This window comes from Ranitomeya imitator, chromosome 7 (assembly GCF_032444005.1).
Source record: "Ranitomeya imitator isolate aRanImi1 chromosome 7, aRanImi1.pri, whole genome shotgun sequence".
Taxonomy (NCBI): Eukaryota; Metazoa; Chordata; class Amphibia; order Anura; family Dendrobatidae; genus Ranitomeya; species Ranitomeya imitator.
The window spans coordinates 39,978,414-40,086,231 of record NC_091288.1 but is presented as its reverse complement, the minus strand read 5'-3'; the positions used below and the strand labels follow the sequence as shown (position 1 = coordinate 40,086,231).

General features: G+C 40.7%; 3 protein-coding genes across 4 annotated transcripts; 2 read left to right on the top strand and 1 right to left on the bottom strand.

Annotated features, from left to right (window-relative positions):
• The first annotated feature begins 19,374 nt into the window (after positions 1-19,374).
• Positions 19,375-97,515, top strand: LOC138646079 (bile salt export pump-like). Its single transcript, XM_069735548.1, has 26 exons — positions 19,375-19,473; positions 23,524-23,613; positions 33,750-33,768; positions 33,881-33,919; positions 35,261-35,312; positions 37,722-37,957; positions 38,079-38,166; positions 40,529-40,662; positions 41,894-42,065; positions 42,168-42,292; positions 44,032-44,206; positions 54,088-54,201; positions 55,046-55,156; positions 56,598-56,723; positions 62,057-62,260; positions 77,180-77,350; positions 80,379-80,580; positions 84,384-84,462; positions 85,848-85,980; positions 87,861-88,028; positions 88,348-88,452; positions 88,526-88,687; positions 91,830-92,033; positions 93,341-93,582; positions 96,832-96,988; positions 97,288-97,515. The coding sequence occupies exons 2-26, from the start codon at positions 23,544-23,546 to the stop codon at positions 97,513-97,515; spliced, it is 3,516 nt and encodes a 1,171-aa protein (XP_069591649.1). The 5' UTR covers positions 19,375-19,473; positions 23,524-23,543.
• On the bottom strand, positions 64,796-71,938 carry LOC138644552 (glutamic acid-rich protein-like). 2 transcript variants are annotated; one of them, XM_069733082.1, is made up of 4 exons: positions 71,830-71,938; positions 69,098-69,304; positions 68,698-68,808; positions 64,796-67,208 (listed from the first exon to the last, which is right to left on the bottom strand). In XM_069733082.1, the coding sequence occupies exons 1-4, from the start codon at positions 71,888-71,890 to the stop codon at positions 64,879-64,881; spliced, it is 2,709 nt and encodes a 902-aa protein (XP_069589183.1). In that variant the 5' UTR covers positions 71,891-71,938; the 3' UTR covers positions 64,796-64,878. The 2 variants fall into 2 exon arrangements, with proteins under 2 accessions (XP_069589183.1, XP_069589184.1); XM_069733083.1 differs by lacking the exon at positions 68,698-68,808.
• A 2,194-nt stretch (positions 97,516-99,709) lies between the features above and the next one.
• Positions 99,710-103,850, top strand: LOC138646078 (bile salt export pump-like). Its single transcript, XM_069735547.1, has 3 exons — positions 99,710-99,916; positions 102,408-102,554; positions 103,650-103,850. The coding sequence occupies exons 1-3, from the start codon at positions 99,710-99,712 to the stop codon at positions 103,848-103,850; spliced, it is 555 nt and encodes a 184-aa protein (XP_069591648.1).
• The last annotated feature ends 3,968 nt before the right edge of the window (positions 103,851-107,818 follow it).

Below are 107,818 nucleotides of genomic sequence, written 5' to 3'. Positions count from 1 at the left end.
GAAGCTTTTGCATTGGGGCCCATAAGCTGTAAATTTTGCCACAGAGCAGCATAGACCATATTTATTCAGATAGGCATGAAATCCCCAAGCCAATTTGTCCATTGCTGATTCCAGCAGCGGTCACAGGAAATGTTTATAAGACTTTTACAGTAAGTGTACGGAAGATAAAATATGCTCCTGCAACTCAAAAAACACTATAGAATGTACATAGGAGGAAATGAGAAACTCAGACTCTGTTTCCAAGTGTTGCAACAAAATGGGTATAACCTTACTAGGATATTGTAGCCATTATAGGGACTCATAGAGGCAGTACTTGATGCCTCTACCTGGACATCTGCACAGTACCACCTGGGAAACCCCAGATGCCAGTCCACCATTGACCGACTCCTAAATAGGTGAGAACATCCCTTTTTTATATATTGATTGTAACTAGTGATGAGCGAATATACTCGTTACTTGAGATTTCCTGAGCACGCTCGGGTGTCTTCCGAGTATTTTTTAGTGCTCGGAGATTTAGTTTTCCTCACCGCAGCTGAATGATTTACAGCTATTAGCCAGCTTGATTACATGTGGGGATTCCCAAGCAACCAGGCAACCTCCACATGTACTTATGCTGGCTAACTGATGTAAATCATTCAGCAGAGGCGATGAAAACTAAATCTCCGAGCTCTAACAAATACTCGGAGACCACCCGAGCGTGCTCGAGAAATCTCGAGTAACGAGTATATTCGCTTATCACCACTACTTGCTACATATTGTAGACCACTTGCTACATAGTATTCCTTCAACTAAGTATGTGGAAATAATGCAGAGAAGAATATTTCCACTAAAATGCAAAACACCTACAGTTTGTTACTGAAGAATGTCTGCTTCTGAGAAAACTGGGTTGCACAACCCAAGCCGCCAAGTAACAAGACCTTGGGCCACCTGCAGAATTGTTCCCAAGGCAAACCGTGCCAAATGGCTCTGTCTCCAACCAAAGCCAAAGTGCCCGTGGCTTTACAGGGACCCTTCAAACAGAATTTTTTAGCATAAAAAAATCCTTTTGGTTCCTGAAGTCTCCAAATGGCCCTTGATAGTGGTGCAATCTGCTGGGGACCAAACAAACAAACTTTGTCTGCTTCGTACAGTCACAGGACTGATTGCAGAGAATTTCCAGCCTCGTTCTAACCATTCCTTTATTCAATTGGCTTTATAGCATGTTACATGATCATTACTCACTACCCGGCTTGATGCTGCCAAACTGTTCCCAATGTAATAATTAGTATTGTAAAGACTGGTTTTTCAGCTTTCTAGAGCCACCTACAGAATTATGACTTCTTTGTCATCTGTTCAGCACCGGTAGCAGTGTAAAGATACTGCGTACCCGTGACTCATGTCAATTCAGATACTATCAACCATTCACTCTACTGACGTGCAGCCAGACAGCAACTACAAGTATATATAAGTACATTACATATTTACAAAACCTGGCGAGATGCCACATGGCCAGCACCTCTCACCCCCCCACCACAGTATGTAAATTAAATTCTCAGGATAACCCCGTCTAAGTCAAAAAAATGAATGGAAGTGCAATAGACCAGCCAATATTTATTTTTTCTCAAGTTTGTTAGTTGATAAAAATAAACTAACACTTTTATTTTTTAAAGCATTCTTACTTTGCAACTTGGAAACCTGCCTAAAACGTTTGAACACTATTGTATATAAAGAAACATTGGTTGGTCTACTGCACTTGCATTTATTTTGCAATGTATCTAACTTTAAGGGGTAATCCACTGCACTTGCATTTATTTTGCAATGTATCTAACTTTAAGGGGTAATCCAGGGAATTTAATTTCCACATTGGGAGGTGAGAGGTGCTTGTGAGCTGGGGTCTGTCACCCTCTTGCCAAATTTTGTGTATGTCCGAAAAACATGGTGCACTAATCTTATTAACAAAAACAGGACAAAATACAGAACTGACAGGAGAGGGATAATCATTTAAAGGGGTTGTTCCATCTTAGGAAAATGAATATATCCATATATATGCTGTATACGTCTGGTAGACTCTTGTCTCAACACTAGGGAGATGCCTGATATGGAACAAGCCCTTTAAGGAGTTAAGTCTACTATACACATTAGATAGAAGTTGTGCAAGCCTTCTGATTTTGGTGGGACCGACTGAACACTATACGTATATGGACACCTCCTGACTCTCCCCCAACAAATGATGATGAGGAAATGAAGGATCTGGAATGTTGAATTTTAGCAGGTGCAAACTGAAAACCTTGGCTAAGTACCCCCCTCACCAGTCTGAGGCTGCTTTTAATTACAGCTGGTCTTTTAAATTATGTAACATAGTAACATAGTAACATAGTAACATAGTTAGTAAGGCCGAAAAAAGACATTTGTCCATCCAGTTCAGCCTATATTCCATGATAATAAATCCCCAGATCAACGTCCTTCTACAGAATCTAATAATTGTATGATACAATATTGTTCTGCTCCAGGAAGACATCCAGGCCTCTCTTGAACCCCTCGACTGAGTTCGCCATCACCACCTCCTCAGGCAAGCAATTCCAGATTCTCACTGCCCTAACAGTAAAGAATCCTCTTCTATGTTGGTGGAAAGACCTTCTCTCCTCCAGACGCAAAGAATGCCCCCTTGTGCCCGTCACCTTCCTTGGTATAAACAGATCCTCAGCGAGATATTTGTATTGTCCCCTTATATACTTATACATGGTTATTAGATCGCCCCTCAGTCGTCTTTTTTCTAGACTAAATAATCCTAATTTCGCTAATCTATCTGGGTATTGTAGTTCTCCCATCCCCTTTATTAATTTTGTTGCCCTCCTTTGTACTCTCTCTAGTTCCATTATATCCTTCCTGAGCACTGGTGCCCAAAACTGGACACAGTACTCCATGTGCGGTCTAACTAGGGATTTGTACAGAGGCAGTATAATGCTCTCATCATGTGTATCCAGACCTCTTTTAATGCACCCCATGATCCTGTTTGCCTTGGCAGCTGCTGCCTGGCACTGGCTGCTCCAGGTAAGTTTATCATTAACTAGGATCCCCAAGTCCTTCTCCCTGTCAGATTTACCCAGTGGTTTCCCATTCAGTGTGTAATGGTGATATTGATTCCTTCTCCCCATGTGTATAACCTTACATTTATCATTGTTAAACCTCATCTGCCACCTTTCAGCCCAAGTTTCCAACTTATCCAGATCCATCTGTAGCAGAATACTATCTTCTCTTGTATTAACTGCTTTACATAGTTTTGTATCATCTGCAAATATCGATATTTTACTGTGTAAACCTTCTACCAGATCATTAATGAATATGTTGAAGAGAACAGGTCCCAATACTGACCCCTGCGGTACCCCACTGGTCACAGCGACCCAGTTAGAGACTATACAATTTATAACCACCCTCTGCTTTCTATCACTAAGCCAGTTACTCACCCATTTACACACATTTTCCCCCAGACCAAGCATTCTCATTTTGTGTACCAACCTCTTGTGCGGCACGGTATCAAACGCTTTGGAAAAATCGAGATATACCACGTCCAATGACTCACCGTGGTCCAGCCTATAGCTTACCTCTTCATAAAAACTGATTAGATTGGTTTGACAGGAGCGATTTCTCATAAACCCATGCTGATATGGAGTTAAACAGTTATTCTCATTGAGATAATCCAGAATAACATCCCTCAGAAACCCTTCAAATATTTTACCAACAATAGAGGTTAGACTTACTGGCCTATAATTTCCAGGTTCACTTTTAGAGCCCTTTTTGAATATTGGCACCACATTTGCTATGCGCCAATCCTGCGGAACAGACCCTGTCGCTATAGAGTCCCTAAAAATAAGAAATAATGGTTTATCTATTACATTACTTAGTTCTCTTAGTACTCGTGGGTGTATGCCATCCGGACCCGGAGATTTATCTATTTTAATCTTATTTAGCCGGTTTCGCACCTCTTCTTGGGTTAGATTGGTGACCCTTAATATAGGGTTTTCATTGTTTCATGGGATTTCACCTAGCATTTCATTTTCCACCGTGAATACAGTGGAGAAGAAGGTGTTTAATATGTTAGCTTTTTCCTCGTCATCTACAACCATTCTTTCCTCACTATTTTTTAAGGGGCCTACATTTTCAGTTTTTATTCTTTTCCTATTGATATAGTTGAAGAACAGTTTGGGATTAGTTTTACTCTCCTTAGCAATGAGATTCTCTGTTTCCTTTTTGGCAGCTTTAATTAGTTTTTTAGATAAAGTATTTTTCTCCCTATAGTTTTTTAGAGCTTCAATGGTGCCATCCTGCTTTAGTAGTGCAAATGCTTTCTTTTTACTGTTAACTGCCTAGAAGAGTTAAGAGAAAGGTACGCCTTATCATGGCTGATGGGCACACACGAATTGGCCAATTTGTGCACAAATGACTTACATGTTATAATCATGGACTCAATGTTAATGCGCTTCTCATAGGTAGACGTTTCCCACGTACACTTTATATGTATCGATCTAAAGGTACCTTCACACTGAGTAACTTTAGAACGATATCGCTAGCGATCCGTGACGTTGCAGCGTCCTGGCTAGCGATATCGATGTGTTTGACACGCAGCAGCGATCAGGATCCTGCTGTGACATCGCTGGTCGTTGCTGAAAGTCCAGCACTTTATTTCGTCGCTGGCTCTCCCGCTGACATCGCTGAATCGGCATGTGTGACGCCAATCCAGCGATGTGTTCACTGGTAACCAGGGTAAACATCGGGTTACTAAGCGCAGGGCCACGCTTAGTAACCCGATGTTTACCCTGGTTACCATTGTAAAAGCAAAAAAAAAAACACTTCATACTCACACTCCTGTCACGTTCCCCAGCGTCAGCTTCCCTGCGTCCCCCAGTGTCAGCGCCGGCCGGCCGTAAAGCAGAGCACAGTGGTGACGTCACCGCTCTGCTTACCAGCCGGCGCTTACACAGTGCAGGGAAGCTGAAGGCGAGGGACATGACAGGAATGTAAGTATGTAGTGGTATTTTTTTTACTTTTAAAATGGTAACCAGGGTAAACATCGGGTTACTAAGCGCGGCCCTGCGCTTAGTAACCCGATGTTTACCCTGGTTACCCGGGGACCTCGGCATCGTTGGTCACTGGAGAGCTGTCTGTGTGACAGCTCTCCAGCGACCAAACAGCGACGCTGCAGCGATCGGCATCGTTGTCTATATCGCTGCAGCGTCGCTAAATGTGACGGTACCTTTATCTTTTTCTCAGCTTTTTCCCTTGTGTTTATTTTTTTCTTTGTTCCCAATTTTTTTCAACTGTTTTTAAAGTGCGTTCTCACATATTTTAACATTCTACTGTTACATGTACACTTATATATTCGTCCATGCTTTTTCCATATTATACACCCAACAGTTTTCATTTTTACAGCAACTCTACTCCTTTTTCTTTTTTCTTCTTTCTTTTTCTCCAGAAATTCAATAAATAGCAAGTGACAAGCAGGTTTAATTACTTTTTGTTCACTTTTTTATTAAAACACTCATTTTTTTCCTTTTAATTTCTTTTTTTTTATTCTTTTATTTTTGATATTTTTCATGTCCATTTATTTTAAGGTTTTTATGCAACCGCTGATTAAAATTGTATATATGTTTTCTGCACAACGATGTTGTATTCCGGTGATATGACCTCAGAGGTTCGTTTTGGAGCGCCTATATTTGAAATAATTAGATACCCTGATGAATGTCCCAATACATCTTTAATATTTAGACTTTGATTAACACAAGTTTATGGCTCTCACACCCAAGTGGCCTTCAAACAATTGACACGGATACAATGCTGTTATGCCTGAAAAAGTTTATTTGTACCTGAAATGCGTGGATGAATGAAGAAGGATATTTTTTCCAGTGGAAGTCCTGCCTCAGCTTCCATATTTTTAATTAATAGGGACTGAAGGACCAGAAGACTACCCTCTGAATATATTGAATACTTTGATATTCGGTAGAGACATATCTTTAAGAAGTTGTAATTTTGGTTTGCTTTTATACAAATTTTTATAAAGTTTTGTATCAAATACAGATAGTCAAAAACAATACGATTGGAGAAGCAAAGATAAGCCGTTCTGGCACCACAAATGTGTCTTGTTAGTACATTCGTATCGCTCTGATGGTTTATCATGAGAAGTTATGGTACTTTGTAACATACTTTGTTTGCAATGTCTCACTATCTGAAAGATCTTTGCTACGAGAGGTCAATATCTTGTGTAGAAAATCATGTGTTCGAAATAAATCAGCAGCACAAATCTCTTTCTTGGGACCTTACAGTTAGTAAGGCTAGTTTCACACTAGCGTTTGGCAGGGCTGCGGACTACCTCCGTGAAGCCCCGCCCACTGCCGCACCTCTTCATTCAGCTCTGCCCACGGCTGCATGCGTCCTGCGTACCCTATCTTTAACATTGAGTACGCAGGCCATGGGGATGTATGCAGATGCCTCCACATGCGTCATTTTCCCGTTGCGCCGACCTGCGCCGAACGCAACATGTTGCAATTTGTGAAAACGACTCATGCGGAGGCATCCGCATACATCCGCATACATCCGCATGGCCTGCGTACCCAATGTTAAAGATAGAGTACGCACGCCGCATGCAGCCGTAGGCGAAGCTGAAGGAAGAGGTGCGGCAGCAGGCGGGACGTCATGGAGGAAGTCCGCAGACCTGCAAACACTAGTGTAAAACTAGCCTTACAATGTACTAGTACAGATCACAGAAGATTGTCTACACTAGATATAGTTATTACGCCTATGTAAACTGGCCAAAAGAGTCTACAGTTGGTCCAAGAGATCAAGTCAGTGGCACTGCATCAAGCAGTTATAAGATGCTTCATTCAAAGAGTAAATGGGTTAAATGCGAGTAGTTCAGAAGAAGCATCAACGCCTTCAAATTGTAGTGCTAGAGCAAGATGTTATCAATATCATGAATGGCAAGAAGAACAAATAAATCCATTTTGGATCAAATAAACCCAGATTTGTCACTAGAAGCAAGGATCACCAAGCTACAACTTTCCTACTTTGAACACACCATACGAAGAGAGCAATCACTGGAGAAGGACATCATGGTCAGGAGAATAGAAGGAACAATGTGAAGAGGAAGACCGGCCACCAATGGACCAATGGATTAATACTATTAAGATATCAGTGGAGAAGACCCTGATGGACCTATCTAGGCTTGCATAACATCGATCTTCCTACAGATCGTTCATCCATCAAGTCGCCATGGCTCGAGATTGATTCAAAGGCTATTAAAAAAAAAGTTAATTCTGTGGGTAGTGCCCTATAATATAAGAAAGCAAAATAGTGCTTTACTGTGTAATTCTTCTTTGCTGAAAAGCCTGAGCTTATGTCTATAGCAGTGTAAATGGCTGTCATGTGAAATCAATGGACAGCGTGCACCACTATACAATATCGCAGAATGCATTTCATAAAGTATTGATTTACAAATGATGTTTCACATATAGGACTTAAGTTCTGTGCACTTTTTTAAGCCTCATTTCATTGTACAGAAAGCGTTCCCCTGCTATTTTGTAACTTCTGTTGCAAGAGCAGTTCATTTGTAGAGAACATATGGACTGTAACCCTGCGGTCACGGTACTGACTAAAATCAATATTTTTCTATAACATGTTAATGCGTAGGTACAACAATGCTTAGCTGTCAAACTGCATTCTGCTATCTATCTAGCTAGCCCATATCTATCTATCTATTATCTATCTATCTATCTATCTATCTATTATCTATCTATCTATCTATCTAGCTATCTAGCTATCTATCTATCTATTATCCATCTCACATTTATCTATCTATTATCTTTCTATCTATATTATCTATCTATCATCTATCTATCCTTCTATCTATCTATCTATATCAGTGTTCCCCAACTCCGGTCCTCAAAAGCCACCAACAGGTCATGTTTTCAGGATTTCCTTAGTATTGCCCAGGTGATCATTGCATTACCTGGAAAGGCAATAATTCCATCATCTGTGCAATACTAAGGAAATCCTGAATGCATGACCTGTTGGTGGCTCTTGAGGATCACTGTTATCTATATATCTATCATCTATCTATCTATCTATCTATCTATCTATCTATCTATCTATCTATCTATCTATCTATCTATATCTATCATCTATCTATCTATCTATTATTTATCGATCTATTATCTTTCTTTCTATCCCATATCTATCTATCTATCCATCCATCTATCTATCCATCTATCATTGTCACCTTGTTTCTCACTTGGTCTGAAGAACACTCTCAGGCTTCAGTCACTTTGTAATTCAGGCCAACGACAGTTCTTCATAAACAAGCCAAGGTCTATCTATCCCATAACCAATCCCCGAACCCACAAGTGGACCATGCATGTTCTCCTATTGGAGTACAATCCACTTCCTTGGAATCGAAGGCACTGGACGTCAGAGCCCAGTTCACAATTATGGAGGAGCAGGGCCACTTTTGTTGCCTACCCCATCTCTTACTGAGAAAGCTGAAGACCACTTTATGCCTGCAGTAATTTTAGGCACGTATAATGAGACAGAAGAATGTCCCGGCTGCTTATCATGGCAAAACAGAATAGGAGCTGAGCTGCAGTTCATGGAAACAACCACTAAACACTGTACAGAGCTGTTCTGTTTTGGTTCTGTACACTGTTTGCACTCTGACACCGCTGTAGATGATGTTGAGGTGCTGGGTGTCGGACCCCCATCAAACTGATATTGATCATCTATCCTAAGGATTAGTCATCAAAATCAAAAGTGGTGGACAACCCTATAAAAGCAACATGTCAAATCCCAAACGCTATAAACCTGTAGATATGGGGTTAATCTACAGACATCAGAGAATAGGAGTTCGATTGGAGGAAAATCTATAAAAGGTAAAAATCAATTAGGAATATTCAATGGCATAATATAGATACAGCGGAAGAGAACACCAATGTAATCCATGAACTCATCAATGCATTAAAGTTTGCTAAGGGAATTGGAGCTGTAAAAGAATAAAATACTAAGTAATACTCACCAACCGGCACTCACGTGAAACCAGTACAGACCCCAAAGCACCATCAGCAGGACCCCTGCAGCCTGTGATTGGCTGCAGTGGCAAAGTGAATTCAACAGCATGTCATCAGAAAAACATTTGATAACGCTCAGCTCCAGAATTCGTCCTTTCCTCAACTGTCAATCTACTAAAATGCTTGTGCATGCCCTCATCATCTCCCGCCTTGACTACTGCAACATCCTTTTCTGTGGCCTCCCTGCTAACACCCTTTCACCTCTCCAGCCCATCCTTAACTCTGCTGCCCGACTAATTCATCTCTCTCCTCGCTACTCCTCCGCTTCCCCCTCTGCAAATCTCTTCACTGGCTCCCATTCCCTCAGCGTATCCAGTTCAAATTACTAATACTGACCTTCAAAGCCATCCATAACCTGTCTCCTCCATATATCTCTGAACTAATCTCCCGATATCTTCCCTCACGTAATCCCAGGTCCTCCCAAGACATCCTTCTCTCCTCCACACTTAGCCGCTCCTCACCCAACTGCCTCCAAGACTTCTCCAGAATATCCCCCATCCTCTGGGATTTTTTGTCCCCAACTAGTGATGAGCGAATATACTCGTTACTCGAGACTTCTCGAGCACGCTTGGGGGTCCTCCGAGTATTTTTTAGTGCTCGGAGATTTCGTTTTTCTTGCCGCATCTGAATGATTTACATCTGTTAGCCAGCATAAGTACATGTGGTGATTCCCTAGCAACCTCCATTTACCATTAGCGGTCATTCGGTGACCAACTCCCCCCAGGTGGCTTTATTATCTATCCTCCCGGGCTCGTTACACTTCCAGAAAAAGGGGCTTCTAAGATTCTGCTTAACTGCTGCGCACACTGTGATCCTGAGACATTGGAAATCTTCCCAATCTCCGAATATGTCTGAATGGGTTAAGGAGATGACCAGCCTTCAAACTATGGAGGAATTGTCCACTGAGATTATTGGTTCAATGGAGAAATATCTGCAGGTTTGTAGTTCTTGGATTTTGTATATGGACTCTCAGGATTTTCAATCCCTCTTTTCTAAGCCATAATGAAGATAGATTGAACAATACAGGTTAGACGGATTTCATTATAGGGGTGCAAGTTGCCCCCTTTTAAATCAGACGCCATGGTTCCCCCCTTTTTTCTTTCTCTCTCCTCTCCCCCCTTATTCCTCTTCTTCGTCTCATTCTTTCCTTTCGTGTTTATACCATTATTAGTTGGAGCGACCTAGCTCCTCGTGTTTGGGTCACTCTCTTTCAGAGGATACTGCATATGCATCGCCAAAGGTCATACAGTGTCTCTGGATAGGGGATACCTACAACCGATATGGATTTTTTTTTTCTTTTCAGATTTTGTTGGACTTGATAGAAAATGACTTTTGACCTGAAAGTTCTATTGTTTTGGGACTTTTTGGCTACAGGTCTTGATATTCAGTTGCAAATGAGATTTCTTTTTGTACTCAGTACTTGTTATGTTGCCAAATCGTTTGTTACTTGATTGTTCTGAATTTCTTTTCAATAAAAACCAGATTAAACATAAGTTTTGATAACTGCCAAAGGACCTAATGTCGTTATTTTCAGATCTGGTTTGGCAAATGAATGCCCTTTCAATTTGCACGAAGATGGGGATAGAGACGACACCACTTGTTATGCGCCAGGCTAACGTGTCATAACAACCGCATGAGAGGTCCTGGACCGTGAGAGGCAACTGGAATGGCATCGGTGAGGGAAGTGAGTCTAAGCCTTTTTATTTTATCGGGCTCAAACATTTATGTCAAGAAGGAGTTGGCCTAGTAGTGGACAACCACTTTAAGTAATTTTTTTTGTTCATTCAATTTGCTAAAAATATCCTGGCGTCTTTAAAACAAACTACTAAACATCTGTCCCCGCTGAATCCAGTAAACTTTTTTTCCAAAAGTAAAGTATAGTTTCTGTGAAAGCATTCGCTGAACAATATCATATCATATAATAAGTCATATAATTCTAATCTACTGCAAATTCCTAAGTATGAGCATTTTTCTAACCTTTTGTGAATGAAGCAGATAAAAGAAAAGAAAAAGAAAGATCAATAGTAAAGTCCCAATTCATTATTGTTGCTTCTCCAGTTTTCTAGAGTAATTTTTTCTTTTTTTGTGGCTTTAGTATTTGTGCCTTATTTTCTATACATTTTGTGCCACTTTTTAAGGTGTCTTTCTTTTTTTAAATCTTTTTATTTTATATTTTTCCTTTACAACTCTGCTTATCCAGTTTTACACAGATTCATTAAATGCCATTTTTTAACAAATGTCACTTTTCTTTGCTGCATGTCAAGCCAGTCCCTGCCTGGAGTAATGTTTCGAGTTGGGGTTTTGAGCATTTTAAAGACAAATATCCTACCTCTCCAAGGATTTGCAACTTTTTGTGCTAAAAAATTTCAAAAAAAAGAGTTAAAGACAAAAATATAATTTTTTTATTTTGCACCAAATTCATGAATCGTGTGCACTATTTTGAAGAATTTGGCATAAAAACATCAGAGAATACTGCAGGACAAAAAAAATAAAAGTGACTTCAATATATCACAAATGATGAATCAGGAACTAAGTGATTTTAAGCATTCCTGTTATTCATGATTAGAGAAAAAGACAATTCAAATAAAACCTAAACCTAATATTAAAATATAAAACTAACAGTGACAAAATAAATAAATAAAAAAATATATTCCAGTTGCAAACTTTTATTCATTGCATAGTGGAATGTGTTCAGAACAATAAAACATAACAATAATCAATGTAAATCAAAATGAATATCCCATGGAAGTCTGAATTTGGAATGATACTCAAAATCAAAGTGGAAAATCAAACTACAGGCTGATCCAACTTCAGCAGAAATGCCTCATGGCAAGGAAAAGATGCTCAGTATTGTGTGTAGCCGCCACATGCCTGTATGACCTACCTACAATGCCTGGGCATGCTACTGACGAGGCGGCGGATGGTCTCCTGAGGAATCTCCTCCCAGACCTGGACTAAAGCATCCGCCAACTCCTGGACAGTCTGTGGTGCAACATGACGTTGGCGGATGGAGCGAGACATGATGTCCCAGATGTGCTCAATCGGATTCAGGTCTGGGAAATGGGCGGGCCAGTCCATAGCTTCAGTGCCTTCATCTTGCAGGAACTGCTGACACACTCCAGCCACATGAGATCTGGCATTGTCCTGCATTAGGAGGAACCCAGGGCCAACCGCACCAGCATATGGTCTCACAAGGGGTGTGAGGATCTCATCTCGGTACCTAATGGCAGTCAGGCTACCTCTGGTGAGCACATGCAGGGCTGTGCAGCCCTCCAAAGAAATGCCACCCCACACCATTACTGACCCACTGCCAAACTGGTCATGCTGAAGGATGTTGCAGGCAGCAGATTGCTCTCCACGGCATCTCCAGACTCTGTCACGTCTGTCACATGTGCTCAGTGTGAACCTCCTTTCATCTGGGAAGAGCACAGGGCGCCAGTGGTGAATTTACCAATCCTGGTGTTCTGTGGCAAATGCCAAGCATCCTGCATGGTGTTGGGCTGTGAGCACAATCCCAATCTGTGGACGTCGGGCCATCAGACCATCCACATGGAGTCGGATTCTAACCATTTGTGCAGGCACATGCACATTTGTGGCCTGCTTGAGGTCATTTGGCAGGGCTCTGGCAGTGCTCCTCCTGTTCCTCCTTGCACAAAGGCGGAGGTAGCGGTCCTGCTGCTGGGTTGTTTCCCTGATTTGGCCCCCTCCACATCTCCTGGTGTATTGGCCTGTCTCCTGGTAGTGCCTCCAGCCTCTGGACACTACGCTGACAGACACAGTAAACCTTCTTGCCACAGCTCGCATTGATGTGCCATCCTGGATGAGCTGCACTACCGGAGCCACTTATGTGGGTTGTAGGGTCCATCTCATGCTACCACGATTGTGAAAGCACAACAAACATTCAAAGCATTGGTACTGAGATGTGGTCTGTGGTCCCCACCTGCAGAACCACTCCTTTATTGAGTGTGTCTTGATAATTGCCAATAATTTCCATCTGTTGTCTATTCCATTTGCACAACAGCATGTGAAATTGATTGTCAATCAGTGTTGCTTCCTAAGTGGACAGTTTGATTTCACAGAAGTTTGATTTACTTGGAGTTATATTCTGTTGTTTAAGTGTTCCCTTTATTTTTTTGAGCAGTGTATATATATATATGGGCCAACTGGATGGACTTCTTGTTCTCTTTCTGCCTACATGATTGTGTGTAACACATTAAATAAGCAATGGGATATCAGTAATTGACTGCAAGTAACCTCTCCCACTTAGATATTTCCTTATTTCACTGTGTTAAAAGCCCATATTTCTTGACAACTTTTCAAAGTAAATATAATGTCTAGTTGTCTATATATTTCGTTACCAAGTAAAACATAAAGTTAACATGAAACAAGCAGGTCAAACAATGTCCATCAAGTGCATTCACCTTTTACACATTATAAAAATGTACCAGAGTTTATTTACTTACTTCTCAGAAAATAAATCTACTGAAATCAAAGCTCAGATGCAGAGTTCTGTATGTGTAAGATAGATAGATAGATAGATAGATAGATAGATAGATAGATAGATAGATAGATATGGGATAGATATGAGATAGATAGATATGGGATAGATAGATACCGTATTTTTCGGACTATAAGATTATTATTATTATTTATTTATATATATAGCACCATTAATTTCATGGTGCTGTACATGTGTAAAGGGGTTACATACAAGGTTATAGATATCGTTAACAGTAAACAAATTTACAGTGACAGACTGGTACAGAGGGGAAAGGACCCTGTCCTTGCGGACTTACATTCTTCAGGATAATGGGGAAGAGACAGGAGGTTGGTGTGCTGCAGCACTGGTGGTGGTGAGGCAGCTGCTCGGGTGGTCGTGGTGGCAGCTCGGGTGGTGGGTGACGTGGCGGCAGCTCGGTGACGTGGCGGCAGCTCGGGTGGTCGGTGACGTGGCGGCAGCTCGGTGACGTGGCAGCAGCTCGGGTGGTCGGTGACGTGGCGGCAGCTCGGGTGGTTGGTGATGAGGTGGCAGCTCCGGCAGTTGGTGAGGCTGCAGAATGGGTATTGCAGGCTGTAGGCTTTCCTGAAGAGATAGGTTTTTATGTTTCATCTGAAGGATCCGAGGGTGGTGGATAATCGGACGTGTTGAGGCGTGGAATTCCAGAAGATGGGGATATTCGGGAGAAATCTTGGAGGTGGTTGTGTGAGGAACAAATAAGTGTGGAAGAGAGTAGGAGGTCTTGGGAGGATCGAAGATTACGTGAGGGAAGATAGTGGGAGATTAGTTCAGAGATATAGGGAGGGGACAGGTTGTGGGTGGCTTTATAGATCAGTGTTAGTAGTTTGAACTGGATTCGTTGGGGAATTGGGAGCCAGTGGAGGGATTTGCAGAGGGGAGAAGCAGGGGAGTAGCGAGGAGAGAGGTGGATTAGCCGAGCAGCAGAGTTGAGGACAGACTGGAGTGGTGCAAGGGAGTTAGCGGGGAGGCCACAGAGGAGGGTGTTGCAGTAATCGAGGCGGGAGATGATGAGGGCACGCACAAGAGTTTTAGTAGATTGTGGGCTGAGGAAGGGTCGGATTCTGGCAATATTTTTGAGTTGGAGGCGACAGGAGGTGGCAAGAGTTTGGACGTGCGGTTTGAAGGACAGGGCAGGGTCGAGAGTTACCCCGAGGCAGCGGATTTCAGGTGCGGGAGAGAGTGTGATGCCGTTTACTATAATAGATAGATCAGGTAGGGGGGATACGTGAGATGGGGGAAAGATGATGAGTTCGGTTTTGCTTACATTGAGTTTTAGGAAGCGAGAGTTGAAGAAGGAGGATATGTCTGACAGACACTCCGGGATTCTGGACAGAAGAGAGGCGACATCTGAGTCAGAGAGGTAGATCTGAGTGTCGTCCGTATATAGGTGGTACTGGAAGCCATGGGACTTTATGAGTTGTCCTAAGCCAAGGGTATAGATTGAAAAAAGTAGAGGCCCTAGGACAGAGCCTTGAGGGACTCCAACAGAGAGGGGGCGGGATGAGGAGGTAGTGTGGGAGTGGGAAACACTAAATGTGCAGTCGGAAAGGTATGAGGCAATCCAGGACAGGGCAAGGCCTTTGATGCCGAGGGAAGAAAGAATCTGTAGCAGTAGGAGGTGGTCGACTGTGTCGAGATAAGATGAACCAGACCATAAGACGCACCTAGGTTTTAGAGGAGGATATTAGGAAAAAAAGTGAAATTGAGCATGGAATGTGGTGAATTTTCATTCCCTTTAGTAGAGGGACACGTGACCACTGGCAGCTGCAGGAAGCCGGTGGCTGACACTGTTCGCGCTACTAAACAGTGAGCAATGAATACTCAGAAATAACTATGCACTTTCCATTGTTAGAGAAACTACAGAAATATGGTTACTATTTTACACATTTTGATACCATCCTCTCCTTCAATATTTGGAAAAAAAAGTCTCAACTATAGACCCAAAACTTTAGCCAAAACTGTCTTAATTTTATTAATTGGCACATATCTCTCACCTTATATAATAATAATAATAATTTTATTTATATAGCGCCAACATATTCCGCAGCGCTTTACAAATTATAGAGGGGACTTGTACAGACAATAGACATTACAGCATAACAGAACTACAGTTCAAAACAGATACCAGGAGGAGTGAGGGCCCTGCTCGCAAGCTTACAAACTATGGGGAAAAGGGGAGACACGAGAGGTGGATGGTAACAATTGCTTTAGTTATTCGGACCAGCTATAGTGTAAGGCTCAGGTGTTCATGTAAAGCTGCATGAACCAGTTACCTGCCTAAGTATGTAGCAGTACAGACACAGAGGGCTAATACTGCATAAAGTGTATGAGAACATGATGCGAGGAACCTTTTTTTTTTTTTTTATTATAAATAGGCCACACAGGGATCGTTAGGTTAATGCATTGAGGCGGTAGGCCAGTCTGAACAAATGAGTTTTTAGGGCACGCTTAAAACTGTGGGGATTGGGGATTAATCGTATTAACCTAGGTAGTGCATTCCAAAGAATCGGCGCAGCACGTGTAAAGTCTTGGAGACGGGAGTGGGAGGTTCTGATTATTGAGGATGCTAACCTGAGGTCATTAGCGGAGCGGAGGGCACGGGTAGGGTGGTAGACTGATACCAGGGAGGAGATGTAGGGTGGTGCTGAGCCATGGAGTGCTTACTGTTTTCGGTCTGTAGTGTTTCATGACATAGTTGAAGCCTATGTACTGATTGCTTGTAGCTAGAAGCAATTTATACTGGGACAATCTTTAGTCTCTTGCTAAAAACAAGACCTAAGATTCTCTCATAAATAAGCTATTGGAAAAGTCTGTTCCTTATCTAAAGCCATTTGTACAAAATTCTCCTTTTAGGTAGATGAATACATATGTAGTTTGTTATAGGTTCTGTTTCCTAAACCTCCTGTTTTTTCTGTATTTGCTGCTCTGGAACCGTGAATGCAACCAGATGATTAAACGGTTGTCTGATTGCTGGGATATAGTTGTTGAAGCCCCCAACAATCCTAAAAACCAGTGTGGATACATGGGGGTCAGCGGGTGCCCTAGTCCGCTAGTCGAAACCGCATTGACAAGGGATCATACCATCGAAGACCCGCTCTCCTTTTACCGTGGGTGTAATACTACTCAGACAACACATGGTGAGGGTAAAACAGTGTGACAATACTTTTTTTGAACAACAAAACAGACAAATAACACATAAAACAGTCCCAGCAGAATACCCAAGAAGGAGAAAATGACAGAGCCTCACCCTTCTTGCTGGAATAAGAACAGCTGTGACTTTAGAGCTTCAAGGGCCAACTATCCCCACCTGTCCCTTGCACAGAGAGGAGGTACTGACAAGCTTAGGAAGCTGACAGTCCATTGATGTGAGAGGTCAGGTGACTTGATTGTCCCAACCTCGATTCTCTAAATGTCTTTGAGGGTTCAGTGATGGTCAATGAAGCAACTGTATTTCTTCAGTTGGAGCCATGATGCCATGGCTACTGGAATGTAGAGTCTCTCTAAACACAGGCAGATTCTCCTTTTTTATAGTTCACAACTTCTCATTTAGGCATTCCTCCACAGGCCTGGGGGAAGGTGGAAGGAGGTCATTCCTCACTGTTGGAGTGTTCAAACAACATGCATAGATTGTCATTCATATTTGCAAAATGCCAATGGGTCAACAACCCATTAAGAAACATTGTTTAATTATTATGTGCCTTTGTTTCCCAAGGATAGTAGAACGACACTAGGACTGCAATACTAGGACAGCTATAATAGCTATTAAGCAGTCATTCAACAAATGGCAGCCTTGAACACTAATTCAATTGACAATAACAGTCAACATTCATTCTCACATGAACATAACTCATGTCCCTGGGCCTACTGAAATAATTTGTCTCGATAATTAAGGATAAATGCTGTGTCATCACAACCAGTTTCCCAAAGTCTCCTGTGTGAATATTTGGGTGATGGTTGCAAATGCAGACGTTATTGTTTGACGCCATGCAGTAATATTATTTTAGAAAGGGAGCCAATAACATACTTAACTGTCCTGAGGAATTCTGAGCTCGAAAGGGAAGAATTCTTTTAAATCCCACCCAAAAGTGGGGAGTTGGAAAGCAAACTATTTTTATTACTGGGGGTGGATACAGTGGAGGCGTTAGAAGGAATGGGGGAGGGGGGAGTTTTGAGAGGGTATTAAATGTATCCAGAAATGTTGGCAACTATGATAATGGCAAAAGATTCCACTGTAACTACTAGACATCTGTGTGAGGAAGAGCATAAAAGTTCGGAAACACCTGGAATGTACACATTGTATATGTATGAAGCCAGCAAAACTATGAAACAGCCCACATGAAAACAAGGTATAAAGAAACCCGTGAGAAACAAGTCAAAATATATGTTACATCTCAGAGTACACCCCCTATTACTCAAATGACAGCTTTACACCTCTTTGGCATTCTTTCAAGCTGCTTCATCAAATCATCACCTGGGATGGCTTCTAACAATCTTGAAGGAGTTTCCAAAAGTGCTGATCACTTTTTGGCTGCTTAGCCCTCACTCTGGATCTAGCTGATGCCAAACCTCATTTATCTGTTTCAGTTTGAACAACAGACAAGCCGCATTAATCTAAAAAATGGCTAAAGCACAGGGACCCCATAGATTGCTATGGGTTCTGCTATATGTCAGTTTAAGAGCAGGTGCAGACGGTTTATATTAATTGTAAAGTGCTGCGGAATATGTTGGCGCTATATAAATAAAAATTATTATTATTTCGCAGAATTGGGCTGATTATGCAAATGACACCCTGATTAAATCCTGATCAGAGTTTGATCAGAGTGCAATCCGATTCTTTCAGATGAGGAGAAGATGAATAGAAAATGTCTCCATCTTCTCCATTCTGTCTGTGTGCAGAAATCGGACTGCACTCAGATGTCATCGGCGTGTGGCCTGATGTTTCCCATGCATGACGAGTGTGATCCAAATATCAAATCAAACTAGTGCATTCAGTGATCTTTTTCCTCTGACAGACTCTGTTCAAAAATCTAACATATGCACGGCCCCATAGAATAACATTGTTCCGAGTGCGATCTGAAGTTTTGTCGGATCAAACTTGGGCAGCAAATATGCTCGAGTACACCTAGCCTTAGAATGGAAGACAATGACATGAATGATGTCCTTTTTTTATTCCATTCTAAAAAATTGACACATACTGGAACCAAGACTGACCCCCTTAATTCTTTTTTCATCATCCATGTAAAAGATTCAATTTTTTGTCTTTATTCCAAACAGAATCTTACCTAAGGGTTTGTCCAAATACAGAACCCCTTTGAGAGCCTTCAAGGCTGTTTAGGAGAAGCAGTGATATTGCATATTGATGTCCCACGATGACACAAGGGGCAAGACCTGCAGTCTCTAGCCAACCATTACTTTGCAATTCACTTTACTGGCCAAGTTAGTTCACAACCCAGATAAATCCAGCAGAGGTAATCGGTTTTGTGCTCAGTGCCATTAATACAACTGGGGCAATGTAACTAAGGTCACTGTCAAAAAATTCTGTTCACTTAAAAATAATCATTTTTGGATTTGCGAATGTTTTGTCTCACATTTGAGCTTAGTATAATGAACGGAGAGTGGCTGGAAAGTTTTGACCAATCAGTAATACGCATAGAGAGATTTTCGCCCCATAAGCAGAAAAGTCATTGAACTGTCAGAGAAGTGTTCGTCCGGCCATTTACCTTTCTGCAAACATCAAGTATACCCTTTAAAACTTCACTTCTTACTGCAGAACTGTCAGTCTCACTCCTGGTAACTGCTATGGACATGCTGCTCTCCTTGTCATAAAACTTACTTTATAGGAGTCTAGTTTGGATTACAGTGCAGGTAAATTTATTATGCATCTTAATCTTTTTTTTTTTAAATTATTTTGTATTTTTATTTTTAAAAACAGGCTGTCGTGTTTGAGATATTAATTTCTATTTATTTTCATTTGTAATTATTATGCTTAGCTTTTATATAACTTCATTAGTTTAATTATTTTTAATTGGTATACTGAATATTTATTCATTTTTAAACGAGCTTCACCAATGTACACGAGATTATATATATTTTTCAAAATAAATCATTCTTACATCACGAATTTCCATTGTATTTATGGCTACGGAAAATCTACAACGCCTAGGTGGGATCAGCTAATAATTCCGGCATTTAATCTCTGTGTTATGTTGACCCATATTCTGTTTTTGAGGAAATATGGGGAAAAAATGGATGCATAATACGCATTATTATAACAGATTTGCATTGCCAATGGATGTTATTTGCTCTTAATATCAAAACTGGTGAATCTCTTCACTTTGGACCCTCCAGATGTGCTGCCTGGGTTAGACTGGATTACCGTACGTTGCGCTTATGGTTCCATATTTTACAACTACTGAGGGATTTATACTCTGATGAGTTTTGGGAAAATGAATTGTTGGAGGTTGACTAAATTTAGTTATTATTACTTATTATTTGAAGCCTGCTCATGCCACGACTCTGCTGAGAATGAGTTGTCCCACATCGATCACTTTTCCTTTTTGGGATTTGCAATTTATCTTCCCATCATGAACTCCATTTTTGATAACCTAATGGAAGTCGTTATCCTGTATACCGGGTGCTGGGAACCTCAGGTCCTCTGGCCATTAACTGCCCATGATGACCTTTTCTCCAGCCCCCGAGCAGATTCCTCGGGACCATAGTACTTGGGCCTGCAGCTGTGTATTGATGGCCACAGGCCCGTTAATTTCTTCTTGACTTGTGAACTATTGTCACTATTGAACGCCGAGGAGCGTGCAATGAACGATTACGCCCTGACATCAGTGGAAGCATCAAGACTTTGTGAGCGGAGTTACCGCACAATTTGTACGGCCCCCGTGGGATTTCCTAAATCTCCAAATGGCCCTTCACAGAAAGAAGGTTCCCCGCCTCTGCTGCACACCTTTGAGGAGCTTTAAAAAGTCACTGTTTTACACATTTTCAAATTTTGCCATCCGATGAATTTTGCATATAGACGTAGAAGAAGTAAAGTCCTTGCAGTTGTTATTGTTTCAGTACAAATGTTAGTGACCCCAAGTTCCTGGACAAGAGCCATCAGTGATCACGGTCAATCCACCCTCAACAAATCCTGGATCTGTCATTGTAATGGGCTGCTTGCTTCAGTTTTTGGGAAAAAAAAACCCTGTTTTCTCTCCTGCTGATCTACCAGTTTTCTGAATGCTGAGCTATGTGTAACCGTGCCCACAGCACTGATTCACAGCTTGTGTACACTGTGCATAGGCAGAAATCTGCCAGTCATTGCAGGGGGTGGCGTTATTCAGCGCTCAAGAATATGGAGGACTACAAGGCGGCAGGTTTTCTAGTCTTTTATTAATAATGTTCTGCTGATAAAACTGTGATTTGATCAAAACTATATCAGGTAGTTAAGTAACTTACATATCACAGGAATAAGGATCTCTCCCTCTACATTATGCTGCTCTCAGGCTAGATAAAAAAACTGCTTAGAAATTCCCTTCAAACTTGTTCAGAAGCAGCAGCAGCACGGAGGACAATATATAGCACTTTAGGGAGCATTATTCAATAGTACTGGGAAATGTAGCTGTGAATCCAGATTTGGGGTGAGATATAACACTTACTATAAAGCAGCAGCACAGTCAGTTTTCTTCCCTCCTCAATCTGCTCACCCCTGTAAGTAGACTTCACTAGGCAGCTGTGATCTGTTCCCTCAGTGAATTGACAGTCTGTGTTGTCTTAAGGAAGACAGATTTGAGTTAATTGATGGAGTAAATTATAAATTCAGGAGGCAGAGGGGAAGTGGCTGTTAAGTGGAGAAAGAGTAATGTTTCTCTGATAAGATATTTTACAGAGTTTCTTATATTAACTTGTACTATTACATCCTTCTTATTGTAATAGTACAAATGTGAACATATCTGTCAAATATTTTCAAAATACTGCACTTTATGTTACTTCAGACATTTATTGCAGCCTGATTTGGAGAGAAAACAAGCGATAGGTCATATGGTCATTGAGTGACCAGTCATATGTGCCGTCGGTGCTGATCATCACTTTGGTGTTGTCTTTACTTTCTTGCATATGCTTTTAGTTGCCCCCCAGTGATTAATCCTGATTTCGGGGGATAAAAGAATTTGACTCTGTGCAGTTGGTATGGACCCCCTGTTAGAGGTAGTTGTATGAGTGGATAGTTGTTGGGTTTTTTGCTGAGGGATGTATTGTATAAAGTAAGTTCATGTATCGTGCAGGCTGTAATGTCATCCTGAGAGTAAGACACAGAGGTAAATTTTTAAAGGGAATATATGAGCAAAAATGACGTTTAAATAAGAATTTTACATGAAATATATATATTTTTAATTTTTGGTAATCTTTTTTTTTTAATTTTTCATTTCACTATCTAAATAAAATATACCAGAAAGCTTGCAATTTTCCCACTGGCCTCTAGCTAGAGATGAGCGAACCCAAACTGTAAAGTTCGGGGTTCGTACCGGATACTATGTGCTGAACTCCGAGCACAAACTTCTCCTGGAAGTCGATTTTACAGCTAAGGAGCCTGGGGAGGAGAAAGAGAGAGAGAGAGAGAGAGATCTACAAAGTTCGGGTAACCAACTAACCATTGATTTCAATGAGGTTCGGGTTCTGCTTAAAGTTCGGCTACAGCTCAGTCGAGTACCAGAATCCAAACTTCCATGGGTCCCCTCATCCCTACCTCTAACCCCTATGTTACACTCACACTTCTTGCTCTGTACGGATGACTTTTCATCAGTCTCATTATCATCACAGGTTTACAGTGAAAGGTATACACAGTAGACAACACAGGATTCACCATTCACAATAGGTGACGGTCACAGCTCAACTCTGCCCTTTGCCCAGATTAGACCATGCTCAGATAACATGTACTTAAAAAAAATATGGTCAGTGTCAGTCTATTTATGCAATTGTTCATGTAAAGAAGAGGACCTTGTGGGCTAGTGTGAAAATTCGAAGATATATATATATATATATATATTATTTATAAGATACCTCTTAAATATGCAAATTGTCTCTTCAGAGAGGAAGAGGACTAGAACTCTAGCGCCACCTATAGAAAGCAGCAATCCTAAAAGTCAAAGTTGACCCTTTAACAAGCCTTGTCACATGACTTGGATAGAATAAAAGCCAAACCAGATCTCAATTTGTAGACACTGTGTTTCGGGGTATTGCCTCTCGTCAGTGCAAAGTATGAGATCTGATTTGGCTGTGTGAGAGCTACCTCTCCGGGATCCAAGGGGTAATGTTTCTCCTTGCGAAGAGTGACATGGCAAGCATGCTGAGATGAGACTTTTAAGCTGCAATGCTCCTATTGGTGGCACTAGAGTTCTAGTCCTCTTCCTCTCTGAAGAGACAATTTCCTTGTAGAGAGGGACATGCCTGGCATGCCAGTGTAAGGAGACTTATAGGCTATGCAATGCTCCTCTGGGAAATTAAACATGATATACTGTATTAATTTTGGATTGTAGTCTTTTTGTATTTCAGATAAAAAGAGTGACAGTCCACTCCATACCTAAAAATCATGAACTTATAAATTGCTCTAGGTGTTTACATTTCGGATGCTTTCTGGGTATACACAACGATTACTATGCTTTTTTTTCCATTATGGCAGTTCTGCAAGTTGCCTGCAATGAGATTGGAAAGTTATATTGAGTATATGTCTTCCCTATTAAGTGTTTAATTACAATATAAATGAATATTAATAAATAAATCAATAGATAAGTCAGAGGATCATTCTAAGGATGACTCTACATTAATTTTTAACCTTTTTTTATTTTTATTCTGCTTACAAAGCAAATACTCATTCATTGATCAGTGTAATTGGGCATGAGATATATTGATGATATCATTTTGCAGGGACGGAACAGGAAACAGCCATGTCAGTGACTCTAAAGAGCATCAAGAAACTCGGAAATGAGAATTCATCATTCGAGTCGGATGAATCAGGTACAGTAAATGAAGGAAACATAATCTGGCAATGTTCATGTTTACATTTTTTTTTATCTAATTAGGTCTAAAATCATTTGATGACTAATTTCTTTATTCAAAACCCCCTGTATAGAGTTAATATAATTACAATATGATTACTGCATATAGGTTTATACTAAACTCAATCATTAGGTACTATTTTTTTTCTGTCGGGCACTTCTCAAGGGAAGGTGAGAAGAGAACGAACAGCTTTTTTTTCTGGAGAGCATATATTTTGCATGAAAAGAAAAAAAAATTAATACTATGCAGCATTTTAATTAGCTCCCCCTAGTGGTGGCTGCAGCCAGGAAAATGTTTAACTTTTAAAAAGATTGACAGTTCTCATTTTTGCTCTAATAAATACTAGTATTTCCCCCCAAAATTGCACAAAACATATTTTATTAGAACACTGTGGTATTCTGTTACTCTGTTACTCCTCCTAGAAATATATGCACAAAATAGAAAGTGGGTATTATCATCAAACATCTTGGAGAACTAACAACAGATCTTCTATGGATGTAGACTTGCGCTAATTCTTTAGCCTCTCCATGTAATCCCAAACTGGATGATGCTGAGATCAGGACTCCGTGGGGCCGGATTATCCAGGGCTCTTTGTTCTTCCTTACACTGAAGTTCTTAATGACATTGGTTGCATGTTTGGGGTCGTTTTTCCAGCCGCCAAATTCATTTGGAGTGAACCTGACGCTTCCCTTATGATATTACATTATGGATACAGTAAGTGTATGTCTGTGCTTCTCAGCATTGAGGACAACATTAATCCTCACCAAATCTACAACTCCATTTCCTAAAATTAAAAAAAAACTATATTTAGATGGAAATTGAGAAAGGCCCTCCTGAAAAACTGTACAAACTACAAAAACACCAGGAGTAAAGGAGCCAAAGTAAAATTCAATAAACTTTATTAAAAATACATTATACAAAAAAGTATATGTAAGACATAAATAACAGGAGATCTTAAAACAGAGGTTGACATTACAACGGGTGCCAATATTGGAGAACCATAATTGAAATGAGCTAATTTACCTATATAAGTATATGCAGATCTCATATATAGACTAGTGTGTCGACCAAGAAGTGGAATGCTGGGAGGCGGATTAGGTAGATGGAATACAAAATACATGAATGGATCTGACCTCACATTGATGGTATATTGTTAAACCCAAGGTTAGCCACAATAAAAATATCATTATAACCCTTTATTGATTCAGGGGAAGACAGGATATTTTATCCAAATAAGTTGTGTAACAAGTCTTCCAAAGTAGAGGGTTCCCAAACAGAAGACCAAGGATGTGAGTCCAAGCATATCAAATATAAAACATACCACTAATTCCCATGCATAGTAAACATGCAAAGGAAAACCTTCCCAGTATTATAAATAATCAAGCCTATTTATAAAAGCCCAGGACATAATGATCTATCCAAGGTAGATTGTGGAGCAAGTCCTACAGTATGGATAGATGTGAATCCAGGCATCCCATTCAATAAAACATTACCTGTAAGGCATAAGAAATATATGAAAAGAGAGGCAAACCCTATGTAAAGGACCTAATATATTCCGCAGCGCTTTACATTTTGTACACATTATCATCACTGTCCCCGATGAGGCTCACAATCTAAATTCCCTATCAGTATGTCTTTGGAATATGGGAGGAAACCGGAGTGCCCGGAGGAAACCCACGCAAACACGGAGAGAACATACAAACTCTTTGCAGATGTTGTCCTTGGTGGGGTTTGAACCCAGGACTCCAGCGCTGCAAGGCGCCACCGTGCTGCCCATACTCTTCAAGAAAGCTTACAGCATGCACTGACCCCACTGCTTCCCCACCACTACTGGAGATACCGCCTCACCATCACCGGAGCTGCTGCAGACCCTCAACCTACTGTCTCTTCACCACCATCCTGTAGAATGTAAGCCACTAGAGCTGGGTCTTCTCCCCTCTGCATCAGTCTGTCATTGTTAGTTTGTTTATTGTAAGTGATATCTGTAATTTGTATGTAACCCCTTCTCATGTACAGCACCATGGAACCAATGGTGGTATATAAATAAATAATGATAAAATAATAAAGGTCAAATCAAAGAAGAACAGTCTCGTTTTACATATACTTTTTGTGTCATGTAATGTGTCTTTAATAAAGTTTATTGAACTTTATTTTGGATACTCCTTGTATCCATTTGCTGATATACAGCTCAGACTTGCAAAGACCCTCCACCATGTTTCACTGCTACCTACGCCACTCTTCAGACCTAATGAACAAACTGATTTCTGTCAAAGCCTAGTTTTTCACATTTTGGCTCATCAGTACAGACCACCTGCTGACACGTCTTGTCACCTCAGTTCCTATGTTTTCATACATATTTGAGTCACGTGACTGTACTGTAATTCTACCATGAAGTCTAGTGATGAGCGAGCGTGCTCGCCACTGCTTGATACTTGATTGAGAATCGAGGTGCTCAGGCCCCGTTCGAGTCCCTGGCCTGCATATTTTGCGGCTATTAAACAGTCAATAAACATGGGTGGATTGCCTGCTATACATGGCAATGCTATAACCATCTTGGCTCCTTGCATTACTGTGATTGGCTGGCCACATTGCGTCATGGGGTCTTATAAAAGACCCGGCGATGCGATGCTCAGCACACTCTCCTCTAGAAGCAGTTCAAGGAGAGTTGATCTAGGAGGGAGAGCTTAGATTAGAGCATGCATATAGGCCGTGTTCAATTGCTATTGTAGTACTTATATACCATTGCGGCACCATTAAAACAAAAGTCATTTACAAGGCTACATACTGTCCTTTCTCTAGTAAAACCATGTGGCCCTCGCTCATAATTTGTAGAGGGTTATCAGGCGGGACTCACTCATAATTTTTAGAGGACCAACATGTGGCCATCGCTCATATTTTTTATAGGGGAAACAGGCAGCCCTCGCTTATAATTTTTAGAGGGTCATCACGTGGCCCTCGCTAATAATTATTTTGGGTAAACAGGCAGCTGTTGCTCATAATTATTAGAGGGTAAACAGGTGACCTTCGCTAATAATTTTTAGAGGGTAAACAGGTGGCCCTCACTCATAATTTTTAGAGGGTACATAGGCAGTGCTTGCTCATAATTTTTAAAGGGTCATCAGGCTGCCCTCGCTCATAATTTTCAGAGGGTCATCATGCGACCCTTTCTCTTAATTTTGCCAGGGTATGTATAATGTACTCCTTTATAATTTTTACAGGATGTGTATGAGGCCTACCTCTACAATTCTGTTACATATATAAATGTATACCCCCAGGGGTAAATGTTTTTGAGTGTTTGCATATTTTATGAGCAAAGGTAAACAGGCGGCCCTTGATCATAATTTTTAGAGGGTCATCATGCGGCCTCGTTCACAATTTTTAGACGGTCATCATGCGGCCCTCGCTAATAATTTTTAGAGGATAAACAGGTGGCCCTCACTCATAATTTTTAGAGGGTACATAGGCAGTGCTTGCTCATAATTTTTAAAGGGTCATCAGGCTGCCCTCGCTCATAATTTTCAGAGGGTCATCATGCGACCCTTTCTCTTAATTTTGCCAGGGTATGTATAATGTACTCCTTTATAATTTTTACAGGATGTGTATGAGGCCTACCTCTACAATTCTGTTACATATATAAATGTATACCCCCAGGGGTAAATGTTTTTGAGTGTTTGCATATTTTATGAGCAAAGGTAAACAGGCGGCCCTTGATCATAATTTTTAGAGGGTCATCATGCGGCCTCGTTCACAATTTTTAGACGGTCATCATGCGGCCCTCGCTAATAATTTTTAGAGGGTAAACAGGTGGCCCTCACTCATAATTTTTAGAGGGTACATAGGCAGTGCTTGCTCATAATTTTTAAAGGGTCATCAGGCTGTCCTCGCTCATAATTTTCAGAGGGTCATCATGCGACCCTTTCTCTTAATTTTGCCAGGGTATGTATAATGTACTCCTTTATAATTTTTACAGGATGTGTATGAGGCCTACCTCTACAATTCTGTTACATATATAAATGTATACCCCCAAGGGTAAATGTTTTTGAGTGTTTGCATATTTTATGAGCAAAGGTAAACAGGCGGCCCTTGATCATAATTTTTAGAGGGTCATCATGCGGCCTCGTTCACAATTTTTAGACGGTCATCATGCGGCCCTCGCTAATAAGTTTTAGAGGGTAAGCAGGCGGCCCTCGCTTACAATTTTAGAGGGTCATTATACACCCTTTCTTATAATTTTTAGAGGGTAAACAGGTGATCCTCGCTCATAATTATAATTTTTAGAGGGTCATCAGGCTGCCCTCGCTCATAATTTTCAGATGGTAAACAGACGGCCCTCGCTCATAATTTTTAGAGGGTCATCAGGCTGCCCTCGCTCATAATTTTTAGATGGTAAACAGATGGCCCTCGCTCATAATTTTTAGAGGGTCATCAGACTGCCCTTGCTCATAATTTTTAGAGAGTCCACATGCGACCCTCTCTCTTAATTTTTCCATGGTGTGTATGATTCCCTCATTCATAATTTTTACAGGATGTGTATGAGGCCTACCTCTACATTTCTCTTACATATATAAATGTATACCCCCAAGGTTAATTGCTTTGCGGTGCTTGCACTTTACCATTCTAGGAATCCTATTAAAAATAGGAAGAAATGTTTTTTGAGGCCCTCCTCTATGTGTCTTCCAGGGTGTACTGCACTCCTTTCTTCTAATTTTTGGCAACCCTTGCACTTCGTGCATAAGCTTTATTAGTCTCGGAGACCCACTACCTAACAATTTTAACAGAATGTGTATGAGGCCCTCTCTTATGTCTAATACAGGGCTATCGGAGTAGCTCTTTCTTCTAATTTTTGGCAGTTCTTGCATTGTCTGCATAGGCTTTGTGAGTTTCAGAGTCCCTCATTTATAAATTAAAGAGGATGTTCCTGATCATGTCACACACACCACTTGACCAGATAAGGCAGTAAGGCCTCTTTCACACTTCTCTCTTTGTAGTCCTGTCGAGATACGTCGTTTTTTGAGAAAACAGGATCCTGCAAAAAAATTTGCAGGATCCTGCATTTCTCATAGACTTGTATTAGCGACGTATCGTGACGGATGGCCATACGTTTCGTCCGTCGTGCACTGGATCCTGCTGAATTTGACGGCCTGTCTTTTCCAAAAAACATTCCATGAAACGTTTTTTGTCTGCAGTGGAAAACCTTTCCCCGACGCCTCCTGCGGCATATGTCGTTCCACAGAATGGGAGCCTATGGACACTGGATCCTGCGCACACTGTAAAACGCAGGAATCCAGTGACATGCCTGGAAGCATATTCCAACCCGGGGAAAAGTCTCTCTCTCTCTCTTCCCCGGACATCTCTCCATTGAAATTCAGGCAACAACGTGTGTAACGCATCAGTCAAAACACTGGATGCGTTACACACGTTTTTCACTATTTTCACGGCGTTCGTCGATACGTCACAACAACACATTACGACGCCCGCCAGCAGACAGAAGTGTGAAAGAGGCCTAAAATGTTAAAATTACCTTTACCAGTGTCTACTGATGGGTGTAGATTTATTTCCCCCTCTGCTATGTCATTAACTGAAGTCATAGGCGCTGGGGAAATAAGGAGGCTTTTTTTTTCTCTCTTTAATTTTGTTTTATATATAAGTCATTATACAGGAAGGAGGTCAGATTGAAGATTATTATCATGAACTTGGCAGCTGAATTTCAGAAGATGGTGCCAACTGGGGAAGAAGTACACACTGGGATGAGGAGTTGAAAAAAATTGAATATATATTATATCTTATTTCATAAAAATGTGATAGATAACTTTTTACCAGATATGTATATATATTGTTAGGGATTTTATCAAACACCTTAATGGTATAATTTATGTGGGTGTAAACTTTTAAATAAAGTAATCTGTGTCCAGTAGAAACCACTCTGTTTTTGATGATTTATCTATTGCCTCTTAGAAAACAATGTGAATTTTCTGTGGGATTTCCCTTATTAGCTACTTTGATAATTATTTTTGGTGTTATCAAAGAGTGCAAAATCCTGACATTGAGACTGATGGTCTTAAATCAAGAGGTTACAAAATGTCCTATAAATATTCTTATGTAGGACCTTTAACAACAGAGTCTAAAAATTAAAGAGACCCTCTCCTGATGAGAATTCAGGTGCAACAATGACACTTAGAGATCTAAAAAGGGAACTGCATTCACTATAATGGCTGTAACATGTAACATTTATCATAGATTTCTAAACACATAGATTAATAAACAGTGGAGATGATTTATGACATACCCACATTTAGCATATTTGTGTTTATACGTTTTTTTGGTAATGTTCTGGGCTATGCAGCTGTTAATTATAGCTTTTCTATGACACCTCTATCACTAGCTTTTTCTCACCATAAACAAAAATTTTTATGTCAGTCTGAAAGGAGTAGGTTGGTGACTGTGACGACACAGCATTTAATCATAATTATCCAGTTGTCTATTTTCAGTAGGCCAGGATGCATAGACTGTTATTTTTATATAGACTTTTGAATTTATGTGTTTTTTCTTCAGTTGGTCAAGACACACAGACTATTTTTCGCATGAGCATTTAACGTTGACTTTTGAGTTATTGTTTCTTGTAACTTATTGTCTGTTACCTTGAATGGCAGGGACGCAGGGTAATTGAACAATAGTTGTTTGTTAATATGTTGATTATGCATTGTACCAGACCAGCTAATTTGGTGACCTGCAAAACAAAGAATTATGAACTATGCAGATTGATTAAATACTCAAACAATGAGAGTTAAACTCATCCCACATCCCACCTGACCTGTGGATGATGACCTGGGTGGGTATTAAAAGGGATTTCTATCATTCTCAAGAGGAATCAAGTGACTTGCCAGAACAACAGCTAGGACAAACAATACACAATGCAGTAGTAAATATCACCCTAGCAGTGCTAGATAAAGACAACAGTGCAGAATAAAATACCACCCTAGCAGTGCTAGATAAATACTACAGTGCAGAATAAAATACTTCTGCAACACCTAGCAAAACACAATGCAGTACTAAATACCTCCACATGTGCAACATACAGTCTATACCTCAGTACAGCACTTAATACCTCTCCAGCGGTTTCAAGCATAATCACCGTGCAGCACAAAATACAATAACTCTCCTGCAACCCACCCTAACCATCACCCACATTGTCCCCTTCCCTTCCCCATCCCAACTGACAGCGACATTGTCCCCCATACCACACTAACCCTTAAGAAGATACATTTTTTCCCTTGAAACACTTTCACTCCTAATTGCAGCTATATGTCCCACTTGTCAACTGTTTTCACCTCTAGCAGCAAAATTTATTAATGCTCTCCCAAATTACTGTTCCCTAAATTACTGTAGTTATTCCAAAGCCTCCTGGGTGCAGAGTCATCAAGCCATCATTGGTCCTTTAGCCCTTTTTTCTTTGGAAACTGCACTGATAATACAGAGCTAGCATTATCAGTGCAGTTTCTGCTCTGGAAATCATGTTTTCTTCTTTGCATCACAGTTTTCGAAAGTCTTTCTGTATTGAGATGTTAATACAGTTAATGCCCATTCAGTGCTTGCGGTGGTTTTTTTGCAGCTTGTGGATCATGTCACAAGAGAGTATCAAATTTGTATATTTAGAAATTGTGGCTCTTAATGAAATTCATGAAAGGTTAGGCGCAGATACGGTGGGGAAAAAGGTATTTAGTCAGCCACCAATTGTGCAAGTTCTACCATTTAAAAAGATGAGAGAGGCCTGTAATTGACATCATAGGTAGACCCCAACTATGAGAGTCAAAATTAAAAAACAAATCCAGAAAATCACCTTGTCTGATTTGGCAAGATTTATTTTGCAAATTATGGGGGAAAATAAGTATTTGGTCATCAACAAAAGTTCATCTCAATATTTTGTTATATATCCTTTGTTGGCAGTGACAGAGGTCAAACATTTTCTGTAAGTCTTCACAAGGTTGGCACACACTGTTGGTGGTATGTTGGCCCATTCCTCCATGCAGTTCTACTCTAGAGCAGCAATATTTTGGGCCTGTCGCTGGGCAACACGGACTGTCAACTCCCTCCAATGGTTTTCTATGGGGTTGAGATCTGGAGACTGGCTGAGCCACTCCAGGACCTTCATATGCTTCTTAGAAGCCACTCCTTTCATCTTCAATGCCCTTGCTGATGGAAGGAGGTTTGCACTCAAAATCTCACGATACATGGCCCCATTCATTCTTTCATGTACACTGATGATCAGTCATCCTGGTCCCTTAGCAGAGAAACAGCCCCAAATCACGATGTTGACACCCCCATGCTTCACAGTAGGCATGGTGTTCTTTGGATGCAACTCAGCATTCTGTCTCCTCCAAACATGATGAGTTTTATTTCTACCAAACAGTTCTACTTTGGTTTCATCAGACCATATAACATTCTCCCAATACTCTTCTGGATAATCCGAATGCTCTCTAGCAAACTTCAGATGGGCCCGGACATGTACTGAATTAAGCAGGGGGACACATCTGGCACTGCAGGATCTGAGTCCCTGGCGGTGTAGTGTGTTACTGATGGTGGCCTTTTTTACGGTGGTCCCAGCTCTATGCAAGTCATTCATTAGGCCCCTCCCCCCGTGTAGTTCTGGGATTTTTGCTAACTGTTCTTGTGATCATTTTGACCCCATGGGGTGAGATCTTGCATGGAGCCCCAGATTGAGGGAGATTATCAGTGGTCTTGTATGTCTTCCATTTTCCAATTATTGCTCCCACTGTTGATTTCATCACACCAAGCTGCTTGCCTATTGCAGAGTCAGTCTTCCCAGTCTGGTGCAGGGCTACAATTTTGTTTCTGGTGTCCTTCGACAGCTCTTTGGTCTTCACCATAGTGGAGTTTGGAGTCAGACTGTTTGAGGTTATGGACAGGTGTCTTTTATACTGATAACAAGTTCAAACAGGGGCCATTACTACAGGTAATGAGTAGAGGAAAGAGGAGACTCTTAAAGAAGAAGTTGCAGGTCTGTGAGAGCCAGAAATCTTGCATAGGTGACCAAATACTTATTTTCCACCATAATTTGCAAAATAAATCTTGCCAAATCAGACAAGGTGATTTTCTGGATTTGTGTTCTCAATTTTGACTCTCATAGTTGTGCTCTACCTGTGATGTCAATTACAGACCTCTCTTATCTTTTCAACTCATTGAACTTGCACAATTGGTGGCTGACTAAATACTTTTTTCCCCACTGTATAACTGTTTTTCTATTATGACTAGTTTCTCTTTTTCCCAAACTAATGCTAAAGCCTTGGCTGATTTCTTGTTACTATACCCAACACAAAATGTGAAATGGCTCTTTCTCCTCCTTGCCTAAATTACACTTGAGAAGGATGTAAGGGGTAACTTCTCTCCTTGTGAAGAGTGACATGCATGACATGCCAGTGTAAGGAGACTGATACACCATGCAATGCTCTTCTGGGAAATTAAATATGCATATTGCCCCTTGAGAGAGGAAGAGAGCTTGAACTTTAGCGTCAAATCAGATTTCATGCTTTGCACTGATGAGGGGCAACACCTCGAAACACGTGTGTCTGCAAATTAAGATTTTGGTTAAGCTTTTATCCTAAGTCATATGGCAAGACTTCTTAAAGGGACTCTGTGACCTGAATTTGGAGGGAACAATCTTCAGCCATAGGGGCGGGATTTTCGGGTGTTTGATTCACCCTTTCATTACCCGCTGGCTGCATGCTGGCTGCAATATTGGATTGAAGTTCATTCTCTGTCCTCCATAGTACATGCCTGCGCAAGGCAAAATTGCAGGCATGTACTACGGAGGACAGAGAATGAACCTGCAGACAATAACTGAGACTGTCTGAGACTCCTTCTATGCCCACCTTTGAAGGTCCTGTTTATGAGGGGTTTATGAGGTTAGAAAAAAAATTCTAGAAAGAACGCCCTGTTCAAATAAATTAGTAGCAATAAACTGTAATAATATCTGTTATGAGCAAAAATAGAGTTTTTGCAGGGAGACACATTTTGCTGTTTCAAACTTTCTCTCTTTTATCATCAGAAGTCTTAACCCTATATTTATTTAATTGCAGATAATCTGAAGAACACAGAGTAAGTATATATATCAACAATGGACCATAGTTATCGAATGTGGCGGCCAGCAATAGCACCCAGTGTATACTAGAAATTTAGCTTAACATTAATGCTTATTTGTTCTTCGCAGAAAATATGAAAATGGAAAAACACCACCAAAAAAAGCAGAGTAAGTAATAATAACGGGTAACATACTATGGACAGGACTCATCTGACATCTATATGTTCATATACAGATTGATCACTATTATGAACCTCTATATGGTCAAATATATGTGAACCCACCCCCCAATCTGATCAGTGGGCTCAAACTTTTTTTCTGCCATGCCCTTTCATAACTGGCGTATAGAAGGTGTTGACACCACAATGTTTTCACTCCTCGGCAGTAGAATGTGTTTTCCTATATCATTTCTATCTTCTGATGAATTTAATATCACAATAATGGAAAATAACTGTTCAGTTTAGTATTTGCCTTTATGGTCACCTTTACTCTTTTAGTGAGTTTATAGCATTTTATTTGCCTTACTACAAAAAAAATCCAAGATTCTGAGGTTAAATTTTTATTTGTAAATATGACTAAACATTAAATTGATTTATGGACCTTAATGGTTTAACATTGCTTTAGATATTTTAAGTTGGACATTAAGATCAAATTATAGAAGTCGATTTATGGTTAAACAGCTGTTGAACAACCAGTGAACCATCATTAGACAGACTTACACTTCACTGTTATAGCCGTTCATTCTACATGTTGAATGACAGTGAACGAAGGATGAAAGTTGTTTCATGAATGCTCTAGGACTTATGAAAGATTTCCCAAGGGCTAGTGACCATTGACTGAATATTTAAAACATGGCTGACTTCTTTCCAGAAGAAGACAGTTCTTAGACACCTAAAGCTATAGCTTGTTGTCAAAGAAGTACTCCCAGAAAAGTTTTTATCCTCTTAATATATTGCAGTCATCATATTATATAGCACTGTGTACTTACAATTGCTCATTTTGCATTTCTACCCAGCTAATTCTTCTCTTTTCTCTGCTCTATGTAGAAACAGGAAGTCTCTTGTCCCTGCATTTATCATCCCTGTCTCCTCCCCCTGCCAGGGACATTAGCAGTGATGACTTGTGCAGAGAAAATTGACCTCCTGTTTCTATATAGAGCTTAGAAGGATTCAGCTAGTTAGTTTTTAATCACATGATGTCATAGACCTAAGGAAAAAGAGAAGAATTAGCTGGGTAAAAGGGGAAAATGAGCAATTGTAAGTACGCAGTGCTATATAATATGATGACTGAAATATATTGAGAGGATACAAATTTTGATGGGAGGAGGGCTTCTTCAAATGTAATCCTTTTATTAGAAATCGTCCACATTGATCACATTTAGACCATTCATCCGGGTGCCCCAAGGAGTCAGTGAATATAATCTATTAAGTATATTTGTTGTAACTCTTCCTACAGCTTTACGGCATATAATCTATCCTAGAAAATATTTTAAATATTCTGTTTTCTAAGGGCTAAAGGCAATGACAAAGGAGACAGCATACGAGTTGGCTTCTTCCAGCTAGTAAGTGTGTATTACTTTTACATTTGTCTTTTTTAAATGCCCGTTGGTCATTACATAGCGGTAGCGCTCGGAATATAAACTTACACACACACACTTTCAGAATTGCAAAATTAAAGGGAATCTATCATCAGGTTTTTGTTACCTATCTTAGCAGTCCCCTGATGAAGAAAGGGTGAAACGGGCTTTAGGGTGCTGGGACTTCCATCAATTATACTGCTTTACATATTATTCTATTATTCTGCTTTACTATAGGAATTATTATCATGATCCTATTCAGTTCAGCGATCTCCCCGTTCTCTTTGGTTGTAATATATAGCTTTATCTACTTATATCCTATGGACTCTTTACATTAGAATATTCTATGCGCCACTCCACTTTTCCTGGATATTTTATCCATAGTCCAATACTTATCCATAGTCCAATACTTAGTGGATACTTAATGATTCTACTATGACTTTTTACCTTTACATAAATTATTGTGGGTGTATATGTCTGCATATTGTCATCAGTCCATATAGTTTTGTCTCATGGTAGACTTTTTGAATCTTAATGTTTGCCTATTCCCATTTTTTTTCATAGAGACCTTCCATTGTATGCTAACCTTTGTATGTTAATATATATCAATAAAGTATATTTATACCTTTTGAGATATCTTTCATGTCTCCCTTTTCCTTTTGTTGGTCTAATTTGATAGCAACATAATGTAAGGTCAAAGACCCTGGATTCTAGCGATGAATCACTTATTGGTCAACTTAGTGTAGTTTTTTATAAAATCTTTGTGTTAACAGCAAGAGATTATCGTTAGAGGACTACTTGGCCTACAGCCAATTAGTCAACTGATTGGCAGTTTTTTGCCTATGCACAGTGTGAATACAAAGCTGACAATGAGTGGTGTGGGCGGGGTTATACAGAGCTCAGCATTCAGAGAACTGCTAGATATGCAGTAGATAAAGCAATTTTTCACCAAAACTACAGCAACCAGTAAAGGAAGTGATACATCTCTGGAATGAGGGTCTACACGCCTACAACATGCTGCTCTCAGATGAAGTAGCATAACCCTGGTAAGAGATTCCCTTTAAATACTAAATGTACCATCCTTTTAGCTCATTTGTAGTTTAGTTGTATATATAGATAGTAAACCAGAAAGCAAGTCTTTAGAGGGGGACAATTAAAATGCACGTAATAAAGAAACATCTTGTTTTACCTAGTGAAAGAATAAAGGGAGCAGAGCATGACACAGGAACCCTACCTAAGGTCTTTTGTGAATACCTGTATGATTCTCCTCTTCCCTCCAGGGTCAGGTTTTTGGGAAAATGGGCTGTCCATACAGTTCTTGTACAATATTGTTATTCAGTGCCCAAATATTAAAGAGGTTGTCCAGGACTTTAACATTGATGGCCTGTGCTTAGGATAAGCCATCACCTCGTTGATCAGCTGTCCCCGCTGTCGGACAGAACTGCTCAGTTGTACAGATCGGTCGTTGGAATAGTGTCCGCAGCTGGGTACTGCACATCCACCCTCTATTTATTTGCATAGGTGGTGGACATGTAGTATCTGCTGCGGCAACTGTCGAAGCAACAGATCTGCGCAGCTCTGCAACTACCAGGAGCAGCTAATCGGCGGGGTGCCACGATTATGCATTGATGACCTATCCTAAGGATAGGCCATCAACGTTAAAGTCCCGGACAATCTCTTTAATGCCTTATCATGCCTAAATAGTGGAGATGTCTCCATACACCACAATTATGTCACAATTTGGAGACAGAAATAAGATATTTATTAGTGATAAGCGAGTATACTAGTTGCTCAGGTTTTCCCGAGCACGCTTGGGTGGTCTCCGAGTATTTATGACTGCTCGGAGATTTAGTTTTCATCGCGGCAGCTGAATGATTTACAGCTACTAGCCTGCTTGATTACATGTGGGAATTCCCTAGCAACCCACACATGTACTCAGCCTGGCTAGCAGCAGTAAATCATTCAGCTGCTGTGAAGAAAACTAAATCTCCGAGCAGTCATAAGTACTCGGAGGTCACCCAAGCGTGCTCGGGAAAACACGAGCAACGAGTACACTCGCTCATCACTAATATTTATTTAAAAAACAAAATCAAATTTCTAAAATACACTTATAAGTTGGCATGACACATGATTTATTTTTTATGTTACAGATTTAACTGCAGTAAATCTGCCTATAACATCTTTTTTTCAGATTGTGATTTACTTGTGTATTTTTTGGGGAAAATTTCACCCCATGCTATTCAAAAACTGAAATTTGCAGTAGTTTTTAAAAACGATATCTGAATTGCTGCAATCAGATCTGTGGTGGACGATTAGACAATTGTGAATCCACCATAAAGATGTATTGACAGACAGACAGATATAAAAGTATATTGATTTATTTCATGTCTCCAGTTTAGGTTTTCCAATTGCTCGGAGAAATGGTTGATGGTCATCGGTGGCCTCGCGGCAGTGATCCACGGTGCTGCTCAGCCGTGCATGTTACTAGTCTTCGGCCTCATGATTGACACATTCATATTGTATGATATTGAGCAACAAGAGCTCCAAAATCCCAACAAGACTTGCATAAATAACACTATCATGTGGATTAATGGCTCCCTTGAAAATGATAATGAGACAACAAGCTGTGGGTAAGAGATTTCACCATCACAATTATTAATTATCTTAATGTGCGGCGCTTACGGTACTTGCATTGTATAATTTCACATAATTATCCATGAAGTCTGACATTTTTCCTTTATATTCTGACAGCATGCTGGATATTGAGTTAGAAATGACTAAATTTGCTGGTTACTACGCAGGCATTGGATGTTCTGTGCTTTTTCTTGGATACATGCAAGTAAGTGAGGGGCTCATATGTGTAAAAGTGTAGCCAACCCAATACTGAGTATGACACACAAAGCCCTATCTCCATTTTCTGCTTTGTAAAGCCGTAGATGGCTATTGGTGGATACAATTGTAACAAACTCTCAGCTATGAATATATTAGATTCTTATTATGTTTTCAACCCCTGGGGAAAAAAATAATAAATTACTATGTCTAACTTGTTTGAGTGTATTTACACCGGCCGATTATTACGATGGAGCGTTCCTAGGAGCAGTCGCTTCACAAGAATAATCCAGTGTAAACAGACGGGTGATCATTCGATGAATGACCAAAATGCTTTATTGAGAGGTGAAATGATTTTTAAGCTTCTTTTTCCCCTTCCCAAAATATGAAGTACTGTAATGATGTCATATGTCAGGTTCCTGTCTTTGATTCAGGCTCAGGAGCTGAGCCTGCACCATTCCTGGCAAATGATGGCAGTTTGCACTGCCTGCCTCTATCTTTGTGATCATTGTGGTTTGTTCTGATGAAGAGGTATGATGATCACCTCGAAACATGTTGACAAATAAAAGTGTATCCATACCACATCTGGTTTACTATCGTATATTGGATCCTCGGCAGCACGAGTTTTATATCCACTTTCATCTCCAATTTTGCCTCTACGTTTAACAGCATTAAATGGAGCTGAGCTCTGCCCGCTGCTGTTAACTACTTAAACGCCACTGTCAATCTCGGACAGTGTCTTTAAAAGTGTGTGATCCAGGGGTCCAGAGTTCCATGTGTTCATTGGCTCCCCCACCCCGACGCGATCATGAGGGGCCAATGGGTCACCATGCTGAAGGTACGTGCTGCCATGACCTGCCGTTGGTCGGTGTTCAAAGGAGACATTGATTTTTTAATACACACTATACTATATAATACAGTATATGTCTAAGTGATTAGACAATTGTGGGTTCAGGTTCCCTAAGGGGACTAAAAATACAGTAAAAAAAAAGAAAGAAGTTTTTAAAATATAAAAAAGTAAAACAATATAAAAATTTGAATCAACCTCCTTTTCTGGCAGCTCATCGGCACAGTGCTATCGCTGTGGGCCCATGGGGTGACAGGGGGAGTCACACTCTACTATCAAATAGGTTAGATGCAGTTAGTAACACCTAGGAGGTTAAACATCTGGGAATGTAGACAGATCAAACCATTTGGCCAGGTTCAGAGCAGCCCTAACAAGCTGTATAGCAAAGAAGTTGCAGATGCTGCACTGCTTGCCCAGGAAACCGGCCACTGCTGTTAGACTGCAGAGGTGGCTGATAATCATGCAACAAGCTATAAACTATGCAGCTAAAAATTCCTCCATTCTTGAGAAAGGAGAAGATTTTTAACTTGAGATAAGTTGCAAAGTTGCTTCAAACATTTAGTAATTTTACCCATTTATGATCATTCAAAACCATATTTTATGTTTCTATTCCTTATTATTCCAAGACCTCAGTTTGCTGTCTGTACAAGAAGTTAAGCTAGATTATACAATTGAATCCACGCTAGGCAATCAACTGTAAGCTATAGCCTGGATTCTGAGCACTGATATATTTTAGGCGTTGGAAACAGAATAGACGTACCTAGTTTTAGGAAGTTCTGTCTGTGTTCGCATGGCAGCTCTAACCACGGGCAAGTTTAGTGGAAACCACTCCACCTGCCAGATACCAAGGGTTGTCCTTGCTTTCATCATTTAACCCTTGTCTGAGCCTAAACAGTGGGTCTTTGGGCTGAGGCCATGGAATAAGCTGCTGTTCAGTGGTGAAGGAAGGCAGGAGGAGTCAGGTAGCCAGATCAGAGCCAAGAGGGCAGGAAAGGTACAAATCAGAATTCATAAGGATAGTCAGAAACACAAGCTGAAGTCAAACCAAAGAACCATGATACAAAGAGCTAAACCGATAAGATTGAATCAGAGAAGCACAAGACTGTATCTTGCAAAAGTAAGCTGGAAGCTTAAGTAGGGTGTGGTGCTCTCCAAGTGGCAGAAGCAGTAACTGGTAACTGTAGTTGGACAGTACACACACCCATACAGTCAGATGCCATTGCAGGTCCCAGACACCCAAATGTAAATGGCTGGACAGAGCCTGCACCACCCAGAGCTTCTGGTTCTACTGTCTCTTCTATCACCAGTGCCTCCCGAAGAATGAAAATGGTGGCACTTAGCGACAGAAAAAGACGTTGCAGGAGCAGGCCCTGGAGTAGATGTTACACCTACACTGTAGACATTTGTAGCCAACTCTCAGCTATTACAAATATTAGGTCCATTGGGGTTTATGCCACCCTTTGTGAACCTAGGTGGTTAAATCTAAATAATATGGTCTTTTTTTTCTCTTCGTTCTCAATCACAGATTTGCTTTTGGGTAACAGCAGCTGCCAAACAGGTTCAGAGAATAAGGAAACTTTACTTTCGTAAAGTGATGAGGATGGAGATCGGATGGTTTGATTGCACATCAGTTGGAGAGTTGAACACCAGGATGTCAGAGTAAGTGGTAATATGTAGTGAATGATATATTACAGGGGTTTAGGCTTCTGATGACACATTTGTAATGGAAAAGATCCACACAATCATAATGGACTTTCCTTGGAAAGAATATATGCCTGGTCTCAGCTTCTGTCTGCACTTTGTAAACATGTAGTGTGGGAAGTAAGTCAGACATAGCATTGCTTCAACCTGTGCAGTCGCATATAGGCCTAACAGGCAAGAGGGCCACTACCACCTCCAAAGCAGTTGGAATTGCACATTATGATAAGATAATGGACTGCAAAGGGCCAATATACTGCTCTTGTACAGGGGCCCTCTTCTGACTGTGTCTGACGCTGGTGGGAAGAGTCATCATTTTGGCTTCGCATTTTGGTCTATCACCTCTCGTAGCAAGTATGCAAAATAGATCTCCTCCAAGAAAAATAAAACTGTCCTCCATTTATCCCACTCAGCATCTCAAACAGCCAAGCAAAACTTTATTCTGTACTTATGAGAGGCATAAATATTGTTCTCTCCACACATTTTCTCGATTTTGACTCATCATAACTTGAGTCATGTTATAAAGCTCTACTAAGGGTTGGATATTGGGTTTTATGGGTGGCACTGGAGAGAGAGTCTTTTCTTCTGGAGGAGACCTATTTTGCATTTCTTCTCCCAGAGAGCATTTTCCTAAAATCCCCTAAGAGCCAGATTTAAACTTGAGGCTCATTCACTGGTCCAATGTATGCGTACGAGTGCTATTCATGACTTTCACGGATAGCACTTGTACTTGTGATAGTCTATGGGGCAGTTTACATGTTCGTGATTTCTTGTGGACCAAGAGGTCAAAGTAAAATCGCGGTGACCTGTCCAATTTCGATCTGAGGGTCCTAGCAAAATCATCAATGCAAGTCAATGGTTCCTTGAAAAAATCGGACTACATTCGGATGACATCCAAGTGTGGTCCAATTTTCATGGACTGTCAGAATGGAAACAACTCTTTCTTTTTTTAAATTACTCCACGTAAATGGATGACTTGTACTACACTTTGATCAAACGCTACTCAAAGCCTGATAAGAATTATCAGTCCATTTATCTAATATGTGGAAAAAATATACATGTGATCGAGGCTTAAGAGAATCATTAGCTTCCATCAGCAATGATGGCTTCTATCCTATACTTACTTTTTCTATATTATTTTACTTACCTAAAATAATGTGTGTGATAGTAATAGATTTGTTTTCCACCACAGTGATATCAACAAAATTAATGATGCCATTGCTGACCAAGTCGGAATATTTATCCAAAGATTTACAACATTTTTAGCTGGCTTCCTTCTGGGATTCGTTAATGGATGGAAATTGACATTGGTGATTATAGCTGTGAGCCCGCTCATTGGTATTGGAGCTGCCCTGATGGCCCTGGTAAGATCTTTTCTGTTATGTGACCTTGGAAAATTATTCTGGTAGCTCTGAATTTTGCAACAACTGTATATCCATTTTCTTAATTTATCCTTTGTATTATAGGCGGTTGCAAAACTAACAGGCAGAGAATTGATGGCCTATGCTAAAGCTGGAGCAGTTGCGGACGAGGTCCTTTCTGGAATTAGAACAGTAGCAGCATTTGGTGGAGAACTGAAAGAGGTTGACAGGTTTGTGCTTCATAATTCATTATGACTCATTTTAACATTTACCCTTGTAGGGGAAATAATGGAGGGAGGTTCCTCCTCCAACCTCCCAACATGTAACAGCGGGACACTTGTCTTTGATGAGGGAACGCTTCCTCCAAAAAGGGATTAGTCATTGCATACACTTCTTATAGAATAAATATAAATGATACGGTCATCTGTCATTACAGTGGCTCCAAAATAAAAGGCAAAGGTGGAGATACAGCACAAGGCTGCCAACAGTCCTGAATTTGCTGGAACTAATCTGATTTTTAAGATATCCCCAAAAATTGGGGCTTTCCCTATGGGCATAATTTGTGTTTAGTCTGCCCAACAATGTGTGTTCCTGAGTGGGTTCGGTTTCATTTCTGGATGGGCATAAATATTCTTATATTGTCAACTCTAATGTTGGTAAGTATGGCAGATCTTAGACTGTCCTTAGTCAGGGGAACAGCTGTAATCATCATTCCCCAATGTAAAATGTGTTCAAGGGTCTGCCAACTATTACCAGCCATAACATTATGTTGCGGAGGTGCCATTGGGCTTTTGCCTTCCTCTGGTCAACATGTTAAGTTATAAGTTGAACTCGATGGACTCCAGTCAACCTTCAACCTTAAAAACTAAGAAACTAATGTAAAACCACTTTGCTGTTAGTATGTTCAGAGTTTTGAGCATTTTTTTCTGCTTCAGGTTTTAGTAAAATGCATGGTTCAGAAAAGAACATCCATGTCATTTCTTTGATTTGGCTCCAGATGGAATCTGCTCCAAACTAGGCCCAATCCAATCAGAAGGCTGCCTAATATCATTAGGAGAAAACTCTCCTAAAATTCTCAGGAAATGGAAAATTCCTCCAAAAACCTTCTCCAAAGGAGGAGAGTTTCCTGCAGTGGTTTCCAGTAGACAACTGATTGTTTTTCACCAATTCAAAGCATCTCGCCTATGTAGTGTTAACAGTGTTATCACATAGACGTCATTTGTTATGTATCCACAGTACATCTCAGAAATATATTATCACTGTGGGTCTATTTGCTAGGACCTTCATCGATCACAAAAATTGGGGGTCTGGGCCCCCACATGACTTGTGCGGTACTGAATTGACATGACCACGAATAACTTCTACGACTCTTTCAGAGTGACAATGTCAAAGCGAGACCAAAACTCATTAGACCATGAATAGAATTATAGCATATATGCACTATGTCTCGTTAAGGGGTCCTAGTGATCAGCCCCTCAGCATTCTCTGTGGAAGTTACTAACTTATCGTCTATCCACAGGATTTGATAATTTACTAATCTGTTGGGTTGTGGTGTTGAACAGCGGGATAGATGAGTGATGGGGGAGTATTAGTTTATTTATTCAGCAGAACGTAGAATTTTTATCCCCGATGGGGAGCTTTTATCCTCGTTACAAAATGCGGCCCCTTAGGGAACTATTGTAGTGGTAGTCAAACATGTTCCTCATTCTAAAGTGAATAAAAGTTCCCTGCTCTGCCGATCGGTGCGGATCACAGCGGTCGAACCCCAAGTTATCACGTATCCTTCAGACGGTTAACTCCTCTTTTTTCCCGGAGAATCCCTTAATGTTAAATCCAATAAACATCTATAGACATTTCAGAGACCGTGTACATTTCAAGTAAACCTTATGTAACCTAAATGTAAAAATCTGCGATTTTAATTATGTTTAATGATCTTAATAATGCTTTTATAAATTTAATCTCTACACAGATATGATAGGAATCTTGTATACGCTCAGCGCTGGGGAATAAGGAAAGGCGTTATTATGGGATTTTTCACTGGATACTTGTGGTTCATAATATTTCTTTGTTACGCATTGGCATTTTGGTACGGGTCTAAGCTGGTTCTTGAGGAAGAAGAATATTCACCAGGAAATCTATTACAGGTAAATTGTAACTATACTGAGATCGGTGTTTCATACCCTGGTCTTTGGACAAAGTACCCTTGGATAAACTGAACAAATTCAGCCCTGTGTACACCAGCTAAATAGTGGTAAATTTTCGTACAATTTTTTTTAAAAAAGTGGACAAAGTAGCATGAAAAAAAATAAAGATGTCAAGAAATGGATCGCACTAGTCATGCAAGTCAATGAGTGTGTGGAAACCATTGCACTGCACTCGAATTCTATCTAAGTGCAGTCCAATTTTTATTGACTGATAGAATGGAGAAGATGGAGAATTGTTTTTCTTTTCTACATCCGAGAAAATCGGATCAAACTAAGATCAAACTCTGATTAGAGTGTTATTTGCATAATCGACCCAATTCTATTAGACGAGAGAATCTACGGCCATGTGCACCATCCCTAATGATGTAATATAAGCGAGTAAAATAAGTGAATTTCACACTGCCCTGGTCTGGCATCCATTCTGGTCCTCCATGATTGCTGGACTTCACTTCTGCACCCAACATCCTGTTTTGCTGTTGCACTTAATAAATTCTGTGACATCATGACGCAATAGAACAAAGTCCAGCTCAGCTCACCATAATCGACATCCTGAGAAACTCGGAGCACGGAACCGCTGTGTCAGGGCGTGTGGCAATCAAAAGAAATGGAGAGTCCAGCTCAACGAAGAAGTGAAAAAAAACCACTTTTCTTTATTCACTAGAAAAATGTGCTCAATAGAGGATAAAAACATCCACATAAGCAGTGAATAAAATGCGATATCAACGCGTTTCTGGTGACCAAGCACCCTTAATCACGATGAGGGTGCTTGGTCACCAGAAACGCATTGATATCGCATTTTATTCACTGCTTATGCTGATGTTTTTGTCCTCTGTTGAGCACATTTTCTAGTGAATAAAGAAAAGATTTTTTCACTACCTCGTTAAGTAGGATTCTCCATTTCTTTTGACATTATGATGTACCCTTGGCATAACCGTTAAACATGTTATACGCCTACTGCCAGATAGGAAGAAAAAACGAAAACGTAATTTATTGTTCTATTGTAGTAAATAAAAGTGACACCAGTAAGTCATCCATTAATAATTGTAAAGGGCATTGAATTTGCCAGGACTGCATTGAATTTTTGGAAACCATTCCAGTAAAATTGGGATGTCTCCCAAAAACTTACTTAGTGGAGGTCACAGGGCAAAACATTATACAGAGGGAAGCCTACGCTGATTTTTCTTTTTAAGTTAAATAAAAAGGATATATATAGTTCAAAATGTACTGTATATTCTCACTCCTTATAGGTGTTGGTCCAATCTCTGGGATCCACAATGATCCTGACAATAATGAAGGTGCAGCATTAGGTTAGTAATGGTTCCCTCACCTTGCGCTATTTTCCCCAGATCAACAGCAGTCTGACCACTTTTTGTGCAATAACTACAGGAGTTCTCCATGAACCATGGCTCCATGTCCAGCCATTGCCACATCCTCGCAGAAACCTCGCTCATCTAGACATTCACAGACTCTCATACTCTCTCCTACCCCTGTCCTCCATATCTTCACTCCACGACACGGACAGTGCCACCGCTTTCTATAACTCCACCCTCACATCAGCCATAGACTCAGTCGCCCCTCTCATACATGGCACAATGCGACAAACTAATAGGCAACCTTGGCATAACAATCTCACAAAAAAACTTCGACAAGCATCCAGGGTTACAGAGCGGCGTTGGAAGAAAACACGCCTGCCAGACGACTTCACTGCTTTCAAACAAGCTACATTTGACTTCAAATTAGCCCTCACCTCTGCTAAACAGACCTATTTCTCTAACCTTGTATCTTCACTATCCTACAACCCAAAACAACTATTCAGCACATTTACCTCCCTCCTCCGCCCACCACTGCCACCTCCAACTCCCCTCATCTCCTCCGAGGACTTTGCCACCTACTTCAAAAACAAGATCGACCAAACAAGGCAAACCTTTACTGTTCCATCACCCCAACCACTTCATATACCAGACCTCTGCCCTTCCCTAATAACCTCCCTCTCCAACTTCACTGAAGGAGAGCTTACTCACCTCTTTTCCAAATCGCACCTCACCACCTGTGCACTTGACCCCATCCCCTCCCACCTGCTCCCCAACCTCACTAACATGCTCATTCCAGCCCTAACCCATCTCTTCCACCTATCGCTATCTTCTGGTATCTTCCCCTCGGCCTTCAAACATGCCACATTACACCCATCCTCAAAAAAACTAACCTTGACCTAACTGCTATGCCCAGTTACCGCCCCATATCACTGCTCCCGTTGCTTCAAAACTCCTTGAGCAGCATGTCCATGCTCAAATTTCCTTCCACCTATCATCTAACTTTCTCCTTGACAACCTCCAATCTGGCTTCCGCCCCCATCACTCCACCGAAACTGCCCTTACAAAAATTACTAATGACTTACTCACAGCCAAAGCTAACAGACAGTTCTCCATCCTCCTCCTTCTTGACCTGTCTTCTGCTTTCGACAAAGTCGATCACTGCCTACTGCTACAGATTCTTTCTTCCCTTGGCATCAAAGACCTTGCCCTGTCCTGGATTGCCTCATACCTTTCCGACCACACATTTAGTGTTTCCCACTCCCACACCACCTCCTCATCCCGCCCTCTCTCTGTTGGAGTCCCTCAAGGCTCTGTCCTAGGGCCCCTACTTTTTTCCATCTATACTCTTGGCCTAGGACAACTCATAAAGTCCCACAGCTTCCAGTAACAGCTGTATGCAGACGACACTCAGATCTACCTCTCTGGCCCAGATGTCACCTCTCTGCTGTCCAGAATCCCGACGTGTCTGTCAGCCATATCCTCCTTCTTCACCTCTCGCTTCCTAAAACTCAATGTAGACAAAACCGAACTCATCATCTTTCCCCCATCTCACGCATCCCCCCTACCTGACCTATCTATTATGGCAAACGGCATCACGCTCTCTCCCGCACCTGAAATCCGCTGCCTCGGGGTAACTCTCGACTCTGCCCTGTCCTTCAAACCACACGTCCAAACTCTTGCCACCTCCTGTCGCCTCCAACTCAAAAATATTGCCAGAATCCATTCCTTCCTCATTCCACATTCTACCAAAACTCTTGTGCATGCACCTCATCATCTCCCGCCTTGACTACTGCAACACCCTCCTCTGTGGCGTCCCTGCCAACTCTCTTGCACCACTCCAGTCTGTCCTCAACTCTGCTGCCCCGCTAATCTACCTCTCTCCTCGCTACTCCATTACTTCTCCCCTCTGCAAATCCCTCCACTGGCTCCCAATTCCCCAACTAATCCAGTTCAAACTACTAACACTGATCTATAAAGCCATTCACAACCTGTCACCTCCCTATATCTCTGAACTAATCTCCCAATATCTTCCCTCACGTAATCTCGGATCCTCCCAAGACCTCCTACTCTCCTCCACACTTATTCGTTCCTCACACAACCGCCTCCAAGATTTCTCCCGAATATCCCCCATCCTCTGGAATTCCATGCCTCAACACATCCGATTATCCACCACCCTCGGCTCCTTCAGACGGAACCTGAAAACCCATCTCTTCAGGAAAGTCTACAGCCTGCAATAACCATTCTGCCGCCTCGCCATCGCCAGAGCCGCCGCCTCGCCCCTACCTTCTGCCTCTTCCCCACTATCCCATAGAATGTAAGTCCGTAAGGACAGGGTCCTCTCCCCTCTGTACCTGTCTGTCACTGTAAATTTGTTTACTGTAAACGATATCTATAACTCTGTATGTAACCCCCCTTCTCATGTACAGCACCATGGAATTAATGGTGCTATATAAATAAATAATAATAATAATGAACCAGCTGCAATTTTCTGCACGTAAAGGAATGGAGCGATAAATCTTCCTGCAGAACTTTTATTCTCAGAAAGATAGCAAAATGGGAATAGAAACGTTGAGGATGCACCATTAATTGCTATTCCATATTTCTAGGTTTCTTTTTTTACATCTTTGCAAAATCTTGAAACTTCTGTAGTAGATAAAAAAATAGCACAGTCCTCAGTCAATGATGCAATCCTGCCCAGGGCAGTAGCCAAGAAAATCCTCTGGGTATACAAAAGTGCAAACATGGAGAAAGCTCTTAGGGGTCCAAGTTATAATATTCGCTCCTTTATTCACCCATTTAGGTGCATGAATAAAACTCTGCATTGTTTTCAGTTAGACCATTTGAGTGTTGCCTCCATTTTTGCTCTTTTTTAAGGAAAATATTACTCAGGTGTTAGTTCTCTGGAACCCCAGAGCTGATGTTCCAGAGTTCTCCCACCAGTTTGGGTTACATTCCGATGACAATGCCATGGCGGCACATGTAACGTCATCACTGCTGGCAGATATACTAAGGCTGGTGAGAGACTGCCATAGCATTGTTGTTGCAGAGAAGGCAGGATGGATTTACCAGCTTTTTTTTTAATTACTTTTTTTTTTTAATTCAATTACTTTTTCTGCTGCCATTCTATAACCCCCTCTGCTAGTCACATTTTAGAACATAGCTACATAAATCACTCTGGAAATGCTTTGTTCAAATAATTAACTCATATTAAGCAGATTATTTATTTAGTAATTGGAGTTAGGAATTTTTAAACCTTGCCCGAGGATGAATCCTAAGTAGCCGATGATTAATAATGCACACACGAGGGCATGTTTTATAGCAATAGCAGCTCATGCATGATTGATTTATGAAGCCCAAATTATTTCTAACTGCTACATAGGATAAAATAATGCATTTATTTTGCAGATGAAAACTAGAGCAGCCATCCATATCACATGAAGGGCATTTACTTTAAATCCACGAGTATTACTATGTTCAGACTTAAAGGGGTTGTCCTAAACATTGTGAATTTCATACTTTATATCTAACTGATTCAATAATCTGATCACTTTTCTAATAGGCTTCAATTAAAAAATCCCTACCGTTTCCTCTATACTCTAATTTTTTGTCTCTGTGGGGGTTTTCTTTTTTTTACTTCCAATGGAAAGTAATAAGGGTCTGGGGCTGCATCACTCTTGCCTCCTCCTTTTCTGCCCTGAAACAAAGTATCAGGCCTCTCTGACCTTTCCCGGCGCCTGCGCACTGCAGTACTTTGCTCTGCCCTCAACAGAGTAGACAAAGTACGCCTGCGCCGGAGCCACAGCGTGAAGACAAGAAGAGGACATCATCGTAAGAAGATGGGAGGCCCCGGACCGGACCGTGGTGCCCATCGGACCAGAACAGAACCGGGACCGCCCCTGGGTGAGTATAATCTAACCTCTTTTTCTCATCTTTCAGGATACATCGGGGGCTTATATACAGCATTACAGAATGCCCCTGATGCTGGTGGGCTTAGCTCACCTTTGATTTTGGGGGTGACAGGTTCCCTTTAAGTTAGAAATCTTACTCCAGTCAATGGCCAGAGTAAGAATTCTGGAGTAAGGAATGCAACAGGTCATCATGAATTAGACAAGCTGTGGCATCACGCCACCATCACGTCCCAACTCTGCTTGTTTTGATGCAGCTGGGAGAAAATGTTAGAAAAACACAAAAAATTTTTTTCAAAAATTGTAACCTTTCAGAGCAATTTATGCCAGTATTCTGACAAAATTGCTTTGATCAATCACAGCCTATGCGACTGTGTCTTTGAAGGTCGATGATCAGTGTGAAAAAACTAGTTCAGTTCTTTTTTTTTAGATATACTGAACAAAAAAAAATGACAGAGACAATAAACAAAAATTCATAATCAATATTTAACATAAACACTGAAATAAACAATTGGTCATGTTCTGATGCCACATTCTCTTTAAACTGTTTAACCACTCTAAAAATATTAAAAAAGTTTTAGATAAATAAATGTTAAATTCTATAAGATTTTTCATATACATCCTACAAAGATATGGAGTATTAACCCCCCCCAAATCAAATAAAGCAAAAAATAGGTGTAGTCCATGCTATGGCCGTATTAGAACATTGCCTATCTTTTTGACTAGGGACTTGTCCGTCATTTTCACTAACCTCTATAGTTATCAATAAACCCTGAGCTACCCCCATAATTATGGCTGATATATACAGGGTGGGCCATTTATATGGATACACCTAAATAAAATGGGAATGGTTGGTGATATCAACTTCCTGTTTGTGGCACATTAGTATATGGGAGGGGGAAAACTTTTCAAGATGGGTTGTGACCATGGCGGCCATTTTGAAGTTGGCCATTTTGAATCCAACTTAATTTTTTCCAATGGGAAAAAATTGCTATCAGTGTGTCAAGAATGGGAGAAGAGGGTTGCATTTATAATCAAACACAATAGGCAGCACTTTGAACACATTTTATAAGTGGTCATAATCTTGTAAATAACTCATGAAAGAATAAAGTTACGTTAAAACCAAGCACACCATTATTTTTCTTGTGAAATTCTCAATAAGTTTGATGTGTCACATGACTCTCTTCCCATTGGAAAAGATAAAGTTGGATCCAAAATGGTCAACTTCAAAATGGCCACCATGGTCACCACCCATCTTGAAAAGTTTCCCCCCTCCCATATACTAATGTGCCACAAATAGGAAGTAGATATCACCAACCATTCCCATTTTATTTAGGTGTATCCATATAAATGGCCCACCCTGTATTATTGTCCTTGGTGATGCATTTTCTTTGTGTTCTCACCACAGACTTATTTGGCTTTACATATAGGTGTATACATTGTTCGTCCTTTCATAAATGTATTTTTTTTTATCTTGTTTGGAACTTGTAATAAAAAATGTATACTTTTACCTTCATATTTCCACAATGGACGGTCTGGGTTTTTTGTTTTGTTTGATTTTTGTGGATTAATACTCCATATCTTTGTAGGATCAATCTAGTTAGGCGTTCCCTAGTATTGAGAGACTGTGCTCTCTTTACATACCTATGGCTTTGGTGTTATGCAATTTCAAACTTTTCCATATATCTGGATATAAAATACCACTTAGAGGAGAAGTTCAGGAGGAAACTGCATGTTAACATATTAAATGGAATCTGTCAGTATGACAAACAATTCTAAGCCATCTTAGGTCATATGAAGCTTAATAAAATGATACCTTGATATCTACGATCTGATATTTCATTCCAGAAAAATCTTATAATCTTAATATGTAAATGATCTGTTAAGATCTATGGGCCGGATATAGATCTTCCTGAGAATCTGCCTCCAGAGCTTATTTATACTAGGGGGCGTTACCAAGGGGGCGTTACCAATGTGTAATGGCCACTCACTGTTCTCCTGATCTCACTGCAGAGCTGTGTGTGATTATAACTGACACATCTGCAGGTTCCTCTTTGAGCTTCAGCTTCCATCTCACAGGCAGCAAGTGTTGCTGTACAGCAGAGCTGTGAGAGCTGCAGCTGCTACCATGTTTGCTAATGAGACAAAGGTCAGGTCTACTGATCTGTGTTATTTACCTGTCTCACACTTATAACTCTCCTTTCAGTTAATATAAGCTTTGGAGGCAGATTCTTGTGGGGATCTATATTTGTCCCATAGATCTTAGTTATTTTATTTACACATTAAGAAAAATGTGGATTTTTCTGGGACAATACGCTGGATTGCCAATATCAAGGTATCATTCCATTCAGGTTCCTATGACCTGCATGCCCATATAGAAGGCTTCAGGAGGTTGATCCTACTGACAGATTCCCTTTAAATCCAATGATAACACAGGATTCAGGAAGCTCCCATGTTCCCTCTAGTGGAGACTGCAGACAGAAAGTTTACATGTGCAGCATATAAAGATTTTTAGCTGTGTACCAGAAACGCAAAGCACTATGAAGATATACTGAGAAATTAATTAATGAAGAATTTTGCACCTGAAAATGACATGATGATTTAAATAGGGAATTCATTCTTTTATTCCAAGCCTTACTGCTCCTGAGCTCTGAGCTTTTTTATTAGGTCTTTATTAAATGTAATTGTCCTAAAATACAGTCCCTTTCCACCACATACCAGATCATGAAAAATGTAATTTCTCCAGAAAATCAAAAATAATATTCCTGCAGTAAATGGAAAATTAATTACCATATGTAGAGCCCCTGACTACAATATTAAGACCGTCTTCTAGATCAGACAGACCCATCATATGTGACTTTGACATTTGTGCACTGGTTTTTCGTAGGGATATTTAAAGGTTAACCATACTTTCAAGTAGTTTTTCTAAATAAGCTGTCTTATATGTGTACAGGAATGGCCCCCTGAGGAAGCCGAGTTCTGGCGATACGTGTGGGAAAATCTCTTCCCTCATAGGGATTTCTGTATCTTTTACCCAGTATTTTGTCTATTCTGTTATTCTAAGTCCCTTTCTTCATTACATAGTGTTGCTCCTTATGTACATTGGATGCCGTATTACTCAGCCATTAATTTATTCTTTTATTCTTTGGTATATTGTTCCTCTGATCTTTTTACAATCAATACTGTACATATGTCTTTGATCTGTGATAACCAGCTCCTTATAAATTCTGTGGAATTTGGTATTTGTTTTTAATAGATGTTATATAGATATATACTTTGTATTGCCCTGTAAGTGTGTCCTGCCCTTCAATCATAGACTGGGACTGTTCTTATTATTGTGGCACTTTGGTTTATCTGTTTTAATTTATACTTAACTTTTTGTCGTTTTATGTATTTATACACTTTTTTCTATGAATTTTCAGTGAAAAAGAATAGATTTTACAGGGATGCACCTCTTTTTGCATAGTCTATCTTTTTTTTTCAATATTGGGCACAAGAATAACACATTTTCACCAGTTTTTCCTCTCTTCATGCTCTTTCTCTAATTTGCAATCCGCTGTAAACTGAGAGGAAGAGATGAGCTTCTGTGATCTCTCCCATTCACAGCACAGTATACATGGATAAATTCCCGTTCTTCATTATTTTTTTTTAGCACACAGAAACAAGCTGCAGCAGTATGGAGGAAATCAGGGGTCAGGATGTGAATCAGCTCTGGGGTGAGATGAGAGAGTTGTTAGAAAGCTGATCATGTTCTTTGTCTTTCTCCCTCTGCCTGTTTCTTCTTCTTGCTCCTCACTGGAGATGAACGAACCCAAACTGTAAAGTTCAGGGATCGTACCAGACACCTTTTGTCCGGTGCAGAACTCCAAACCCAGACTTCCCATGGAAGTCCATTTTAGTGTCCGGAGTTCAGATAGAGAGAGTGAGACTGTGGGGGTACTCTGCTTTCTTTTTTGCATCCCCCTTAGCCTTTACTGCAACTATTTTATAGCACTAAAGTTCAGGTCCCTATTAACTTTTATGGGGTTTGGGTTCAAGTTTGGGTAGAGTTTGGTACCCAAACCGAACTTTGGACTAAATTTCAGTCGAATCCGATGAACCCGAACATCCAAGGGTCCGCTCATCCCTAGTCGATTTGATGCAACGTTCAGAAGGTGGAAGGGAGACACAGAAGTGAGGAAGGAAGCAGATTTCTTTGATAAGATACATTATAAAGTTTATTATATTTTCCTGTACCATTGATTTATGCAATCTTTTTTGAAAATACGGTTCCTTTTTAGGTTCCACCCCGCAAACACGCAAAGGAGGGACCGAATTTGCTGGAACTGTGCCGTATTTAAAGATTGAGTACATTCCCAGCAAATTTAGGAAAATTGGTACATATGAGCAATTAATTTCACAATAATTTACTGTAAAGGGCAAATGGATTAGAATTAACCATGCAAAAGCGAGAAAAAATACATACAAGCAGCTGAAAAAAAAATGAGCTACTTCCCAGCATTAGCATGTATTATTCAAATACAATAAAGATTTATATATACTGTATAAAAAAAAAACCTGATATTGAACGGGTTAGCTTTAATACATTTTTTCTTTGTCGTAGGTGTTTTTTGGTGTGTTGGTTGGTGCCCTGAGTCTTGGTCAGGCATCGCCTTGCTTGCAGGCCTTCGCATCAGGACGAGGAGCAGCTACAAACATTTTTGAGACCATTGATAACGTAAGTTTACTTCTATCTGAGTAAAGAAAATCCGGAATAATTATTAAAATTCTCATAAAGATAGTCTGTCATAGAGAAGGTTCCTCTGACGCAGCAATGCACGACCGACCATAGAAGTATATGAAGCTGTCAAGCTTGGGTCAGGAGATGTCCCAAATTTTTTTTCCTTGTGGATTTGAACCATCGAAGCGTTTGACTATGTTCACATGGAGTGATTTTGCAGCATTTCATTTTGTAGCCTTTTTTCTTGGCAGTAAAAATACTGCTTTCAAAAAGCAGATTTTGCTATGTTTTTGCTGCGATTTTGCAGGTTTTTTTTGGGGGGGTGCATCACTTGTGTTGGTTTTTATTTAGTAAAAATGCAGCAAAATCCATTTGTTACTTTTTTCGGTGTTTTTACGTGCATTTATTTTTTGTCTCATGAATGGCTTAAAAATGCTGCGGAAGCTCTGAAAGAATTGATCTGCAACACATTTGAAAAAAGCCGCAGCGCTCAAATATAATCAGGAGACAAAAATAAACAAACGTGCATGACATTTCTGAAATTGCTGGTACTGTAAAATGCAGCTTGTTTTCTGCTGGGAAAAAAATGCAGCAAAAAGGCACTGCAAAAAATCTGCATGAGAAAACAGCATTTTTTTCCAAATCGTTTTTGCTGCGTTTTTAATGAAGTCAGATGACTGGGTAGAAAATGCATGTAAAAACACATCAAAAATGCACATTTTTTTAAGCAGCGTTTTTCCTGCCAACACTCTGGTTTCTGCTACAGAGAAATTTTCTTGACGTGTGCACAAACCGTTATAGGAAAACAAATGATGTAACATCTCTGTGTGGTTCTATGCAGGAGCCACAAATTGACTGCATGTCAGAAGAAGGATACAAACTGGACAAGGTCAAGGGAGAAATAGAATTTCATAACATTTCTTTCCATTACCCGTCTAGACCAGAAGTCAAGGTAAGATGTCTTGTCACATTCAATATTTCTAGTGCAGTTGTTTTGCATTCAAATGTTACTATTGAAAAAGAGCACTTATCATTCTGAGAATATTCAGAATAAGGTCGGCGTCACACTTGCGAGTGCAATGCGAGAAACTCGCGCATCAATACCCGGCACTCGGGACCGGAGCATTCAGCTGCATAGAAATACATGCAGGCCAACACTCCGGTCCTGAGTGCCAGCGGCAGTGCCGAGAATTGAGGTGAGAGACTTGCACGAGTTTTTTGCATTACACTCACATGTGTGACCCCGGCCTTACCCTTTGTGCGTGAGATAATTACTTACAAGGAGAAAATGTATATATGTATACCAGGAAGACTTCTCATCTACTGGAGTCTAGCAAGTAAGGGAAGAACAAAGCAGCCTTAAGGCCACCAGTCAATTTTTGTTCAACAAGAGAAAGATTGAAAATTTAAAATAGTAGTGGTGGTGTTGATAATGCCAAAGACCCGGGGTGGTTCACATGCTTTATAGTTTTGACCGGCTGCCCCTGATTTCAGACAAGCCCGATTTTGAACTACACTTTCGACAAGACCCGATATGACTGGATCCTGCGGTAGAGCAGGTAGCCATTACCTTCTTGCCCCACTATTCTCCATCCTGTAGGCCACAGGTTGCAGTAGACCTACGGCCAAGATGTTGTCGTCCCGGTGTAGGTGGAACAATTATGTCATTGCATTCAGCAGTCTGTTTGCAGGGGAGAAGACATTTCTGTCGCTCAGATTACATGAGGTTAAACTTCATTTTTTAGCAGGGTGGAGCACAAAGATGGCATTATTACTTTTGTGGCATCAGTACTTTTTTAAGTGAGAACTAAGGGGGCATTAATATTTTATAAAGAAGGCACTCAGGGGACATTATTTGTTTAAATAGGGCACTCAGAGCATCATTGCTGGGTTAAGCGGCATAATACTTGCCTTGCCCAGGTGCTGACAACCCACGCTATCTCACTGCCCACTGTGAAGACACATCGCCCATAGGTTTTCGACTGTAAATAAAAGGTATATCACTGATAGTTTTATTGTATACCTTTCTGTAAAGTACTACACTATTACATAGAGAAAAGTATGCTAGCATATATTGGGCTACCATGGGTCAAGAAGACACTTTTTTGACTTCCGTAAAGCAAAGGGAGTCCTATGGATGCGTATGGAGTTTTGAATGCGCCAACCATAGTGCAATGTGAATAAGAGCTTTTTTTGTCAGCCTTCATTAATGATTAATCACAGTAAGAATGTATACATTTTCTTTATTAACAGTGGTTCGTATTCATACAACACAAGCTTCTTATTTATGGCTCTGTATGAGAACATATGGCATCACAATAAGAGGCGCCAATTAATTCATAACATTTGTTTATTCTTAAAATAACTACTACAATATATCACAATTTTCTCAGATTTTAGACAAGGTAAACATGATTATTAAATCTGGAGAGACCACAGCATTTGTTGGACCCAGTGGAGCCGGAAAAAGTACAACAGTTCAACTCATTCAGCGCTTCTACGATCCCGATGAAGGCATGGTGAGTGCTGTTGTCCAAATAACGATGGGATAACTATATTGTCATAATGCTTCTTTGGCTTTTCTGTAAAGCGGTCTATTCCACTTTTCTCTAGTGGTGAGATTTTTTATACATAGTCATCACGGCATCTAGAAATTTGGTTTGGTTCTCAATAGGATTTGAACATTTCAGTAATTTGCTCTGATTGCCATGAGTATTAATTCAATAAAGTTGTGACATCTTTTTTTAAGTATCTGCTTTAATTTTTTTTTAAGTATCTGCTTTAATATTTTAGTTTCTTATAACTTTTAATTTTTTAATACCAACTTTTATTCTAATTCACATGAACAATGCAGTCATGTCATTTTAGAATTTTGCAATTTACACATGCAATTAAAAAGAATAGATCTGGACAATAATTAAAATGTCAAATGGTTGCATGTCCTTCTATCCCTCCTAGCTCCCTTTTCCCCTTTAAGTTTCTCATATACAGTACAGACCAAAAGTTTGGACACACCTTCTCATTTAAAGATTTTTCTGTATTTTCATGACTATGAAAATTGTAAATTCACACTGAAGGCATCAAAACTATGAATTAACACATGTGGAATTATATACTTAACAAAAAAGTGTAAAGCATCTGAAATTATGTCTTATATTTTAGGTTCTTCAAAGTAGCCACCTTTTGCTTTGATGACTGCTTTGCACACTTTTGGCATTCTCTTAATGAGCTTCAAGAGGTAGTCACCGGAAATGGTCTTCCAACAATCTTGAAGGAGTTCCCAGAGAGGCTTAGCACTTGTTGGTCCTTTTGCCTTCACTCTGCGGTCCAGCTCACCCCAAACCATCTCGATTGGGTTCAGGTCTGGTGACTGTGGAGGCCAGGTCATCTGGTGTAGCACCCCATCACTCTCCTTCTTGGTCAAATAGCCCTTACACAGCCTGGAGGTGTGTTTGGGGTCATTGTCCTTTTAACAGGGTCTACCAAGCTGGGGTACCTCTTTCAATACCACCCCATGTTTCAGGAGGTCCTCTCTGCTTTAGCTGGAGTCTGAATGAAGGATGCTGGCTGGAATTGCTTGGTTACATGGGCGCATATAAAAGATCACTACTTCTCCATGTATTTCCAGTCTGACAACACTTTACTCACAGGACACAGAATGTATCACACAGATACAGAGGGCAGGTCAATAGAAAAGCGGCAGGCCAGACATACATTACAATAGCCGCAGGTGGCCGGAGCCTGCCGATATTTACTGTGGGAATTACAAAGGTGGGGGGGGCGGACAAAAGGGGAATATCGTGTCCCCTCTGCTCAGGGGCGCAGCCTGTGGGCTGATGCATTAGGGACATGCATCTCACATGGAACCTATTATACATACATATAACTACACAACATATTCTGGGTGCTGAGTGGTTCCGTAACACGGCTGCCCTTTTCAGCTACGCGATCGGCATACACAGTCTGATCCTTAACGGATCGGTTTAGGGATGACCGAAGTTTATGTGGTTGATACAAGTTCCGTCGACTCAGTCCATCGGCATTACCGTTTTGTTTGCCAGGTCTGCTTCGCCTTGGTAGCAGTGTACAGCAGCCCGGCTGAAGGTAGCTGTTCCTGCCTTTGGCAGCTGGGAATGCTGAGTACGGTTGGGACATTGTCTTTGCAGGTGGCCCAGCTGACGGCAGGTGTGGCATCGCACCCCAGGGGGACTGTGGTAGGCCGGGTTTCTAGCTGGTCTCCCTACAATCTTCGGTGGTTTGAGGCCCACCAGGTCCATGGGCGGACCCCTAGTGACCATCTTTGATCTGGACAACTGAGGCCTCCTGGCATCATGATGTTCATCGGCCAGACGAGCGGCTTCCTCAAGAGTCGTTGGCCGCCTGTCCCGAAGCCATTCCTGTGTCTCGGGGGTTAGTCCATTAAAGAATCATTCTAACAAGAAGAGCTGGAGGACGTCCTCCTTAGTGGATGCTTGGCTCCCTTGTACCCACTGTAGCAGTGACCACCGTAATTTACAGGCCCATTCAGCGTTGGTATCGGTTACGCATTTTATAAGTCCGCGGAACTTTTGGCGTATGCCTCTGGTGTCAGCGCAAACCGGGCCAAGATCACTTCTTTGCTCCGCTCATAGTCCATACAGTCCTGATCAAGTACCGTGCGATAGGCGTCCGCTGCCCGGCCTGTCAGCTTGCTGGCCAGAATCTGAACCCGTTCCTCCGGCTTCACTTGATGAAGGGCACACTGCCGCTCAAAGTCCTGCAGAAAGCCATCAATGTCTTCCTCTGCCTCCCCCAACTGTCAGAAGGCATTATACTCGATCTTTTTGTGGCTTACTGTTGAAGGTACCTTGTCGAAGGCCAGAGCTCCCCCTGCTCGCTGACTCTCCTCTCTCTGCTCTGCCATCTCCATCTTAGCCAGCTCTATCCTGGTCCGCTCGGCCATCTTTTCCTTCAGATCAGTACGCACATCAGCCATCACCTCTCGTATGATCTTTACTGCAGGTTTTAGTCCTTAGAACGCCAGTCTGTTCTTTACCTCCCTCTGGAATTCAGTCTCCTCCATGTTCACATTGGGGGCGCTGCACTGTCGTGTTCCATGATGGCTGCTATCAAATCCGCTTTTGTTTTGTTGCTGGTTATCAACCCTCGGGCTTCCACCAGATCTTTTAATGTAGTCCTCTTTAACTTCTGGTAGTTGTTTTCCATTCATTCCTTTCCTCCTATAGAAGGGGTATCATATCCCACTGCTGCCACCAGTATAACGGGGTCTACCAAGCTGGGGTACCTCTTTCAGTACCACCCCATGTTTCAGGAGGTCCACTCTGCTTTGGCTGGAGAGTGAATGAAGGACGCTGGCTGGAATTGCTTGGTTGCATGGGCGCATATAAAAGATCACTGCTTCTCCATGTATTTCCAGTCTGACAACACTTTACTCACAGGACAGAGAATATATCACACAGATACAGAGGGCAGGCCAATAGAAAAGCGGCAGGCCAGACATACATTACAATAGCCGCAGGTGGCCGGAGCCTGACCATATTTACTGTGGGAATTACAAATGTGGGGGGCAGTCAAAAGGGGAATATCGTGTCCCCTCTGCCCAGGGGCGCAGCCTGTGGGCTGATGCATTAGGGACATGCATCTCACATGGAACCTATTATACATACATATAACTGCACAACATATTCTGGGGGCTGAGTGGTTCTGTAACACGTAACAGTCCTGTTGAAAAATAAATGATGGTCCAACTAAACGCAAACCGGATGGAATAGCATGCCACTGCAAGATTCTGTGGTAGCCATGCTGGTTCAGTATACCTTCAATTTTGAATAAATCCCCAACAGTGTCACCAGCAAAGCGCCCCCACACCATCACACCTCCTCCTCCATGCTTCACAGTGGGAACCAGGCATGTAGTGTCCATCCGTTCACCTTTTCTGCATCACACAAAGACACCGTGGTTGAAACCAAAGATCTCAAATTTGGACTCATCAGACCTAAGCACATATTTCCACTGGTCTAATGTCCATTCCTTGTGTTCTTTAGCCCAAACAAGTCTCTTCTGCTTGTTGACTGTCCTTAGCAGTGGTTTTCTAGCAGCTATTTTACCATGAAGGCCTGCTGCACAAAGTCTCCTCATAACAGTTGTTGTAGAGATGTGTCTGCTGCTAGAACTCTGTGTGGCATTGACCTGGTCTCTAATCTGAGCTGCTGTTAACCTGCGATTTCTGAGGCTGGTGACTTGGATAAACTTATCCTCAGAAGCAGAGGTGACTCTTGGTCTTCCTTTCCTGGGGTGGTCCTCATGTGAGCCAGTTTCTTTGTAGCTCTTGATGGTTTTTGCAACTGCACTTCGGGACACTTTCAAAGTTTTCCCAATTTTTCAGTCTGACTGACCTTCATTTCTTAAAGTAATGATGGCCACTCGTTTTTCTTTACTTAGCTGCTTTTTTCTTGCCATAATACAAATTCTAACAGTCTATTCAGTAGGACTATCAGCTGTGTATCCACCAGACTTCTGCACAACACAACTGATGGTCCAGCCCCATTTGTAAGGCAAGAAATTCCACTTATTAAACCTGACAGGGCACACGTGTGAAGTGAAAGCCATTTCCGGTAACTACCTCTTGAAGCTCATCAAGAGAATGCCAAGACTGTGCAAAGCAGTCATCAAAGCAAAGGTGGCTACTTTAAAGAACCTAGTATATAAGACATATTTTCAGTTGTTTCACACTTTTTTGTTAAGTATATAATTCCACATGTGTTAATTCATAGTTTTGATGCCTTCAGTGTGAATTTACAATTTTCATAGTCATGAAAATACAGAAAAATCTTTAAATGAGAAACTTTTGGTCTGTACTGTACATACTTGCCAACTTTTCACATACTCATCTAGAAAGAAAATATTCTCCTTATAACCCTGCTGTCTTCTGCAGCCCAAAACCCTTTACATTTTTCCATGCCCATGTACAGTTATTGTCGAAAGTGTTGGCATCCTTTAAAGGGACACTGTCACCTGAATTTGGAGGGAACAATCTTCAGCCATGGAGGCGGGGTTTTGGGGTTTTTGATTCACCCTTTCCTTACCCGCTGGCTGCATGCTGGCTACAATATTGGATTGAAGTTCATTCTCTGTCCTCCATAGTACATGCCTGTGCAAGGCAAGATTGCCTTGTGCAGGCATGTACTACGGAGGACAGAGAATGAATTTCAATCCAATATTGCAGCCAGCATGCAGCCAGCGGGTAAGGAAAGGGTGAATCAAAAACCCCAAAACCCCGCCTCCATGGCTGAAGATTGTTCCATCCAAATTCAGGTGACAGTGTCCCTTTAAATTGTTTCAGAAAACGATGTATTTTTCCCAGAAAATTATTGCAATTGCAAATATTTTGTTATACACTTGTTTATTTCATTTGTGCGTATTGGAGCAACAGAAAAAAACTGAAAAAAAAGCAAATTGGACGTTAGAGATGGTGCAAATTGATTCACAGAATCCAGACCAGTGGAAATATCAGTCATTTGTGGCTGATAGACAGAAGCCCAAGAGAACTGTCTCCTACCTGCCAGCATCTACAGCTGTTCCTTTGATGATTAGCCGGCCTGGCACAACATCACATGTGCGTCATGTTGCAATAATGACATTTTTGCCAGGCTGGCTAATCAAAAGAGGAGTTGGAGATGCCGTCAGGTAGCTGATGTTTCAGAGGGCTCCCGTCTCACGGGCACAGATTACTGATATAGCCCCTAGACCGAATCTTTAGTCAAGATTGTACCATATCGATAAATATACAAGAGCGGCAGCTTGAGTCTACTGGTCATCTTGGTAAGTTTTGGCCTCTCCTTGAATCCAATAGGTGACCTTGGATGGACATGACATACGCTCACTAAACATTCAGTGGCTGCGCTCTCTAATTGGAATTGTGGAGCAAGAGCCGGTCCTTTTTGCTACAACTATTGCAGAAAACATCCGCTTCGGTAAGGACAGTGCAACTATGGATGATATCATCAAAGCAGCAAAAGAAGCCAATGCCTACAACTTCATCATGGACTTACCACAGGTTAGGCTTGTTTTCAACAAATTTCATTAAAATAGAAAAAGAATTTAGCAAAGCATTGGAAACACACTCCATACAACTAAAAGACTTATAATAGATGGGAAATACTGTAAAATCGTCATGATCTGTCTCTGTTTATGCTACTCGACATATGGGTTCTCTAGTTTGAGTAGCAGAAAAGCTACTTGTGATGGCCTTACAGAAAGTTTACTACATCTTCATCTTTGCTTCTATTGTCTATTGTATTCTTTTAGGGCCAAGATGTAGACCATCGCATTGGTCACCATTGATAGGTTATTTAAAGGGATTTTATGATATTTAAGGAGTGATTACTTTGCTCATTGCAAATCAGCTCCATACAAGTGAATGTGGGATTTCGACCCTTAAGACCATCGACCAGACACACTGTCCTACATTTTGTTTTCGCTGTCCTTGGCACTGTAGAAAATGGGCACGACCACTCTAACATGTGCAAACCTGGGAAACAATGAAGGGGATACAGCGATTGGGAGTGCCATGACCTGTTAAATCCTCTGATCAGTTGGGAATGCTTGGAGTGAGATAATCAATATCAAGATAATACCCATTAACTTTAACTTTCACAGTAATTTGGTCCAAAGGCACGACCTTCATGAAATAAATACATCAGAATTACTTGCCTACTACTAATCCAGAGCTGCCTTTCTATTGCTCCCTGCCAGCATGTGATCTTCTGCTTGACAAGCTCATGGGCTCGACTACACTGTAGAAGAATGTGACTCTAAGTAGAGAACAAAGACAGGGAGGTAGTAGAACCATGGGAAGTGCTTTGGCATGCCCAGAGCACTTAAGCCTAATTTGCAATTGAACTTAAACACCTATCTTTTCATCATCAGGAAGCAAACGATTGCAGAAATAAAGGTATGGATGGAATTGTCTTTCAGAGAGCAATTTGACAATATATTGTAGATAGTTTGGAGTGGCTCCTGGTGATAGATTCCCTTTAATATGAACCTATCACCAGAAAAAAATGCTATGCTAATAGTGTTCTACTACTGGCCAGAGCCTGCACGTAGCTGAACACTGTGGGGAGAAAATTAACTTTACTCTCCCCAGAAGCATTTCCTATTTCAGTCACGGGGCGGCACCAGCGATGGTTCAGTCACCGCTCTGCATATACAAAGCAGCGTTTGTAACCGCACACCCGGCCCTGAAACATGAAAATAGGAGTTAGGACTTCCGATTAATGTACTTGCTCAATTTGTAGAACATAGGGTCCATCCACATCTTGTATAGGTGACAGTTCAACATCTGGAACTGACTGGAACTAATCATTTTTCAGAATCGACAGCCATAACTTGTGGCTGATCATTGTTTGGACCTTGCAGGTGATAGCTGTTTGGTGAGGAATATTTCTTCTTTCTCCAAATCTGATATCTCATTGATATCTGACTCATGGAGCTGAATATTCTTTTGGATGGTAGCTACTCAGATAAGGAGCATTCGAGTGTTTGTGATTTACGTAAGAGCGGTCCACGAGTCTACCCATCTGATGGAATTTAGAATGGCTCACTAACCAAATTTGGTGTTTTCTCCACTAGTACTGGTGACAGACTAATGATAGGGATTATGGTTGCTCAGTGTTGATTTTTAGGTTGCCTCTTCGTAGACTTCTTGAGTTTTGTTTTTTTCCCCCCATTTGATACATCTTCCTGTTATCTCTCAGATTTATTATTGGAGGCTTTGAATTTATCTTAACTTCTTGTAGTCATGCCAATTTCACCTATTAAACTTTTCCTTTGAAATTTGTCTCCTTACATTAACAGCACTCTGATTTTCACACTTACTAGATTCCTCCTTCCTAGTCTTATCCTTCCCAGTTAGTTCCTTTTTTTATTTCTTTATCCCTTGTGATATTGCGGTATCTTTATCTTCCTCACTTTCTACAAGTGTTGTACTTTCTTAGAGCTATCATCATTGCTTTCATGATCTATTTTGTTTTGCGCTTTGCTACATTTACCACCCTGGCGTGAAGCATATCCTTAATAAACCTCTCCTTGTGTTGTGTAACATGTTTAATATGTGATCACAGTTATACACATTGCATAAGTTCACGTGATGAACAACACTGGGATTGTAGGAACAGTAGAACGCTAACATTGATTACATTACACACTGTTAGGATTCACAATTTTAGACGCCTTGTTAAATGATACTGTATAAATGTCTTGGACAACAGCATTAACCAGAAGGTTCTACGTTTTCAAGGATGATACTCCTCTGCGCCATGGCACCATCTTTTCTGCCTCTGCCTTCAGACTGTGCCTCATAAAAAGAAATGTAAACTCTACTAATTATAAATTAATTATAATCCCTCGTTGGCAGTAGTAAATGTTACTCAATTGATGAAGTCAGAGATGGATACTTTATTTTTGAGTTTCTGTTTTATTCTTATTGAAAAGCTATAACATCATTTTAAACAAGTCTTAGTAGTAGTCAGCAATACATTTTTTCTTTGCAGGCCATTCAGTTTATGGCATGGACATTTATGTATAATATACCGTACATCCTAGGATAAGACAAGTTATTGAGATGGTGGAATTGATGGTTAAATATGGCTTAGAAATAGGCGTAATGACAGGCTAAGTAGGTATTTGCTCATTTTCTGGAACTGACGACCCATCACCATCTTGTGTAGGTGACAGTTCACTGTGTGGTGTTGATTGGAAATGATCAGGTTCCGGATCTTGGAGCTCATCATTGATCAAAACTTGAGCTTCATTAATTTCATGACCTTGTAGCTGGTCACTGTCAAGAACTTGTGGCTCAACACTGTCCAGATCTTGAAGCTCATCACCATCCATCTGCTTGATATCTGACTCTTGGGGCTGTTGAATGTTTTCAGTTGACAGCTGTTCAGTTTCTGAAAATGTATCCTCACCAGCTGCATTCTGGGACTCTCCATGTGATGGTTCATCTGATGGAATTGGTGATGGTTCACTATTCAAATCTGGGGTTTGCTCACCTGGTACAGGTAACAGGTTATTTGGGGTAACTGATAGTTGCTCAGAAATTTGGACATGCAATGATTCTTTAGGCTCATCTTCATGGCTTTCTTGACTATTGCTTTCATTTCCCTCATGGGATTTATCTTCTTCTGAACTATCAGATTTATTTTTGGTGGCTTTATATTTTTTATTCTTGTGTTCTCCTTCATTTTTTCCTCTGTTGCTCTTATTTGTTTCTACTTTTTGTATATTAAACTTCTCTTTTGAAGCATGTCTCTTCTCTTTTACAGTCTGAATTTCTTCTGAACTAGAGTCCTGTTTTTCTCTCTTTTTTTGTGCAATCGCTACTTTCCTATTTTCTTCATCTATTGCATGTTTTGCCTTTTCATCGTTACATCCTCCATTTTTGCTGTGTTTATGTTTATGTGCTTTATCTACCCACTCTCCTTCTTGCTGCCCCTCACTCTCCTCTTGCCTCAGACTTCCCTTATGGAAATATTGCCATTCCCTTTCTCCTTGTTCCTGCCCTTCTCTCTCTCTTTGCTTCTGCCCCTCTTTTTCTCCTGTTCTGTGTCCTTTCCTTTCTCCTTGCTTTTGCCCTTCCCTTTCTCCTGACTCATGTCCTTCCCTTTCTCCTAGCTTCAAACTTTTCTTATTTAAATTGTACCCTTTCCTTTCTCCTTGCTTCTGCTCTTTTCTTTCTCCTTTCCTCTGTTCTTCCCTTTCTTCTGGCTTCAAACTTCTCTTATGTAAATTGTGCCCTTTCTTTTCCCCTTGCTTCTGCCCTTTTCTTTCCCCTGACTTCTGTCCATCCCTTTCTCCTGTCTTTTGCCCTTCCTCTTTTCCTGGATTCTGGCCTTCCCTTTCTCCTAGCTTCAGACTTCTGTTGTAATGGGAATGTTGCTCTACATTTTCTCTTGATGTCTGTCTTATGCTTTTATCTGGCTGGGGAATATTTTTTTCTCCATTTCTATTATTTGGTGCATGCTTATTATTATTCTCTTGAGTCCTCGTACAGTTCTTCTCCTTTCTCAATTTCTGTACTTCATTAATTTTCGCTGATGATTTATCCCCTTTATTCTCATGACTGGAACTTTCTTTTCTCTCATTTTCAAACACTTTATTTACTTCCCTTATTATTCTGGTATTATTTCTAGTAATTTTTACCTGTTTATCGTGCCTTTCTTTCACTCTTTTTTCCCTTTGTTTGTCATCATTTCCTCTTTGTCTATTTTCCTCTGCACTCTCACGTTGTTGTTTTCCATGTTTTGCACATCTCTTTTTCTCTTCTTTCTCCTGCCCTTGTTCTCCATGTTTTGCATGTCTATTTTCCTCTGCTCTCTGCTTCCCCTGTTCTCCATGCTTTGCGTGTCTGTTTTGAAGGTCTCTTTGAAGGTCATTGTTAGTTGCTTCCCGTTTTACCTTTTCTATGTTTTCATCATTATTCTTTGTCGTGTCCCTACTAGTTTTTCCTACATTCTTAGTTTCCTGTTCTTTCTTTTCCACTGAATGCATTTTTTTCTTTTCGCATGACATGTTCTCTTTGTTTCCTTCTTTTTGCCATTCTTCTGAATGTCTGCTCTTCTTTTCACACCCCTTTCTACACTTTCCTTCTTCACATTGATGTTTTATATTGTCATATTCCTTAACTTTCTCATTCCCTTCTTCTTGTACAGATTGATTTTCACTAACTTTCCTTCTATCCCTTTTACTGTCATTTTTATCTTCTTTCTTTTTCTCACTTATCGGTAGAGCTTGCTCTTCCTCAGAGCTATCTTCATGTCTTTGCTTCCTTTCATGAAGATCTCTTTTGTTTCTAGCCTTTTCCCATCTATTACCCGGGTATATACCATGTCCTGTATTTAGTTGTTGTTTAAGATTTTCATTTGGCTTCCATAGTTTGGTTTGGCTTCTTTTCTCCTGTATCGTGGCAGATAGTTTTCCTAGTTTCTTCAGAGCCAAAGCTGAAAACAGAAAGTGCAAGTTCTTATTAGTTATCACAGTGGTCTCACGACAGCCAGCCACAGTTCCCAAAAAGCTAAAACCATAGGATTCTTCCCATTTCCTACTGTGATAGTTTTCTACTCAATACTTCCTCCACTGGTGGGTTTATAGATCAAAGGCCAGTAAAAGAAATAACCTACTCCTAACAAATATATCAAACTGTTCTGGAGGAGACTTCTGCATGATATGAACAATTTAACACTGACCACTTCTGCCAAGGTAAAAACATGGTGCCCCAAGACAACATGATATTGTCTGAACTTTTACCCATTCCTATTGGACCGGAGAAGTTTCATCAAAGAGATGGATTCCACCCTGTAACTCTCCTTGTATTTGGCAGTGGTGGTGGCTCTGATCAATAAAATGTGTCTCTATTTTGGTACTCAAAACTTAAAAAGAAAACAAGAAGACGTAGTAATGCTAGCAAAAGTCTTATGAGCTAAGTTATATATGTCAACATTTCCTTATTAGCAGTTTGTCCATATGATCGCCAGTCTGACCACCAGTACAGTACATGCTATCATGTGTAGATAAATGGTCGTTTTCTGAAAACCTCCTGAGTAAAACTGTAGTTTAATATCATCATTATTAAATCTTTCCCTGCAGTTCTCAGACACCTCCTCTACCCACAAAGCTTTACCCTCCTTTTTTCGCTATCCCCTCGAGCAGCTAAAGATATACTTTCTGCATTATATAGCAGAGTAATGATAAAATAGATGAGTTATACAACTCCTCTGATTCACACGGATTATACTATCTGTGAGTTCTGTGTGCTGAATCTCTGCTCTATTCTCAATCTATAAGATGCAATTTTACAGTGTTACTGCTCGCCTTCTGCTTGTAAAAGCTGTCAGGGAGGAAGCTTTCGCAAGCACTAGGCAGTGGAGACAAGCAGCACATGAATTGTACTGCTGCTCTGCCATATGAGGCAATGGACAGCTGTTCTATGTGACTGATTTATCAGTGCTGCTATTAGGACTTAGAGTAGGGCAAGTGCAGTGAATACGAAGTTGGAGCAACAACTAATGTTTGCAAGTTATATTTTATTTCCTTCCAGATATATTGTCATTTCTCTATTGGGCTGAAGCTGACATTTTTTGCAAATGGGACGACTTTATCTATTGTCAAATTGATTGTCACTTTGTAGCAGTCTTTCAATAACTGTTGATAGATTGCTACTTTATATGCTTGTTTCTGTGTGTCCATTTCTCCTCAGCAGCTATTGCAAATGTGACATCCAGGAGCATGATCTGGTTAACACTTTTGCAAAAATGACAAAAAAAAATCAGAAAACTACCCATATTAACTAACTGTTGTTATCATTCTTATGTTTTGTGCTAGTCTACTGCGTTCTAAAAGAAACATTGTGAAACAGTAGGTCATACTCTATTCCGTGGAATGGTAATACCCAGTTTCTAGCCTTTCACCATCTACTACCCTGGTATATACCATGTCCTGTATTTTGTTGTATAAGATTTTTATTTGGCTTCGATAGTTTCGTTTGGTTTCCTTTCTCCTGTATCGTGGCAGGCAGTTTTCCTAGTTTATTCAGAGCCAAAGCTGAAAACAGAAAGTGTGAGTTTTTTTTAACATTTAGATAACTTTATTTTTATTTTTTTCACATTTGAGTGATTAAAATATGGAAGTAGGCAATCATTATCTACTTGCGTAAAGTTACGTCTTAGGTGGGTTTCACTGAGATAGGTTATCACACTGCCTGACTGCGGTGCTCTATCACAAGGGATCATCAATAGTTGTGTGAATATCTGCCTAAGCTTTTATTATTATCAATATATCAATACAACATATCAACATCAGGTGACAATTATCATCATTTGATGATTCTTACCTTGGAAATCAAGTATACATCTGAACCCACAGTGGAGTTCACAGCAAATATGGTCGGCCTTGCAATCTGCATCTGTAGAACAAGGTGCGGAGGAGCATGGGTCTGTCCAGTTTGGTTGTTTTTGCTTGACTTTGTCATAAAGAGAGGTGTCATTTCTTTTAAAAAATTCAGGACACTTGTTATATTTTTCCTCTTCTGTTTGGGCTCCTGCATAAATGATGCATTGAAATTACCATATACAACTCCAGTATCCTTTTATACATTTCACACTCTATTTGGGAAACCTTTTGGGTTGATAGAGACAATTTTAAATCAAGACAGATAAAAATCGGGTCCACTAGAGAACACTATGTTTAATCGTAATTTTCTTACTTTTAAGATTTTTTTTTGAGTTTATCAAAAATATTCCCAGGACCCTCCTCTTCTTGGCTCTGGCATGTTGGCAATTGACTACTGCCCCTGGACCAGGGTCTTGCAAATTTTTTTGATCATCTATATTAATGATTGATCTTAACATCATAAGTCACAGTCAATATTTTTTGATGGGACCTCTGTATAACTGCTTTAATAAAATTATGGTAGCCACCCAAAAATATATTAACCACAGTGGGACCAAAATAGGGTTATCAGTTATCACAGTGGCCAGTACAAGAAATAACCTACTCCTAACAAATATATCAAACTGTTCTGGAGGAGACTTCTGCATGATACCAACAATTTAACACTGACCACTTCTGCCAAGGTAAAAACATGGTGCCCCAAGACAACATGATATTGTCTGAACTTTTACCCATTCCTATTGGACCGGAGAAGTTTCATCAAAGAGATGGATTCCACCCTGTAACTCTCCTTGTATTTGGTAGTGGTGGTGGCTCTGATCAATAAAATGTGTCTCTATTTTGGTACTCAAAACTTAAAAAGAAAACAAGAAGACACAGTAATGCTAGCAAAAGTGTTATGAGCTAAGTTATAAATGTCAACATTTCATTATTAGCAGTTTGTCCATATGATCGCCAGTCTGACCACCAGTACAGTACATGCTATCATGTGTAGATAAAGGGTCGTTCTCTGGAAACCTCCTGAGTAAAACGGTAGTTTAATATCATCATTATTAAATCTTTCCCTGCAGTTCTCAGACACCTCCTCTACCCACAAAGCTTTACCCTCCTTTTTTGGCTATCCCCTCGAGCAGCTAAAGAAATAACTCCTCTGACTCACATGGATTATACTATCTGTGAATTCTGTGTGCAGAATCTCTGCTCTATCCTCTATCTATGAGACGCAGTTTTACAGTGTACTTGCTCGCCTTCTGCTTGTAAAAGCTGTCAGGGAGGAAGCTTTCACAAGCACTAGGCAGTGGAGACAGGTGGCACATAAAATGCTCCGCCATATGAGACAATGGACAGCAGTTCTATGTGACTGATTGATTGGTGCTGCTATTAGATAGGACTTACAGTAGGGCAATTGCAGTGAATAAGAAGTTGGAGCAATAACTAGTGTTTGCAAGTTATATTTTCTTTCCTTGCAGATATATTGTCATTTCTCTATTGGGACAAAGCTACCATTTTTTGCAAATAGAAAAACCTTATCTATTGCCATATTGATTGTTACTTTGTAGCAGTCTCTCCGTAACTGTTGATAGATTATTTGCTACTTTATAAGGTTGTTTTGTGTGTCCGTATCTTACTAGAAGCTATTGCAAATGTGACACCCAGGAGCATGATCTGGTTAACACTTTTGTAAAAATGGCTACAAAAAACAACAACAAAGTACCCATTTTAATTAACTGTAGTATCATTCTAACGTTTTATATTAGCTTCCTGTATTCTAAAAGAAAAATTCTGAAACAATAGGCCATACTCTATTGTATGGAATGGTAATGCCCAGTTGTCAATTAATGTATACATTTCCAGTAGGAATAGTAAATTAATATCCCAACATATGGTAGTTTGAAAAGATGTATTGTACCGGAATTATTTTGCAAGGAATATAAAAAATTACAAAACAGAAATGTCCTTATTTCTTTAAAGGGAACCTGTCACCTGAATTTGGCGGGACTGGTTTTGGGTCATATGGGCGGAGTTTTCGGGTGTTTGATTCACCCTTTCCTTACCCGCTGGCTGCATGCTGGCTGCAATATTGGATTGAAGTTCATTCTCTGTCCTCCATAGTACACACCTGCACAAGGCAAGATTGCTTTGCGCAGGCGTGTACTATGGAGGACAGAGAATGAACTTCAATCCAATATTGCAGCCAGCATGCAGCCAGCGGGTAAGGAAAGGGTGAATCAAACACCCGAAAACTCCGCCCATCTGACCCAAAACCAGTCCCGCCAAATTCGGGTGACAGAGTCCCTTTAAAATAAAGAAATTTAGACAAAAAAGTGTCTAAAGACGTGCAAAATATATTATCCAGCATGAGTCACTGTGATATACTTGGCAATATTTTGGACTGTTTAGATAGAATTAGGACATCAGATTGAATCTATACCACCTGGAAGTGCTGACATGTTCCCATGGCCATGAGACTAATCATTTATATTGACAGGTGTATCCCTGTACAGATGCATAGAGACAATTGTCAGATTAGGGGAATAGTGAAAACTTTCAGCACTTGTATGATTTTTGATCGGCATCCACTAAAAGTTGAAATATATCAATACCTAAAAATTCCATACTGCCAATGGAATATGGTCTTGAAAGAAAATGAAAGCACAATCAGTGGGTACTTACTATCTGGGAGTACTGCCGCTGCCACTGCTCCAAGCAGGAGGAAGAAGAGAAGAAGCTTCATACTTGCTGACCCAAGACTGCTCGGCCTATGTGGATATAATTCTTCACAAAGGAGAACTTATCATCTACCTGATATATCCGTCTGATATTTGCACGGCTATTTATACAAGGCCAGGACCAATGAGCTTTACCTAGTATAATCAGACCCCATAATTAGAGAATTATTCCAGTTCACTGAAAGCTGTGATTACTAATTGTTAATAGGAACACCTTTGTTCTATGGACATTTATGTCATTCTATTGATAACTCACATTTCATGTTTTGTTGTCTTAATGTAACTGTTGGCTGTTGACCATGAAAACATTCAGACATTCTGTGTTCTTATAATCATGGTATGGATTCCTATATTAATGTATGTATGGAAACAGGAACACATGGGCTACTCGCACAGTGAACAAGTCTGTAGGAACATGCTCACACACCACCAAGAAACTTGAAGACACAAAAGAGAATAGTAGAACCAAAAACACTCAGTTTCAAAAAATCACAGTAATCCGCAAGTGCTAGTAAAAAGATGTAAAAAACAGGGTATTTGGTTGATACGTTTTTTGCAAAAAATATATACTAAGCTGCTCCACCAAACGTCAAGGTATACCCATATCAGAGCAGTCCTACCTGATGTATGCAATCCCTATCTGATGTATTTAAAAACCTGATCATCTGTATATTACCTGTGTGAACAGGGTTCAGAAAGTAAAAGTCCATGTGGACATGCTGAGTGGAACAGCTTTTGTGCAGATAGCCCAAGAGGAGTGGTGGGTAACTCCCCAGTCTTGTAGACACAAGAGAACAATTAATGTATGTATGTAGAATCCAGGAGGGAAGACAGATAACTATAACTTAACTCAACTCAGGATATAATAAGGATGGAAACATCTGTAGATAGATAAGATAGATAGATAGATAGATAGATAGATAGATAGAAAGATAAATAGATAGATAAATAGATAGATAATAGACAGATAGAATGATTATACATAGATAGATAGATAGATAGATAGATAGATAGATAGATAGATATGAATAGATAGATAGATAACAGATAGATAGATAGTTAGATAGATATATAGATAGATAGATAGATAGATAGATAGATAGATAGATAGATAGATAGATAGATCTATACCTCTTGATGTACAGGGGCTTTTCACAAAATTAGAATATCATCAAAAAGTTAATTTATTTCAGTTCTTCAATACAAAAAGTGAAACTCATATATTATATATAGTCACTACAAACAGAGTGATCTATTTCAAGTGTTTATTTCTGTTAATGTTGATGATTATGGCTTACAGCCAATGAAAACCCAAATGTCATTATCTCAGTAAATTGGAATAGTTAACAAAAAACACCTGCAAAAGCTTCCTAAGCATTCAAAAAGGTCCCTTAGTCTGTATCAGTAGGCTCCACAATCATGGGGAAGACTGCTGACTTGACAGATGTCCAGAAGGCAGTCATTGACACACTCCACATGACGGGTAAACCACAAAAGGTGCATTGCTAAAGAAGTTGGCTGTTCACAGAGTGACGTATTCAAGCATATTATTGGAAAGTTGAGTGGAAGGAAACAATGTGGTGAAAGAGGAGACAAAGAACTCGACTGTGGCTCAGTTGTCCAAGGTGTTGTTTTCAGATGAAAGTAAATTTTGCATTTCATTTGGAAATCAAAGTCCCAGAGTTTGGAGGAAGAGTGGGGAGGCCACAATCCAAGCTGCTTGAGGTCTAGTGTGAAGTTTCCACAATCATGATAGTTTGGGGAGCCATGTCATCTGCTGGTGTAGGTCCACTGTGTTTTACCAGGACTAGTGTTGAGCATTCCGATACCGCAAGTATCGGGTATTGGCCGATATTTGCGGTATCGGAATTCCGATACCGAGTTCCAATATTTTTGTGATATCGGGAATCGGTATCAGGATTAAGATTAATGTGAAAAATAAAGAATAAAAATAAAAAATATTGATATACTTACCCTCTGACGCGCCCTGGTCGTCACCGCCGCAACCGCCTTGCTTTCGTTCCTAAGAGTGAGCGCGTTAAGGACCTTTGATGACGTCGCGGCTTGTGATTGGTTGCGTGAGCGGTCACATGACCGCTCAGCGACCAATCACAAGCTGCGACGTCATTGAAGGCCCTTTACGCGCTCATTCTTCAGAGGGTAAGTATATCAATATTTTTTATTTTTATTCTTTATTTTACACATGAATATGGATCCCAGGGCCTGAAGGAGAGTTTCCTCTCCTTCAGACCCTGGGATCCATTACAGGATACCTTCCGATATTTGTGTCCCATTGACTTGTATTGGTATCGGATATCGGTATCGGCGATATCCGATATTTTTCGGATATCGGCCGATACCATCCGATACCGATACTTTCAAATATCGGACGGTATCGCTCAACACTAACCAGGACCAAAGTCAGCGCAGCCATCTACCAGGACATTTTGGAACAATTCATTCTTCCCTCTGCTGACAAGCTTTTAGGAGATGGAAATTTTATTCTCCAGCAGGACTTGGCACCTGTCCACACTGTGAAAAGCACCAATACCTGGCTTACAAACAACAGTATCACTGTGCTTGATTGGGCAGCAAACCCGCCTGACCTTAACCCCATAGAGAATCTATGGGGTATTGTCAAGAGGAAGAAGGGCGACACCAGTCTCAACAATGCAGATGAGCTGAAGGCTGCTATCAAAGCAACCGGGGCTTCCCTAACCCCTCAGCAGTGCCACTGGCTGATCTCCTCCATGCCATGCCACATTGAAGCAGTAATTGATGCCAAAGGAGCCCCGACCAAGTATTGAGTGCATTTACTGAATGCAAGGAGGAAGATTGGGCCATGGGAACTGACAGGGCATGGGGTCCAGAACTGCTGAGGCCGCGTCTATTGTTGCAGGGGGGAAGGAAATTGAGGAAGGAGGAGACCCATAACCTGCAGAGAGGGGGTAGAGAGGGAAAAGAGAAGGACTTCCTGCCGGAGAGCAGAGTGAGTGAGGGCCGTTGCCGGACTGTGGGGAGGGATAGGCCACAGAGTAGAGATCCTAGACTAGCGCAGCGAGAACTCTCAAATATCGGCAAGCGTGCAGTGAAGTGTACACCGAGTGGAGGGTCATGGAGGACTCCGCTCTTTTGCTTGACAGCTGAATGGACTAGGGACTCAGCAGGCAAAACCAGAAGTAGGACCATTTGTTAAGCGGGGAAGCCAAAAGACTCAGCACCGACCTCAGCCTGCAGCTACACAGCCATCAGACTCTGGGAGAGAGAAACGGACAACCGAGTCACGATAAGTGAAACTGACAGACTGTTATTCTGAATTACTGTTATCCTGTTTAACCCTCAACCCTTTAATTGTATTTCCCTTGTTTTTATCCCTGCGAGGAGGTTATTCCTGTATTGATAAAGTGAATAATTGTTTAACCCTTGCTCTGCGCATCTGTGTCGCTGCATCCGTGTACCTGTGTTGCACTGAACAAAAAATTTCAGGAGACTAACAATTCGAGTTTAAATTCATTTTTCAAGCTGGTGTTATAAAGTATTCTAATTTACTAAGATAATTACATTTGGGTTTTTATTCAATCATCAATCATCAATTTCATTCATTCAATCATCAACATTAACATAAATAAACACTTGAAATAGATCACTCTGTTTGTAATGTCTCTATATAATATATGAGATTCACTTTTTGTATTGAAGAACTTAAATAAATTAACTTTTTGATGAAATTCTAATTTTGAGAGAAGCACCTGTTTCTATAATTACCCTCCCTGACAGAAGTTATGTCGCTTATCCATGTTATGTAAATAAAAGCTTATAACCTGACATTATATTCATCCATTGGTTGTATAAATTATTTTTTTGAAACCTGAAACCCTCCGAAATGTGGTTTAGGTTAAGAAAATAAATTGGCATCAATGCAGAAATATTGATCATTTAATGGACACAGAATGGTCAGATTTTGGCAAGACAAAAGTTTTGTCGCCTGTCATATACTGCACCCAATCCACGTTTACATCCTCACCTGTGCTCAGTAAATGATCGATTAAGTAGTGTGTGTGTATAAAAAGAATCCCAGCATCCCAGACCTTCACTTGAACTGCAACTTAAGCTCTAACAACATGCCAAAAATCCACCCTATGACCAAAGCCTGGATTATCAAGAGGCTGAAGACCAGATCCGCTGCAGAGGTGGCTGGCACCTTTAATGTGTCTCAGTGTCAAGTACAAGGAATTAAAAAAAGATTTGAAGTGACTGGAGATGTGCTTGACAAGACCAGGTCCGGCAGACCCTGCAAGACAACTGCTCAGGAGTGATGGGGAAATCAGGGACCACCTTGATATATCCTTTTAATTCACATATATATTTCTTAGTCTAGCAAGACATGTCTAAACATGTCCAAACTTTGCTATGTCATTCTGACTTTTGATTAGAACTGATGACAGGAATTAAATGAACCTTAGGACCTTCAAACACTACACATCTGTCCACAGTTCACTTCTTATGTAAACAGAATTTCTTATATATACAGAAATTCAGAATGTGATTTCTTGCTATTGGAGCTTTATTTTCAGGTCACAGAATGAGAAAATGGCTAATCTTTTAACAGTTTACAAATGGTTTGAAGGGGTGTAAGTTTCTGATAAGATGTCTTAGGGGACACATAAGTAATTTATATATAAATGGACTGTACTCATTATATGATAAAGAAGAGAGCGCTCCCTCCGATTGGAGACAATAAAAATTCAATCTCTAAAGGAGATGAGGATTCTTTACCATGATAAATGTGAATCAATGAAGTAGGCTACCATGTGAGAAGGTGAAAGAGGGAAAAGTTGATGGCTTCAAAAAAGGCTTAGATGATTACTTAAAACAAAACACCATATATGATTTTTATTTCATCCTGTTTGATCGAATCTCAAGAAGGCAAGACATTTTCCTCCTTTATGGCACGGCAATTTGGCTTATGCCTTATTTTATTTCCCTTCCTCTTGATCAGAGGGAAACAAATTTCTAGAATTTACCCCTGAACCTTTTCTTATCCGTTTTCTCTCTTCTTCTTTACTTGAACTTGATGAACATCAGTCCTTCTTAAACTGTTCTATCTATGTAACATTGGGGCTATAAAAAGGGTCCCGTGAAAAATCTTCTGCAGCATTCATTTCCTTTGTTGGTTTGCATTTCACTTCAGGTTGTTAGAGGTCGTGCATTTGTGCATATGGGATATAGTATATACAAATTTAGTCATCGTTAAATATTCCATAAGATTATAACACTACTATTTATAATTTTAGCAATTTGACACCATGGTTGGAGAAGGCGGTGGACAGATGAGCGGAGGGCAGAAGCAGAGAATTGCCATTGCCAGGGCCCTTGTCAGGAATCCCAGGATCCTACTTCTTGACATGGCCACATCTGCTCTGGATAATGAAAGTGAAGCCATTGTCCAAGAGGCCTTAGATAAGGTAAAGCTTGGCTAACACTCCCCAGCAATAAATCCTAAAGGGATAGTCCTATATTTTTCGTTATAGCAAAAATGGTCCCTTAAGGTTATTAAAACAATGAAGAGCAGATACTCACCTACTGAACCCCCACAGATCCATCACTCTCCTTTCCTTTTCTGATGGGGGATGTGATCACTGCAGGCAATAAGTGGCTACTGATTGGTTGCAGCCTTCACATTCGATCCATTCAGGAAGAGAGATTATTGCAGTTTTGATAGAATATAAAGACTGCAGTAGATTACTGGCCACAATGCCACATAATGTCCCCTCCTGAAAGATGAAGCATGAAAGATGAAGCACTGATACGGTATATGGTGTATGGTACGTGTGAATCCATTGATTGTCACTTTAATACCTCCAGTTTTAGTGGAAATAAAGTGAAAATATAATGGACAAATGTTTTAAAGGTGTAGCTCCTTATTTCCAATGCTTGGGGAGCAGGAGCTTCTCCTTGAATGATATTCCTGGACAGAAGTTTTTGTCCTGCCGCAACACATTAATGGAATATTATTGTTCTAAAGCTTTAGTCACACTAAACGACTTACCAACAATCACGACCAGCGATACGACCTGGCCATGATCGTTGGTAAGTCGTTGTGTGGTCGCTGGGGAGCTGTCACACAGACAGCTCTCCAGCGACCAACGATCAGGGGAACGACTTCGGCATCGTTGAAATTGTCTTCAACAATGCCGAAGTCCCCCTGCAGCACCCGGGTAACCAGGGTAAACATCGGGTTACTAAGTGCAGTGCCGCGCTTAGTAACCCGATATTTACCCTGTTTACCATTGTAAAAGTAAAAAAAAAAAAACACTACATACTCACATTCTGATGTCTGTCACGACCCCCGCCGGCGTCCACAGAGTTAAAACTGCTTTCGGCAAGAGCGCTGCTAATGCACGCGCTGCTGCCGAGAGCTTCCCTGCACTGTGTCAGCGCCGGCCGTAAAGCAGGGCACAGCGGTGACGTCACCGCTGTTACTGCCGGTGCTTACACTGCCGAAAGCAGTTTTAATCCTGTGGACGCTGGGGGACGTGGCAGACATCAGAATGTAAGTATGTACTGTTTTTTTTAACTTTTACAATGGTAACCAGGGTAAATATCGGGTTACTAAGCGCGGCCCTGCGCTTAGTAACCCGATATTTACCCTGGTTACAAGTAAACACATTGCTGGATCGGCGTCACACACGCCGATCCAGCGATGACAGCGGGTGATAAGCGACCAAAAAATGGTCCTGATCATTCCCCAACGACCAACGATCTCCCAGCAGGGGCCTGATCGTTGGTCGCTGTTACACATAATGAGATCGTTAGCGGGATCGTTGCTACGTCACCAAAAGCGTGACGTTGCAACAATATCGTTAACGATATCGTTATGTGTGACTCCCCCTTAAGTCTACACTATTATCACTAAATTTACATATCAAGATAAAAGAGCTTTTAACCAAGCACAGGACTCAGTCCAGTGCTTATGAAAACTGGTCTGGAAGCTACCAATACTGGGGAGAATGTGACTACAGTACTGATAAGAGAAGATGAGTCAGGAGCTGAGATGGAGGGGGAGGAAGATGAGCAGCTAACTGCTATATAGAAATCAATGAGATAGAGGGAACAGTCTGGTATGTTAAGAGTTAACTGCTCTGCTGGAATATAAATACAGTGCACACACAGCCAGGCTGTGGAGGTCGAGCTCCTTGGAAACCAGCCGAACATTATGTAAAATAAGAGTTCTCATTGCAGGAAAATGACAACCATTAGAAAAGGCAAGCTAGTTGTAAACTTGCTTATTTTCATGATGTTTAAGTAATTAAAGCAATTTAATAACATGCGGCTGCCACCTAGACCATAGAGACAGCCAGGGAACCCAACCGGATCCCATCCCTTTTACTATTCGGTGTGGATAACCTCTATGTGATGTAATTATGCAAACAAGGATAGGCATTGGTCTACGGGTCATGAAAAAATATGCCTGATGTTAGCTGTCACACGCCACTGTTCCTTAGGTATCAAAACCTGGCAACATAATGTGTGACCCAGTTTGAGCTTTACCAAAGGGCACCTCTCTTCTACAGAATGTACGCCTGTGCTCCATTGTAGTTGTAAATACAATATAAACTATAAAATATTATTATTAATAGATTTTATGACTTAGGAATTACAATGATGATAAAATATTATCCACAGAAGAAAGATTATGTTTAATTCCAATATATTACAAATGAAAAATAGAATAGACTATAAGAAGATAGATTATGGAGCTCTATAGAAAATAAATCCTATATAAGAATTATACATATTATACCAAGTTGAATTAAATATTAGTTTAAACCATGTACATGATGATCCCATATTGTTCTCCTTCGTGCTTTATATTTCAGTATAGTGAGCTCTTATTTGTTGGGTAATTATATGTAAAGTGAGGGAATGCATGTGTCCTTTGTTACCTCCTTTTGGCTCAATATTTGATGAGATGTTTTGCGCCAGATGACCAGTTTAAAAGAAATGAAAAAAATATTTTGTGATACTCTTTAGGGAGATGTTTATGCTCTTTGTGGCCATTCAGTGCTTGTGACATGAACTTGTGCTGTGAAAAATTGTAATGAGACTTGGAGAAAGGTATGGGTGGACACCAGTGATGAACGAATGTGCTTGGATAAGGTGTTATCTGAGCACGCTCGGGTGCTATCAGAGTGTCTTCAGCGTACTCGAAAAATATGTTCGAGACCCCGCGGCTGCATGTGTCAAGGCTGTTCGGTAGTTACAACACATGTGGGGATTGCCTGTTTGTTAGACTTACCCTACATGTATTGCAGTTGTCGAACAGCCATGAGACATGCAGCCGCGGGGACTCAAACATATTTGTCGAGCTTGTCGGAGACACTCAGCACCCGAGCATACTCAGATAACTCCTTACCTGAGCATGTTCGCTCATCACCAGTGGACGCATCTGCATATAACATGTGATTAGGATACAAAATGTTTTGTGATTAGGTTCGTTTTGGACGCACATCCATTTCTATTGCACATCGATTGTCCACAATCAAAAATGCAGACGTCATCATTGGATTTGAGCACGGCCGAGCGGTGGAGAGAGGAACCCACGATGAGCTGCTGGAGAGAAAAGGAGTGTATTTTACTCTAGTGACGCTACAGAGTCAAGGAGATAAAGCGCTTACTGAAATGGAGAAAGGAAGTACGTGATACCTTTTTTCTGAGCGTAATTGCAATGTTTTCTTTCTAAGGGAACTCAATGAGCAGATCTGTCTCCTTTAAATTAGCGAATTGTAACACAGCTCCACATGTACCCCCTTATACCCTCCAAAGTACAAATCAGGAGGCTCTAAAAAAAAGTATTCAATATGTGCTAACAAAATAATTCATCACAGTGTTGGAGGGTCCCAATCATTGGCAACTGGTATAGGGAGCTCTTTGTTGTCCATCAGATCAGAAACTTTGGGTTACAATTGTACAAACCAGTTATTGTTGTTATGGCTTCTTGTAGATTTCCTAATTTTAAGATAAGTTTTAAATAAATCAGATGGTACAGATGTGCTCAAAAGTTTACATACCCGGCAGAATTTTTGCTTTCTTGGTCTTTATTCAACTACAAAAAAAAAAGACTTCAAGCTGTCATTGATGTTAGAGGGGGCAATACACGGTATTAAAAAATGAGGTCGTGAACTTTTGATCAGAGTCACTTGGATGTTTTGGGTTGTCATTATGATTTCAAAAGAGAAAACACAGTAGTGTAACAATAACTGGCTTCACCCAACCACTAACCATGAGTGGAGAAAACATTTTGCTGTTATCATTCATATTCTCTGAATAAAAGCCAAGAAAACAAAAATTCTGCCGGGGTATGTAAACTTTTGAGTGCAACTGTACATAGATAGAATGAAAGATAAGAAGCTAGACAAACAGATATTTGGTGGATACGGTATATTTCATAAATAAATAGGTAATAGTGATTAGCTAAATGATAGATCTAGATAGGTTACAGATAAATCTAAAATCTGTAAATTATCTATCAACCAATCTACCACATAGATATTTTACTGATTTTAAATTCTACTTTTTTTGGGTTTAAAAAGTAACCTAGAGATGTGTAACAAAAATATACACTCACCTAAGAATCCCTCGTCACTCCCCTTAGACTGTTGGTCATGTCTCCCAGTGGTTCCCTGCTTACTCTAACTGCAGTGACAGTATTTGTCCTTTAGGACCAGAGATGGGAACCTAGTTTGGTCATATAGACAACGACATGTGTCTGCTGCAGCTAATTGCTTGTACCAACTATCTCATGAAGAAGAAGTAGCTTGACCAACATGAGACATGGGGACCAGTATGAGAGCATATACCATCCTGGTATATATATCACCCATCCTGGTATATATATCACCCATCCTGGTATATATATCACCCATCCTGGTATATATATATCACCCATCCTGGTATATATATCCCCCATCCTGGTATATATATCACCCATCCTGGTATATATATATATCACCCATCCTGGTATATATATCACCCATCCTGGTATATATGTCCCCCATCCTGGTATATATATCACCCATCCTGGTATATATATATATATATATATGTATATATATATATATATATATATATATATATATACATATATATATATATATATATATATATATATATCACCCATCCTGGTATATATATATCCCCCATCCTGGTATATATATATCCCCCATCCTGGTATATATGTCCCCCATCCTGGTATATATATCACCCATCCTGGTATATATATATATATATATATATATGTATATATATATATATATATACATATATATATATATATATATATATATATATATATCACCCATCCTGGTATATATATATCCCCCATCCTGGTATATATATATCCCCCATCCTGGTATATATATCACCCATCCTGGTATATATATCACCCATCCTGGTATATATATATATATATATATATATATCACCCATCCTGGTATATATATATATCACCCATCCTGGTATATATATCAACCATCCTGGTATATATATATCCCCCATCCTGGTATATATATATCACCCTTCCTGGTATATATATATCACCCATCCTGGTATATATATCACCCATCCTGGTATATATATCCCCCATCCTGGTATATATATCCCCCATCCTGGTATATATATCACCCATCCTGGTATATATATCCCCATCCTGGTATATATATCACCCATCCTGGTATGTATATATATATATATATCACCCATCCTGATATATATCATCCATCCTGGTATATATATCACCCATCCTGGTATATATATCCCCCATCCTGGTATATATATCCCCCATCCTGGTATATATATCACCCTTCCTGGTATATATATCACCCATGCTGGTATATATATCTCCCATCCTGGTATATATATCACCCATCCTGGTATATATATCCCCAATCCTGGTATATATATATCACTCATCCTGGTATATATATCACCCATCCTGGTATATATATCACCCATCCTGGTATATATATCACCCATCCTGGTATATATATCCCCCATCCTGGTATATATATCCCCCATCCTGGTATATATATATCACCCATCCTGATATATATCATCCATCCTGGTATATATATCACCCATCCTGGTATATATATCCCCCATCCTGGTATATATATCCCCCATCCTGGTATATATATATATTACCCATCCTGATATATATCATCCATCCTGGTATATATATCACCCATCCTGGTATATATATCCCCCATCCTGGTATATATATCCCCCATCCTGGTATATATATCCCCCATCCTGGTATATATATCACCCATCCTGGTATATATATCCCCAATCCTGGTATATATATATCACTCATCCTGGTATATATATCACCCATCCTGGTATATACATCACTCATCCTGGTATATATATATCACCCATCCTGATATATGATCCATCCTGGTATATATATCACCCATCCTGGTATATATATCCCCCATCCTGGTGTATATATCCCCCATCCTGGTATATATATCCCCTATCCTGGTATATATATCCCCCATCCTGGTATATATATCACCCTTCCTGGTATATATATCACCCATCCTGGTATATATATCTCCCATCCTGGTATATTTATCACCCATCCTGGTATATATATCCCCAATCCTGGTATATATATATCACTCATCCTGGTATATATATCACCCATCCTGGTATATATATCACCCATCCTGGTATATATATCACCCATCCTGGTATATATATCCCCCATCCTGGTATATATATCACCCATCCTGGTATATATATCACCCTTCCTGGTATATATATCACCCATCCTGGTATATATATCACCCATCCTGGTATATATATCACCCATCCTGGTATATATATCACCCTTCCTGGTATATATATCACCCATCCTGGTATATATATCCCCCATCCTGGTATATATATCCCTCATCCTGGTATATATATCATCTATCCCGGTATATATATCCCCCATCCTGGTATATATGTTGACTTTTCTGCTCACCTTCTTCCGTTCCCACGAAGTGCAATGTCCTCTTCTGTAGCCAGCGCAGAAACTGGTGGCAGACTTGACAGAGCAAGCGACAGGCAGCGCAAGATGTCATGACCATGCACAGCCGGTGACTTGCACTCCAACGTCAGCTGCCGACCTCTGATTTGCATATTTTGCCGTGCAAGGACTTGGCAGTGCATTACAACTGAATATGCATCTTTGGGAGCACATCCAGCTAAAATTGGAGCTCCGCCTCAGGGCCCTGTCATGGTCACACACGCCGTGACCGCAATCGTTACGTCCCTGTATCTCTCTAATAAAGCACAGACCTATAAGGTTTTTTTTAGCAGCATAGCTGAGTTGAAAAATGTTTTGCAGTAAATACCAAAATATACAAATTTCTTGTAAAATTTTAGATGATTCTATCTATAAATGTCCAAACTTTATTTCCTTTTATTCTTCCTTTTTTTTTTAAGATGAAGAAAAAGAATTTGAGGAGCCCAAATTGGAGAAAGTTCAATCCTTCAAACGAGGCAGCTATCAGTCAAGCTTACGGTAGGCTTAGCCGATGAGCGGCTTGTAAAGTTCACAGATGTCTTGAATACCAAGTGATGGTGAATACATGTAATTATTTGAACGGAGATGTAATTAATGTATGGGGCGCTCAATGCTTTAACTTTACTTTATTAATATGTCATTTTTCTTCTGTGACTTAATGTACACTTGAAGCCTGACACTTAATACCTGCACTAGAACTTCTAAGAAAAAGAAAGAATTGTTCCATCATTGAATATAGGGAAAGGTCATATAAAATAGGTGTAATTATACAAGACGCACGTAATGTGTCATAAAGATTCATTTATTTATTATGACCTGTTTCTATAGCACCATTAATTCCACAGCGCTTTATAGACATCACTGTCCCCATTGGGGCTCACAATCTAAATTCCCTATCAGTAGGTTTTTGGAGTGTGGAAGGAAATCAGAGAACCTTTATTAAACGCACACAAACACAGAGAAAACATACAAATTCCTTGCAGAAACCTTTATTATTCCTTTCAAATCTAAACTTTCTGTTTAAAATATTGCCAAAACTATTTTAAAATCACAATCAAAAATTGAAAAAAAAAACCCCACATATTATGAAAGTATACTTTATTGGTGTAATAGATCAAAAGTAAAAAATAAGAATCATCTTCAAGAATCATATGTTAAACATACTGTACCATTTTCTGATTCCAGCTTCCATACAGACCTATTGATCTCCATATTTACAGTCTAGAAAAATGAAATAATCTGTTCCATCTGATCCCTGTATCTTGCTAACCTATAGACCAGTTATTGCTTTTTTTTTTTTTTTACCATGGAAGAATGGAAGAAGTTTCTGAACCCCATCTCCTATTCCCTTTTTAAAGGGAATTTGTCAGCAGAATTTGACCCCCAAAACTATTTATATGTTACTCCCTTACTGAGAAGTCAGTGTTTGCATATGCAAATAAGGCTGAAGAGCTATTGTGGGTCTGAAGCCTCTGCCACCCCAGCTCTATTCCCTGCCCAGCACTGCCTCCTCCTGCTTGGCTGATGCCTCCTTTGCCTGCAGTCACACAGTATAGAAGTTGTCAGTGAAGTAGGAGGAGGTGGAATTGGGCTTCAAATCTTCAAATACAAAAAATGCTAATTCTCACCATACCCTGATATCTCCGACCCCTGCTCTCCTCCCAGTCACCCGTCTGGTCCTCTGCACATCTTCTTATCAGTGCCACCTGCGCTGAATGCATCTCCTCGCTAGGCTGGAATTTACAATTCTGATGAGGCCCAGGACATTTTTGCTCCTTCACAGACGTGTATCTGACACTCTAGTTCTTACTCAACTGCAAGTATGACTGTTCTGGAACCAGCAGAGCCGAATCCTAACATATATATATCCTTTGATATTGCAGTGCTTCTATTCGTAATCGCTCAAGATCTCAGCTATCAAATATAGTCCCTGACACTCCATTTTTGACAGTACAGGACACAGCCGAGGTTTTACAACCCCCATCTCAGTATGATGAGACAGACAAAATAAAGAAGGTAAGTAATGCAATGGTAAAATCATCCTGTTTTTAAATCAAATTGTTGTGGCTCATGGGTCTTCATGCAACATCTTGTCACTATACAGAAAATTAAATTTATTTCCTCAGAAGTGTTCAGGTTCTAAACATAGAGGAGACACCGACGCGGGTTCAGTCACTGCTCTATGTATACAGACCAGTTACTGCAACTGCGCTCCCTGCACTGACTGACAGCCGGCTCTAATGCTGAGCTGCTGTCAGTCTGTGCTGTTGGCATGGTTACTAATGTCACTTTCCATACACAGAGTGGTGACTGAAGCCACGCCAGCGCCGCCCATATGCTGCCCAGGGGAATAAAGTTAAAGGGACACTGTCACCTGAATTTGGAGGGAACAATCTTCAGCCACAGGGGCGGGGTTTTTGGGTGTTTGATCCACCCTTTCCTTACCCGCTGGCTGCATGCTGGCCGCAATATTGGATTGAAGTTCATTCTCTGTCCTCCGTAGTAGCAATCTTGCCTTGCGCAGGCGTGTACTATGGTGGACAGAGAATGAACTTCAAACCAATATTGCAGCCAGCATGCAGCCAGCGGGTAAGGAAAGGGTGAATCAAACACCCGAAAACCCCGCCTCCATGGCTAAAGATTGTTCCCTCCAAATTCAGGTGACAGTGTCCCTTTAATTTCCTTCTGGGAGCATGGGTCTAAGTATGGGCGCTGGGCAGGTTCAGATACTGCATGTTAATAGCGTTATCAAGCTGGCCGACACCTGCACTAGCACTGCTGGGGAATAAAGGAACTTTATTCCTCCTGCAGTGTTCCCATTTGAGTCATGGGCACGGCATCGGCGCTGATTCAGTCACCGCTCTGAGTGTACAAAGCGGTGGCTGTAACTGCCCCCCCCCCCCAACCTTGACTGACAGCTGGCCTCAATGCAGAACCAGTGTCAGTCAGGGCCGGGGACGCGTTTTCATTTATGGGGCAGTGCAAGTTCAGTCAATTATCTTAGAATAAAGAGTGGCATCTGGAACCACACCCTCGACATTAGGGCTAGCTTTTAGTCAGGGCCGGGGGTGCGGTTACAACCTCTACTCTGTATAATTAGAGCTGTGACTGAACATGTACTGGTGCTGCTCTCATTGACTGAAACTGCACCCCTGGCCCTGACTGACATTGACACTGTATTGGGGCTGGCTGTCAGTTAGGACCATGGGCTCAGTTTCAGTCATGGGGGCTCCGGTGGCGCCAGTTCAGTCACCGCTCTAAGTATACAGAATGGCGGCTGTAACCGCACTCACAGCCTTTGGTGCCAATTGTCAATCAGGGTCAGGGGTGTGGTTATGGCAGCCACACTGTATACATAGAGCGCTGACTGAACCAGTGCTGGCACCGCCCCTGTGACTAAAACGGGAACGCTGCCAGGGAAAATATAGTTAATTTTCTCCCAGCTGCATTAGGCTGAGGGCAGGTGCCGCCCAGCATAATAACGCTATTAACCTGCAGACTGACCCCATATCTGCAGATTAATAGAGTATTTTCAGGTGACGGGTTCCCTTGAAATATTTTCGCTATGAAAACAGGGTAAAAAGGAAGACTATAAAATAGAAAAACAAATATAAAATAAATTGAAAATATTTAATTTTCTCTATATAATAAATGCAATGTTTGGTTTATAAAACCAATATTGAATTACTCTATTGGTTTTGGTATTGGAATAATGGACTTTTATTCAAAGTCTCTAGCAATTGGCAGGAACTGGGGATAAAAGCCATATATTTCTGCAGTCAAACTTTACATTTCTACATTGTCTGATTCTTTGTAAGATTTGTATATAAAAAAAGTATAGCACAACAAATAAAAATATACCATTATATAAATAAATATTCTATGCTTTACCCAAGGGCATTGTGAATGATGATGATGATGATGATGTTGAGCCAGCTCCGGTTGCCCGAATCTTAAAATACAACGCTCCTGAGTGGCCATATATGTTACTTGGTTCCATTGGAGCTGCTGTGAATGGCGCTGTCAACCCTCTGTATGCCTTGCTCTTCAGTCAGATTCTTGGAGTAAGAACTCACTTTCATATAATTCAGACAGTCTATCTATCTATCTATCTATCTATCTATCTATCTATCTATCTATCTATCTATCTATCTATCTCTATCTATCTATCTATCTATCTATCTATCTATCATCTATCTATTATCTATGTCTATCTATCTATCTATCTATCTATCTATCTATCTATCTATCTATCTATCTATCTATCTATCTATCTATCATCTATCTATTATCTTTTTATTATCTATCTTGTATCTATCTATCTATCTATCTATCTATCTATCTATCTATCGATCGCACTGATACGTGTTTCCTTTCTGACAGACGTTCTCTCTACCAGATGAGGAACAGCAGAGGAATGAAATCAATGGTATCTGTGTACTTTTTGTTCTCATTGGAGTCGTATCTTTTCTGACACAGTTCTTACAGGTAAGTATTATTTACGTTTTGGGATGAATACCATGGTCAGACCATTGTGCGATTGTTTCTCATCAATCTTTAGGGATACACATTTGCTAAGTCAGGAGAATTACTCACCAGAAGACTACGTAAGATTGGCTTCCAAGCCATGATGGGGCAAGAGATTGGCTGGTTTGATGACCCTAAGAACAGTCCAGGAGCTTTAACCACAAGACTGGCAACAGATGCGTCACAAGTACAAGGGGTATGTAATGGGAACACATTTTTTTTAATCCTACTTAATAAAAAATAACATTGGAATGACATTGATTTGGGTTTTGGAAAGTGGAATCCGGAAACAGTCCAAGATTTCAGCAATGGATTTTTCCTGGATATTTCCTTAGCATTGAATGATTATGGGTGCATTGGTCTCCTCCATTTCAGGCTTGTTCAGGTTCCATGTTCTTGGTGAGATGACAACCAACACAACCACTATAATTATGCCACTGTTTTATGTTCTATTCTGACCTGTGCAAATAATCAGTCCCTATACAAATTGTCAGGTTCTAACTTGGAAGGCAGAGCCATGTGCACAGAGTTTGGGATTTTCTCTAGGCAATCTCTGTGTTATGTTAGAGTCTCCGTATGGCACTGTCTTACAAGAGTAGAAATAACTCTTGACGTCACCGCTGTGCTCTGCTTTACGGCCGGCGCTGACACAGTTAGTGCGGGAAGCTGATGCCGGGGGACTTGACAGACAACGGAATGGAGTATGTACTGTTTTTTTTTTTACTTTTATAATGGTAACCAGGGCCCTGCGCTTAGTAACCCGATATTTACCCTGGTTACCCGGGGACTTCGGCATCGTTGAAGACAGTTTCAACGATGCCGAAGTCGTTGGTCGCTGGAGAGAGCTGTCTGTGTGACAGCACCCCAGCGACCATACAATGACTTACCAACGATCACGGCCAGGTCGTATCGCTGGTCGTGATCGTTGGTAAGTCATTTAGTGTAACGGTACCTTTAGAATGGTTGTATAATCCTTTTTTCAAAGACAAAAAGCCACCTTCTAATCTTAATTGACAATTCCTCAGTGTCCCTCCTCCTATGCTGCTGCTGATATCTCACACTGCTCAGCACACACTGAGGTCGACACTCAGGTTGGGTGGGCAGGGACTGAATACGCTTGGACTCGTGCTCTATATTTTCATAGCTGGATTTATAAAATTATCATCCAAATATCAGGACTATACAGCTTTTCTGACATGTTCCACCAGTCTCTTCATTTATGAGAAAGCTACTTAATAATATATACAGTTTGTCTCGTGAAATAAGGTGACAGGTCAAATTTAAGCTTTTGGACCAATATCTAATATGTTTAACTTGATATCCCATTTAAGATCTGATTCACAAACATTTATATTTTCCAGCCAATTTGATCAGTTTTGCCACCAAAATGGAAAAAGTAACTGTCACGATTTTTCAGCACTTGGATAAAATCAGAAACAGTGTGTTATTCTTGTCCTGATAATCATTTATAATGTAGGCAGATTTGTTCTGAGGGAGCCGTTTGGTCACTCCTGTTTGTCAGCCTATATAGGTTTACACTAAGTCTTTTTTTTCCCTTCCGGCTGTCAATTTACCAGTGACAAATGCCACCTATCCTTCTGTAGACGCAGCTTTTCCAGATCCTACAATCACTGAAAACAATCTGTTTGACATTTGTGAGAATAATTGGCCTTTAGGGTTTAGAATTTACATAAAGAGTGAATTAATATCTTATTTCTATGGGAAATAAAGGGAACGTCTTTCAATCAAACAGAATGGATTCCTCATAAGTGACAAAAAGTGTCGCATTTCTTGAAAATTAGACTGGGCACTTGAGAGATAGATGGCTGACGTATGCCCAAATATGTTGTCTCCAGCCTTAACGTACCATTGGAACTAAACAAGTTTTCATCGAAAGTGCGGTGCTTTTTGCCATAATTAGAAATTCTGTAATGAATTGGAATAATTAAAGGATCAGAGACAACCCCTTTCAGAATTCCAAAATCTATGGAGGCCATACAATTAATCCATGTAACATAAGGACGACTCCAGCCTGCCAAAATGTGAGCTACTGGTATAGAAGTGGGTCCTGTGCAGGAAACTCCTTTTCATGAGGTCCATATGCCCTATCAAGGCATAAGTCAACCCCATTAATACGTATGGCCACCACCAGTGTAGTAAACATTTATGGCTTTGACTTATAAAAGTAAGTGTTGACCCCCTCTGTGAAATCCTTGAGCCCGTATAGGGCAAAAAAGGAAATATTACCTTGATGCCACCTTTAAAGGGGGCTTTCTGAACTAAAGATATTGATGACCTAAGTGAATCTCCCAAAATTCCGGTCAGGTACATCCCTTTTATTCACCCAGCAGATAAGATTTGATCCAAATAAATAATTTCCATATCGAAACTCCCCTTATTATCTAAGAGGGGAGGAAAGGGGTTAAAAAGTAAAAAATACTCAGCGGTCCTTACACCGCCTCTGATGATGATAAAGCTTCCTGGTCTTCTGTTTTTCCATTATTTCATTCCGGCATTGAGGCCAAGTGAGACCCATCACCAGCCTCCGATTGGCTTCCAAGGCAAAATGGAGAGATGGAATAACAGAAGACCCAGAGCAGTGTTGGAGGTGATGCAAGAAAAGATGAGGAAAGTTTTTTTATCTTAATCCCTTCCAGCGAAATGGATCCCTTAAAATTAAGATTCTAAATTATTAGATTTTTTTTGAAAATCATAACAAATTAGATTCATTATTAATTGATTTGCTCATCACTAATTCTTAGACACCCAGGTTGATACGCAAGGTAGGGGGACGAATCTAAAAAGTGAATGGAGTGGAATAATGCCGCTCCATTGTGTGGTGGCCGCAGCAGAGAACTGCAGATTAGCTGTATTGCAGCGAATAGTAGCCAATCTGCAGTTTTCGGTAATGGCCACAACATACTGTATGGGTCTGTATGGTTCAGCTCTGTTCACTTCTTACATCCGACTGCCTTCGGACCTAGTAGCAGTTGATGGTCGTGTACAAAGGGTCAGACCCCCAGACCAACTGACCTGGAATTGATGACCATTCCTATCAGTGAGGACAACCCCTTAGGCAGACAAGAGTCAGCTGGAAAAATATTTCTAAAATATCAGGAAATGCTATGAGAGTTCTACCCGTAAGAATACTTTATACAAGCACTCAATCGATTAATCCTGAAACAGAATAGAACAGAATAAATATTATGTATATTCAATTATAGCAGATACGCTAATGGAACTTGTCATACTAATGATTTCCCAATGTAAAGTAAGAAATGTACGCAATCAACGGCATACTATAAATCACAATAATAATCATGTTCTATTCATTAAAGGCTACGGGATCACAGATCGGCATGATTGTCAACTCTTTCACCAACATTGGTGTAGCTATCATCATCGCGTTCTACTTCAGCTGGAAATTGAGTCTGGTGATCATGTGTTTCCTGCCTTTCCTGGCATTATCGGGAGCCCTGCAAGCTAGAATGCTTACTGGATTCGCTAACCAAGATAAACAAGCGATGGAAGCCGCCGGAAGGGTAAATCTGTTTAATTGAACTAAATTGTATTTTTAAGGGCTTGTGCACATGACATGACCATATATTCGGTCTGAGAGCGACCTGACAAAACATCAGATCACATGTAATACAGGTGACCGGATGCAACACAGAGGATAAGAACAGTCAGTGAAATGTTTAATTTACAGTAATTATGAAACAATTGTTGCTATTAAACAATGCAAAACAACAATGAACCACATAACGATACAACTGAAATATCAATGACTATAATAACAATGTAACGCTAATGTTCTCTTTACGAGGAGGTTCCACCCATTCACGGGCATTACCATGTAAATTCTTCCTGCAATTCTGGCCCTAGCCGGGGTCACAGGGTTTTCCCACTAGATGGCAAGTCTTTCTGATGAAGTCTATTAAAGTGTGTTGAGCCTCCCACACACCAACCGGCCCCTTCTCACCTGATGTCCTAGTCCATACCAACCCCAGTACCGTATGTTATAGCAGGAAGTGACAACCCTGCTCACTCGCGCTGTCCTTCTGCAAACATGGGCGTACCCCTCTGATCCCCATCTATTCACAGATCTTCGGTGCTTGAACGTCAGCAGACTTCTCCTGTGCCTGGGGCGGGAAGGACTAGGTCCTGACTCTTGGCAAGTGTCGTCTGATCCCTGGAACTTGTCCGGCACAGGTCCTGGTCTTGAGCGGCGCAGTCTGGACTCTGGTGATGATGATGACCGGCACCTCAGTGGCTAAGTCTTTCCGCTGAGGCCTGTCACGTTGACCTTGGCACTCTCTCTGGTCTACGACTGCTCCGCTTTCCTTCTTGGTGCCAATTCCCCCAGCGGTTTGGCATGCAGGGCTTTTATATCCAGGAATTCTGTCATGTGAGTCACCTGACCAGGTCCAGCACAAAAAACTTGCTCCTCCTGAAATTCCTCTGGTACGAATTCCAGATTCCACCTTATTTTGCCAGGCCAGCAGGTGGCAGGCTTTCCTCACTGTTGTCACATCACACAAGGGCTCTTCAGGGGTATCACTGCTTCTTCTTACATATACGTGGAACAAAGTAATTCTGTGGGGCTGTACACATGTTTGATTTTGGCAACATTGATCCACTGTTATGCCTATTCTAGGACCCAAGGGGGCAGAGTATGGTGAAGAAATTCAAAGAACACCAGTGAGAGACATTCTGCATTAAGTAAAACCCCTAAGGCCCTTCATTAGGCATATTTAACTTCAATGGAAGTGTCTTTTTAATACTTGAACGCACAAGGTACCCAGATAATGCAAACATAATGTGAATTTCTAAAAATATTTTTCTCTAGATTTCTAGTGAGGCTCTTGGAAACATTAGAACGATTGCTGGAATTGCCAAAGAAAAAAGATTTATAAAAATGTATGAAGAGCAGCTGGAGGAGCCCTACCAATCCGCCATCAAAAAAGCCAATGTCTATGGATTGTGCTTCGGTTTTGCTCAGTGCGTCGTTTTCATCGCCAATTCAGTTTCATACAGATATGGAGGATACCTGGTAGAAGTGGAAAAACTACACTACAGCTTTGTGTTTAGGTATTACATAGCGCTCATATTTATTGCTCGGTTCAATAAACTACAGAAGGTTCATCTCTGCCTTCTTATGTCCATGTCCACTGGTTCTCAAAGACTCCAAGATCTAAGAGGTGTTTATGGAGGGATGTTCAAATACCTGAGTTTGGCTCAAGTTTTTCATTTAATGCAAGTGACTTTTTTCATTGAATGGAATAGTAAATTTGTCCAAGTAATATCTCAATAATGACAAATAAAAGAATTGATTTGATGCCGATCGATTTGTTGTCGAATTTTCAGCAACTTGCTGAACTTGGCAAATTGGAACAATGTGCAATTCAATTAAGTTGCATGTATCAGCTAACATGGCTGATGCCATTTCACATGGGAGAAAACTGTCTCAGCCAGAGGAGGCTCACATAACCTCGGGCCCGACTAGGCATACTTCCTAATAATGCCTTGCAGCTATCACATCACAAGATATAGCCAATCAGGTGAGACTCTCAGAAAATGTATAAAAGCCAAGGCAGGGAGTGCAGCAGTAATTTTTGTAATAAATCTATACATTCAGAGGCTATCAGATCTCTCAGCTTAGCATCAGAGGTAGGGAAAGAAAGCCATAAAACACTGAATAAGCAGAAGGGAAGAACGGTTGGCTTCTGTTTACCCATAACTATATACAGTGGGGCAAAAAAGTATTTAGTCAGTCAGCAATAGTGCAAGTTCCACCACTTAAAAAGATGAGAGGCGTCTGTAATTTACATCATAGGTAGACCTCAACTATGGGAGACAAACTGAGAAAAAAAAATCCAGAAAATCACATTGTCTGTTTTTTTAACATTTTATTTGCATATTATGGTGGAAAATAAATATTTGGTCAGAAACAAAATTTCATCTCAATACTTTGTAATATATCCTTTGTTGGTAATGACAGAGGTCAAACGTTTTCTGTAAGTCTTCACAAGGTTGCCACACACTGTTGTTGGTATGTTGGCCCATTCCTCCATGCAGATCTCCTCTAGAGCAGTGATGTGTTTGGCTTTTCGCTTGGCAACACGGACTTTCAACTCCCTCCAAAGGTTTTCTATAGGGTTGAGATCTGGAGACTGGCTAGGCCACTCTAGGACCTTGAAATGCTTCTTACGAAGCCACTCCTTCGTTGCCCTGGCGGTGTGCTTTGGATCATTGTCATGTTGAAAGACCCAGCCACGTTTCATCTTCAATGCCCTTGCTGATGGTAGGAGGTTTGCACTCAAAATCTCACGATACATGGCCCCATTCATTCTTTCATGTACCCGGATCAGTCGTCCTGGCACCTTTGCAGAGAAACAGCCCCAAAGCATGATGTTTCCACCACCATGCTTTACAGTAGGTATGGTGTTTGATGGATGCAACTCAGTATTCTTTTTCCTCCAAACACGACAAGTTGTGTTTCTACCAAACAGTTCCAGTTTGGTTTCATCAGACCATAGGACATTCTCCCAAAACTCCTCTGGATCAACCAAATGCTCTCTAGCAAACTTCAGACGGGCCAGGACATGTACTGGCTTAAGCAGTGGGACACGTCTGGCACTGCAGGATCTGAGTCCATGGTGGCGTAGTGTGTTACTTATGATAGGCCTTGTTACATTGGTCCCAGCTCTCTGCAGTTCATTCACTAGGTCCCCCCGCGTGGTTCTGGGATTTTTGCTCACCGTTCTTGTGATCATTCTGACCCCACGGGGTGGGATTTTGCGTGGAGCCCCAGATCGAGGGAGATTATCAGTGGTCTTGTATGTCTTCCATTTTCTAATTATTGCTCCCACTGTTGATTTCTTCACTCCAAGCTGGTTGGCTATTGCAGATTCAGTCTTCCCAGCCTGGTGCAGGGCTACAATTTTGTTTCTGGTGTCCTTTGACAGCTCTTTGGTCTTCACCATAGTGGAGTTTGGAGTCAGACTGTTTGAGGGTGTGCACAGGTGTCTTTTTATACTGATAACAAGTTTAAACAGGTGCCATTACTACAGGTAATGAGTGGAGGACAGAGGAGACTCTTAAAGAAGAAATTACAGGTCTGTGAGAGCCAGAAATCTTGATTGTTTGTTTCTGACCAAATACTTATTTTCCACCATAATATGCAAAAAAAATGATAAAAAAACAGACAATGTGATTTTCTGGATTTTTTTCCCTCAGTTTGTCTCCCATAGTTGAGGTCTACCTATGATGTAAATTACAGACGCCTCTCATCTTTTTAAGCGGTGGAACTTGCACTATTGCTGACTGACCAAATACTTTTTTGCCCCACTGTATATTGAGGTCACCTTGACTTTACTAAAGCTGAGTTTGCGTATAAACGTTTGAAAAGGTTAAGTTGCAGTTCTATAGACCCTTAGACTGTAGTAATTGTCTTTTTAGGGCAACCGGAGGCTTTGCAGTACTTTCAGTTCGCCACAAATTTTATTTTTTGAAAAATATATTGAGATGCCTTGTTTTTGATTAGTCGGTAAAATCTAATAACTTTTTTATATACTGTAGATATATTATTACTCAGTTATTTTTTCCTGTGCATGGTAAAGAAAGCATGATGACAATATGCTCGTCGTTTATTAATTTGGCTGCTTGATGATATGAGGGGTTACTGGTCTAGTTGGCTCATTTCATTTTTAGTAAGACCTGTATCGTGATAGCTACTGGGATCTTCAGATGCTAATATCCAAGATGTTGTATGTATTTAAAAGATCTTTCTGTGACTGCAGTCTTGTGAATCCTCTCATTGCGTGCACAGTGAGCATTCTCTGATGCTGGTGCCGGGAGCGATGGGCGCATGACTGCAAGTATATAATTTGCATACTAGCCATGCGCAGCCTTGATCAATTTGATTGAGCGAGACCGGACATAGTCTAGTCAAAATGTGGCCGGAAGTATGGAAATCCTGAGTCGAGAGTCACAGTCAAGAGTATAGTCAAAATGTGTCCGGGAGTATGCAAATCATATACTTGAGGTCACTTGACCTCCCTGCACCGGCACCAGAGAATGATTGACACCTATCTAGAGGATAAATGATATATTATTGCTGAGAGTCCAGTTTCTGAACCCTACTCCTAATCATAAAAAAGGAGGTCCTATATTCTCCTGTGTGAGTAGAGTGGTAGCGGCCATGTGCGACCACCACTACTGTAGACAATATATGGACTAGCCTTCACACATGTTCACTACAGCTTTAAGCACAAATAGGACACAGGTGCCATCAGTACAATCATTAAATCTATTTACCCTTATTTTAACGCATTTCAGGGTGATATCTGCTATTGTGACCAGTGGAACTGCTTTGGGAAGAGCATCATCTTATACACCAGACTATGCCAAAGCTAAAATATCTGCTGCACGTTTCTTTAAATTGGTGGATCGTGTACCCAAAATATGCGTCTATAAAGATGAAGGGGAAAAATGGGTAAGTGCCATTTTTAGCTGAGTTATAAAGAAGACATAAAATTATATCAATATATATTGATTAGCGATGAGCGAGTATACGGGAGATCCAAGCAACAATGCTACTCGCTCATCACTAATATTGATTCATTAAGAGATGCACGACTCTTAATGAATCAGGTGAGGTGTGAAGTGTCGTGTTCCTCCTTGCGCCATTGTAATAAATAACTTTTGAAAGTATCATGGCCAAGACTCACTGTCATCTCGCAATCCATTGGTTTTGTAAACACTTACAAAATGTCATTTGTATTCCTATTTCAGAATGACTTTAAAGGAAGCATTGACTTTATTGACTGCAAGTTCACATACCCAACCCGTCCCGATATCCAAGTACTGAATGGCCTGAATGTTTCGGTGAAGCCTGGACAGACGCTGGCATTTGTAGGAAGTAGTGGATGTGGAAAGAGCACCAGTGTGCAGCTACTTGAACGGTTTTATGACCCAGACAAGGGCAAAGTTGTACGTATTGCACTTTATCTGTATCTATAGGGATTGAGGATCGCAATCTCAGCCGTTTTTTTTGTCTGGTTGATATAAAATAGACAATTAAGCTCCATTTACATTTACAAGGGCCAATTACTTTTCAGAACGAGCGATGACCACTGGTATTAAGTCGGTCGATGATCGTTTGTCTCCGATACTATTTGTGCTGTCTCGCCAGCACATCTCCATTTTATGCAGATACATGTGCTGCAGACAAACACCATAAAAAAGCGGTTCAAGTAGCAAACGAGCTTGATCGTGACTAATCCCCTGTAAAAGGGCATTTAATGACCTGTTCCTTGACAAAGCGTATCCAGCTATGATATATCCGGTGCATCTATGCATAAATATAGCATTTAATTAATTGCTAAAAATATTAATTAGAATTTAAATTTAATTAAATTCTGGACTAGAATTAAAATTTCCCTCGAATAATCAGCCTTCTTAGTGAATTTTCCACTAGTTGATCCTCATCTCAGGGCATGAACTTGAGTTTCCATAGATGGCTATCCTTTCCTTATGGGTTCAGGTTCTGAGAGGATGTCATCTAGGGGAATCTTAGATAAAATGGTTTTCCTTTTGGCTATTTCTCGTCCATCACCTCTTAACTAGTGATGAGTGAATATACTCGTTGCTCGAGTTTTCCCGAGCACGCTTGGGTGGTCTCTGAGAATTTGTGACTGTTCGGCGATTTAGTTTTTGTTGCTGCAGCTGCATGATTTACGGCTGCTAGCCAGCCTGAGTACATGTGGGGGTTGCCTGGTTGCTAGGGAATCCCCACGTGTAATCAAGCTGGCTAGCAGCCGTAAATCATGCAGCTGAGGCGAAGAAAACTAAATCTCCGAGCAGTCACAAATACTCGGAGACCACCAGAGCATGCTTGGGAAAGCCCGAGCAACGAGTATGTTCGCTTATCACTACTCTTAACCAAATGATGCTACAAGAAGACTCATACGGGGTCATGAGGCCTTCATCTACATGGAAGCTATGTTCAGTTCCTGAGTAGTTGTACCACTGTAAGCTCCTGCTGGGCCATGAGAATTCTGACCGTTTCATCAGCATACATGGCACTAAAACTTGTAGGTGCAATCACTAAGCTCGACTGTTTTTGAAGTTTTGCAATAATTTTCAATGTTCACTTTTTTGCTAAACAACTTGGTCAATAATCTGGAAGTTGCTAACACATCAATAAATCAGATGTAAGGGCACATCTAATATGGGATCCAGTTTTGGTCTCCACAATGTAAAACGGATATTCAGAAGTTATAGTCAGTTCAAAAGCAGGTAACTAGATTATTAAAAGGGATGGAAGGCCTCTCATATGAGGAAAGGTTGGAAAAGTTAAGCTTGTTTAGCTTACAAAAAAGACCTTTGAGAGGAGATATCATTTATATTTATAAATATATGTGTGGTCAATGCAAATGATTGGCACATGACTTATTCCTTTCAAAGAACATATTAACGACCAGGGGACATTCTTTATAGGTGGAAGAAAGGCGATTCCGGCAGCTAAATAGGAAAGCGTTCTCTACTGTTAGAACAGTCAGACTGTGGAATGTCGACCACAAGAGGTAGTAATGGCCGACACTATAACAGCTTTTTAAAAAGGGCTGTATGATTTCCTCAGTACAAATAACAAGGTGGATTATAGATAATTTTATTGACAAAAAATGTATAATTGGTGAAGAAAGGTTAAACTTTATGGACCTAGGTCTTTTTTTCAACCTATGTAACTGTATAATTATGTAGCTATGTAATGCATGCTTAATGCTTATGGTTGCACCAAGAGCTGTTTCAAAGTTTACATTTCTGGACTTTATTTTGGATATTTTTACTCTATGAAATGGATAAATAAAATAAAAAAAAATAATTCTAGGATATTAAAAGATAATAGCTTTGATTTGACACCCCAATATACTGTAATACAACCGTGTGATGGATGTTCTATGTGTCAAGTGAAAGAAGATCTTGTCATCTGTCGACATCATTATTTATTTTTATATACAGTTTTGTAAAAAAATAAAATCCTATAACTCACACTTCTAGCAAAGTCTATGTGTCTAGTCATAAAGGATTTTATTGATCCAATATAATTTTGCTGATGAGACCCGCTCTATTACAAACTTGCGTAGAATAAAGGCTCTCCTGAGTCTTGTATTGTTCTCACTGCAGATGTTTTCTTTATGTCTTTTTTACACAGATGATAGACGACCATAACTCCAAGAACATCAATGTTTCATTTCTCCGATCCAAAATAGGAATTGTGTCTCAGGAGCCGGTGTTATTTGCCTGCAGTATTGCTGATAACATCAAGTATGGTGATAACTCCAAGAATCTGACTATGGACCAAGTCATGGAGGCATCAAAGAAAGCACAGCTACATGACTTTGTTATGGGCCTACCAGACGTAAGTATCTTCCTACCAGCATTGTGCTGTCAATGTCCTGATTAGTATTAGTTATATTCACCTACAGATATAACATTATGGTTAAAGAGTATTGTGTTTGGATGGTGGAACTTTTCTTTTTTAGGTGGAATCCTCTGCTTTTTTTTTTTAGGAAAAAGGAAACAGAGGACATCTCCAGTAACTCCTATTAATATCAAGATGATTGGGTGGATTTCTTCATCTAATTTCTCGTGTCATACACTGCAGTATTTGTTATAGGCATGTTAGGGCATGTTAGGTTAGGCTATGGGTTGAACTAGATGGGCTTAAAGTCTTCCTTTAACCTTAATAACTATGTTATTACTGATCTCTTATACTTAGACATTGCAGAAAAAAATAATATGGGCCACAAGCAGAAGAAAACTAATGTGTGCCACATGCAGAAAAAAAGTAATGTGGGACACAGGCAGGAAAAAAAATAATACGGGCAGCGGAGAGAAGAAAACTAATATGGGCCGCAGAAGAAAATTAATCTGTGCCACATGCAGAAAATAGCTACCATACTTTTTGGACTATAAGACGCACCAGACCATAAGACGCACCCCAAAAAATAAATAATGTGTCAAATGGGGGTCCATCTTACAGTCTGAATTCAGCTTACCAGGGGGATCGGCACAGGTGGAGGAGTGGTCAAAGGGGAGCATGGTCACAGAAGTTGTTCGGTGGTCCAGGCTAGTGTGGTGGCTAGTGTGAAAGCCTGGAGGCCCCCGCAGATCCATTGCTGCGATGCGGTGGCCTCCAGGAAAATGGTCTCTGGGGACAGCGCATGCTCAGATTCAGATCTCAGCAATGGATCTGCGGGGGCCTCTGGGCTTTCACAAAATGCCGGTGGAGCCCCCCGCACCACAGATAATCACCGCCGCACCACAGAGCACGACCGCCGCACCAGCCTGGGAAAGGAAGCTGCATCGCCCTGCAGCGTTGAACCGGGACCACCGCCACAGTATTTTGTAAGTATATTCCAAGTATATTCCGACTATAAGATGCACCCCCATTCCCCCCCAAAATTTTAGGGGAAAATAGTGCGTCACAATAGTCCGAAAAATACTGTAATGTGGGACACAGAAAGAAAAGAAACCTAATATGGGCAGTGGAGAGAAGAAAACTAATATAGACCATAAGCAGAAGAAAAGTAATATGGGCCACACGCAGAAAAAAAGTAATGTGGGCAGTGGATGGAATAAAACTAAAGAGTGCCAAAGACAGAAGAATACTAATCTCTGCCACAGCCAGAAAAAACTAATGTGTGATATGGTAAGAACAAAAGTATCATGAGCCACAAGCAAAAGAAAAGTAATGCGGTACACAAAAACTAACGTGGGCAATGCGCAGAAGAAAACTAATGAGTGCCCAAGACAGAAGAAAACTGATGTGGGCCACAGGCAGAAAAAAGCAATGGTGGCCATGGGTAGAAGAAAACTAACGTGAGCCATGAGTAGAAAACAAAACAAAAGTATCATGAGCCACAAGCAAAAGAAAAGTAATGCGGTACACAAAAACTAACGTGGGCAATGCGCAGAAGAAAACTAATGAGTGCCCAAGACAGAAGAAAACTGATGTGGGCCACAGGCAGAAAAAAGCAATGGTGGCCATGGGTAGAAGAAAACTAACGTGAGCCATGAGTAGAAAACAAAACTATAGTTGGTGATGGGCAGAAGAAAACTAATGTATGCCAGAGGCAGAGGAGAACCAATGAGGGCCACAAGAAGAAGAAAACTAATGTGGGGCACGGACAGAACAGAATTGATTGAGGCCATGGCGGTGCTGTTGTATGTAACTCCCTGTTTCAGGAAATTTTTAATTGTAAGCTATATATGTCCAATCAAACCAAAAACGATGGACGTTCCAAGGTATGTGATCAATTTGTAGTTCTCCAGTCATTTGCTGAAATCATTTTTTGGGGGAAGGGGGGGCAGGAAACAATAAATGTTTCATACGTACCAAGTAGTATTTCCCAACCTTACCAATATAAAACAGAGTAAATAACATAATTTTACAGTTATAACTAATCTGTACATGAATTTGTATCTTAAAGGAATTGTATAAGGCTACAAAGAATGCATGCTTTCTTCAGTGCCACACCTTGGCACAGGCTGTCTGCGGTATTGCTGCTCATTCCCATTCACTGGTGCCGTTTCTGGGAGAAAGCAGCTAAATTTTTTTTCTAGTCCTATAAATGCCTTTTAAATTCAGTTGTGGAAAATACTAGAAAAATGCCCAATCACGCTATGATAATGAAAGAACAAAAATAACAACAATTGTCCAAAAACCTGAATACCTGAGATGTTGTAATATCAAGAACTTTCCTCTGTAAATTGTTGTGTAGTGACTCCACGTAAGGCCTGAGCTGATGTCCCTCTTATGACAATGAGACTTTGATATGGAACAGTAACTCATTGTTACCCATTTTATATACGTGGCATTTTAATATACTTTTTGCTATTTTTTACAGAAATATGAAACCAATGTAGGAGCTCATGGATCTCAGCTTTCTCGTGGACAAAAACAGCGTATAGCCATTGCCAGAGCCGTCATCCGGGACCCTAAAATCCTCCTACTAGACGAAGCCACTTCAGCACTTGATACAGAGAGCGAAAAGGTAATTGCTTTAAATACAAACTATGATGAGGACATTTATTGCTCTGTGGGATTTTGACCAGTCTGAGCATTAAAGGGGTTGTCCGGTCCAAATTTATAAGTCTGCAGTCACCCTATGTGACTGCAGACTTATGAATCTCCCCAGGGCACGCAGTGTGCGTTGTGGGTATTTACCGGTTTCTGAGCCGGGACCGGAGGCTGTGTATGAGTTAGACATTCTCCTGGGCCGGGCCCGTCCAGTGGGCACATACCCACTCCATACATTTCCATGGAGCAAGGCCGCACTCTCTAGTTGGTGGCACGCCCACAGGACGGCCTCCTCACTAGACGGGGCACAGCCTTTCTCCATACGAGCATTTGGACAGTCGCGGCCGGGAGTATGTATAACTCATAGATACCCTACTGTCCCGGCTCTAAAAACGGTGAATCCCTGCAGAGCTGGGGGGGGATTCATAAGTCTACAGTCACACGTAGTGACTGCAGACTTATCGGTTTTGACTGGTCAATTAATTCCAATTGGACCTATGTAATGCTTAGGTCCAGACACAGTAGCACTACAGGGATACTAAATACTTGCCGTCCTGTTACACTGCAAATTAAACCTTCAAATCAGGAAACATGTCCAAAGTAGGCAATCTTTTTATAAAAAATTGTCAATTTAAAGCATACATATTCCTTCACAAGCATGCATTTCCTGCCCTCACAACAGGGTAAAACTGCTGCTGATGTACATATCAGTTTAATATAATCATGAACTGTCTCCATTCTCATGCTCTGTGACTTGCCATCCACTCCTTTTCAGCAATTTCGTTCCTCTTTGTCATTGTTCTGCCAGCACTATAAGTGCAGGATCTTCCTGTCTCCCACTTTCCAGCATGCACTGCTCCTGCAGCTGTCCAGTGACTTGCCTGCCCTCAATTGAAAGTCCCCATCTCTGTTAGGTCTTTATGCAGCTTGAGAGGAGAGGTAAAACCCATCCCAAATTTCTACAATCCATCTAGGTGTCTCTGCAGATAATGACGGATTGCACTCGACAACAGGCAGTAAATGTAGAAAAAAACATAATACACTAACAGATCTCCTGTTTTGTTTCCAGACTGTCCAAGCAGCCCTAGATCGTGCAAGAGAAGGCCGTACGTGTATCGTCATTGCCCATCGACTGTCCACGATTCAGAACTCGGACATCATTGCCGTTATGTCTCAAGGAATCGTCATTGAGAAAGGAAATCATGATCAGCTAATGGAGAAGGCAGGAGCTTACTACAAACTGGTCACAACTGGAGCACCTATTAGTTAATGCTCAGGACTACATTGCCTTTACATTGAAGACGAGGGTGCGACTAAAACTCTGACTATATACTAGGATCAGCAGGTAGCTGGGAGGCTATACAGTCCGAATATATTACTGTATCCATCACACAGGGCATTCTTGCATTGACCTTCATAGAGGCAAATGGCAAGTAACCCCAGTTACTGAAAGCTATTCATTTCCAGGAGTTTGCAAACTGGGCTTCCATTATCAACGTAGCTATGCAAGCTCGGCTTCGGGCAAACTTGTGCGAGCAATGTCATGCCATCAGGATTTACCCACATTTATAAATAAAGATGGAAAATGTAATTTGCATATAAAACATGGGAGATGTAGAACAACTAGTGCAAAATGACATCTGTCATTAGATCGAAATAAAGCGAGGACTTGATTGGCTTTTATGTCTGGAATGTAAATAATAATTATATATTTATTAATATATGTACATGTTTAATTTACATTATTTCAGACATCTATGTAGATATATAAAATATAGCACATTTCAATGTGGCATATATAAAACGCTGCTTTAGATTAGGTTTGATCAGGTACACAATCCCCTGATCTCTCAGCAACACCGATTAAAGGGAGGGTGCTGAATAACAGGGCGTAGATCCTAATGGGCCAGTTGCACGTCTGCATCAAATTGATAGCACACACGGAATTGCATACCAGGTGGCTTGAACCTAGGCATCTAATTGATACCCCTATCAATTTCTCACTATGGTGGCGCTTTAACATACTCTATATACACAGAGTAAGTCAAAAGTTAGGAACCATCCAAACATTTGTAAGAATCTTAAAGTGAATGTCGGTCTTTATTTTCACCTAAGGCCAAAAAATTTCTTGCATAATTATTACATTTTAAAAATTCTGCCTGGTTGGAGTCACCACTAGGGGGAGCTTAGGAGCTCAGTGAATACAACATGCATTAAAGAGAACCTGTCACCCCCAAAATCGAAGATTAGCTAAGCCCACCAGCATCAGGGGCTTATCTACAGCATTCTGCAAGCCCCCGATGTATCCTGAAAGCTGAGAAAAAGAGGTTAGATTATACTCACCCAGGGGCGGTCCTGCTGTGGTCCGGTCTGATGGGCATCGTGGTCTGGGGCCTCCATCTACTTATGATGACGTCCTCTACTTGAAAGGTCAGAGAGGCCCAGCGCCTGCGCACTGCAGTACTTTGCTCTGCCCTCAACAGGGCAGACAAAGTACGCCTGCGCCGGAGCCGTAGCGTGAAGACAAGAAGAGGATGTCATCGTATGAAGATAGGAGGCCCAGGACCGGACCGCGACGCCCATCGGATCGGACCTCACACCCAGGTGAGTATAATCTAACCTCTTTTTCTCATCTTTCATGATACATCAGGGGCTTATCTACAGCATTACAGAATGCATTACAGAATGCTGTAGATAAGCCCCTGATGCTGGTGGGCTTAGCTCATCTTCGATTTTGGGGGTAACAGGTTCCCTTTAGAGTCAATAATAAAACATTATACAGGTCCTTCTCAAAAAATTAGCATATAGTGTTAAATTTCATTATTTACCATAATGTAATGATTACAATTAAACTTTCATATATTATAGATTCATTATCCACCAACTGAAATTTGTCACGTCTTTTATTGTTTTAATACTGATGATTTTGGCATACAACTCCTGATAACCCAAAAAACCTGTCTCAATAAATTAGCATATTTCACCCATCCAATCAAATAAAAGTGTTTTTTAATAACAAACAAAAAAAACAACAAATAATAATGTTCAGTTATGCACTCAATACTTGGTCGGGAATCCTTTGGCAGAAATGACTGCTTCAATGCGGCGTGGCATGGAGGCAATCAGCCTGTGACACTGCTGAGATGTTATGGAGGCCCAGGATGCTTCAATAGCGGCCTTAAGGTACCGTCACACATAGCGACGCTGCAGCGATACCGACAACGATCCGGATCGCTGCAGCGTCGCTGTTTGGTCGCTGGAGAGCTGTCACACAGACCGCTCTCCAGCGACCAACGATCCCGAGGTCCCCGGTAACCAGGGTAAATATCGGGTAACTAAGCACAGGGCCGCGCTTAGTAACCCGATGTTTACCCTGGTTACCATCCTAAAAAGTAAAAAAACAAACGCTACATACTTACCTTCCGCTGTCTGTCCTCGGCGCTCTGCTTCTCTGGTCTGGCTGTGAGCGCCGGGCAGCCAGAAAGCAGAGCGGTGACGTCACCGCTCTGCTTTCCGGCTGACCGACGCTCACAGCCAGAGCAGGAGGAGAGCAGAGCACAGCGCTGGAGGACAGACGGCTGTAGGTAAGTATGTACTGTTTGTTTTTTTACTTTTAGGATGGTAACCAGGGTAAACATCGGGTTACTAAGCGCGGCCCTGCGCTTAGTTACCCGATGTTTACCCTGGTTACCAGCGAAGACATCGCTGGATCGGTGTCACACACGCCGATTCAGCGATGTCTACGGGGAGTCCAGCGACGAAATAAAGCTCTGGACTTTCTTCCCCGACCAGCGATCTCCCAGCAGGGGCCTGATCGCTGCTGCCTGTCACACTGGACGATATCGCTAGCGAGGACGCTGCAACGTCACGGATCGCTAGCGATATCGTCTAGTGTGACGGTACCTTTAAGCTCATCCAGAGTGTTGGGTCTTGCGTCTCTCAACTTTCTCTTCACAATATCCCACAGATTCTCTATGGGGTTCAGGTCAGGAGAGTTGGCAGGCCAATTGAGCACAGTAATACCATGGTCAGTAAACCATTTACCAGTGGTTTTGGCACTGTGAGCAGGTGCCAGGTCGTGCTGAAAAATGAAATCTTCATCTCCATAAAGCATTTCAGCCGATGGAAGCATGAAGTGCTCCAAAATCTCCTGATAGCTAGCTGCATTGACCCTGCCCTTGATGAAACACAGTGGACCAACACCAGCAGCTGACATGGCACCCCACACCATCACTGACTGTGGGTACTTGACACTGGACTTCAGGCATTTTGGCATTTCCTTCTCCCCAGTCTTCCTCCAGACTCTGGCACCTTGATTTCCGAATGACATGCAAAATTTGCTTTCATCAGAAAAAAGTACTTGGGACCACTTAGCAACAGTCCAGTGCTGCTTCTCTGTAGCCCAGGTCAGGCGCCTCTGCCGCTGTTTATGGTTCAAAAGTGGCTTTACCTGGGGAATGCGGCACCTGTAGCCCATTTCCTGCACACGCCTGTGCACGGTGGCTCTGGATGTTTCCACACCAGACTCAGTCCACTGCTTCCTCAGGTTCCCCAAGGTCTGGAATCGGTCCTTCTCCACAATCTTCCTCAGGGTCCGGTCTCCTCTTCTCGTTGTACAGCGTTTTCTGCCACATTGTTTCCTTCCAACAGACTTACCATTGAGGTGCCTTGATACAGCACTCTGGGAACAGCCTATTTGTTGAGAAATTTCTTTCTGGGTCTTACCCTCTTGCTTGAGGGTGTCAATGATGGCCTTCTTGACATCTGTCAGGTCGCTAGTCTTACCCATGATGGGGGTTTTGAGTAATGAACCAGGCAGGGAGTTTATAAAAGCCTCAGGTATCTTTTGCATGTGTTTAGAGTTAATTAGTTGATTCAGAAGATTAGGGTAATAGGTCGTTTAGAGAACCTTTTCTTGATATGCTAATTTATTGAGACAGGTTTTTTGGGTTATCAGGAGTTGTATGCCAAAATCATCAGTATTAAAACAATAAAAGACCTGACAAATTTCAGTTGGTGGATAATGAATCTATAATATATGAAAGTTTAATTGTAATCATTACATTATGGTAAATAATGAAATTTAACACTATATGCTAATTTTTTGAGAAGGACCTGTACAGTAATTTCCCCTAGTGATGGCTGCGTTTATTATATGAAGTCGATTTGGAGCTATGGGTTATTACTATATTGAAAACTACTATTGTGAATACAAATTAAGTTTTTGGAGAAAAAATA

What these genes read in the sequence shown, in the direction of transcription:
- LOC138646078 (XM_069735547.1), top strand. Translation starts at nt 99,710, where the DNA reads ATGATAGACGACCATAACTCCAAGAACATCAATGTTTCATTTCTCCGA. An exon ending in TTGTTATGGGCCTACCAGAC is followed by an intron (nt 99,917 to 102,407) that starts GTAAGTATCTTC and finishes TATTTTTTACAG; the next exon opens with AAATATGAAACCAATGTAGG. An exon ending in TTGATACAGAGAGCGAAAAG is followed by an intron (nt 102,555 to 103,649) that starts GTAATTGCTTTA and finishes TTTTGTTTCCAG; the next exon opens with ACTGTCCAAGCAGCCCTAGA.
- LOC138646079 (XM_069735548.1), top strand. Translation starts at nt 23,544, where the DNA reads ATGTCAGTGACTCTAAAGAGCATCAAGAAACTCGGAAATGAGAATTCA. An exon ending in GAGCTGCCCTGATGGCCCTG is followed by an intron (nt 42,066 to 42,167) that starts GTAAGATCTTTT and finishes TTTGTATTATAG; the next exon opens with GCGGTTGCAAAACTAACAGG. An exon ending in TTCTGACACAGTTCTTACAG is followed by an intron (nt 88,453 to 88,525) that starts GTAAGTATTATT and finishes ATCAATCTTTAG; the next exon opens with GGATACACATTTGCTAAGTC.
- LOC138644552 (XM_069733082.1), bottom strand. Translation starts at nt 71,890, where the DNA reads ATGAAGCTTCTTCTCTTCTTCCTCCTGCTTGGAGCAGTGGCAGCGGCA. An exon ending in AGCGGCAGTACTCCCAGATA is followed by an intron (nt 69,305 to 71,829) that starts GTAAGTACCCAC and finishes TCATTTATGCAG; the next exon opens with GAGCCCAAACAGAAGAGGAA. An exon ending in ACAACAAAATACAGGACATG is followed by an intron (nt 67,209 to 68,697) that starts GTATATACCAGG and finishes TTCTGTTTTCAG; the next exon opens with CTTTGGCTCTGAAGAAACTA.